This window comes from Erpetoichthys calabaricus, chromosome 17 (genome assembly GCF_900747795.2).
Source record: "Erpetoichthys calabaricus chromosome 17, fErpCal1.3, whole genome shotgun sequence".
NCBI classification, from domain to species: Eukaryota; Metazoa; Chordata; class Cladistia; order Polypteriformes; family Polypteridae; genus Erpetoichthys; species Erpetoichthys calabaricus.
Window position 1 is genome coordinate 77,271,004 of NC_041410.2, and position 108,089 is coordinate 77,379,092.

Sequence of the window (108,089 nt, forward strand, 5' to 3'; positions counted from 1 at the left end):
ATGCTATTAAGAAACCTTAACACTAAACAGGGTTTATGTAATGGTACACGTTTAGTCGTCAACGCCATGACACACAATGTTATTGAAGCAACAGTTCTTACAGGATCACATGCTAACAATACTGTTCTGATTCCTAGAATTCACCTTTCACGTTCTGACCTAGAATTACCTTTTACACTTAAACGGCGACACTTCCCCATTAAACCTGCATTTGCCATGACCATCAACAAATCACAAGGACAAACCATGGACAAGGTTGGCATCTACTGTACCTCTCTGAGCCCGTATTTGGACATGGACAACTTTATGTGGCCTTCTCACGAGTTCGCCGTTCATCTGACGTTAAAGTTAAGGTTATAAATGATCCATGCCAAGGAAAACTCATTCAAGGTTTTATATAATCCATTTAAAGACTTTTAAATTACAGTATGGATCAACCTTATGCTTTAAAGTACAAAAGCCATAGCTAAAAGGCCTCATGACTATATACATACCCCCCTCCCCACAACATGTATTTAAAAAGTGCATTTTCTTTATTTTTAGATTTCCTACAGTGCACTACTGTTCACATAATACAACTACGACTGGCTCATTAACCTGGCTTACAATTAGAAAAAGTATGAAAACGGTAAAGGAAGTCATAGTTGGGATGTCAGGTGTCTGTATAAAGGTTGATGTAGTAGCAAAAAAAAAAAAGAGGAATGAATTTGCAATGTAACAAAGCTTCACTTTTGAGGAGATGAATGGCAAATATCTGAATCCAGATATTAAATAAATGATCCCCATGTGCCCATGTTGTGCTTTTATGTTTTGTCAAATTAATTTGCTCTTTATCTTTTAAAATTTTCACATATTAGAGACATGGAAGGCATGCACCCAGGGCTAACAGCTTGTAAGCAGGGTAGACCCAGACAGATCATTAGTTCATCCAAGATGTCCGAGAGTGTACGTGGTGAAACTCTAGCAATTAAAAAATGGGTAATACTCTCACTGGGTTTATTTTGGCTGATAAGTGCCACCTCTAATCAGCGCAGGTTTGAGATCAAGGGATATGCATTGTTGTTCTCCTAAGGGATGCTGATGTTGTTGATGTCCTTGCTTGAAGAGGTGTTGGTTATTTTTGCACTTGGCATTGTATTTTTTTTCTTTAAATCAGAATATCATGGAATTACGACGTTTACAACAAATTTGTTTTTGCAATTTTTTTTTATTAATTTGTAATTAATTGTATCACATCCTTTGTTCCTGAGGCATGCCTATGGAGGTCTCAAACCTCAAGTAGAATGTGGTCCAAGATCTGTTCCCGTTACTCTCCAGTGCTGTGGGGAAAGCTGAGGATTCAACTTTCAACAGGTCACACAAGAAACAAGACAGTACAAGAAGAAACATGGATTGTTTTGACCATACAGAAGCACCAGCTATAAGCTACGGTCGGTTAAACAAACCAAGAGTTTATACACAATAGTTCAGTACATAAAGCAGTTTATAACTGGGCAATTTTTAATTTACATGATTTGCTGTCACCCTAATTTCATTTCCTTTAGATTCTGCTTGTAGTCAAATGCTGAACTAGTACAAATATGGCCACAAAGCCTAAGGTGAGTATTAGTAGCACAAAACCTCAATTCACTATTAGACATAAGAGACCTGTTGCAACCATTAAGGTAAGAGAACTCTTCCTCATTGCATCTGTTAAGTGAATACATAAGTAACAGTATGAAAGGAACACATCATGAACAGAAATGCCAGTTCTCAGCAGCCTTGAATGACCAATTAATTAATTCATCCATCCAACCATTTATTTTCATAGGTGTTATCCAGCTCAGGGTTTGGAGGAGATGAAGCCTTTCCTACAACACTGGCCACAAGGCAGGAAATGTCAATGAATTGGGCAACATTTCATTACAGGTGACACACACACACACACTCGCTCATTTGCTCATACTGGAGTAAACAAATTTTCAAACTCCTGGCACCTATGCAGTCTTTTGCACATTTTTATTGGGTGCACAGTAAATAACTTAATATTCATTACTATGCACTACAATTGCAAACCAAATGCCTTAAGATTCTCTCTCCGTTTCCAAGGAGCGAGACGTCTTCAGTTTTTGTAGCTTGTTAATAGCCTGATGTACAGTCATCTCTCCATGGAACTTGTTTTCTCTTGTTCTGACATTAACACTTTCGGCTGCTTTCTCTTTCTCGCCCACCACTGTGAAGATCAGAATGGAAACAAATATGAGGGTAGTGCAAAAATCCAAAATGTATGTTTGTTGTACAGTTACTGTTCTGCTAGGTCAGTATAGAAACTGATATATACTGTACACTAAATATGTAATACATTTTGCCATACCTTTTGTATTATTTAAAAACATCCTGTATATTATATATTGCCTTACTTTTGTTAAGCATGTTCCATTCAAAAAAAAAAACCTTTATAGTCAGTCTTGTTTATTTAAATTTACATTTTATTGAAATGCTTTACAGCAATAAAGGTAAATAGGGGAGAAAAAAAAAACAAATTCCAAGCTAGGATCTTATTATAATACAGGTCAAAGTATCCCTAATCTGAAATTCCAAAATTTTCCAAAATCCAAAACTCTGAGCCCCAACATGATGCCAGGAGAGAACAATTTCACACCAGGGTTCCCTATAATAAAATTTTGCTTGTATTTGTGTGTGAAAATGTGTTATTCACGGATATGTGCAGATTCAAAACAGAAATTCTTTCAGAGTGGGATTACTGGGGGGAATGCCATGTAAAACTTTAGATTGCGACGAAGTAATGATACACGATCAACAATCCAGGGGCTGGGGTCTACAGCAAAGCATCCAGAATTGATGACCAATGGTGCTGTGCCCTGTAAGCAATGAAACACTGTCAACTAGCTTTGTTCCCCGTGAAGCAACACCATGGCAGTTCAAAAGTTTGCGCAGCACCATTAAAACTGAAGATGACTTGGGTGTTAATGGAACGTCACTGCTTACAGTGAACAAAAGCAGCTTCATTCTCTCTAAGTGCCCTTATTGCAATATGGGTTCAGTAAATGGCGCGGATTACGGTAGGAAAACCACACACTGCTAAAAATTGCCTTTTTATGTTGGCTGTCTTTTAATGTTAGCAAAAACATGTTTTATGTACTGTATGTACACCCACACCATACAAAAAACTGAATGTAGTTCTTCATCAACCTTTAAATGACTTCCAGCACAGTGGGCATAATGAAGTGAAGCTTAGAGGAGATACTGTTGACCTGTCGGCTACTTCCCTGTGAAGTGTCAACAGGTACCCGATTTAAATTGATGAAAAACCAAATAAAGTTCACTGATAATAATAACTGTATTGGCCCTCTTAAAAGTGAACTAAAATACAGTCATGATTCCATATTCATAACTTTTGAGGTTTATTGTCTGTTGTGTCAATGCAGATTATAATAAACAGCTCGGTAATAAACATTACTAGGGGGCTTTGCCCCTGCGCTCGCCAAACCCCAGGCTGGCGCTATGCGCAAGCCACTTTACAATTCTGCCACTCGCGTATGGACAATTTAAACAGATTGTTATTTTCATGGGAATTGTTACATATGCATAATAGAACTAACTATTTTACATTACAGTGAGTAATTAACCATATTAAAAAATTGTAAAACATAATTTGAAAGTAACTTATGTTGCATGTTGCGTTTGAGTTTTTCATTGCGTTATATGATTTTGTTTCTTTTTGGCTTTGGCATTAACATGCAAACATTTTCTAAACTTACACTTTTACTGTAAAACAATCAGTAAAAACAATCTTTGGAATTAAATTTTCGTCAATATCACATTGAATTTTGATTCTGTGTTTGTACTTATATCGTGACAACGCAACGTATAACTGCCCGTGAGAGAATTTTGTTTCTTTCTCTCTAATAAATAAACTGACTTTTTCAAATTTTTCTCTGTGATTTGTTAATTGTCTTTGCAAAATCTATTCTAACAGGAAACGGTTAACGTTTTAATACGAATGGCATATCAAGATCTCCTTTGCTGTCTAACGTTATCCGGGGAAGATTTAATACATTACCTTTCTTGGATACATCTTTCTTTCAACAGTAATTCGGGCGGTGGAAAACTGGGTGGTGTTAACGGTTGTAGTTATTCTTCGTAATATTGTAAGGTGATGTTTTCATCTAACGCACGATCACCACCAACTGTTTGAGCATAGTCTATTGATATGCATTTAACCAATTTGCCGTGTAACCGATTGACAATTTTTGCGTTAATTGTTTGACTTCATTGTTTCTTGGTGCTATGATTGCCAGTGTAGTCATTTCTTCTGTTGATATTCCTTCGGGATGAAATTCATCAATAAGATTTGGACATAATACATATTCTTTAATTGGGAACTTAAAGTGAGGAAAACGCAAAAATTTCTAAGAGCTGAGAGAGCAGGAACTGTGTCTGTCAAAAGCATTCACACAAATGAGATGTGAGTGGACCGTGTGCATGTTTGAATGTGGTTGACAGGAGGGTGCGACTTGAAACAATCTCATGTCAAAAGTCTCGTCTCACGGGACTTGAAAAGATCTTCCAAAAAGTCTTGTCTCGTCACAGGATTTTCTTTTTATATAAATAGAGAGATTACATGTGAGTCGCCACTTGATGGTTTGGATGTATTTCCTTACTTGATCAAGGGTGTCCCCAAAGTACAGTATATGAAAATAATCCCAAATCCAAAATACTTCTGGTCCCAGGTATTTTGAATTAGGGACATTTAACATGTATTGGTCTCCAAGAAGTTCCACATTATCTCTTATGCCTTACATATTACTATAACTAAACATATGATATGCTCCAATATTGAGAGCATTCATTTCACGGGATACACTTAAATTTAAGTTTTACATTTAAAAGCCCCTGAATTACTACCAAAATGAAAAGGGAAACTTGACCTATACATGCTTTTCTTAGTGTTACCAAGTATAGTCTTTTGTTTTTAATGTAAAAACAACGGTTCTGTAAACCTGAACTTTAATATAATCACAAATACACAAGGCATCATCAACTAATTAACTTTTATTAATTGCTCATCTAATGCTCATTTATTGCAAATTTAAATGCATTACATCTATTCTTTTCCTTACCCATTATGAAGTTGTATTGAGCAAGCTGTGCATTCGTAATTTTTTCATTTAGCTCTTTATTGTTATCCAAGTCTACATCCACCATAAAACCAGCTTCTGCAAATTTCTGGCAAACCTGTAAAAGACAGAAACCTTTACCTTACAATGTGTTGCAAAATTATTTAATCTGGGAAGACTACAAAAAGTAAAAACAGTATGGTGTTGCCTGTCTGCAGACTATTAAGTATTTGGTGTTTTTTTGCATGCAAACATGCTAATATATACTGGGGGAAACTGCAGTGTTATACATAATACACAATAATTATGTAAACAGCCAATAAGGTATCACTACTAAGAACATTAAATCTTAGCATTTTCTTTGCACCGGAGCATAGCGCAATCCAATAAATTTAAGTAACAGCAGTGTCTGCATCTTAGGATGTTGTGACTACCTTTTTCCACATTTGATTCCTTCTTCAAAAACTAGTAAGCCCGTGATTCGCCAGCGAATCGGATATCCAAGAATGGCAATCAGTGTCTGTTCCGTCCGATATCTGGACGGATGAGATATCATGGAGGATGGGTGCGTCTGGGGACATGTCATTTAATTACATACGCATATCTGTAGTAAAGCAGTCTCGTTATGTGGAGACGTGATTCCGTTGCCTTTGCTGACACCAACAGTTGGCAGAGTGGAGCACAGCAAGTGCAGCTCTGCGTCCTGCGTCCATATCCGGTTTACGCCGTGTAGTTTGGACGTTTGGGGCTTCCGCACTGTAATACTGTAATGTGATTCACATATGCGCTGAATCCTCTCGTTTTTGTTTCTCTATCATGGAGGGTGGGTGCGTCTGGGGACATGTCATTTAATTACACACGCACATTTGTAGTAAAGCGGACCCGTTTTGTGGAGACGTGATTCCGTTGCCTTTGCTGATACCGACCGCTGGCAGAGTGGAGCACAGCAAGGTCAGCCCTGCGCGCTGAATCCTCTCATGTTTGTTTTCTCTATCATGGAGGGTGGGTGCGTCTGGGTACATGTCATTTAATTACATACGCACATCTGTAGTAAAGCGGTCTCGTTTTGTGGAGACGTGATGCTGTTGCCTTTGCTGACACCGACCACTGGCAGAGTGGAGCACAGCAAGCTCAGCCCTGCGCCCTGCGTCCATATCCAGTTTACGCCATGTGATGTGCTGCAGTGCGGCAATGCGTGTGCACCTCGATGTGCCCAGCGCCCAGCGTCCATATCCGGTTTACAACCTTCAGTTAGTAAGATGGATCTCACCAAGACTTCGCTATTGTAAGGCTCTGTTCTTGTGCTGCTGCTAATTATTTTATAATAAAGTGGATCTCTAGACAACTCAGAAAAGCATCACAATAATTTGCAAGACAATTTCACTGCTTCCTGAGTCTAAGAACTTGAAATTCATGCTTGGTGTAAAGCAGAAACTCAGTGCAAATCCATTACATCTGCTGTTGTGAAGTGCAACCTAAGTGTCAGAGGAAAGGGTGAAAGGAAGTATGTAAATGAAAAGCTGAGAAGCAAGTGAAAACATAAAATTTTCAAAAGTGGGCAAAGAGTGCTGAAAGTCATGGATTTGTAAGAATGTTTAAATAGCATTGTATATATCTGGATAGTACAGACCAGCTGTGTTGATCTGTATTGTGTGATCTACAGTATTTACTCTCTCACATGTCTGCTTGTGCATAGCCAAGCAATTCTTAATCAGATTTCTCCTAATTCTGTCATTTTTTTACAATGCAAAAGAGGTCATCTGTTGTACCCTTGTATGCATTACTTGCCTATACTTTTAATAAACTGAAATTGCAAAATGAGTAACACTTTATTTCCCCCCCCCCATTATCAGATCTTTACAATGGATTAATAGTTGCAACATTAGATTATGTACAAAAAGATCTAAAACTAATTAAATGATTTGTAAAGATGTAAAGTAGCATTATATAATATGTTAATCCATCCATCCATCTATTTTCCAACCCGCTGAATCCGAACACAGGGTCACGGGGGTCTGCTGGTGCCAATCCCAGCCAACACAGGGCACAAGGCAGGAACCAATCCTGGGCAGGGTGCCAACCCACCACAGTAATATGTTAATGACTTAGTTATTATAAAGTGTTACCAATACATTAATGATTGCTTAATGACATTTATGACTGTCTGAATATAAAACTAATGATTTGTTAATGTCTGTTAACTTAATAACTAAAGTTTTTGAAAAGTGTAACCACAAAAAGAATACATTTTAAAATGGTGCTCATGATTGCATAATGCAGTTTTGAAAAGAATGGATAAAAAGTACGATATATACCTGCCAAGCATAGTCCTTGCAAGTAGGACATTCTGGAACTATCATTACTTGCTGTGGTGAGAGCCACAATGGCCTAAAAAAAAAATAAAAATAAAAAAATAAAAAATTACACCTTAATTATTAGGTGCAAACTCCAATTAATGTAAGAGATGAGGTTAATAAATTTAACGTTCAGCTTCAAAAGCATCTTGAGGAGTAATACGAAATACAGACCAGCTCACCAAAAAGAAAAATTATATACTGTATTAATATTCCTCATAATAACTTATTAAATGAATATATGAAAAAAGTAATTATACCACGGTTCACGTTCCACTGTCACAATGTTATATATTTGCTCAACATATGAAAGAATTACTAAAAAGGAAAAATGCATGTACAATTAAACTCATATTTAGAATACTACAAATACGCAGAATTGTTAAGAAAATTTCCCTTTGAGAGTAAAGCATTTATGAAGTTATAATAAATTAACATTAGTAGCCTCCTGTAGTTTTTCAAGTTACATGCTATGATGTAATTTATCCATCACAAGTGGGGGGGGGGGGGGACGGGGGGGGTAAAAAAAAAAAAAGTCTATTATAGTCATATGATTAAAAAAAAAAAAAAATCATGGGACGTATTTCCTTTAACATATGTGGAAATAGCAAGATTTGATCTTCATTTAAAAATAGTACCTTTAGATAAAGGTGATATAATTGGGGAAAAAAAATAATTTCCAATAATTTATTCAACAAGAAATAAAAAAAAAAAATGTTACGCCATTCCTGTTTGTGGAAAAAATGCACCCTTGGCTCCAACATGCTGGCATTGTCCTCTTTGGAAGAAACAATCTCAAGTAGGCAGACTGTCTAGCAGTCTCTGACATCAGCTGGGAGAAAGTTTTTTTTCCCACTCCTTCATAAAGAATTCTCTCAGCTGTCTGATGTTTGAGCAATGTCTCGTCTTGGGTACACAACCCATTTTTCAAATACCTAACTAAACCCACCCCACACCCCAAACCACCCCCTGCATCTGGATGGGATTCAGATTCAGGACTTCAACATTACAGAACCCTCCATTTCTTTCTTTTCAGCCATTTCTTCATGGATATATAGTGGAACCTCTAGATACGAGTTTAATTCGTTCCAGCACTGAGCTTGTATAGCGAATTTCTCGTATCTAGAACAAACTTCCCCATTGAAAATAATGGGAATCCAGTTAATCCGTTCCGCACCCCAAATATATTAACATAAAAATCAATTTTCCTAACAAATAACACTGATAAATTATATATACTGTAGTCTACCTTTAATAAATAACACTGGTAAATAATATAACTGATTATTAAAAGAATCAAAACAGGTGTCTAAAGTGCAGTAGAGCATTCAATAAATTTTTAAATAAATAATCCTTAAAACAGTTGTGAAGTGGAGGTTTAAAATACACAAGAATAACAATCCTTTAACACGAGGTTAAAACGTCAAAAGGATGCAGTCTTTAAAAAACAGATGACAATCCCCGGTGCTTCTTCTCTGTTAGCGTCTCACCTGCGGGCTCTGCAACAGGCGAGACACTCTTAATGCAGCTGACCTTCTCTACACCGTCCTGCTTCTGCTGTTTGGCTCGCCTGTTCAGCTCACTGTTCAGCTACACGCGAGCCTGCACTCGCTCGCTCGCCTGCCCGCCTGCCCGCCTGCCTGCCTGCCGCAACCTCCGTTCTCTCTCCTCTCTTTTCTTTTACTTCTTCTCCCCCTTAACCGGCTCGCGCTTCTCTATATATGCGGGGAGGACATGGCAGCTGCAGCCCATCAGCCACAGGAACAATCATGGATGTGGGCAGTTTCCCACCTGTGCACTTAAGTGAGAAACGCAGACACCGCAGATCGCGGCTCGCAACTGCTACCACGCCCCCTCGCTAAGCTGAGAGCTATACCCACAGCCTGGCTCGTGGCTCGTTACGCGAGCCAATGCTCGCATTTAGATCTGAATTTTTCGCTCATACTTTCCTCGTATTTTGAATTTCTCGTATACAGAGATGATCGTATCTCGAGGTTCCACTGTACTAGCACGTTTAGGGTCATTGTCATGTTGCAAGGTCCACTTTCAGTTGAGCTTCAATCTTCTTACGGATGGTCTCACATTATTCTCGAGCACCCTCTAGTACAATGAAGAATTCCTAGTGGACTCCCGGAAAGTCAGCTGCCTTGGCCCTAATGCAGCATTAGAGGCCCAGAGCACAATATTTCCAACACCATACTTTACATGGACTTCTGATCAAATGCTGTCTTTGATTTCCACCAAACATATCTTATATGCATATACAACTCCCATGTAGACCAAAGTTTTACAGCTCCTTTGTAATTAGAGTCTCATGCACTTTGGCATCAACAGCGTCAAGAACTACCTATAGGTCTCCAGATGAAATTACGGTGATTTTAGAGACTTCTTTCAACTTCTTGAGTTCTGCTCTCAAGCTGAACTTGCTGTAGTGTCTTGGCCTGGACAAGTTTGCTGTATGAAATCTTCTCCACGTGTAGATGATAGGACAGTGGAATGGTTGATTTCCAATTGTTTGCAGATCTTTTTAAATCCCATCTCTGACTCATATGCATCTATAACCTTCTTTCTGAAAGCCCCAGAGAGCTCTTTTAGTCAAGGCATGGTGATGATACACACTTCAACAACAAAGAGCAAACCAAAGTAAATATCAGAATTTTGAATAAGACTGTTTCCTCCAAGGTTCTTTATAACGATGTTCTCATTATTTGCACCTGATCTGGTACACCGGATTCTAATTTTAAGCATTTGTGGTAGTGATAAACACAGAGGAATACTTACTTTTTCCACATATGAAATCAACATTATGTTTATTTAAATTATACAATGGACAACAAAATATAACATCATGCCACATTTACATTACCTTATCTATAGGTGCTGTTTAAGTGAACATGAAATCTTAATATGTCAACACACATTACAGAAAAAACATTTTGTGCATTGTACTTATTTTTTTACATGACTGTAGTCTTTGGATGAATTTGTGCTTAATTATTAAAACATCTGCACTCACACATATAAGACGAAGGACTAGCTCTTCAGTACAGAAGGAATGTGTGAAATTAATTACCACAAACATCAAAATTTTTAAACCCACTGTACAGTGTATTTATGCCATAAGCTTTGTGAAATCAGTATTTACCATTTTCCCCCATAATTCTCTTTGAGAACGGCAATTATCCTTTCCATAGAGCCCAGGATTGCTCGATGAATAATTACAGGCCTGGCAGTATCATTGCCATCCTTCCTACAAGAAAGGCAAATAAAAAGTTCTGACTCCAGATATATAGGGAAGGAAATAAGAAACAGGGTATTTGAAAGTTAAAATTTGACATCATCTGTTTCTGGTGCAAAGATCTGATATCAACCCAACTGCAAGGTAACTAGTTTCAGTGTACTTTACGCAATTTAGAAATCTAGTCAATTTTGTGTAATCCTCCCTAAAAGCCAAAACAAAACATAAGGTTACCAATAATTTATCATCTTCTAGTTTATTGTTCATACATCATGCTTGAAGCAATCCACCAGTCTCTATGGATTCATTTACCTTATTTACCCTGTGGCAGATTAATAATAAGAAAACCATTGCAAAGATTACAATTGTGCAATTTTATATAAACTTTAGAATGATATTTGATATGGAAAATGAAAATGTTTCTTTAATAGACATCTGATCCAAAATTACTCACCCGACATAAGTCAGATTGAATTGAAGAGGCAGCTGGAAGTCCAGTTGAATAGTAGCACATTGATGGTACTTCCCATTTGCATCTTGCACCTTTATATCAATCTTTAAATGGAACAAAATGTCTCACTCAAAAGTTAAAAAAAAAAAAAAAAAAAAAAAAACACAACTTAAAATTAAACTACTTTCAACATTACAGTGAAATATCTGAATGAAATAATCGAATGAATAACGAAAAACTATTTAGATTTTAAAAGAGCTATTAATAAAAGGCAAACTAAATTTCACTGAAGTATTTGGCATATTAATATTGAAACGTAGGAAGAAAAACAAATACAGTGATCCCTCGCTATATCGCGCTTTGCCTTTCGCGGCTTCACTCCATCGCGGATTTTATATGTAAGCATATTTAAATATATATCGCGGATTTTTCGCTGCTTCGCGGGTTTCTGCGGACAATAGGTCTTTTAATTTCTGGTAAATGCTTCCTCAGTTGGTTTGCCCAGTTGATTTCATACAAGGGACGCTATTGGCAGATGGCTGAGAAGCTATCCAGCTTACTTTCTCTCTCCCTCTCTCTCTCTCTCTCTCTTGCGCTGACGTAGGGGGGTGTGAGCAGGGGGGGCTGTGTGCAGCTGCTTCCTGAAGGACATGCTGCACGGAACTTAGCATACTTAAAAGCTCAAAGGGCACGTATTGATTTTTTTTATCTGTCTCTCTCTATCTCTCTCTCTCTCTATCTCTTCCTGCTCCTGACAGAGGGGGTGTGAGCTGCCGCCTTCAACAGCTTTGTACCGGCGGTGCTTCGCATACTTAAAAGCCAAAAAGCCCTATTGATTTTTTTTTTGACTGCTTGCTTTGCACTCCTTTGAAAAGGAAGATATGTTTGCATTCTTTTAATTGTGAGACAGAACTGTCATCTCTGTCTTGTCATGGAGCACAGTTTAAACTTTTGAAAAAGAGACAAATGTTTGTTTGCAGTGTTTGAATAACGTTCCTGTCTCTCTACAACCTCCTGTGTTTCTGCGCAAATCTGTGACCCAAGCATGACATTCTAAAAATAACCATATAAACATATGGTTTCTACTTCGCGGATTTTCCTATTTCGCAGGTGGCTCTGGAACGCAACCCCCGCGATGGAGGAGGGATTACTGTATTCTTGACATTCTGACAGATCAAACACATTTACACTTTGTTTTAGGAATACACTTTTTAACCAATCAACAAAAACAGAATAAATTATCTGAATTTAATGATTAACTTATTTTTAATCTATAAAACCTCTAATTAAAATGGAGGGAAAAAATAGTGACTCCATGTTAATACCACCCTGAAGATTCAATGTTGATGTAAGGGAACCCATTTAGTCAGTCAGTCATTAGCCAACCCGCTAAATCCTAACACAGGGTTTTATTTATTTTTAAAACAAATGCAACATTTACCCTACTTTTCTAACGTCACCTTAGGCCCATAGAATGTTCCTTCACCAGGACTCGTCTTCCATGGTTTTCCAAATTCATTGAGGCTTGCTTCTAATTGCTTTGAGAGAAAAAAAAGGTTAAAAAAATATTAAAACTTCTGCACTTCACAAAGTAAAATATGCAGGTTTTCAATGCCTGATTAAAAGGAAACACTTACGTTATTTACAAATAAGCGTAGAAGTATAGTAAACAAAAACTAGTAATGTATGAAAAAAAAAATCTAACAAAATTAACCACCACAAACCATCAAAAATAGTACAATTGGTATAAAAATAAAAAAATTATAATGTGCATGCAAATTAGTTGCACTAATTACAAAAGTTACTAGTCTTTGATTTTAAAACATGCTTTTTTGATAAATTTAAAGTCTATTAAGAATAACAGAGTACAGTTTAAAGAAAAATGATTGACATAAAAATTAGACAAATTTACACCAATGTAATTTTTGTTTTGCTTTTGGATGCATATTTAGTATCTATGTCGGACACCTTCATTTTCAGAAACAGCTTATTTCAGCACTTGGGTCACTATTATGCCATTCATATGAGCTCTATGTGCACAGCTGACTGCCTAGGCTTTTAAACCTTCTCCAGTATTCAAGTAGAAAATGAGGGAGGTATAATGTCTGATAGTATCAATAATCTTTCCAACCTTGAGCTGTACTTACAAAATTTCTTAGACCCATCTCTTAGACCTCTAAAGCTCTAAGGTGAGCATCCCAGTAATGAGAAGCATTATTTATTAGTTAACAGAAAAATGCTTATATTAAAAAAAATAAAAATAAAAAAAAATTCAGCCAACAATCAATAGTGTGAAAAAAGGCACAAGACCTGCTTTCTAACTTAGAGAAAAAGCCCAAATTTATTGATGTGGAATGCAATAACACATTTCATGTGGGTTTGAAAAATGCAATCCTTTATCACATCAAATACAGTATTTTTAAAAAAAATAAATGAAGTCAATGTGTAGTCGTAAGAAATAAAGCTCTTGCACTTACCCATCTAACCCATCTAATTCATTTAAAACTCTTAATTCTAACTTAAAAAGCTTTGTTTTAAAACACAAGCTTTGTTGCTAACCTAATAATAAAATAATAATTGTTTAATATTTGAAGTAAAATGCCATTTTATTGAATATTCATGAATTTCTGAATAAAATTAAAAAACTACCTTCTCTGCAAAATTCCAGGTCTCAATATCACCGAGAAACTTCTCTGGGCGAGTTGAAAGACAGAGTTGGAAAGAAAATCCAAAAATGGAATAGACAGTGTGCAGGAACTCCAGGCAGCTGTTTATTTCATGTGTGATCTGGAAATAAATGTCTTCAGAGTCAAGATCAAAAAATTAAACAAATAAGCCATCAAACTACATCCATAGTAAAATGATTTAGATAAAATATTTAGGATTTCCAACAAATGACTTAATAGAAAATTATTTTTGTATTTGTGAAGATTTAAATATGGTTCCATGGCACCAACATTATACCTGTTCTATTGAGCAAAAGATATGTGCATCATCCTGTTGGAATCTACGAACTCTTTCCAATCCAGTCAAGTCTCCAGAAACTTCATTCCTATGTAATACACCAAAGTCTGCAAAGCGTAAAGGTAGCTCTCTCCAAGATCTTGGTCGATGGCTGAACATCAGGCTATGGCAGGAAGACAGGATGGGGTGTTGGGAGAATAAAATTTCTGGTAAATGTGTTCAATTAATAATACATTTAATATTTTCAGACAAATACAGTTGGGTCCATAAGTATTTGAACAGAAACACAATTTTCATAATTGTGGCACTAAATGCCACCAAAATGGATTTGAAATGAAGAAATAACTATATGATTGAAATGTAGGCTTTCAGCATTAATTTGAAGAGTTTAACAGAAATATCATATTAGCCACTTAGGAATGGCAACCACTTGTAAACATGGTTGCCCCATTTTCAGGGGCTCAAATGTATCTGGACAATTAACAGACAAGCTGTTCCATAGTCAGGTGTGAGCAGGTCCATCATTACTTCATTAACCATTAAGCAGGTAAAATATCTGGAGTTGATTCCAAGTGTGGAATTTGTCACTGTGAACACTCAATATGAGGTCCAAAGAGGTGTCCATGCAAATAAAAACAGGACATCATTAGGCTCAGAAAACAAAACAAACCCTTTAGAAAAACAGCAGAAACACAAGGAATAGTCAAAATCAACTATCTGGTACATTCTTAAAGGGAAGGAATGCACTGGCGAGCACAGAAACACCAGAAGGCCTTGACAACCATTCAAGACAATTATGCTGGATGATTGCAGAGTTCTTTCCTTGGCAAAGAAAAAAACAATTCACAACATTTAGCCAAACCAACAACACTCTCTAGGAGGAAGGCCTATCATTACCAAAGTCTACAATCAAGAGAAGACTTCACAGAAGTAAATATAGAGGATTTACCACAAGGTGCAAACCATTGGTAATCCTCAAGGATAGGAAGAACAAATTAGATTTTGCCAGAAAAATATAAAAAAAAAAAAAAAAGTCCAATTTTGGAACAGTTTTCTTTTGGATATATGAACCAGAATGATGCATAAAAAGTATGGAGAAGTGAAGGAATGGCTCATGATCTGTAGTATATCACATCATCTGTGAAACGGCGGAGGCAGGGTTTTGGCATGCACATTTGTGACTGCCAATGGAAGTGGGCCACTGGTATTTATTGATGATATGACTACTGACAAAAGTTGCAGGATTATTTCTGATGTGTACAGGGATATACCATCTGCTCAGATTAAGACAAATGCTGCAAAACTGCTAGGACAACACTTCACAGAACAGATGAACAATGTGCAAAAACATACTGTGACAGCAAACCAAGTGTGTTTCAAAGCAAAGAAGTGGAATATTCTTCAATGACCAAATCAATCAACTGACCTCAACCTAATTAGATGTTCATTTCACTTGCTGAAGACAAAACTGAAGGCAGAAAGTCCAACGAACAAGCAGCAGCTGAAGACAGCTACAATAAAGGCCTGGCAAAGTATTACTAGAGTGGAAACCTGGCACTTGGAGAAGGGCATGTGTTTTTGGCTTAAGGCTTTCATTGACTGCAAAGGATTTAAATCCAATTATTAAAAATGATAAATTAATGATTATGTTAGTTTGTCCAAATAATTGTGAGCCCCTGAAAAAGGTGGGGGTTGGGAATGTATAAAAATGGCTCTCTTTTCTAAACGGCTCATATAATGTTTTTGTTAAAACACCTTTAATTAAAACTGCAAGTCCACACTTCAATCACATCTTGATTGCTTCATTTTAAATCCACAGTGTAGCGCACAGAGGCAAAATTATGAAAATTGTATTACTGTCCAAATACTTATGGACCTAATAGTATCTGAGCCTTTTTTTTTTCATTTTCAGAAAAATAAAAACTTTCAGTACCTTGGTCAGACATGTGTATGCACTATTTCTAATATATATTGTAACTCTGTTCAGATTGAACTGCTAATATTCCAAAATCTTGTACAAAATTAAAATGCCTTTTGTAATTCTCTTTAGCCTTAAATAAAGTAAGTATTTTCTGTAGAATTTACCTGAAGGTTTCTTATACCAGTTTCATACTACCTAACTTATCCAGTGATTTTTAGGTTGTAGCCTTTGTAAAGAATTGTGGATTATTTCAGAATGTGTTCCCATTACTGCTAGTTGTGCGACATGCACAGCAAAGAGACATGGCAATATCAAATATGTTTAATTTGGTCTTACATCACAGAAGTGTGCCACTGTTTGTGTCAGAGATGACAACCATTGTGGACTTGAGGCATGAAGTAAGGGATTTTGGATTATGCAAACAGAAAAGGGATTCATCAGTCTGCTGTCTTGTGTTTGTCGTACAACAAAAGAATGAGAAAAAGAAAAAGGTTGACCAAGACATTGTGGATGAACTCACTATACCTGGAAAATATTCAGAACATAGAAAATTGACACAACTAACAAAGATGTGGAGGAAATACAGCACCACTAGGGCAGATCAATGGTCAAAACACCCCTCCAAAATGGATTACAAAGCAAGTAATACAGCTAATTAGGGAGGATATCAAGAAGGAAATCTCAACCTTGAGAAGAGCTGCAGAGGTTTCTAGTATTAACTAGCCACTCACTGCATATTAAAATTGTATTGTATACGGTTCACAGCTCTCGAAAAGGGTGTCAGATGTACTTTTTACTGAAAATGGCATCCATTTTATATCTATAAAAAAAGAATTTACAAGATGATGCAAACATTTCCCCCAAAAATTAGAAAAATATCTTATGGTCTGATGGACTTAGTTTTAAAAGATATGCTTGGCTCAAAGCTAACACAATGAGCACAGTGTGTACAGTCAGCCATGGTGGTGGCAGCATCATGCTATGTGGCTGCCTACTGTTATTAAAAAATGATTTCAATAAGGATGTGAATGGTTTTATAAAAAATAAGTATTGAACGCATCATTGTTTTTCTCAGTAAATATATTTCTAATGGGGCTACTGACATGAAGTTTTCACCAAATGTCGGCAACAACCCAAGTAATCCCCCCATACAAAGAAATCAAAACAAATAAGTCTGCTGGAGCCAATCCCAGCCAACACAGGGCGCAAGGCAGGAACAAACCCCTGGCAGGGTGGCTGCCCACCGCAGAGCACCCACACACCCACCCACACACACAAGCAGCACACACTTGGGACAATTTAGAATCACCAATTCACCTAAACTGCATGTCTTTGGACTGTGGGAGGAAACCGGAGCACCTGGAGGAAACCCTCGCAGACACGGGGAGAACATGCAAACTCCACGCAGGAAGGACCCAGGAAGCGAACCCAGGTCTCCTTACTGCGAGGCAGCAGCGCTACCACTGCTCTATCATGCCGCCCTACTTATATCCCCCACCGTATAAATGAATAAATATTTTATATCTGTTAACATCAATAAATACCCTACAGAGATACAGTTCTAGCAGCCAAAATGACTAGCAGAGAAATAAAATGAGGGAGTATGGCACATGTATTTGTGCACTCTTTAATGAGTACATGCTCACAGTTCTTGCACAAGTTCCCGGTTATAATGCTATAATGGTGGTGTTGCACAGAAAAGATGGGAGCTGAGAGAGAGAGAAACAGAGAGAAAGCGAGACAGTTAAGCGAACGTCACCAATGTAAGAAGTATGCTTTCAAGCTAACCATCGGCAGTTCAGCACATTGCAAATCTATCAACCAAGATGCTTCGTGGCGTGAATGCAAAGCATCACATTTGTAAAGGCAGGGGCTGAAAGAGAGGGAATTCTGCTGACATCACCAGGAAGTAGTCTGCTTGTAGTGCTGAGAATCAGTCTGTGCAGTAGGTGCAAGGAGTTCTCTTATTAGCTCACACTGCAAGGATACTGCTTCTGAGACAGATATTGTAAAATCAAGACTGACCACCAAGTGCAAATCTGAACTGAAATGCTTTGTGGTGTGACTCCACAGTAATAGAAATACAATACTAGAAATAATCAAACCATACATCCATTGCCACATACATGAATATACAAATTAAGCTGAACATATAGTAAAAACACAACAATTTCAATTTGATTAACATAAACAAATCACGACAATACAATTTGAATTACATTATAACAGATAAGGCTGGTTGACAATAGTCAAGAAGAAAGCAAAAACCACAGTAAGCAGCATTCCTGTATAAAATAAACCTCTTGGGAACCTACTGGAAATTTTAACAGACAAAAGTAACAGTTCTAGTAACCTAGGCCAACTGGTCATCCACCCCCTCACAGACGTTCTACAATACAGTATTTTAAGGACATGGCGAGTAGTATAATAGGAAGATTGAGACTGAACAAAGTCTGCAAATATTATTTGCTTTAACCAAGTATCCTTTAACACTAATATACAGTATAAATACATAAGCTCACATTGACAAACAGCTGAAATTTGTAAGAAAGTTATTATTTTTAAAGTTTAAGATACAGTATCTTTGCTTACCAGTGCCCTGGACAGTTCATGGGCTTAAGAGCAAAGATTTCTTTTTCCACTTCAAATGTGAACATTTGGCCACTGTAATGCTGTCTATGACCAGACGTTTCCCATAACTTGTTGTTGTAGATGTTTGGAGAAATAACCTCTTGAAAGTCACGCTTCATGTGTTCCTCCTGTTGCACATATATACATAATTCATTTAAAAGGAATTCCACCAATTTGCTATATTGCTCTCAATAATTAAAATGCAAAAGATCTAGCAACAATACAATAGGGGATAAGGGGATAGAATTTATAAAACATTAAGCCACCACGGTTATGTGTTCAAGGTTAGGATGCATCCAGAACAGAATACATACTTAAAAAAATGGTACTGAGAAACCAAATGTCACATGAAGTACTTGTTTGCTTTCCTTGCACATCATAAGCAAAATGACAACGGGACAGAAAATTATTAAGATAAGCAAATTCTTTGAAAAGGTATACTAAAAAAACATTTTTTTCTTTAACAACAATGTATGTAGCCTTAACCAAACAGAATGTCTTTTTTAATTGGCATACTAAGATACTCTACAGATGGTTCAGTGAAAGACAATCTCATTAAGAATAAAAAGAAAAAACAAGATCATCATTTGTGCTTTACTGCTTAAAAAAAAAAAAAAAAAAAAGACAAAACACATTATACAACACAAGACTTGATCAAGTAGTTTTATAAAGTATACTTCCAAATATAAACTCAGCAGGCTACATACGCACAAATACAAGGTATAACCTTCCTTCGCGTTATGAAGAATAACTTTGTGAAAATCCACAAAAAAAAACGAAGAAAGGATTTTAATAATCTTTTTCATCTTACAAACCACAATGAACCTGAATTTTTACACATACTGTACAAAGACAGAGTTTGGGATGAATTTTAAATTTAACGCAGCTTATGCTAACATCCCAATGATCTTCAGTTATTCGAGTACTCCTAGCTATAACCTGTGGAACAGAGTATTTTAGATGCTGGTGACACAGTCAGTGAATCTCACAGTTGATGCAGCATGTAGAGATTGTCCTGGGGGCAACCGACCAAATGGGCCGAAGCTGGATCCACAGGTTTCAATGTGGTGTACTTCTACATTCACAAATTTGGTTCACTAAGCTCGTCATGTGTGTTGCTCATCTGTTTTTGTGTATTATTCTGAGCACCATGGCTCCAAAAAATGATCATGAAATAGTTGGAAAAGCATATTCCTTTGAATGTGAAACATGCGATGATAAAGCGTAGGTTAACATTTTTATAAAAAGATGGACAACGTACTATTGGAGTCTGTTTTGATGCATTTTAACACTAGAATTACCAAAGCCTACGAAAAAAATCATAATCCCGGCCCACCTTAAATCCCTTTGCACCTCTCCAACAGCGTCTTTTGTGTTGTAAATGTGTCGATAGGCACAAGCAGCCTGCTATCCTATCACCCCACCAACACAGAAAGGGCAGAAAGTTCTCTCAGCTCAAGTCTGTTTACCTGTGTGTGAGTTACCTGGAGTTGCATAGAGTAAATATATTGTCATTTGGAATACATGCATTTCATGTGTGTTGCGTGTCTACAACAATCTATGTAAACACATTGTTAAAACAAACATTTTTCATGTTTTAGTAATAATTGACAAAATGTAGACATGAAGTGTATAATGTGTGAAACCTGAAGTCCAAATATCAAATAAAAACTTTCACAAAAGGTACAAGTATAATAAAACAAGTGATCTTTTATTCAAGAATATAACTGCAGGAAAAAAACTCGCGTTAGGTTGTGACATTGACATGCCCTTAATACGACCGCTTTGGTGGCACAGCGGTAAGAACTGCTGACTGGTAATCAAAAGGTTGCCAGTTTGACCCCGGACATCTCCATTTTGAGAAGTGAGCTGCTCTTATTCTTACTATTATAGAATAAAAACATACATTTGATTTGAGTCTGTAATAGCCAGTGTAAATTTATGATACTTGTAAAGGATAGCGTTTTTTTTTTTTTTTTTTTAATTCAGTTTTATTCTCCCAGTCATGTTCACGCTCCCCACGAACAAGGCAGCTGCACCAGGCGTAAAGGCCAGAGATGGCACCATTTGGATGCAGCAACAGGTTGGGCATCCTCCTGCTAGTCACTGAGCCACACGCATGTCCTTCAAAGACAAAGCAGCGCTTACAAAGCTCACCAATGTATGGTGCAAAGTCCTGTTTTTGATTACGTTTTCCAATGGTCTGTATATGAAAAATATTTAAATGTTACTTATATAAAAGCCAGATCAAATGTTATTTACCTTGATTTATTTACTAATCTTCTTACAGCATAAAGTCAGAAGTAGACTGCAGAGCTTCATGTGTTTGATTGACTCGGGCATGCTCATGAAAACACGAAAAGTGCCTGCTGACACTTCAGTACACGATCAATGGTACGAGAATGCAGTTAGTCGTCTTTTTTGGGCACATACACCGTCCACATCAAAACAAAAGATGGTGATGGAGAGGTGCGAAGAAATTTAAGGTGGGCCGGGATTTCAAGTTTTAAGGGGATTTATAATCCCTATTTTAAGAGACCTCCATGTGACCAGGAAGTGTTTCTGTCAGACCATGTCCTAGCACCGGAAGTACTCCCAGGTCCAAGATAAAATGAGCCACTCCTCCTCACCCTGGCAAGTTGGAGTCGGGAGTGGAGAATGGACAAAGAGGAGTGGAGAGGGATATAGAGAGAGTGGGTGGGGGACTTTATTAGACTGTGTTGAAAGTTACTTGTATTAATAAATCTTTTATTTAAACTGGGACTTGTGTCTGTGAGGTTGAGTCTGGGGTGCTGCAATACCCCCACAGGTCACACTCTTTTTTGACTGTGGTATGAACTACCACTAACAATCAAGGAGATGAGAACACCATTGTAAAAGAGACAATAAGTTTCTAACATCAATGATTTTGATTTGGGTTGTACAAATCTGCTTGAATTGGTCCACTTAGCAGACCCTAGTAAACCCTTTAATGAGTTAGACAGAATTAAGAACATGATGCCTTTCTCCTCTGGAGCCTTAATACATTTCTTCTCTCACTTATCTTTTATTTATCACAGGATATACAAGGTACTCAAAATGTCAAAAATACAAAATAATTCAAAAAATGAGAAAAGAAGCTTACTTAAAAACCTTCAACAAATATGAAATCGTTCATGATGACTTTGAGAAAAAACAAAAAAATACAAGAATTATATCTTAATTAAAAATGAAATCAAAGCTGTCAAAATCTTACCTTTATAAATTCCACTAATGTATTATATATGAAGGCTCCTTTGGGAAGGAAGAAACAGCTTCCAGGACTGAGGTCATGAAAGAAAAACAGTTCCTGTTCCTAAAAATATGCACACAAACATGAGAGTTTGATTTTTAATTTTTTTTTTAATTCGAAACAACCACCAAAACATCAAAGTAATCCGAATTAATTGGAGATTCCCTGACAGAAGATAGTGTGGTTGAAGGTTGCTCGTACAGTTTTACTAGAAGCTAACTCATCTAAGAAGGGTTGACGTCCAAGAGATCAATGTATATCTAAATGGTAAAGTTTTCAGTGCATCATGAAATGCAAATGTCTCTATTATTTGCCATTTGGTATGAAATTTGTAAAAGCAAGGATAGTGTTTGTGATGCAATGATTTTCTCCCAATACTCCGGAGCTGTGTGGCTGGTGTACTAATCACTCGCCATTACGCCAAATGTGGCGAATTCCAGCATTTGTAAAGTAATGTCTTTGTTAGCATATTTGGTTTCATAATTGTGGGCCTTCAGATACCGAAGGCAAATGCGGACTTACAGTGTTTCCACGGTGCTTATTAGCACCACAGTGAATTAAAAAAAAACTATTTAATCTACCGTTAAGGTTAAGACCATGAAGCACAAATGTTTTTGATTGCTTCTAAATTGTTCCACCACTAAAATAACACAAGTCCTCAAACCGACTGCTCTTTCTCTCATTGAAAAGTGAAAAGCAGACATCTATAATACAAAGGCATCTCAGCTAGGAACAGAAGTTGGTTTTAACTGCTTCTGCCGCACAGATCATTTAACACTTAAAGGGTCTCTAAAATCAGGCCAGATTAAGCATAGACATTTACAAACGAGGATTTTATACTAATAATGCAGAAAAATGAATTTAATCCCGTGGAAGACAATCAGCCTCGGAAATGATTGACAATAAGCGATTGCTATATCGTTTTCATACGCAACCTATTGCTATTGGCTGGGGCTTAAAATGATTGTTATTTACGCAAAGTAATCCGCGCCCCCGGTGTAAATAACGGCTTCAGTTGCTCGATGTTTGTGAAATTTTATTAAAGCATACTGTGGTAAAAATCTTATGACCCGTTATGGTGCAGGCTTAGATAAAACGCCCAAATGGGCGTGTACACTGGGCTGGCTAAAAAAAAATCTCATCCGCCATGTGCGAAGTTGGTGGGCTGCGGTTACCTGGGGCTTTGCTCCGTCGCCGGCTCCATGTTCTTGCTGGCTACTGTCATGGGTGTCGCTGCTCGTTGTGACAGTCACAGCATTGCTTCGGTCCAACTCGGCTCGAAGGCTCCGTTTCAAGTGCACGATCCTGTAACGCAACTTTTCGTTCTCATTCCTGAGGGTGTCTAGCTCAGGCTTACTAATGCATGCCCGGAAAAACTCTGCTGCCTCTCCAGAGGCTGCTTGAAGCCACCCAATCTCCTGGGTAAGAAGGTGCATTTGCTCCTCCTGCAACGCTAAACGTGCGGCTATGGAATCCGCCATTTTTAAATCCCCACCTCTTGTCGGCCTAAGTGAAAAAAGAAATAATAGGGTCGCGCAGCAGACCTCCACCATAGAGTGTGTCACTATGACGTCAGTCACGTAACACCCACAGACTGCAGAACCGAGCCAACTGATCGGGGGTGGATATTCCACTTTGGATCTTGTTGGCAATTATATGGGAACTACTGCCATCTACTGGATAGGAGAGAATGAGTCTTACTTTTTTTCCACCGGAACATTAGCTTCTTTTACATATCTGTTGATTTCTTCGGATTTTTTCCCAGTTTTTATTGATATAAATCATAATTCCCTGACCTGTATTGAGAACTTAAACGTCTTCTACAGTTATCAGAATGAGATGCTGCTCCTAAAAAGCGTGTCATTCACAGAAGTCAAAGGCGCGTCAGGAGCCTATCTTGTCAGTAACGGGCACATGGTAAGAACCCGCACTAGATAAGACATGAGTTTAACAGAGGGTCCATTCACACTAATTTGTAATCAGAAATATAATACTCACGTGTGTATGAAAGTGGAAGGAAAGCTCATACAGCCAAGGGAGTACGTGCATATGCCGGTCTGACAATATCTAGATACGGGATTTAAACTCAGAATGCTAGCTCCAAGAATAAGAAATGCTAAACATTGATCTGCTCTTTATTTAAGGCACGTGTCCACATCAGAATTAAACAGACCTATTAATCTTTTTTCTTGTATTCTTTACATAGTTGCAACTAAATACCTAATGAGATCCATCTACCACAACTCAGAACTGGATTTAAGATGACATTACAAATATTTAAATGCCAGGTTGCAAATATATGAATTAAACACAGATTGTGGGTAGATTATGGGTAGACCATGCCTACCGTAACACATGGGAGCCATAAAAGTATGGAAAAAGAAGTTTTTGTTGACAAATATATAAGAATGGGTAGGAAAAAGGGAGAACACTAAGTACCAAAGGAGGTGTAAGGATTTTAGAACTGGAGTTATGCGTTTGTACTGTATTTTCTTATTCTTGTAATAATTTTTCTTACAGCATTTTGGATTAACTGGAAGCTGTATAAAGAACAATTTGAACATCCAGTGAACACTGCATTGCAGTAGTTAATCCTACTAGAAATAAATGCATGAATTAATTTCTCAGTATCCCGCATATTTAGAAAACACCTTAATTTCCCAACATTTTTAAGATGGAATAAAAATGCTTTGGACAATTTTATAATGTGTGCTTTAAAATGACATGCTAGAGACAAAGATAACACCTAGATTGCAGGCTGATTCAGTAAAGTTAATGGTGATTCCAACTGAGTTGAATAATGACAAAATATTTTTCAATCAGTATCATTCCCGAAAATAATTAACATCTCTGTTTTATCAGTGTTTAAAAACAAATAGTTTTCATCCATCCACTCCTTTAATTCACTAACACAACTAATTAAAGACAACATTGGAGAAACTTAATTTGGTCTAAAAGAAAGGAATAACTGGGTGGCCTCTGCATATGAGTGAAAATTAACATTATGTTTCCTAATGATAGATCCCAGTGGAAGCATGGAAAGTGAAAACAGTAAAGGATCCAGTACTGAGCCTTGCGGGACACCATAGCTCACTTCTGTGTATAATGATGGAGTACTGTCAGCACATTCTTGTACGTACTGGAATCAATTTGATAAATAAGAACGAAACCAGGCAAGAACATTGAATGAAAGCCCAATGTCAGTTTCCAGCCTGTGTATTAAATAGAATAGTCAGTGGTGTCAAATGCTGCTCTTAAGTCTAACAACATAATTGCAGTGGAGTTTTCTTCATCAGAGGACATCAGAATATCATTTACAACACATCTAAGTGCCGTGTCTGTACTTGACAAGTATAAGAGACAGACTGGAATTTCTTAAATAAATTATAATGCATAAGTTTTGACTGAAGGTGATTGGCAGCTACTTTTTCAAGTATTTTAGAGAGAAATGGTAACTTTTATATGGGTCTATAATTATTAAGTATGTGTGTATTTAGGATTGATTTTTTAAGTAATGGTTTGATGACTGACACTTTTAATGCATCAGGTACTGTGTCATGCAATAATGAACTATTAATAATGTTAAGAAGAACATCCATTGGACTTTTTACTATTTTTGTTGGCATTGGATCTAGGGAACAAATAGTAGGTTTCATTTAAGAAATTAAAGTTAAGACTTCATGTTCTGTTGCAGTATCAACATTTTAAAGTGCAGCATGCAAGGTGAGACAGGGACTGTCAAGCTAGTATGCGGTTTGCACTGTGATGCTGTGATCTGGGATCTTATATTTTTAATTGTCTCTTAAAAAAGTTCATTAGGTCTGCACTGCTAATGTCTGTTGGTATTTTAGATCTAAATAGATCAGTGTAGATATAAATTTACATTTGTTAAATTAGCCACTGTCTAAACAGTACACGAGGATTATTACTGTTATCTATTATTTACAATAGTAGTCTGAGTGAGCTTTAAAGAGAGATTTTTTATATTTTTTAACACACTCTGTCCATGCAGTTTGAAAAATCTGCAGCTTTGTTGTTCTCCATCTGCGCTCCAGTTTTCAACACTTTAATTTAAGAGCTTGAGTGTACTCATTAAACCAGGGAGTGTTTCTATGTGCTTTTGTCACTTTTGTTTTAAGGGGAACCACTGTGTCCAGAGCATCTCTCAAGGTCATATTATAATTTTATGTTAGTTGATCTAAATTGTTTTCCACATATACGTTTGATGTTAACTGATCTAAATGGTTTTCCACAATTACACGACAAAGTCATCCCTTCATCCAGCCAGGTCTCTCATCCAGGTAATAACCCATGCTCCTCCCTGGCTGGGATGCCCATTCTCCTCCTACAGAATTCAGTTTGTTTTTGTGTTTTCTGATTTGCATTTGCGTCTTCAATTTGTTTTTGTATTTTCTAATTTGTTTTTGTATATTCAATTTGTTTTTTGTGGTTTTTGATTTCTTTTTGTGTTTCCAATTTGTTTTTGTGTTTTCTCATTTATGTTTGCATATTCAATTTGTTTAGGCATTATTCGATTTGTTGTTGCATTTTCTGATTTGCTTTTGTGTATTCGATTTGTTTTTGTGTTTTCTGATTTGTTTTTACATGATTTAATTTGCTTTTGCACATTGTACCTCAGGGCATTTTACTATACTCTGTACACATAACAATAATCATCCTATGAAACTTGCCCATACCTTTATCTATCTATCATTCTATTCTTTAGTTGCACTTATTTGGTTCATGGTTGCAGTTGCTTAAAATTTTGAATAAATGGTGCATGATTTTAAACTACTGTTTGTCAGACCATTACGCTGTTAGTAAAAGTTTGAATTTTTTAAATTACAAGCAACAATTGGTATAAGTACTTCTGGTAAACATATAATAAATTATTTTTATACAGTATACATTACTGTAAACCCATAAAATCTATCCCATTACCTTGCCAATGGAATCTGAGCTTAATGGACTTGAATAGTATTTTAAGCCTTTAAAATAAATATTGATTTCTTTCTTGAAAACATTAAGATTAGGTTTGCTTTGTAATATGTTAAATTATAGAAACAATACTTGTTTAAGTTCAGTATCCTGCCATAGAAGTTTGTACAGATGACAATACACTTGAACTTGAACCTGACCACAGGACACCTCATAGGTAGCATTTGTTAGTAAGCTGTGGATTGGACTAGAGTCCATTATGGGGCAAAGCTGACTGGCTTCTCATAGTAGGCCCAGTGTGAACATATGGGATTGTGTGATCATGTTAGTGTGCCATGGATTGAGCTGAGTCAATTAGTTGCTGTAAATGTGTCTATTTTTAACAAGTTTGAATAGGCTAAATGTATTAGTGGTCTGTCCTTGGAATGATCCTGCATTTTGTGTTTGTGGTAGAAATTGACATTTTAATTAAAGAAAGAAGCGTATCTTCTTACAGGTGAAATCTGATAAAACTTCTGAGTGAGTAATCAGGAAGGAGAAACGCTATCCATCTGCATCATTTATTACACTTGCATGGTGAGGAGGAGAATCACTCACTGCAGTCTGTCACCATATTATGAGTATGGTCACAGAAACAAAGGATAGAGGTTAATTTTTTAAATTATTGAATTTACATAAAGTGTCAATCAATGAATACATTTCATACTCTGATTGATTAAAAGACGTGAGGTGTTTAACATAGAGCACAACAAGCCTAAATAATAAATTAAATTATAAATAAATTCTCTATTATATCCTTGTTCTTCAATATCTCTTAGATATTACTCTTGAAATCTCTGGATATGTGACAACTGTCCAGTTTTATTGTTTACAGGACATCTGATGATCAACATCTACCTACTCCTGGTACATTCTTGACTTTGCTGTTCATTTGACCTTTTTTCTTTTTTCCTGTTATGCCTGACATTTATTAACCCTTCAATACTTCTAAGATAAATCCATCCATCCATCCATCCATCCATTTTCCAACCCGCTGAATCCGAACACAGGGTAATGGGGGTCTGCTTGAGCCAATCCCAGCCAACACAGGGCACAAGGCAGGGAACCAATCCTGGGCAGGGTGCCAACCCACCGTAGGACACACACAAACACACCCACACACCAAGCACACACTAGGGCCAATTTAGAATCACCAATCCACCTAACCTGCATGTCTTTGGACTGTGGGAGGAAACCGGAGCGCCCGGAGGAAACCCACGCAGACACGGGGAGAACATGCAAACTCCACGCAGGGAGGACCCGGGAAGCGAACCCAGGTCCCCAGGTCTCCCAACTGCGAGGCAGCAGCGCTACCCACTGCGCCACCGTGCTGCCCTCTAAGATAAATGCTATATTTTAATAAGGAAAGCATATCCAAAAAGTTTATCCTATATGACTGTACAACCTCTAAGTCTATTTTTTGTTCCACATGTGTTTATCCCAGTTTAGATTCCGGCTCTCATGAACCCATATTGAAGAAAGCAGGCTTAAATATCAATGGACAGATGTTGATCTTTGAGTAATAACAAGCATTCTTTGCTGAGGTGGTTGTTATCCTTGGATTACCTAAAATAACAAGCTTTATTTTCATACCATCCAAGGCACTTAATGTCTTAGAACCAAGTCAACATGAATGGCACAACCACAAAATCAAGTATTGTGCTATCCTTGAATTTCTAATGCTAAACAACAATATGCCTTTGGAGATTTAGGATAGTGCATCAGGATCAGTCCTCTTCATATGCCATCGTCAAAAGATGAACTATGGAACTCCATCATTGCAGGACATCTGTTGACCCAAGATCTAGCTGAGGTTTGACGTTAATGATAGAAAATGTTGCCACTGTGGAATGATCCATAATGGAGAACTGAAAAGTGACAGTGTATGAGATAGCCGAATTATGTGTTTTACACCAGCCATCCAGAGTGCTTAGATCTTCTGGTCAGTTGTCTCTTGTTGTCCCTAGTACTAAATGTAAAACTAAGGGGGACAGGGCTTTTGCAGCTGCTGCTCCTCACCTGTGGAACTCTTTACCTCATCCCATAAAGGAGTCATCTACAATTGAACTGTTTACAACAAGATTAAAGACTCATTTCTATTTACTTGCATTCCGTGACCTTCAGTAATACTGATGGTTTCCTCATTGTGATTATGTAACATTACTTCTATTTATTATTTATTTATTTTGTGTTCATTTATTTTATTTCTATTTATGTTATTCATGTTAATTGTATGTTTTTCTTTAATTCTATTATTGTAAAGCACTTTGGCCACAGCATTCCGATGTTGTTTTAAATGTGCTATATAAATAAAGTTGACATTGACATTGACATAGCATACACTATAGTGATTAGTTATGGGTCAGTTGAAATCATTCTTCACAAACAATGAAACATGTTTAAGGTCTAGGCATGAATAGTGCCCATAATGTTAACATCCTAAATCAGACATTATCACATTCAATGTTTTAAGGTGAATATCAAGCTAATTAATTTGGACTGGGAGAAATTAAAGAAGTGTTTCATAAGTGGGGATGAAATTTGGATACATTACTATGATCCAGAGTCTAGACAACAATTTTAACAAGAGAGGCACGTGATTCCTCAATACCAAAGAAATTAAAGGTCCAAACCAGTGCCAACAAGATCACATGAAGATTTTTTTTATGTTATTGATGCTGTAGTCTGTATTGATTATATGTCTCAAAAGTCCCACATAAATGTTCAACATTATGCTATTATGCTTTATCATTTTCAGCAGTCATTTCACTTCACCATCCACTTCAGAAAATACCCATGCTCCGACTACATAAAATGTAAAGGCTTTTCTCGCCACACTCACCCTAAGTTCCAGACCTGTCCCCAAGTGTCTATGACCTGTACCCAAGTCTGGAATGGGATGCATTATGTAATTGATGAAGAAGTGAAGCTATAGAAGAAAGCAAGACACATCATTTTATTTGATTGGCAGAGAAATGCTTCAGGAATGCTGAATTAAAAGACTCGCTCACATTTACAGTTATGAAAACATGACAGATATTTTAGACTTGAGATAGTACAAGTTTACAAGAAGCTCAAAGTATTTTAAAGGTGGAGCACATATACTATAAGTGCTAGGGGATAAGCACAGTGGGCGTCCTGAGTGTTCATCGGAGGAAGTGAAGTGCTTCCTCCAGGACACATTGAGCGATTCTAGGAGGGATCAAGATCTTGATGCCAATAAAGCCCTCATCAACCATGCTTTCCCAATAACAGCGTTCAAGCTGGGTGAGCCGAGGTTGAGGAGGTCATCAAGGCAGCCAGATCAGCTTCCACTCCAGGTCCGAGTGGCATACCCTACCCTGTCTTTAAACACTGCCCTGCACTTCTCCAGCACCTATGGAAGATCTTGAAGGTGATTTGGTGAAGAGGGAAAGTCGCTGACCAGTGGAGGTGTGCTGAGGGAGTTTGGGTCCCTAAAGAGGAGAATTCCAGGAACATCGACCAGTTCCGAATGATCTCCCTGCGGAGTGTAGAAGGAAAGGTTTTTTTTCAGTTTCATATCCTAAAGAGAGTTCCTCCTCAAGAATAACTACATCAACCCCTCAGTCCAGAAGGGGGGAATTCCTGGAGTCCCTGGCTGCCTGGAGTACACAGGTGTGGTAACTCAGCTTATCAGAGAGGCTCATGAGAACAGAGGCGACCTTGCTGTGTTGTGGTTGGACCTGGCCAATGCCTATGGGTCTGTACCACACAAGCTGGTTGAGCTTGCACTACATTGCAACCATGTCCCCAGGAAAATCAAGGATATGATCCTGGATTACTATAACAACTTCAGGATAAGGGTCACTTCTGGGTCAGAAATATCAGACAGGCATCGGCTTGGCAAGGGAATAATAACAGGGTGCACCATCTCTGTTATTCTTTTTGTCCTTGCCATGAATAAGTCAGCCGAGGTAGAATGCAGAGGGCCCCTGACTATGTCGGGTGTACAATAGCCCCCGATAAGAGCCTATATGGATGATCTAACCATCACAACAACATCAGTCCCAGGGAACAGGTGGATCCTACAAGGACTTGAGAGACTCATCACATGGGCAAGGATAAGTTTTAAGCCTTCCAAGTCAAGGTCCATGGTGCTAAAGAAGGGGAAGGTGACTGATAAGTACCGATTTGCTATCGCGGGAACGGTCATCCCCTCCATCACAAAGCAGCCAGTCAAGAGTTTGGGGAAATTCTTGGACTCAAGTCTGAAAGACACAGCTGTCATTCAGAAGTCCACCCAGGAGCTTGGGATGTGGCTCACCAAGGTTGATAGGTCTGGCCTGCCTGTTAGGTGTAAAGCCTAGATCTATCAGCACTCAATCCTGCCCCAAGTCCTATGGCCTCTGCTGGTATATGCAGTCCTGTTTTCAACAGTTGAGTCCCTTGAAAAGAAGATCAGCAGCTTTCTTCGGAGGTAACTGGGACTCCCACGCAGCCTCACCAGCACAGCACTGTATGGGACAAGTAACATCTTGTGGCTACCATTTAGCAGCATCACTGAAGAATTCATGGTGGCACACACCAGAGAAGCCCTACAGTACATGGACTCCAAGGATTGTAAGGTGTCAGCAGCTGGCATTGAGGTGAGGACAGGCAGGAAATGAAGGGTGGAGAAGGCTGTGGAGGTGGCAGAGTCATGCCTGAGACAGAAGGCTCTGGTGGACACTGTGGCAACAGGTAGAGCAGGTCTGGGCTACTTCCCAAAGACCCAGGTTGGCAAGGCCCAGGGCAAAGTGAGAATCCATCTACTCCAGGAAGAGGTCCGAGCAGGGGTGGAGGAAGAGAAAGTGAGCAGGGCAGCAGCAATCCGGCAACAGGGTGTGCGGACAGGGTGGGAGAGTACTCTCCAGTGAAGGATCACCTGGTCGGACATCATGCCGGGAGATTTCTTTCATGTCCAGTTCCTGGTGCAGGTGGTCTATGATGCCCTGCCAAGCCCAGCAAACCTCCACGTCTGGGGGAAGAGCAAGACACCCTCCTGTCCAGTTTGTTCAGGAAGAGGTTCTCTAGAACATCTACTCAGCAGCTGCCCTAAGGGTATGGCAGATAGCCTCTCCATAGGCACCATGACAAGGTGCTCAAGGCAGTTGTTGAATGCTTGCCTTCAGCCATCAACACAAGCAAACTCCTCCATGGCTCAAAGGCAGTTACCTTCGTGAAAGTGGGAGAGCAATCCCAGGCAAAGGCAGTAATAACAGGTCTCTTCCAAACAGCCTCTGACTGGCAGCTGAAGGTTGACTTGAGAAAGCAGCTAAAGTTCATGCAGCAAATTGTAACTACATCACTCTAGCCAGACATGATCTTTACCTCTGAGGCCTCAAAACAGCTGATCATGCTGGAACTGACAGTGCCCTGGGAGGACCGTATCGAGGAAGCTAACGAGAGGAAACGTGCCAAGTACCAGGAGCTGGTGGAGGAGTGCAGGGACAGAGGCTGGAGGGTACTCTATGAACCCATAGAAGTTGGCTGCAGAGGATTTACAGGATGCTCACTCTGCAGAGTCCTCACACGGCTGGGCATAATAGAGGAGGGCCATTAAATCTGAAAGTGAAGCCGCAGGGAAAGCCTCAAGGTGGCTTTAGATAAAGAGGGTTGATCTGTGGATCGCTACTGGGATGCAAGTTGGGGATTGATCAACCCCGACTGGGTTGCCTGAGCTAAGGTGTATGATGTTGCGAGACCCAAAACGCCCAATGACCTCATGATACATCACTGATGATGCGCTCCAGTGCATCCAGGTGATGTTTCAATATAGTGTGAATTGGGCGGCCCGGACACAGACAGGCAGACACATTTAAAGCCATCACCACACGTTTATTTACACTATATACAAAGTTTTAAAGTGCACCGCCACACAAACCCCAACAGTCTCCCAAAGTCCAGGCTCCTCTTTATGCCACCTCTCTCTCTCTCTTTCTCTTTCTCTTCTCGCCAGGCCTCTCCTTGCCGCCTCCTCTCCGACCTCGTCCTTCTCCTCACCTGACTCCAGCCCTGAGTGAGGGAAGGCGGCTCCTTAAATAGGCAGGCGGCTGATGACCACACCCGGCCACCTGCCACAATAGTAACATCCAAGTCTCTACCCATTTTTGAGCTGTATCAAAATAATAATAGTAATAATAATAATAATAATAATAATTGATTTCCCGCATAATTTTAAAACTAACATTCATGAGTAATAGTACAGTAAAATGTGCACCATTTGCATTTCAGGCTGATTCTCTGTAAATCTGAGCTGCTACATGTAACAGAAGCAATAACATCATGTCAGGCATTTGTCAAATTGGGCGGAGCGCCGGTGTTGTTGACACCCCAACTGATATCAGTGACGTATTTGACCCTAACGGCGCTCCATACAGAAGAAAACCTGCTCTGTCTTATGTGAGAACACGCAAGCAAGCCAACAGAGTGTAATTGCAGAGCGGAGTACCTAAGAAGTCAGTCATGTAATGAATGCCCCAACATCACGAAACGCCCTCAACGTCAGTCTCGTAACACCCATCGTATTTGACTATGGTTAACATTAGGGCCCCGTTACACTATGGTTAAGATTAGGCTTGTGGGACGGTTAAATGACTCAAAGTGCGGTTTATGACTGACGTTGTGGGGATTACCTGACCTGTGTCATAGGTATTGCAGGCTGCAATTAGACCCTTCTCGAGCAAACAGACTGGCGCTCCAAAACGGAAGTGTTTTTTTTTTTTTTTTTTTTTTTTACAAGCACTGAAGAAGCAAGCACTGCTACGCTGCACAGAATTTGCCTCTTGTGTCTTTAAATATTCAACAAGGAAGTAATGCGTCCTTAACGTCACAGCAAGGAAGCGCTTTTGGGTTTAATGACATTATGTGCATGGAAGTACGCCTACTTCTGAAGTCTTTATGGCACTTCATGATGGCGCTCAGGTTCTTTTTTGTATTGAGTGCATCAGTGGGCAGTTTTGATCACTGAGAAGTCCATCTGTTTTTGGGGGGATGGCCGCTGGGTTTGCACCCCCGAAGCTAGCCGAATTTATTCTGACTGAAAGGCTGGGTAGTGGCACCTATGCCGTTGTTTACAAAGCCTACAGAAAGGTGAGGCGATACTTACTGTTTTTCTTGGGCACGGGGTAGACGGTGGTCGTGTCAGGTTTCCACAGCCCACTTCTTTACTGACTTTTTCATGATCATAATGTGTAGCAGCGTTTGTATAGCTACTTGTCAAAGAAAGTGCGAGCAACAGATATATTTACTGTATGCTTAACTTGGAAGAAGTGTTTAAATGTTATTAAAATGTTCACAATATTTATCTAATATTTTATTTATTTCTAATATTTTAACAAGTGTGTCCTGGCTTGGATGAAGGTAGTGTATTTTCTAAATAGCATTCTCTGCAGCATTTGTTTCACTAACAATACTGAAAGGCGTCATTTCTAATAATGGGATTGCAGGGGGCTGGCTGTTTGCTACTGGTTAGTGTTGCTGCCTTAATTTTTGGAGACTCTCTTCAATAATGGCTATGTGGAGTTTATGATTCTGCCTGTGTCTACATGGCTTTTCCTCTGATACTGTTGTTTCACATCTGAAATGCATGCAGGTTAGTTTAATTGTAACTCTTAAGCTGGTCATTTAATGACTGTGTTTATGCATGTGGGTTATAATAGGCTTCCTTCCCCATCCGTGCTTGGTTACTGCCTTATACTTGATGCTGATGTGAGGCTCCAACTCCTCATGGCTTCTAAAAACTGAGTAAAATGGGTCCTGTTAGATTTGAGTGGAAGACATGAAAATATGACCTAGCAAGACAGGTGCATGATAACATTGTTTGTAGTTAAAGTATTTTTCCGGATATACTTCTGGGGAAATCTTGGTCAATGTACATTTTTTAACTGAATTACATCATGCTTTGCTTATATTGATGAATTTTGTATCTTGCTGATGTTTGATTTCTAGTCATTTTGTGAGATTCTAATTAAAAGGTTCTGTTACCTACATGTATATTAAATAAGGCCGTACTACCAACGTTGTCTTAAAATACTAAGTCTGGAAATGTTGCCTGTATTTTCATCAACACTATTGTAATGTTTCAACCAAAATTTTTAACTTGCATATAATAAAAATTGTGTGCTCGTGGACGTTTATGCTTGAGACGTAATTGTTCAAAGGATGCCAAGTCTGTTTGTAACAGTCTGACTACTAAGTTGCTTCCATAAGTTAAGAATGACTGAAATTAATTATTATTGTGCATGAGAACAAGTGACAGTAGTGCCTTCAGTTTAAAATGTTTCCAACACTGGCCTAATGTTTGAAATGAATATTGCACAAAAAAGTTATTGGCTAATTGGAAATAATTAGTAAATGCTGGAGCACATGGTGGAAGGCATATACTGAAGATACTAAGCAATACTCCCTTTCTATGGGTAACAATCAGGTGACGCTTCGTTACTTTCCCTTCATAATTTTAAAGGACAACCCAGTAAGACTGTAATCTTGGAATTTGCAGACAGCAATGCCCCCTTTTAAAGTAGCTCTTTATATATTTTATTTTTATACATGGCCTGTTTTCAGTCAAATTGAACAGTCGTTTTAATGAAGGATTTGTTAATTTGTTCAGAAAATTTATACCAATTTATAAAAAAATATTCATAATGTATATTTATTTTCACAAATTTGAAGCAGTCACATGGTTTTATTTATGTATTTTTTAATACTGCTTGTTATAATGGGTGCCTCTATCAATACTTGACGTATTGCTACAGTCTTTTTGGATTAGCTCATTAGAACCAGCTCTGTCTAACAGATACATTTTTATAAGTGCTAGGAAGGTTGTAGTCACATTTAAATTGAGCAACTGTTGGACATCTGTACATATGTTTAACACTGCCAATATTTGAACTAACTCCTGATTTCTTGTCTAGATTTCTAGACTCCGTTATCTTTTTTCATTCCTGATTCTTAGAAAGTGAAATACATTCTTGAAGACAATAATGTGGGCTATTCTACATTGTTATCACATGGATATATTACACCTCTGTTGTATGTCTTATTGAAATAAATGAAATGTTAAGTAATAACTATTTTGCATTTTATTGTTACTTTAAATAAGCCTTTTTTTTTTTTTTTTTTTTTGCAGAAAGACAACCGAGAAGTGGTTGCAGTGAAAGTGGTTAGTAAGAAAAGCCTCAATAAAGCATCCATGGAAAATCTGCTGACTGAGATCGAAATTCTCAAAACAGTGAAGCACCCACATATTGTCCAGCTAAAGGACTTTCAGGTAACGGTGCATTTTCAGAGTATGGCTGTGCTATCCATACAGTCCATTATCGATGCGTATGATGGCGTGTCTGGTTAACAAGGGGTTGCCATTAACAAGAATTCAGTTTAGATAATACCGGGTAAGGACAAATCTTACAAGAGACCTCTGAGGCAGATGGAGAGCCAGTGCAGGATTTACGTATCAGCTACACAAGCTATAGCTTAGGGCCCCCGCCTTCTTGGGGGCCCCCAAAACAAATTGTCCGAGTGAGCAATTGTCATATATACTTAAATATACTACAGCATTATTTGTCCCAATCAGGCCCGGCCTTAGGCATAGGCGAAGTAGGCGACCGCCTAGGGCCCCGGTGTCCGGGGGGCCCCGGATCGACTCCTTGGTCTAATTTTCACGCATTTCACAGAGCTTCCAGGGGGGCCCTGGACCCCCCTTTCGCCTAGGGCCCCCATAATACCTAAGACCGGGCCTGTGGAGAGCCAATGCTAGAAGTACAAATCCTGCTAGTGCCATTAGGGTGTATTACTCCCTATATGTATAGACTAGATGCCCAGCAACAACAAGAGGTAGGGGGCACCAACACATGAGAGAATGAGATGTCATCTGGGTGGCAGTATTTAATGTTCCTCTAGGGTTTTTCAGAAGAACATTACCCAAAGCACTGCCTCTGCTGTCTTGTTATCTTCCAATTCAGATCCTGCTTTTATGTTTTCCCTGGTTAAACAAGGTGCATGCACCTGGCCGACCACATGGTCTAAAAGACAACATGATTCAACAGACTAGGTCACTTCTTCCATTGTGCCAAGGTCCAGTTCTGACACTCCTTTGCCCATTGTAGGTGCTGTCAGCAGGGGTCAGCATGAGCACTCTGACTGGTCTGCAGGTGTGCAACCCATGCTCGGTGTGTTCTGACATCTTTCATAAATTGATTTTAATAACAGTTTTTGGGAAATGTTTAATTATGAATCTTGTGCCATTAAAATGTAATTTTAGATTTAATTTTTTTTAGTGTGTCAATTATGAATTTAAGGGTTCCTTGCAACAATCGTGGAACTTTTAAACAGTTCACAAATTCCTTAGGATAGGGCCAATCTTACAGAAATATTGTTGATTTTTTCATTCTCTTGAACCCTTGTTAACTTTTTTCTAGATCAGGTTAGACTGGTACCAGCTGTTATTGGAGGATTTTTGGTCAATGTTTTTAATTGACATCAAAACAAATTCATGAGATTTTCATAAAATAAGATGCAATAATATAAATAAATATGAGAAGGGAATCTTTTCTTATTTCATATTAGGCTCTTTAGCTCATCTAGACTTGTTAAATAAATTTGATTAATATTGAATTGTTCTGTTTATAACAATTTCCCTTAATTAATGTTCATGTAATTTCAGCAATTTTGTTACATGTCTGTGTTGCATAAAGTTTTTCAGGGATTAGTCACAGTCTTTCTGAGTCAAGTAGAAATGAATAGCTTTATTAGTTTCTGAGCTATCATTGCCAATGTCACATAAGCAGAAAATTAATTTTCTTCATACAACTTTGCTAGCCTATAGGCTGTTAATCAGTATTATTAAGCGGTACATTTTTAATTTTTTTATTATTAGCCTATTATTAAATTTATATGTGAAAAGCAACATTCTGAAAATACTTAAACCAGTACAGGGTTGCGCTTGCCAGAGCCTATACTGGCAGCATCTAGTGAAGAACAGGAATAAGCCCATGGCAGGACACCAGTCCATCAGAGGGCCTATAGGATTACAACCATATTCATCCATCCATCCATCCATTTTCCAACCCGCTGAATCCGAACACAGGGTCACGGGGGTCTGCTGGAGCCAATCCCAGCCAACACAGGGCACAAGGCAGGGAACCAATCCAGGGCAGGGTGCCAACCCACCGCAGGACACACACAAACACACCCACACACCAAGCACACACTAGGGACAATTTAGAATCGCCAATCCACCTAACCTGCATGTCTTTGGACTGTGGGAGGAAACCGGAGCGCCCGGAGGAAACCCACGCAGACACGGGGAGAACATGCAAACTCCACACAGGGAGGACCCGGGAAGCGAACCTGGGTCCCCAGGTCTCCCAACTGCGAGGCAGCAGCGCTACCCACTGCGCCACCGTGCCGCCCCAACCATATTCAGACGAGACCAATTCATAATTGCCATTTAGTCTAACATTAACTTCTTTCGTGATATGAGAGAAAACCTGGATTTGTGCCTTCTTAACATGTGACGCAGAAGAGCTAACCTCTTTGCCACTGTCTGTATAAAAGGTATTATTTAAAATGATTTTAAAATTTCAAACATTATTAGTCATGATCAAATCTTACAATATACTCTAACTTACTGTTAACGTAAGTTTTACCTAATGTAGTTCTTACTATTACAAAAGGAATTACTTTTCTCTATTTTTTTTAAGAACAATACAGTAAATATATTTGACCTACTTAATTTCTATAGCTTGTTACTAGATTTTAAGTATCTTTTTTTCTCCCATTATCTTAGTGTTTTTTTTGTCCTTGACAATAGTTGTTTTATGTTTATTTTTAGAATGTGTAGCTAAAAGGTTTTCCTTATGCAATTGTAGATGACATTCCTTGTCTTGTAAATGAGTAGCATGTAAAGGGACTTCAGCTAGCGTCCGAGGTAGTTTTTGGTATTATTTGCCTTTCTTCTTATTCCTATGGTATATAGCATAAATAAATACCAGATGTATACATTTTGACTTTAAGAAGCAAAGAGAAGTCAAGCAAAATGACACCTTTTATTGGCTAACTGAACAGATTACAATATGCAAGCTTAAGGGGCCTGAGCTGCCTTGAAAGCTTGCATATTGTAATGTGTTCAGTTAGCCAATAAAAGGGGTCATTTTGCTTGACTTCTCATTGCATTCATAGTGGCTAACACATTACAACACCCTACTACTACTGACTTTAAGAAGAAAATATAAACTGTCTTTCTTGAAGTCTTCGAAAAATTGTATTCTGTTTCAAGGTTAACTATTTATAGTTTTCCATCTACAGTGGGATAGTGAAAACATCTACCTCATAATGGAGTTTTGCTCTGGAGGGGATCTCTCTCGCTTTATCCGCAGTAGGCGCCTGCTGCCTGAACATGTTGCACGTCGTTTTCTGCAACAGCTTGGTAAGTAAATACTTCCGTGACACTGTGTTAAAGAGATCATCAGGATAGTGACATGACAAATTTATGGTATATTTCAAACACAGTCCAGTTTTACATTGTTTCATTGAACATTATCTTGGAAGCTTAATCATAATAAGTAATAAAGTAAATTATTTATTTATTTTAAATTGTAATGAATGTTTTTTCTGTTGATAAAATACTAAATGAAGAAATTTTCAGTACGTGAGAATAGTTAGATGTACATTAATTACTATAATACATTTCCTTTATTATTTTTTATCAACCAAATATGAAATCACAAGCAGTTGACCTGTCTTTATTTTTTTATTTTACTGTATAGCCAGTGCCTTGAAATTTCTTAATGAAAGAAACATTTCCCATCTCGATCTTAAACCTCAGAACATCTTGCTAAGTGGTGGTACGCTTAAATTAGCAGGTACTGAATTTTTTTTTTTATTTTACTCCCCCTGATAAAATGTGCATTATAAATTAAATTACACTGTATTTATTCAGAAGAAAAATGTCACAAATGTGGTGGTGACAGAAATATGTCTGTAGTTTCACCAGAATTTATTTTAACATCCTGGTAGACATCCGTTTCCTCATAAGAGCTATGCTAATACATGAAAGCTGTATTGTACTTACTATATTTTGTTTTCATTCTCAGTCCCAGTTTTCAAGACATAAAATATATCGAGCCTATACTCTTAAGAACAGTGGCTCAAAAATGTTTCTTTACTGTTTTCGGTGGTTCTTTATAGAACTATTGCTTGACAGAGAACCACTTAATTTTGTGACTGGTTCTTTACATGTAAAATCTGGCTTTGAAAAGGTTTCTAATATGCAGACAAAACAGAAATTTTTAATAAGTAGTAGCATACCTAGCGGGGTACTGACAGATCAAGAAAACCCAAACTTGGGATGTGTTATTGTATGCAGCAAGGGTCTCTTAAAATAATAAACCTATAGGTATTTAACAAATCTGTTATCATCTGTTCATGGTTATATATGAAATATATAATGGACCTAAATAAATATATTTTTTTCTAGAACCTTCATATGGTTGGTTCTCTGAGGAACTAAAAATCATTTCACTGTGGCAATGTCCTGAAGAATCATTTTTTCATTGTTTTCAATTGGCACCTTTTAAGAGTGTAATTGTACAATTTTGAATCCATGGACTTTATAATTTGTTCAAGTTTAATTTTTTTTGTCATGTGTTCATAGTTTAATGAAGTTCTTAATTGATTTCTCTTGGTGATTGCAGTACTGTATATTACTAAATACAGTATCAGATGATATATACCAGAAACACTCCTGCAGATGGCAGTATTGTGTAATCAAATGGGCATTGTCACATCTTGCTAAGCTTTAAGTGGCACACAGTGCCTTCTCAGCTGATAGAACAGAATTGACAAAGATGCAGAAAGCCCTACTGGACAGTATTCTAGAAGTATTCTTATTAGAGTGGCTGAGCTATTTTGCTAGCCACCATTGTTCAGCTTGACTTCTGATTTTCATCTTATAACCAGAGATGTTAATCAAAGATGAGCTGATTTCTTTGCAAACGTTTTCCAGAAAAGAAAGCTGTTTGGATCGCTTAGTGAGATGTTCATCTTAAACTTGTAAGCTTTTCCTTACACTGACTTGTACATGTATGTGTTTCAAGCACCTATGAACAGGTACTGATTTATGTCTGGGACTAGTCTCTGACTTAATCAGCAGACACTACAACTTTAAAATTTTGTTTCATGGATCTCCTTATTCAGTTTGGGACCTTGTCCATGAATATCTTTAGAACCAGGAAGTTCACCAATCATTTTTTGCACCAGGATGTTTTATACACTTTAAGGTTCTTGGAGCTGTAGATACTGTGAAATATCTCTCAGCATGGGATCACTAGCTCATAGATCAGCTATTTCGACTTTGGCTCAGTGTTAATAACTGAATCTCAATGATTATCATTTTGAAATTCCTTTCAGATTTTGGCTTTGCACAATATATGTCTCCTTGGGATGAGAGACATGTACTCCGTGGTTCTCCACTTTACATGGCACCTGAAATGGTCTGTAATCGGCAGTATGATGCTCGCGCTGACCTCTGGTCCGTTGGTGTTATTCTTTATGGTAAGTGAGTGAACAGCAGTACATGTGCTGAAGAGACTTAAAGAATACGTTTTCTGTAAGGTTTAGCATTTCACTCTTCATTCCTTATCTGCTTGTTGTATCTATAGGCATGTTCATCACAAGTTTTTAGGTTCTAATCGGTGAATTTCCAGCATGCAGAGGACAGCAATGATCATCTCTCATTGACCCATGTCTGGTACACATGGCATGCTTAAATTGCTCCAGCTCTCTCCTCTTGATCCATATGATCACCAGTTATACTCTGAGGTCCTCCTTTATTGTTGAGTTCATCAGTGTATTATGGAGAATGAGTACATCATCCTAGCTCTGGAACCTCATTTCAGCACTGGCCTAGAAATCTTATCCCTTCTGTCACAACCTAGCAGTTTTGAGGAAATATATTCTTGGATGCTGACACTGATACTGTTTTGACATTTGAGCTGAAATAGGTTTGTATTAAGCATTAAAATGACATACAGTGACTTATGGTCAGCCCAGCAGTAGGTTTATTAAAATATATTTAAAAAGAACACAGTTCTGTAACAGGATGATGACTGTGATTACTTTACTTTACCTTTGTTATGCCATCAAAACCACAAATGTGAACTTGAAATATTTATCCTCACTCCGTTGCCCTACAATGTCAATACTACTGGTATTGGAATTCACTGTATTTTTCCCTTATTCACCATCACACTCCTCAACGTCACCAAGACCAAACGAATGAGGCTTCTATTTATTTCTGATAAAAGTCATTTCATCTTGATAGCATCACACTAAGTTGTATGCTTATCCAGTGTATGTGTAAATCCCTAGTCTATACAACAACACATGCAAACAGCTCTCCAGAATTAATACACACCAATGTTCAGTTATGTCAAGATATCTTGTCCATTAAAACCTCAAATAGGAGTGGAGAGGAGACAAGACTCCCATTGACTGACCCCAGTGAATAAAAAGCAGCACTGTATAAATTGAGATTAACAATTAAATATATTTATATATTACATAGGAAACCTGTAGTACATAATCATCAAATAGTGTAATATATAGAGACCCTCAGTTATTGGAAATGTATAGTCTGACCTGGCTAAATGAATATAGTCTGTCACTTTCCTAGTCAACCTTCTAATATTTTATTTGCCTTATTCTACTTACTGATTTTCCTTCAAACACAAAACTTGTGGTTTCATACAGTTTCCCTTACTTGTTGGTCACAAAGTAGTTTATTATAAAAGGCAGAAAAACAGAAACATTGATTTTTGAATGAATGTTAATGCTGAAGTTCTGAGAAGTATCCACTTAATGTTTAAAAAGTCATGAAATCTGTTTTGATGGCGATTTACCATTTGATTAGCCATATTAAGTTAAGAAAACATGATTACATTTGTAAGGAATGTTTATTTTATTTAGTAGTACTGTATAACTACTAAAGTATTGTAATAATCTTAAGAATGATTCATTTCTAGATATTTCGAAGAACTATTTTAAAAGTACATGAGAAAGTACTCCTCAAATTATTTTTGCTTGTACATTTTTTTAATTTAATTTTTTTGTGTCAGAATTTTATTAAAATATAACTGTTTTACTAAAACATTACTTATATTTATATTTCACCTTTAATAGAAGCATTATTTGGTCATCCTCCTTTTGCTTCCCGGTCCTATGCTGAGATAGAGGAGAAGATTCGTAGCAACAGGCCAATTGAGGTACCTGCAAACTATTCTGACTCTGTTATGGTCTTTGTTAGAATGGTTACTCTTACCTTTTTTAATGTCAAGGGGGCTAGAATGCCTCAGGTAGTACAGTGTACTACTACTTGTCATGGCAATTTTAGGGCCATCTGTTTTGACCTGTTCATTCAGAATTAATCTTTTGCTTTTTAAAAAGATCTATCAAGTATTTTAACAGGTAAATTTCCCAATAAGATTAATAAAGTTTATCCAATCTAATCTTATTTTTTATTAAACTGCTCTTCCTATTATTTTCAGACTGATGCCTGTTCTTAGAGACATTTTATTATTGTTGCAAGGATTTATGTATTTTTCTTAACTGTTACATGTGAAACTTTTTTCCCTTATTATTGCAAATTTTGAGTCAGTAGTAAAGGTAAAGATTTGCATGTTGTTTTTACTAGCTGCCTTTTTTTTAATATATATATTACCAGTCAAAGTTTGGACACACCCAGACATGTTCATGTTTTAGATAGAAAGTGATAATCTTTTTTAGTATAATGTTTTTAAAATGGTTTTAAAATGCAGCCAAGACATTGCAAATGTTTATAGTGACATTTAATTCTTGTATTGACAAGAAAAGGTGATTTTGAGATGTTGGCCTTATTGACAGATTTTCAAAGAAAAGGCATTTGGGCAGGATATGACTGGAAATGCATATTATGGTCAGAATCTTGGAATCATCATTTCTTTGTTCCAGATGACACAGGTATTTGGAGTGTATTTAGGGATGATCTGATGACCTATATATAGTGTTTGTTTCTCACACTACAGACTCTGATGTTTTTGTCCTCTTGTGTAGTTGTGCATTTTGACTTTCCCCTTCTTTTTCTTTCCTGGTTTCCTGGAAAAGCTGAACCCAAAACTGAATTTTAGGAATGCCAGTACCTTGCCACCCAAGTGAACAGAATAACAGGTTTCAGGTGTGCTAATGTAGTTACAACATTTGTCTAATAACCAGTTAGCATTTGTGCATGATTAATTAAGGATAACCTAAGGGAGTTTAGGACACTGAAGGAATGGCTGCTGGAAGTAGGACTTGACAGTCATATGTGAATAATTAAAAATCAGTCATTTCAAGCATGATACCCATTAGAAACATTAGTTATGCCTCGGCTACATTTTAAAATCAATTTAATGATGTCTTAGTAAGTATCAATGACTATTACAAAGATGAAAATTTCTTGGTGTATACAAACTGGTAGGGCATATACAGTATTTTTGATGCTGGAGCATTTATTTTACATATATTTGTTATTTGCTTCAGTTAGTTTTTCATAGGCATTCAGCATTTACTGCTGGTTGCTGCATCAACATATACTTAATAACTTGTGTTGATTTTTCATCATTGTTTGATATTTATTGTGTCAATATTATTGTCTTTATTATTTTAAGATTCCCCCAGGCATTTCAGTTTCTAGAGACTGCCGGGATCTTTTATTAAGGCTTCTAGAGAGAGATCCAGATGTCCGCATATCATTTTCAGAGTTTTTCCTTCACAACTTCGTTGACCTTGAACATATGCCTTCTGCTGAAAGTCTTGGAAAAGCTGTGAGTTTCCACTGTCTTAAAAAGAAAGTAAAAAATTCCCCTAATAACTCGTATTCAGCATAAGCAACATGTATGCAATAAAATTGCAGATTATAAAATAATAAATGTAATTTTCAGGATTCATAAACCTTCCAAACTAGAGAGAACAGTATGTGGCCATTAAGATAAAGATTTTATTAATTTTTTTGCATATGTTTTAGTGTGTATTTATTCAACCTTTGCATATATTGTTAACAAAAATGTAATGATTATAGCATTTACTATTTTTGAATAATGTTAACTGCCCTTTCCAATACAGGTTAAGGCTATTTCTTTGCTGTTACTCTCATGAAAATACAACAAAATTTTTATTTTTAAAATACGATTTGAGCTGAAAAATTGTAAAGTTCTCTTAAGCCTCTGAGAGAAAGATAACATTTTAAATATTCTTGAATTCAAATTTGGTTCCTTTACTGAAGTAATTAGGGACAATTTTTTAAATAATGAAAAGTAAAAAAAAAAAAAAAAAAAAATGTATTCATTATATTGACTATGTGCTGTGCCACTACTTCAAATGGAAACTTTCTCAAACTGTTCATAATTGTGTTTAAGGAATAGTTATAAATTTCTTATTGTTGGGTTAAATTTAGTAATAATTAATATTAAAGGATTAAAATTACTAGTAGTACTGGAAGCAAGCTTCTCAGTCTCCAGTCTTATGCTTTCTCCATTACAATTAAATAAATGTTCTTACAAAAATTTGTGGAATTGTGCCACATTAAGTTATTGAAATATTAATTAGAGTGTGATCTTTAGAGACAGCAACAAAAATAATCCAGAGCAAATGGCAAATATTTACCCAACTTAAACAATTTTGCTTATTAAAATAAAAGAGCAGGGCCAAAAAAATGTTGCTTTAACAAGCATCACTTATCTGCATACGTTGAGTGATACTTGCTCTCTCTGATGATAGTTTATGAATGGATTCATATTTGTAGATAATAGACTGGCTAATGTAGTTTAAACACTAGTAGGGGAACAATTCAATGGCCACACACTGCTGCACACTGTGGTTCCCGTAGCATTTTTAATTTAGTCTGTTGCGGAAAATTGTGTTTCAATTTTAGATCCATTTACTTAAATTGTTTCTTATTTCTCCTTTCAATCAGTTTCGATTTGTTTCCTTGACTGAAATGTATAGTGAGTCCAGGCTGCACATTATAAAGTGTGCTACTAAGTATGTTCCAGTGTTTTTGTTTTATGGATGTTATATATGTTGTGTGTAAGCCTAATCCTAATTTTGTTTCCTTTTTCTCAGCTGTATAGTAAATGATATGCCAGGTTTTTTTTTGTAGTGCATTGCATATATACAGTTTTTTTTTTTGCTTTTTCAGTTAATTTTTGTATCATTTTGTATGTCACCTCTGTTGTTTTCTTAAGAGTAGTTTTTTTGCTGGTAATGCCTCTTTCTCTGTCTTTCAGTCGTGTTTAGTGGGGACAGTTTGCTTCTAGCTATGTAGCCTTTCAAGTTTTTCTTTCTTTTATAGGTTGAGATAATCTTGTAATATGTGGATATATTTATGGTTTTTGGTGCATTGGTGACATTTTCTGTCACCCTACAGTTTGCTGCTATGCTCAATTTGGAGTAGGAGATTATGGGTGGTTTAACATGCTTGTTGTTTCACTATTTTTGTTCAATGACTATCTTATTTACGTGTCATAGAAAAGAAATGTGTGCCTAAATGTACATAGTACCTTCAATACAATTTTTGAGGCCTTCTCAAAGTCTTGTCTCTCTGTTTAGATTTTATGAAATCCAATTATTTGTGATTTTATCAACCCCCGAAATGTGTGTTTGGATAGTCTTTTTTTGCAGAGAAGTAACTGTGTCTCTGTGTCCTTAAAATATATAATTTTTGTTAAGTTTATTTGTTCAGGGGAGTGCTGAGCCATTATTTGATGTTGTGTCGAGAAAGTTTACTTGTGTAATGTTGATTGAATTTTTTATATTTGGGTGGTATGTGTTCAGAATGCCTATATATTTTTTATATAAAATATTAGATTTCTGACTGATCAAAAGGGGAGAATGCTGTATATTAATGCTGTTAATGAGGTGGCACCTTGTGTTATGGTAGCACTACATATTAGTCTCATCAAGAACTTTAAGACACTGTTTGATCACTTCAGAATCCTGAGTGAAATGCTCTTTATTTTTCCCAAACCTTTTCATTGTCGCTGTCCTGACGCATAACCTGCTAAAACCAAAACTGTAACCATGAGACATTGTTTCAGCTGGAGATGGTTGAGTTACAGAACAACAAGATGATCAAGGCCAGGTTAAAAGAGTAGGAATACTTAGATTCAGTCTGTACAGCAAAGATTTGCCAAAAAAGATTTGCCACTTACATTCTGATTACGTTTACTTCTACCTATACCTGTGAGTTGGAATTTTTATTAATGAATCTATTTTAAAAAGTAGCATAGAAATAGCCCCACAAAGGAGCATCTCAACCAGTGCAAGCACCTTACTCTGAGCTCTCACAAGCCAGCCATTAGCGATGTCAGCCAACCCACTAACAAGTTAGACATTCATTATACTGTATTTAGGGCCATAATATCTGCCCACTATCTGTCTGTTTCTTTTTCACAAAAAATACTAACAATAAGAAGTTAATGGGGAAAATAAAGCAGACAAAGAAGGAAAAATTGTTTACTGCTGTTACAAAACAGTTATGATTAGCATCTGTGGATGCCTGCCTCGGCCCACTATTATTTTCCAAAAGTGGCCCTCAAGCTCATGACTTTGAGAATGGGATTTAATACAGTAGCAACTTTTACATTGTGTTAATTTGTAGTGATCTCCCTCATGCCTTCTCCGTGATATGTCCTTGCTTAGTCTGACCTTTACTAGTCACTATTCACATTTCTCTTTTAAGTTTACATTGATATATATACCTTTGTAGCTCACCTCTTGCCATTGCAGTCCTTTTAATTCCATGCTTGCCAGTGACACATGCTACTTCAGGCTCCTTTTTGTTATACTAACTTCATTGCCAATTAGTTATTATTGATAACTGGCTTTAATTCAGGTATTTGAAATGCAAATCCACCAACACTGGAGTGAACGTTGAGTGTTTTTCACATAAATACCTTATAAAATAATTGTAGGAATTGTAACTCATAGTTGCACTAACAAATAACTTTGGTCACAGAGGTTCTGCTATATTTTTTACTTAACCAAATTGGCTTTGGTATGGAAATATCTGAAATATTTTTTGATTGGATCAGTATATTGCTTATTGCTTATGTTTTGACTGTTTGTTTTATTTAAAAAAGGAGGAATTTTAATCTATACACTGCTTAAGTTGTACTTTTTTTCTGCTGCTGATGCAGCTAAATAGTTCACATTCACTAGTTTGACCAAATGAAATGTTATTTTCTACATTTTGTAAAATTTCTATTGATGAGGGAATAGAGCTCCCCCCAGAAAATATTTCCTGCAATGCCTAGAAAACTTACTTGTGATGTTTAATACGTTCTGTTAGAGAACATTAAAAACATTTTTTTTGTTTGATTTTGCTTCTGTCTTGGAAAAATAGGTTAATTTTTTTTTTTTTCTATCCATTACTTTTCTAACCCACTTGTGCTGTTTATAGGTTTATAGGGTCACTATTATCTTGTGCATTAAGTTTTTACCCAGCAACACAGGGCACAAAGTAAGACCCATCCCTTGGATGCCAGTCCATTACAGGGTATGCTTATGCTCACACTGACATACATTCAAACAGGTCCAGTTTAGAGTCACTGATTAACCCAACATGCACATTTTTGGGATGAGGGAGGAATACCAGAGTCCCCAGAGAAATAGTCATGAGGGGCGATGAAGGATGTGTCAATCCCACACAGATTCGATGTTGGCTTCAAACCCAGGATGCTGTAACTGTGAAGCAGTATTGCTATCCATTGTATCACTTGAGGTTTTTTTTTATTGTTGTAAAATATGATAATATGTTAATAGTGTCCCATTCAAAGTAGTTCTCTTCAGAAGGTATACACCACCTCAATTGGTTCTTCCACTCCAGAAGCGTTCCTATAAATTTTCTTCTTTGAGGTTCCTCAGTACATTGGTAGTTGTAGTGACTCATTGGATGTTTTCAATCGAAAACAGTTTAATATTAGAATATTCTTCTAAGGGAGGGGAAGAAAGTCTTATTTTGATGATTGTCGTTAATATAGAATCTGTATAAAACACTAAAATGCACTCAGAGGCCAAAAACTCTATGACAGACAACACACAGGATGAATTGTCATGGCAGATGATGCACTTTTTTTGGAAGTAATAGATCAAGTAAAGGCTTTGTGCTAATTAGGGATAAAACTTTCTCTCTATGTCCTTTTCTTTAACTTTTCATATAGGAAAATGTAGTTAACATAACACTGTTTGATACGCTTGTGCTCCATTTGTGACAAGATTTTTTTTCACCGTAACTTGGAATATAAATAGTGAAGCAACTTGCAACTATTTGTTGCAATAGGAATGTATTATTATTATCATATGTAAAAGAAAAAAAATCTGTCTCATTAATTTCATGACAGAAATCATATTAAAAATGTATGGTGCATACAAGTAAGATATCTGTCCATAATTACAGACAAAAACAAAATAAAAGGTACATTTTCAGGTTTTTAATTGACTATTAACCATCTTTGGTAAGAGGCTACTTGTGTCAGTGCTGCAGCAGCTTCTTTGGGTATCTGAAACTATATACATTGATGACAGCAATAATGAGTTTTGAAGGGAGAGTCATGCCTAAAAATGTTCATCTGTTGGATTTTGTGCAATTTAATGGTGAATCTCCTATTTAAGGATAATTATTGAAAATTAGAACAAATTTTATTCAAGGTATGAATCAGCAACCAGTTCATGTAGTTGAAACTAAAACAATGTTTGAGCCAGTTGAGGTATTCATTAATTGAATGATCTCCTCTTCTTTGTGCAAGTTATGTTCTCTAAGTCTGCATGTACATTATAGTACTATAGCCAAGGGGACTGTGTCTCACAAGATTGCATTGAGCTGAGTAACAAAAATGCTTACCTTACTTATTTCTCTTTTAACAATTTATTAGGATTTTTAGTTTATATACATATATTTTCAAAAGGTTTTTGCAATTTTCATTTCTCTTTTTCTTACAGACTATGCTGGTTATGGAAGCTGTTAGTAAAGATCAGTCTGGGGACTATGCAGCAGCTCTTTCATTGTACTGTCAGTCACTGGAACACTTTGTCCCTGCTGTTCATTGTAAGATTATATATTCACTTGGAGACAATGCTGTTTGTTTACTTTATTTTTCACTGAAGCTGATTAATATAGTGTTTTATATTGATTTTAAAGACTGAATTACTTTTGACATGTCACATGTCATGCAGACACTCACTGCCACATTGAATTCAGATATGATCAGATTCTTCCCCTATCCATCTAAAGAATAAAGAATGAAGATTTAATATGAAGTAATCACTCAAAAGAATTTTAAACATCTGAAAAGGTTAGTAGAGGTTCAGCATGTTTAAGTAATTGAGGACAGCATTCATAAGTGCAAGTCATCCCCTAAAGAATGTTTACACTTTTCCTCATAATATTAATTACATTTTTTTTCTTTATTTTAATTTAATTTGTTTCTTCTGTTATCATAGAATGGGTTAGAATTACTTGTATAAAAAATAAAGATAAATTGATGTGCCATCAGTGTAGCAGAAAGTATCACAAATGACGGTTCATCAAATAGTAATATTTCATTGGGTATTACCCCAATCAATACTATCAAAAGGTTAAGGATACTTGTGAATCCAAGATTGTCTAAATAATAAGAAAAAATTTTTTCATTTAACATTTGAGAATTGGACATTCCCAAAACTTGTGAAACAGGTTCCTGGTGACATCTCTCACAATTGGGGTCTGGAACCAGGTACATTTTAGATAGTGAGATATACTACTTTGTGTTAAGTTTGACCAAGCTTTGCACAGATAGATAATGAATGTTTTTTATTGAGGCTGAATTCTACTGGTTCTATGAAAAGCTATTTGGAAGATCTAATTGCTAGAAGCAAATCTATTGCTTCTTGCTAATGCTTTCTTAGATTTTCTAGGGGTACATTTTTTAAGTACTAGAAAGAAACTGAAAATGGAAGTTTTAAAATTATATACGGTGGTGCTAAATGTTTACTTTTCAAAGTTGTTATTTTATCAAAACTTGTTTTAAATGACAGTTTCTATGCATTCATTTTTTGTATTAAGGAGTAAAATCATGCAATATGAAACTAAATGTAAATACATTTAAGTATTAGCTTATGCACAAAAGCAACTGTACTTTATTGGATCACACAACAAAGTATGTGAAACTAGATGCTGAAGTAACTGGATTTTAGTTTAATGAATTAAAGAATTAATCATCAGGATAAGTGTTTGGGAAGCTTTTAACAACATAGAGAAAAGAATCGTATTCAACTTGTTTAGTTACAGGTTAGTGAAATAATGCAATTATCACATTCAGTAATGGTAACTATTGTGACTTCATTCCATTCAGTTTTATAATTTGTCACTCATTCTGTCTTTAATTAAGTTATTTTGTTTTTTCTGGTTTCTTTCTTTACTTAGAAAGAGTGAGACCCATACGTAAGTGAAATTTCTCATCAGCCGCTACAGAGGCTTATGAGGATTAGATGGCAGGTTCGACAAATTATCACCAAATGTAAAGAGATATTTTTGTTAGCTAGAGCTGTTTACATGACAGCCAAATTCTCTGGTGAGAAACTTGTCAACTGAATGAAGACAAATACGTTAGTGACATTGTGAACAAGTTAATAAACACTTGGTCCAAGACAACAGTCTACTAGAAATATCTGCTCTCAAACAGTGATATTTTCATAATGAGAACTAGAACTAAAAATATTGTTTTTCGTTTTACAAGAACGAGAACTGAAATTAAGGCAAACAGAGAAACTAAAACTAAATAAAAATAAAAATTAGTGATATGTGAACGAACTAAAACGAGAACGAAAATTGAGTAAAACGAAAAAAATAGCAATAGCATTTTCGTTCAATCCGTTCAGTCGTGCCGAGGGATTGTTTGTAGGTCGCCCTGAGTGTTCAGTTACGTTGCTATGTTGCTGTTTACTATGCGGTGATCTTGTAGCTTAGGCTTACTATAGTCATGTGGCGCAACTTCCGTAAAAGACTGTTGTTTGTTTGTTGTGCACATTTGGTTCGTCGGCTTGAAGCAGTAAGCACATGTGGGTGACGATGGCGAGTTTTGCACAAGTGTTTGTGTGTAGAAAGCGAAAAAGTAACGTGTGGAAATACTTTAATCACAGCGCAGATGATAATAAAAGCAAATGTAGCGTGCAAGAAGAAGAAAAGAGTCTCAGAGTTTCAGCGCATGGCCATCTGCATCAGTGCTTAGTGGAAGTCTGGCACTTCTCTGGTACCATGACTGCACTTTATACAGGGACGTGCGGTCACACCTGTCATCATGAAAAGTAAAAAAAAAAACATAAAAAACTAAAAATGATAACATAAAATAAATTTTTCCACTGGGCTGTATGATTCTAATAATCATGATCATTTTTATAGTCAAAATCGCCGAATTTGCGCATTTTCTAATCAAATACAGAGGAGAAACGTAAGGTACAGCAGCAACAATACAAGCCGAGCCTCATCTTGAATAGCGCTATCTCTCAATGCTGGGTTGATGCATGCAATTGGCGCGTGCCTGTTGCTGTCTCTCTGTATGTCAGCAATATAATTTTTGCACGCGTGTTTATTATACACCTGACTTTCCACAGTCTGGCTAATATCTTTAATGAATGTGTGTGACATATTTAGTCTTGCTGATCGGACATAAAACCGCAGTGAAAAGGCACAAGTTGAAACAGACAATACTGTGCTGCACTGAAGCCCAACAGGTGCTTGTTGCTACTGATCTACACAGAAACTCTCGGCGCCAATAAGTTAGCGATATCAGAAAGTCAAGTGCACTGCAGCTTATTTTTTTATTTCAACTGCCAAAATGAAAGATTAAGACTTTTAAAACTAAAAGAAAACAAGTAGGACTTTTACAAAAAAGTGACAGAGATTTTCGTGGAGAAGGATAGGCGCATGGACTTCATTTACAAATAAAGGTAAGACCATAAACGGTTTTCAATTTTATAAAAAAATAGGATCAGACTAAGAAAAAAAATCCAATATTTAAAAATTAAATTTTGACCTTAAATAAAATATTCTTTTGTTTTTCTTGTTATCCACCCATTGCATGGCTGCACTCGGGTCCTAATCTGGATCCTGAGTTGGTTTGTCGTGTAGTGGGTACATATACATATATTTGTAAATCTGACTCTGAAGGAGTCCGTGCCTTACCAGCCATGAACGACACCGCTTCAGTACTGGCAGCAGAAATCGTCAACATACAGTCTGCTGATGCCAGTGGATAGGACCTTGTCAATGCACCTGCATTACAGACGCTCGTCAAGCGAATATTTTCACTGTGTGGCTATCTGCGCAGTGGACGTCGTTGCAAAATGAAAAAATCTCTCGAAATACGTGCTTGTTTAAAGCTTAACAGCAATGTGCTTGTACAGACTGGTTTCTTGAGTTGTAACATTTGATCTTGCTGACTGTACTCATTAGGCCACTTAATTTGTTTGATCATTGATGGTCAAGCTGTGTTTAACGGCATTATCAACTGTGAGTGTATTTTGTTGACTGAAACATAACTGGCATTGAAATATGTGTAGGCCAGCATTCGTGGTCTTGCAACAGAAAAAAGAAAACTAAAATTGTACTAATTATGTAAAAAAGCCAGAACTAAATAAAAAAAAAACTAAAATTTTAAACACAGAACTAAATAAAAATTGTTGACTCCACTGAAAACTAGAACGAAATAAAAATAAAAAATAATTTTACAAAATAAAATAAACTAAAACTACAATTAATATCAGAACTGAAATATCACTGCTCTCAAACTGCCTTGTAATTACCAGAAATAGAGCATAAAAGAAAAGTAGATGTCCCTTCTACTCTTAGCAGAATTTGGATGAATTCTCAACCAAAGTGGAAAACCACCATACTTATTTTGGTTGATAAAGTATTACATAACATCCACTAGATGGCATCTGTCCCATACATGATTTGAAAATGGTTCCTTCAGGTTTTGAAGGTTTGAATTTACTGTACAGTATATCTTTGTGTAATATGGTTTATACAATACACATGACTTCTTTCTTTACTTTCTTAGATACAGATAGTGTTGGAGTTTTCAGTGTAGCCAAGTTGGACTATTTAAAACCATACTAAAACCAATTTCAGAGAATTTAGTAGATTATCCTCTTTTTTTGTTTCTTGTTTCATTATAATCACATGGATTTGTACAGCCTCATTCTTTGCGTTTATCTGAACTCATAGTATAGTACATGTTAATGTATTTTGGTTATTTTCCAACATTGTTTTCAGTATACTGTTTAAAAAGTCTGGTAGTTATTCTACCTGGGTTTCTTCCTTCCTTACAGCATTATCGGCACCACATCATTTAAAACTGTTGTATAATCCATCTATCCATTCAACTTGTAACCTGCATGTCCAGTTTTTGAATCATGGGGAGTTAGTGTGCGAAAGATGTAAGGAATAAGTAAATCCTGGATGGGGCGCCATCACATTCCACAACCCACTACCACACACACCCATACTTGCTTATACTTGGTCAATTCAAAATTTCCAGTTAACCTTACATGTACATCCTTTGGAAAGACTGAGACATGTGGAAACACCAGCGCTCAGGCCAAAATATAAAATATGCAGAAATGTTCTCCCTACACCAAAAGACCTGAGCTGCCTTGGGGAATGCAGATACATCTAGCCATTTGTAACCCAATACAGATTTTTGTGTAAAATCAAGGTGCTGTACCACATACATACATACTATACGTAGCTTAGTCACTTGAACCTTTACTTCCTGAATGTAGACCGGAGTAAGAACATTTTTGATATTATTTTGCCAGAGTGGAGCTATAGATGGTTTGATAAGCACTGGTCAACAAAGTTTTTCACTGGACTTAGGTATTCCTCCTTCTGCTTACCACCTTTACACCCCATGATTGCAGAGTCATCTAAGTCCCTCTTTAGGTTTCATGTCACAGAAATGTATTTGTGTTTGAAATGTATAGGGTTAGGAGGAAAAAAATGAACAGTACCTTGGGCTTTTGGTAATTTATATGTTTGTAGGATTTTCAGTTTGAACTTGTTTCCAATATTATTCTTCTCTAGATGAAACTGATGCCCAGCGTAAAGAAGCTATCAGGAAAAAGGTCAGTATAACTATATTTTACCGTAAATTTAACATTATTTTTTTAAAGTGTACCGTAGACCAAAAAATATTGTCAACTTCTTTTTTATGGTAAAATTCTGGCGACCCCAGCTGCCAGTATTATACCGTAAATTTAACATCATTTTTTTTACAGTGTAGGTTTAATCTGCATTCAATTGCAGTCAAAAATGAAACACCAGAGGAAATCAACATAATCACTGGGAGAATATGCAAACTGTGAATTTAAAGACCTAGGAAATAAAGTTGATTGCTCTTTTGTGAAATTTTACATTTGATACTGCAGATTTTTGTGATCCATTAATATAAAGCTAGATATAAAGTGCTATACATACTTCAATAAATGTCAAATATTTTAACAGTTTCTCGTAATCTTTCAATCTCTTATGTATAACATGAATAAACTGTGCCCTTATCACTGGATTTGTGTTTTTTATTGTCAGTTGTAATTATTAAACCATCATGTAAGCTGGTGACTCTCAGAAACGTGTTTTCTGATTCTCTTGTGGCTTTGGGTCTGCCAGATCTGTCCCTGTTAGAGTTTCCTCCAGTTTGTAGGTTTCTTTTGATGGTATGGGAAACTGTACTCACTGAGACTTGTGAGTTTCTTTACAATTTCTATAAAGGAAAGACCTTCAAGGATAATCGTCTGTCTTCATTTATTAGTTGCCTTTTTCTTGCCATTATGATATAAATATACTGTGCAGTATTGTCCAAATAATGCTTCTGAGGATGTAGCAACAAACGTTTTTATACAGACAGAGGGTCTGTAAGTAATCAACAAATCTTGGGACACGTGAAGAAATTGTTTGCATTAATTTTCAAAGCTTAATTAAATTCCATTGCTACTGAAAAGCCGTTAATCCTTTACTTATTTCCTGGAAAAAAAATTATTATAGAACTCAAAAAAACATATTTTTTTTAGATTTTTGGTAACCTGAACTCTTTTTAACCTCTAGAAATTTACAACTTACTTTTGTGCCATTTCACTTTATTCACAGGACTTGAACTGCTTGAATTTCAATACAAATAGTGTGGGGAAAAGAGGGATGTTCTTAAAATCTTTGACCAGTAGTGTGTGTGTGCGTGCTGTATATGTATAAATGTTGTTGTTACCATTTGTAAATGACTCTGCAGAAGGAAACACATTAGTAAGATGTAAAATAATATAGACATGATTAAGACCCTGTGTTCGGATAAAGTGGGTTGGAAAATGGATGGATGATTCATTTTCTTTATTTAAAGGTGAAACAGTACATCTCTCGTGCAGAGGACTTGAAAGCATTGGTTGCATCAAATAACAAGATAAGCTTTGCCCAAGCAAAAACTACACGTGACCTTTTAAAAGGTGAGCCTGAACAATTTTTACAGTGTTCATATTAGGGTGAAAAAAGTAACACCAATCTCTTCACAGAAAAGGGTCTCTTTAGTTCAGTGTGCATAATATTTGGATTTAAATCATGGAACTGACTTGTCTAAATCTTTGTACTTAAGAATTAAATTTTTTTTTAACATTTTTTATTGATATTATTGAAATCACACAACATTCCATACAAATAGATCCATTTTGCAAGAATAGGATTGAAAACAAATCAACCCCCACCCCTGCAGATATTAATTAAGAATTAATTCTTGCAGTTGAAATACATTTTATCTCATTGCCTCTGTGGAAACTTTCTTGTGTATAGTGTTACCTCTGTAAGTGAAGTGATAGCTCAGTAATGTATTGCATAGCTGTTTATTGAGGGCACAACCGCAGGATATAGTACATGGTAGACTGCATAGATGACCTGTAAAAGACTCCGGCTCGCTCACTTGCTCTTATGACTGTTGTTATGACTGACAAATGCATCCTAGAAGCAAACTTTGAGTGTTATTGTTGCAGTACAAGTATCTCATGGTCACTATGATTTAACCTGTCTCCTTATCTTATTTTTATGAGGAGTCTAATGTCTGACTGTCTCTAATAAAAGATAGAGCATAAAAGACATCTAAGCTTACCATGTGTGTTCCTGACTTTGCAAACTTATAACTGCCTTAAGACCAAAAAAAAATTTTGAATGCTAGAATATACGTGTACACTATATATACATTTATTTATACATTTTCTGAAGTTGCTTATCCTGTACAGGGTCACTTAGAGTGCCTGTCCCAACAGTAACTAACCTCATGTGTCTATACTTGGCATAGACCTCTATGTCTTGTTAAATCCAAACAAGATCACCACATTCATTGTACTGACTATTAATAAGAAATGCAAATCTGATAATACTACAGTGGATAAGAACTGCCCTTAATATTACTTTTTAGTAATAAGTCCCAAAGTCCTTCGGCTCCAAACCAAATGTAACCATTTTTCAAACTTATTTGATCCAGTAGCCATCTGTTGTTTTAATCTACTGATGCTGGGTCACAGAAAGAAATGACAACTAACTGATACATTCATGTTGTGTCATCACGTAAAAGATGATGATGGCTCTGCAGCACTTGAGAACTATTCTGTTTATGACTCTAGTAACTGAAGTTTGCTGAATCAAGTGTGACATCAAATAAGTATATATGCTAATTTTACTCTAATTTTATATTGTTCACCATTAGGGCATAACTCTTGCCCTTTGACTGGCTAAGTTTTGGTCCCTGAGCTAACTGCCCCTTTGCAGAATATATGCATAAGTGACCCAACTGGCAGAGCTAGAGAAGAGCTTGTTTAACCCAACCAGATAAAAACGATCGGAAAACCAAGGTATATGTTTTATTGGCATTTTAGTTATAGATAAAACTAATCATAATTGCCTAGTTTGAATGGCAGTACACTTTAACCAAAGTACTTGTACACAGGAATTCTTCCTCTCGTCTATTCACTTTAAGAAAATATGGAACAGGCCCAAAAAAGTTAGGAAGTATAAGGAGCAACTAAAAGACTAATATTGGAACAAAATACACACCAAATTTGCCATTATCGCAAATCGTAAAAAAAGAAAAGCATTATCACATTCTGTATGTGTTTTAAATACTGAATATAACGATTAAATACAATTTATGTATTTTTTTTGTTCTTTATTTTGCCTTATACAATTTCGTGTATTAGGAATTTGTTAGTTTTTTATTAGGAATTTGTTAGTTTTTGCATACCCCTTGGGGCCAGAGCACAGGGTTAGCCATTGTACAGCGCCCCTGGAGCAATTACAGATTAAGGGTCTTGCTCAAGGGCCCAGCAGAGTAGGATCTCTTTTGGCAGTGATGGGGATTCGAACCGGCAACCTTCTGGACACCAGCACAGATCCTTAGCCTCAGAGCCACCACTCTGCCCTAAATTTAGTATTTATTTAAATTTAGCAAATTTATTTAAATTTAGTAACTGGATTAACAGATATCTTAATTGCATATCATTTCAGATTTTAAATTTAAGTTATGAAAGATCTTACAACAATTCCTCATCACATCTTTGTTTTATTACAATTTTATTCTGCAAAGGAAAGACATTTTGTGTAATTTATTCTGAATTACTGGAATTAAGTGCTGAATGCAAGTGCCATTTTTGGGTGCATACAAACAAATGCAGAATCTCAAAACTTTTATTGGTATTGTTTTCATAAAAGTTACTTTTTAAGTATAATATTAATGTTGAATATATCAAAATACACTTATACAGTATAGTGGTACTCTACATTTGTAAATGATCTAGTTAAATTTACTTTTACTAATTTAGCAGATACCAAGGCAACTTACAACATTTATGTTCCAAAGATGACATTATTGTTGGTTTTTCAAGTTGGAGCACAGGCAGGTCAAGTGACTTGTTCAGGGTCACACAGAGTCAGTAGTGGGATCAGACCCCACAACGTCAGGGTTTGAAGTCCAAAGCCTTAATGACTACACCACACTGTCTGCCTAGTCAACTCAATATATTGTCACTATAACTTTCAATGTAATGAAAAGTATTTGTTGCTAATTATGAATATACAAGTCCATTTGTCATGTTAACAGTGGCCTTTTTAGTCCATTTTATAATTTAGTAAAACTGAAATCTACACTTATGTCTGAAGGTAAGCCTTGAGAAACAATGTCAGATTCTATCTACAGTATTATCCTTTTTAAGGGAAGGAACAAATTGTGTACAAATTGCTGAATAACTGTGATCAGGAAACATTTTGTACTTTTAACTATTCGTGAATATGATCTTTATTTCAGTTCTTTGGATGTCAAGATCATGTAAATTTTCCCTTATGATACTAAAGGTGTATTATGGGATAAATAAGCAAATCACAGAGCTCTTTCTATTATACTGCAATGCTGTCAGTTGTTTTTTACTTCATCTTTAAAGATGAAGCCTTTCACAAAAACACTTTTCACTGTTTTTTTAAATTTCAGTGTCTGTATAGTTAAATGAAAGCCATATTTTATTTTATCTTGTTTTTTTACTGACAAATCACACTTATCCTTTGAATTTTTTTCTTCTTCCTCTCATTGTATTGAAAACTACCCATTTGTGGTAGTTGGCTGTTACAGAAGGGTTTTTTAAAACTGGCAATAATAGACATTTTTATTTACTTTGCATTGTATTAATAAAATGCCCCAAACAAGTTCTTACTGTTTCAAAAAAGCTACAATTTACCATTTTGATACTTTGAAATTCTTCTGCTTTCATAATGCATTTTGACTGCATTTTTTCAGTCAGATTTTGAGACGTATGTGTTTATACCCAATCTAAAAACTTTGTCTTATAATATTTAAAAATATAAATAACAGAGACCATTACAATTGTTTCTACATTTTTTTAATATGTTTTTGTAAAATGCATTAAGAATTGTGTTTTCACTTTCAAGCTTTGAATTAGGGAAGTTTTCTGTATAACCAAACAACTTTGGAAAGCATAATTTTTAGTCTGGAGAAGATAGCCAAACCTGTTATTTTATTTAAACCAAGGGAAAATCTTCTCTCGCCTCAGTGGCACAGCAAATTCAACATACCGCTCTCTACTTTCTAAGCTTATATAAATGTCTGTCACATGATATTTCTCCCTTTATGTTTCAACATTATGTTTTGGCTTTTGTTGCATTTCTTTTTTTTTCCCCACACTATATTCGCAAATATTGTGTAGCAGACTGTGCTTAGTAAGAATACATTGAATTGGATCTAAATTTTCTTTTTCCTTGTGATGTTTTGCCTGTTTTTGTTGTAGGTCTGTAATATTTTTGAATGTTGGACATTTCTCATTTTTCCATCACCTTGAAACTGTAACTCCATATTTAACTTGGAAGGACAAGAACTCTGAAATTTGCCCGAAAGTAAAAATGCATTAAGCTGTCAAGTGTGCTATTCTTGTAATATTTTTGCAGAGTTACTGAATCAGTTGTCTTGGTGTTTTTCAATCAAACTGCATTTTCATACAAGTTGCTTAATTTTTTTCTTTAAGTGACAGGTGTCAGTGACTGATGGCAGAGTGGTTGCATGTGTGTATGGATGGTTAGCTACCCTGCTTTCTGAGGACACACAAACGGAAATCCAATATTTCAAGGGGAATTTTTCTTTTAAATTAACAAAAAATATATTTGAGCTCTGGAAGGTAGTTCTAATTGATATGCCAGGTTTCATCAAAATCAAAAATAGTGGTGTAAACATTTTTTGAAAAATGTTCTTGATCTAAAATGAAATGATCCCAGTGAAATAAAGGCATTTAAGTAGTTTAACTTTATTTATTCTGATTGTATTTTTATTTCTAGAAATGTCCAGAGGAAGCCCCCGATTAATTGCAGGTCTGGAATTAGCATCAGCAGCTGTAGCCAAGGTAATTCTATTTTATTGCTGAAACCCATTTCAGTAAAGAGATCAAAATTATTTTACCTGGTATATATCAGTACTTGTTCTAGCACCAGAATAATATACAGTACAAGCGTATACAGATCAAACTCAACTAATCCACATGTTTTGCATTTGCCACCTTTCTTAAGAAACACAATAAAGTACACTAACTCATGTTACATTGAAACAGAAATAATTTATATTACGTACAGAATAATAGTTGAAAATATGAAAAAAAGTTAAGAGACTTGTGCATCAGATAATTTAAGGTCACGGCACAGAGAGAGAAATAAGTGCAAATTCATAACAAAATTGTTTTTAGACAACAGTAGATAAGATTTGGTTTTCTGAGCTAGCATGTACATTTTGAACCATTTGGCATTTAACAAAGACACGTTGAGAACTGGTTTCAGGACTACAAAACTAAAGGATCAGTCACTGGGGGCAGAACATTGCAGTGCTTGAATAGTTAGTTAGAAGGGTAACTTTAGATGATCTTAATTGCCTCATATGCTTGCTCAAATCAGGAAGAGTACTATTTAGAATGCTTCAACCCAAGAACCTTTTAAGTAGGTAACAAAATAAATAGAATTGTTCGTAAACAGAAAGGAATTATATAGTTAATAGGTTTTGTGTAAAAGGTACTCTTGTTTTTCACAAGCTATGTTGATTAATTCTTTCCTTTAACTCTTTAATAATAAGAGTTGACAGAATTTTCAGTTTAAGCATAATACCATTAAAAATGAACATAAAACTAAAGAGTCAAATATTAGTTACTTTTTATGATGCAATTGAAAATGAAAATTCAGTTGAAGAAAGGTAAAATCTGTTGGGCTTTTCGGTTAAGCTTTTGCCATTAGTTTAGATTTGTGTCAGTGCAAAGTTTTTGACACCACTATACTCAACGAGGTCAAAAGGGCACAGTACCATTAACATTGTGGATGGACCCCTGGCCTGTCCAGGGTTGGTTTCAGCTTTGTCCATTGTGCTGCCAGCATAAGCTCAGATTCCCTTGTGCACCTGAATTGGGTTTGAGGTGGTGTGTCATGTTATTTTATAGAAGCCTTTCCACAACATGCTGTTGTGAAACAGGCCCAGAGGATATAAAGTATTAGAAAACCTCTAATACAGTAGAGAAATAGACTCTATCCTATTTACATTTGTTATACTTTGTTTTAAACTTGTAGTATTAGTTTTTTTCTGTTGTTTTTTTCTATCAAGCCAAGTTTTTTGTTCTTACAGAAATTCTACACCCCTTAAACTTTTCCTATTTTGCTTTATGAATTCCTTGTTGCTTCTACTTTCTGTGTGTGATGAATATACACAATATTGCCAAAAGTATTGGGACACCCCTCTAAATCATTGAATTCAGGTATTCCAATCACTTCCATGGCCACAGGTGTATAAAACCAAGCACCTAGGCATGCAACATTTGTAAAAGAATGGGTCACTCTCAGGAGCTCAGTGAATTCAAGTGTGGTACCGTGATAGGATGCCACCAATGCAGTAAGTCCATTCGTGAAATTTCCTTGCTACTAAATATTCCACGGTCAACTGTTAGTGGTATTGTAACAAAGTGGAAGCAACTGGGAACAACAGCAACTCAGCCACGAAGTGGTAGACTACGGTAAATCACAGAGTGGGGACAGCGGATGCTGAGGCACACAGTGTGCAGAAGTCACCAACTTTCTGCAGAGTCAATAGATACAGACCTCCAAAAGCTCAAGAACAGTGCATCGAGAGCTTCATGGAATGGGTTTCCATGGTCAAGCAGCTGCATCCAAGCCTTACATCACCAAGTGCAATGCAAAGCGTCGGATGCAGTGGTGTAAAGCACACCACCACTGGACTCTAGAGCAGTGGAGACGTGTCCTCTGGAGTGATGAATCATGCTTCTCTGTCTGGCAATCCAATGGATGAGTCTGGGTTTGGCAGTTGCCAGGAGAACGGTACTTGCCTGACTGCACTGTGCTAAGTGTACAGTTTGGTGGAGGGAGAATTATGGTGTGAGGTTGTTTTTCAGGGGCTGGGCTTGGCCCCTTAGTTCCAGTGAATTGAACTCTTAATGCTTCATACAAAACCATTTCAGACAATTTCATGCTCCCAACTTTGTGGGAACAGTTTGGGGATGGCCCCTTCCTGTTCCAACATTACTGTGCACCAGTGCAAGGTCTATAAAGAAATGGATGAGCGAGTTTGGTGTGGAGAAACTTGACTGGCTTGAACAGAGCCCTGACCTCAACCCAATAGAACACCTATGGGATGAATTAGAGCGGAGACTGCGAGCCAGGCCTTCTTGTCCAACATCAGTACCTGACCTCACAAATGCTGTTCTGGAAGATTGGTCAAAAATTCCCATAAACACACTACTAAACCTTGTGGAAAGCCTTCCCAGAAGAGTTGAAGCTGTTATAGCTGCAAAGGGTGGGCCAACTCCATATTAAAGCCTATGTATTAAGAATGGGATGTCATTAAAGTTCATATGTGTGTAAAGGTAGGTGTCCCAATAAGTTAGGCAATATAGTGTATCAGGCTTCACATATGTAAGGGGGGGAAATGTTTTAATTTGAGAAAAATATCATTGGACAAATACTAGTTTTGTTGTTGGCAGCATATTCAAGTAATTATTTCTTTGTGCAGCAAAATTGCCAGTGTTTACCACGGGTAGTTTTGCTGTATAGGATATCTTTCCCATCTGTACAAATCTAGACAAGGTGATATTTGACCGTTCTTCCTTACTGAACTGTTCAGGCAGCTCTCGTTTTCTTTGAATAGTTTTCAGATTGTGCTGCCAGTAGATGGGCCTCTGCCACGCAAGGAGATTTGCTTTTTTGTTTCTATAGTATTGTTGTTTTTATGCTGAAAGCTTTTAAACTAATGTCATGCTTCAGTCTTCCTTCAGGACTTCTCTGCATTTCTGGAATGGCCACGCTGGGTTTGTGCCAAACAAAACTCTTTACACTTAGGCCAGAAATGTTCATTTTATTTTTGTCAGACCACAAAAAAAATGTTTGCTCTGTTGCTGCAGAATCCTGTCTTTAGATACTGTACTGAATTCCAAGGAGGCTTTCTTGACTTAAGACTTTCCTATTTCCTCCCTATTTTGCAGACAAGTGCCGGAGTACTTAAAAAGGCCAACAGCCAATTATGTACAATACTACTTAAAGTATAATTGTGACAGTATTCTCAGGTTTCATTTAGCCCCTTGGTAGACTGTCCGAGTAGTCTGCTCTTATTTGGTCATTCAGGTTAAAGGGTCATGATACTGTATAATGAAGGCATGGTGTTGTTAGGATCATACAATTTTCTTCCAACCTTGTCTAAATCTGCAAATTGGATTTATGAGAGACAAGAGAAGTCCATACTTAATTGATTGGTGTAGGTGAAGTGGTAAACCTAACATTAGACAACAAAACAACCGCTCAGAGTTACTTTATCAAAAAAAGGTGAACTTGGTTGGTAAAGGCTAGTTTGTGATCTTGAATGATCTTGAAGCAGAAAAGAGTATAATAGCCAGTCAAATGTGGGATAGCTATACGTAATTTCTGAAACAGCAACCCTTTGGTACACAACCTTTTTAGGTCACAACATGCTATTACTTGAACCTCACATATATTTTAGACTGCCAAAAGACCACCAGCATAAGTGCTAGGCCTAAATTGTAGTGTGTTCTGACATATACAGTGTACATAAAATAATCAAACCTTTTCTCTGATTATGAAATCATGACCTTTTTGCCTGCTAAAGATCAAATAGGTGAATGAGTGACTGGACAAAAAATGCATTTTCTACGGATATGAGTGAATGTGGGCACTATCCCTGTGGCTACCAGGGAACTTAATGAGAGAGCCTCCACATTTATGATTTTAGGAGAGGTCAATCATGTAATCATGCATGGTATGGTGTATGAACCACTTATATAATTAAAAAAGAAACACTAAGTACAGTATATTGAACAAATAACTTGCCCTCCATGTATCTCTACACATACCAGATAAAGATAAGACATACATCATAACAAATAAGCACAGGGTAGTGTGGTATAGCAGGAACACACCTCAGAAAAACTGCCCGTTTTAATAAATAAATAGTGGAGCTCGTGCTGGGGAGTTGGGGCAGGTACGAGCAGTCTGCCATGAAGACACCCTGTCTCTGGGTTGGTGTGAGGTGGTCGGCCGTCCATGTGTTGCCTTGTCGGCACATATGGGCAGTCTGATTGCCTTATCAGCCCAGGGCAGCAATCAGGCTATTGCACCAGCAACAGCTCCCCAGCAAATAAAAGGGGAGCGCACATTAAGAAAGAAAAAAGAAAGAAACAGAGAGTTAGAGCGGAAGATAAAGGATGGGAGAAGCATGCAGGAGAAAGGGAGAGGAAACAAGCTGCTGAACAGAATGGAAGAAGGTGGACGGGAGTAAAGCCCTAAGAGGAGTGTGTGGCTATCGCTCAGGAGGGGGCTGTGGGTTGCTCCTTTTGAGCATGTTTGGGAGAGGGGCCAGATGAGATGACAGTCTGCACCTGCTGGTCAATGACTCTCCGGGCTGTGAGGTCCAAATTGGATAAGCCGGAGAGGCATCAGTTTTAAAGGAAGGCACCAGGGCTTGCAGATTTTAAATGAGTTTCCTGCACTGCGTTGTTTTAACCTTGTTTTTTCTATTTATTTGGTCATTTTAACCTCCACATGAACACTTTTTTAATAGATTATATTTATTTATTGACAATTTTGAGCACTGCACTTTGGGACACTTGTTTTGTGGATTTTTAATAGTAGAAGCACTTGCACGTTTCACCATCCCCTTGTTTTGGCGTGTTTTGTCCTCATCTGCCACGCTTATCCTGGTCATGGCTATTGAAGGTGTTGGGTTCAAGAGGCTCCTAAAAGCAAAAAGGGAGCAAGGAGCTACCCTGAACCATCACTGGTAGTGCCAAAATAAATGATACAGGGAACAAATATCACTGCCACTCTGGGCTGTCCCTTACATGTTTAAATCTCTGTCTGTTCACAAGAGTGATATCTTAACTTTCCATAATATGTAATGAGTTGGAGGCAGTTGGTGGCACACTCTCGAGAACACCAGTCATGTAGGCTGACCTACCCAGCAACTTGGTCCAATTTACTCCGACAAAAAAATAGGTTTAATTTTGTTTTCAGTCAGTGGGGTGGGCTTAGGGTGTGCAAGAGCAAAGAACCAATGAATGCTCATCCAGAAGTACAATGCATATAATGAACCGACAAAGAGTTAACAATGCAGTGTTTCTGACCTCACAAACAGAAGAGAAGCACATCTGTCTGGTGCCTTGTGTTTTAAATACCATAACAGAATAGGAATAAAGGGCAGAGACTGCAAATAAACTCATTGTACCTATTAACCCTTTGTACAGCAGCAGCTCTGTCGGAATACGTTATTGACTGTTTCAAAAAGGAGAGAGCACAACTGTGCTGGAAGCAGTTGCTAAATTTTACATGCCTAGCGTGTTTTTTTTTTCTTTTTCTTTTTCAATCTTGCAAACTGATATGGTCCAGCAATGAGTTTAGCAACAGCAGTCTGTTTAGTCTGACATACCCAACAACTAGAATTCACATAATATGACATTGACTTAAGAGTTTGATTGTTGAATGCAAAGACACATCTGAATGCTTTTCTGCATTTCCACAAGCAAAAAGTAACCACCAGGGAACAGGGTCAGGCTAGCAGCTAGGTTCCTGAAAAATTTACGAACAAGAATGATACATTTAGCATTACTTGTATATTACAAGTAATTACATTATGTTATGCATAAACAGTGTGCATTTGCTTAGTTGCTCCCATGAGAAATAGAGTAAATGACTGAAGTGTTAATTGTTCTTTTCTTTGTTTGTTTATACTCTTGTTTTAGTTTTACTAGCTGAAATACGCAGCGTTGCCCGGGAGGAAAATAAAGTTTGGATTTTTTTTCATGGTTTGAGAAAAATATAATTAAAAAAAAAACTACTTAAAAAATAAAAATAAATTAACAAACAATGAAGACTCACTAATGTGCTTGTCCTGCGGTCTTGTATGTATGTTATCATCCAGTTGATGCTTTGAACCGGCCAACTGTATTTAATTTCAAAGCAACAGAGACAAATGTAAAGAATGCTGGCAGTCACCTCCAGTTCACCCTCTGGTGGTCGTTCCAAGTGTCAACTGGATGATAACATGCATACAAGACTGCAAGATCATCCTCCACCCTACCCAGAAGGGGGTGGGTTAGGGTTGATTTCACCCTACAGTATTTTTAGTCGACCAATGAGAAACATGTGTACCAAGTTTCATGAAAATCTCTCCAGCCATTCAGAAGTGATGTTGGAACATACATACATACATACATACACACATACATTGACTTTTTTATATAAATATATAATATAGATATAGATGTACTGTATATATAGATATAGAGAGATAGATTAACTTGACACAGTTTTGCACTGTATGATTGTAGAAGTTGCATAATGTGACATTGGCTTTAAGTCTTTGTTGCAAATGACCATCCTGCTCTAAGAAAACCTCATTACGTTCTGACTTCCAGGCCAACCTCTACAATCAGTGGTCCATCCTTTCCTGCCAGGGCTCCAATGCTATAATTCCTTCAAGCAGCCCTTAATGCCTAAACTCAATGTAATCTTTAAAGGGTTATGCTGTCTTGATGTTTTGGGACTAGACATCTCAACTACCAATTGTCAGCCGGGAAAAAATGTTTTGGCCTACTGCCATTACTCTAAAACCTATTGATCAGATGTCCATTAAACTATTTGGTCTGCCTGCCAGACATGTCTTTCTTTCCGAGAGGTCCACAATTACTTGTCTCTGGCACAGAACAAAAATATTAAAATGTTAACTATTTTAAGACATTAATACGTTTTACTCATTCACGTATATCAGGGCAAACTTGTAATTAACAGCCTGATAGTGTTTTGTTTAAAATGGCTTGTAAACCCTTATCACAGTGCATCCGGAAAGTATTTACAGCGCATCACTTTTTCCACATTTTGTTATGTTACAGCCTTATTCCAAAATGGATTAAATTCATTTTTTTCCTCAGAATTCTACACACAATACCCCATAATGACAACGTGAAAAAAGTTTACTTGAGATTTTTGCAAATTTATTAAAAATAAAAAAAATTGAGAAAGCACATGTACATAAGTATTCACAGCCTTTGCCATGAAGCTCAAAATTGAGCTCAGGTGCATCCTGTTTCCCCTGATCATCCTTGAGATGTTTCTGCAGCTTAATTGAAGTCAAACTGTGGTAAATTCAGTTGATTGGACATGGTTTGGAAAGGCACACACCTGTCTATATAAGGTCCCACAGTTGCCAGTTCATGTCAGAGCACAAACCAAGCATGAATTCAAAGGAATTGTCTGTAGACCTCTGAGACAAGATTGTCTCGAGGCTCAAATCTGGGGAAGGTTACAGAAATATTTCTGCTCCTTTGAAGGTCGCAATGAGCACAGTGGCCTCCATCATCCGTAAGTGGAAGAAGTTCGAAACCACCTGGACACTTCCTAGAGCTGGCCGGCCGTCTAAACTGAGCGATCAGGGGAGAAGGGCCTTAGTCAGGGAGGTGACCAAGAACCCGATGGTCACTCTGTCAGAGCTCCAGAGGTCCTCTGTGGAGAAAGAAGAACCTTCCAGAAGGACAACCATCTCTGTAGCAATCCACCAATCGGGCCGGTATGGTAGACTGGCCAGACGGAAGCCACTCCTTAGTAAAAGGCACATGGCAGCCCACCTGGAGTTTGCCACAAGGCACCTGAAGGACTCTCAGACCATGATAAAGAAAATTCTGTGGTCTGATGAGACAAAGATTGAACTCTTTGGTGTGAATGCCAGGTGTCACGTTTGGAGGAAACCAGGCACAGCTCATCACCAGGCCAATACCATCCCTACAGTGAAGCATGGTGGTGGCAGCATCATGCTGTGGGAATGTTTTTCAGCGGCAGGAACTGGGAGACTAGTCAGGATAAAGGGAAAGATGACTGCAGCAATTTACAGAGACATCTTGGATGAAAACCTGCTCCAGAGCACTCTTGACCTCAGACTAGGGGCGACGCTTCATCTTTCAGCAGGACAACGACCCTAAGCACACAGCCAAGATGTCAAAGGAGTGGCTTCAGGACAACTCTGTGAATGTCCTTGAGTGGCCCAGCCAGAGCCCAGACTTGAATCTGATTGAACATCTCTGGAGAGATCTTAAAATGGCTGTGCACCGACACTTCCCATCCAACCTGATGGAGCCTGAGAGGTGCTGCAAAGAGGAATGGGCGAAACTGGCCAAGGATAGGTGTGCCAAGCTTGTGGCATCATATTCAAAAAGACTTGAGGCTGTAATTGCTGCCAAAGGTGCATCGACAAAGTATTGAGCAAAGGCTGTGAATACTTATGTACATGTGATTTCTCAGTTTTTTTTATTTTTAATAAATTTGCAAAAACCTCAAGTAAACTTTTTTTCATGTTGTCATTATGGGGTGTTGTGTGTAGAATTCTGAGGAAAAAAATGAATTTAATCCGTTTTGGAATAAGGCTGTAACATAACAAAATGTGGAAAAAGTGATGCGCTGTGAATACTTTCCTGATGCACTGTATTTACTACTGCTGTATTTTCCAGACTTTTTTTTTTTTTTTTGCACAGAGAATTCTATTCCCACGCTTTTAAGGTATAACTAATAACCTTGGGTGGGAAGCTAAAAATAACAGGAACCAAATAAGAAGCAATTGTTATCCAAAGATGTATGCTACTTCAAATTTAATACTCCACAAATGTACATATTTTTTGCTTCAGTGCATTTCCACAACCACCTGAGTGTATATTGTTCTCTTGGCCTGAAGAATTTTCTTTCAGTTTATTAAGAAGGGAGAGAGAGAGAAAATGAGATCTTTGCATTTTAGGTACAATAAAAGAAAGTCCTTCTATATATTAGAAGGCATGGAGTGTGGGAAGGTTGACAGTGCATGAATCTCCACCCCAAAAGAGAGGTACTGTGGATACTTAGCTCTTTAAGGACTATTGAAGGGTTAGTGGATGGTTAGACACTGGGGAGCAATAGAGGATATTCTAGTGTGTTGTTCCTGAAGTAAAGAGAGGGTTTTTTCTTGCTCATAGAGGATTTTAAAGCCACCTTATAGCAAATCACACACTGAATCCAGATTTGGTAAGAGAGCTCATGTGATTTTTGCACTGAGTTGATGGATAGAGAGAGAGTAAGTTGGAAGGTGAGAAAGGGAGTTCTTTGTGTTGTGTAAAAGGATGAAAACTGAGGGAGTCTTGCCACCAGTTAGGGGTTCGAGACCTACATGAAAATGTGAATTTGGATGAAGAATCCTTTAAGTAGGGTTTGTGTTTTGCTTCTGCTTACTTTGTGTTTCCTCATTTTTCTTACCCTCATGTGTAATTGATAATAATTTATTTATATAATGCAATTACCTTTGCATTATAAAGGGTACACATAAACACACTAAATGTATACCTCATTTAATCGTTTTCTGAGCCAGATTATTCCACTACATGTTAGCGTAGGTGAAGGAACCCAGCATATAGCATAAATCCATCACAGGGCACACTTATAGGCACACCCTTAATTACTCATTGATACTGAACCAGTTTAAAGTTGCCAGTTAGCCAGACCTACATATCTCCCATGAAGACATGCTAACTACTAGGCTAGGACCTCAACCCTGACCCCTGGAACTGTAATGCAGCAGTTAACATAAAATATACCATAATATCAGGGATTTGCATGTGAGAATCACAATTCTGATAAATGTAGTGGATTGTGTTTGTGGTTTCATTTGCAATTAATGTTTAGTAATGATTCTACATTTTACAGTAGTCAAAATAAATATTTCTTTCTGCAGGAAGAAGAGGGTGATGATGGCCATGATACACTTGATCTTTACCAGCAAAGTTTAGGGGAGCTCTTACTTATGTTGGCTGGTGAGCTACAGTTCTTAAAATTACACATTTATAACATTAATATGCACAACAATTCTGCAGTATCAGCCTTCCATTTTAAGAAATGGTTTGATAAATTCTATATGTTATGAATCTGGCTTCAAAAAATAGCAAAGGGGTGAGCCCTCAAACGCTCACAGAACAAATCTCACCCAAGTCAAGCCTGACCCAAAACAATTGGAGGTTTAAGACCAATTTAGGCTTCAAAATGGAGAACAGGCTTTTAAAGTTAAAAATGCAAAAGGCAATCTCAAATACCTTGAAATATGCCTCAAAAAATGAGTATTGTGAAACCCTATCTTTAATAGAGACAAGTTCCATCAGAATAAAGAATTTATTAACAGTACGGCTAACAAAACTCCCCTGGAAAGCATGTTCAAGTGCAGGACTGCATATCCCATGAACATTTATAGGGCTGGGAGCAGTCCCTCAATTGTGATGGACATGTGGCCTTGTCTCTTGAGGAACCACCCACAACACACAAATAACATATAGATATTCAAAGAAACAGTACGTAAATATTGTTAAACATAGCAAAAAAATATAAATATTAAATATATCAACTCGAGAATAAATAATTCAAACTAAAAATATGAATTAAAAAGACAAAAAAAACCAGACATAAGCCAGCGAAGGAACCCTGGCTTAAACATAACACTATTAAAACTGGAATGTTAAAATGTATATGACATCATTGACAAAATTATACATCATGAATCAACTAAAAAGTTACTTAGAATTTGGGTTAAATTATACATATGATAAAACATAAATTAGTTTGATGACTGTTCTGTTTAATGACATGCACACACACATACCTCTATACTTAACTAAAATGGTTAAATTTAGAGTCTCCAGCAATTAATCTAGCAGCATACCTGTTCGGAAATTTTCACATAAACATGGGTGAAGACACCATTCATACAAATACCCTTTTGGTCTGTGAATGTTAAAGATTGAAGTCTCACTGTTATAAAACATGTAAAAAGGTTTTGTCAGCAGATGGTCAAATTATTTTCAGCTATGTTTTTGTAAAATAAATTAAAAATAACATTTATTTATATAGCACATTTTCTTACAAATAATGTAGCTCAAAGTGCTTTACATGATGAAGAAAAGAGATAAAAAAAGACAAAGTAAGAATTAAAATAAGACAACACTAATTAACATAGAGTAAGAGTAAGGTCCGATGGCCAGGGAGGACAGAAAAAACAAAAAAAAAAACTCCAGATGGCAGGAGAAAAAATAAAATCTGCAGGGGTTCCAGACCAAGAGACAGCCCAGTCCCCTCTGGGCATTCTAACTGAAATAAATGAAACAGTCCTCTTTATATTTAGGGTTCTCATGGAAGGACTTGATGATGATGGTCATGCAGACTTCTGGCTTTTGATCCATCAATGTAGGAACATCATGGTGCTTTGATTAGGTGGTGGTGGCGGCGCAGGTCACCACCACAAAAAACTGGGAAAAGAAACAGAAGAGAGAGTTGGGGTTAGTACAGATTTTAGAGCCACCATGAATAGTTACGATAATTAATTGAATATACAGAGCATCAGGATTAAACTAAAGTGAAGTTATGAGAAAGCCATGTTAAAGTAATACGTTTTTAGCAGTTTTTTAAAGTGCTCCACTGTATTAGCCTGACGAATTCCTATTGGCAGGCAATTCCAGATTTTAGATGCATAACAGCAGAAGGCCACCTCACCACTTCTTTTAAGTTTTGCTCTTGGAATTCTAAGCAAACACCCATTTGAAGATCTAAGGTTACGATTTGGAATATAAGGTGTCAGACATTCCGATATATAAGATGGAGCGAGATTATTTAAGGCTTTGTAAACCATAAACAGTATTTTAAAGTCAATTCTGAATGACACAGGTAACCAGTGTAGTGACATCAAAACTGGAGAAATGTGCTCGGATTTTCTTTTCCTAGTTAGGAAAATCTTCAGATTAAATTAATTAAAAAAATGATCAGATTACTCTTGGTACACTATTTTACAGCAATTTTACTCTTAAACTCCAGCACATTGATTTATAAACCAATATGACAGCTTGATGTTGTTGTCCTTTTACTTTATCTGCTTTTCTTTTTTTTTTTTTTAATATAATTGCAGCGGAACCAGTAGGAAGACGACGAGAACTGCTTCATGGTGAAGTAAGCATTATGTCTTAAATAAAATTTGTCAAAAAAGGAAAGATTAGTTGATTTTTAGAAGATTGCTTAAAATGGCAATTAGTTGTCTGATGCTAAATATAATTATTCAGAAAATAACTTACAAATATATAAAAAAACAAAATAATTCATAAGATATATAAATATATGTAAAATTTATTTTGTTATTGAATATAAGATACTTCATCATCATCATTTTCAATCTTCTTTTTGCATCACACTAATAGTGTAAAGATTATAAGGTCATTATTGTCACATATACAGAGTACAGTGAAATTATAACTTGTATGTGCTAATCAACAGATTACATGTCTCTACTCTGTGGCACCATGATTAGTGAGTATAACGACCTTACATTGAAATTTCTGTCTTTCTTCCCTGAATAATCGCAGAACTTACATTTTTTTTCTATATATCCAAAGAAGCAATAGCTTTCTTACATTCCTGAGCTCCTCATCCTGTCACAGAGAGCGAGCCCAAAAACCCTGCAAAAGAACTTCATTTTGGCCATCTTATCCTTGAGATTTAATTCTTTTAGCTACTACTCATGCTATTACTATGATAGAATTTTTCTCAGGTTTTTTTGTAGAACGTTTTAGGCAGTGGAAGAGACGTAAGGAGTACATTTATAGTATATCAGGTAAGCTGATTCATAATTTCTATAAAATTGAAGTTTTAATACATTCTTTTTTATCTAGTGCATAGGATAGTGACATGTTGCATGTTGGTTGAACGTGCAAATAAAATTTCTCTGTACTCTGTAAATGTAACACTACTTCTACTACTACTACTACTACTGTTACTGCTGCTACTCCAAATTTGTGACCACAGATGAGGATGAAGATATAGGCTGTCTGGTAAATAAATAGCATCATCAGTGAACTTAGCTCCTGCTTCACCATCACAGCACAGGATGGAACGTCTCATAAAGCAAAATAAAGGTCCAAGGGGAGATGTATTTAAATAAATGTCATGTTCAGTAGACTAAAATAATTGCCTTCTAATTAAGAATTATTTGGAGTAAAATAGAATAAATATACAGTACATATAAAAATATTCAACTCTTTGGAAGTTTTCACATTTCATTCTTATGCAATATTATATCACAGATTTAATTTTGCTTTTTTGACACTGACCAAGAGAAAAAGGCTCTTTAAAGTCAAGGTGAAAATAGATCTTTGCAAGTGGAGTGGTCTAAATAAATTACAAATTATAAAACACAAATAAATGGATTGGACCCCCTCTGACAAAGCTAAATCATCAGTGGTGTTGCCAGTTGGATTTTTTGTGAAGTCACAGAATTTGTTCAGTGGAGATCACCTACCTGGGGTTTCAGTTGATTATACAGTAAAACCTCAATTATCCATCAGGCGTCGGGACTGAGGCCATGACGGATAAGAGAAATGACGGATAACAGCTACTTTAGAAATGATATACAGTGGATTAGTTTAGTGAATAGTTGTATTTATTTACAAAACAAACCTATAATAACACAATACAGTTTTAACGAAATTAATGAATTCAATAATAGTGTAACGATCTGCGTAATAAGCAAATACAACTCAGAGGTACTGGAGTTTTCTACATTTTACTTGGAGTCTTTGTCCCGTAACAAGCGCTACCCTGTCTTATACGCCGTTATCTGGGTTACGGAGCACACCTCCAAAACAATAAAAGAAAGTTTTCCCTATCTCCTGCCACTTACATTCTTTTTGTCTCTATATCGCAAACACTCCTGCTTATTGTCTCTTGACTCCCTACTCAAAAGTTCCTTCCGCTGCACTTTCCTTTTTCTCCTAACTTCTCCTGTCACTCTTCTCCTAAGGGGCATGTCTGCCCCTTACAGAACAAAAGCCATTCACCCAGTACCATCACTTACAGCATTCATTTTGCCCTTTCTGCTCCTGCCCAGTGCATCACATGTTGCCTGCATGTCACAATATATTAACAAAACATGACAGAATTCAAAAAGAAAATTATAATACAGAAGAACATTAATATTAATACAGAATAACATTACCATCAGTGGTTTCCATTTTCAACACATTTTTGTCGGCATCACACTTTATATCATTCAGTGTTCTTCCTACTCTGTAAATTGAAGCAATACTTGAAACCCTTTAGCCATTTTGTAAATGTTTAAAATTTTCAATTTTTGTGACAATTCCAACACCACATGCATATGTTAATTGGCCATAACAATGTATAGTAGATTAATTATAACAAAAAAGAAAAGTTTCAAAACTCTATTAAAACTGAATGTATGTAACTGACACTGTGGTGCTGGGGAAATACCCTATGCACTAGAAAAGGGGTGAGCAATGTTGGTCCTGGAAGGCCGCCGTGGCTTCAGGTTTTTGTTCCAACAGAGTTTCTTAATGAGAAGTCAATTATTGCTGATGAATCACTTATTGCTTAAGGTACATTTTGATGCTTCGTTTTAGTGGTCTTGCTTGTTAAGGTTCCCCACCCTTAATTGCTTATTTCAATCTTAAACAGCTTCATTCACTGTTTTAATGGCTCCTTTTCAGCAATAAGATGTAAATGACAAAATAGCCAGTAGTTCTTCATCTTGCTTGTTTCCATTTACATCTATGTGTGTTCATCATGCACTGTTTGATTTAATAAAACAATAGAAAAATGTGACAGATTGAAAATTATCAGTTTTAGGCTTCAAATCATTTGGATGATATCCTTGGAAAGGAAAAAATCTACAATATAAGAATCTTACATTGCAGACTAACAAGTCATAAAATTAAATAAGGTCTAAGATTGGCAAGGACTAGTTTCTAATTAAGCAATTGGGTTGGAATGAAAACCTGCATCCACTGCAGCTCTCTAGGACCGACATTGCCCACTCCTGCACTAGAACAAGGGAAATGTATTCCAATGTGCAAAGTCTAATCTAGAAGGTCCAATTTGTGGTTATTTGTGGTTAGTCAGTATTGTGGCTTAACCTACACAATGAAAACAAAAGAACACTCCAAGCAACTCCATGGAAAGATGAATTAAAAGCACAAATTAGAGGATGAAGACATGAAAATATCTGAGTCAACGAATAATACTTGAAGTCCAATTAAGTCAATTGTTAAAAAAGTAAAGAGTAAGTCACAACTGTAAATCTGCCTAGAGCAAGCCTTCCACAAACTGAGTGATTGCACAAGAAGAAGAATACTGAGGGAGGCCACCAAGAAACCTATGAGAACACTGAAGGAGTACAGTGAGTAAGATTGAAGAGGCTGTGCAGACAACAACAGTTGCCTAGGTGCTTCACCATTCATATCTTTATAGTAGAGGTTTCCAGAAGGAAAGTCATCTGGAAGAAGTTTCAATGCAAGATTAGACCAAAACTAAGCTTTTTGACCAACAAACTAAACACCATGTTTGAACATTGCAAATTATTAAAAACAAAGCTATGAAGCATGGTGGTAGCACCATCATGTTGTTTGGATGCCTCTGTGCAGCAGGCCCTGGAGTGCTTGTGACAAGAGAGAGTAAAATTAATACAATAAAACAGAGAAATTCTGACTGACAATCTGATGTTGTCTGGAAGAAACCTATAAATTGGAAGATTTGTTTTCCAGTATCTACACCCGGATCAAGAGGGATACCCAGGTTCTCCGTCTCTCTTTCCCAGGTTAAGCGGTGAGAGGTACAAAGACAATTGTGAACTTTTATGGTTTACCTGCAGTTCCAGATGTATGGTCCTGGCACCTGGTGTTAAGACTTTAAAAGGCCATTGTTTCACAGACCTGTTTTTAACATTCCTAACTGTACACTGAAACAAATTAGTTGACACACTCCCTTCACCTGGACTTCTCAGACCAAAACATTTTAAGAATCTTGACCAAAGTAATATTAAAAGTTTAGCTCATTTATTAAAGTGCAAAAATAAAATCCAAAGCTTAAAGATTAAATGCAAAATAAAAGTAACAGTAAAAATAATATTTTTATAACAAGTGAACAATGATGACACAGATAGACCTTCCTCTTTGTCTTCAAGGTGATTTGACTGTCTTTGAAATCTCATTGGGCTTGTATCAGAGTGTCTTGGCCAACAATGTACAGCAACCCTACTTCTGTCCCACTATGGATGTTCCCTTCTACAACGGTGTACTAATTTTTTGAAAGTGAACGATTTGTTTCATGCCTAGCAACCTATAATATATAATGCACATTTCTTTGCCTAATTAACATTTACTTCTGTTTACATGCATTATAACCTTCACACTTAATATTGTCATAAAAAGAATCATTTGGATTTAATTATCTATTATTTCATGAGTAATTAAAAGTTCAAATTTTCAACAAAAAAGACTGAAAATATGCTTAGGCAAGAGCTTCGGATCTTTAAGCAGAACTTAACAAAAAATACCTTATTTCAAAAGTTCAGATCTCTTTATTATAAAAAGAAATCCTGTCCTGGAAAGCAAATGCAAGGCTACGATACGTGATCATCTCAGAAGACATTTTAAAGAACTGTGAGACCAAGGAGACTTGCAACGGTGTGTCTCGCGGGGACTGTAAACATGAGACTTGGTGCCAAGAGGTTGTCCCAGGGCCATAGCAAAAAGGACAGCAGCTGTACAGGCTTTAAAAAGATTGAAGGGCAGCGCGACAGCAGCTACCCCCAAACGTGAGCAGCGTTATACATCCTGCAAGAAAGAATTCAACCACGCCCGGGGCCAGAATTAAAAGACAGGTATTGCTTTTACAACGTCACGCGAGATCAGGCAGTGAGCCATCATTTAAAACCAGTCAACAGACCTCTAAGCTAGCAGTTGTTGGATTGCTTTGGGCAGGCAAGCATCATGTGCTTCCAGCTCTTAAAACAACGACAAGCGACAGGTAGAAGAGGCAGCTAGCAAGCAGCAAAAAGACAGCAAATGATCCAAAGGCATAACCTTAGTGTACGTTCTGCCGCAACACCCTTCACAACATGAGCAGTATTATACGTTTGGCAAGAAAGAGACGTAACCACGCATGGGGCAGGAAATAAAGACACAAGTATTGTTTTTACAAAAGTTTTTAAAGTAAAGGTGAAAATAATACATATGTAACAATTCCCAAGAAAATAACAATCTATTTAAATTGTAGATTGCCTGCCTAAAGTAAAGTCATCCCTGATGAATGGGGACGTTGGAATGAGGGGTCCTTTCATCGGATTAGCGCTATTTCAGATGTGGAATGGCAAAATGGGGTAGGCAGCTTGATGAATGAGGTCTCCAGGACTTAAAACAAATCCAAATCATATTATGTCATATCATAATGTGAAATTCTATTTTTATTTTTATACTGTATTGAGGATTTATTCTGTTCTATGTATTGTACTGTATTGTATTGACCTCCTTCTTTTTGACACCCACTGCACGCCCAACCTACCTGGAAAGGGGTTTCTTCCATTTTTTTCCCTACAAGGTTTTTTTTTGGGAGTTTTTCCCAGACTTCTTAGAGAGTCAAGGCCTGGGGCTGTCAAGAGGCAAGGCCTGTTAACGCCCATTGCGGCACTTCTTGTGTGATTTTGGGCTATACAAAAAATAAATTGTATTGTATTGTATATCTGGTAAACCAAACACGGGGGTTGGCGAGCGAAGCGAGCAGGGGGCGGAGCCCCCTAGTCTTTAAAAAGATCATGACAGGAAAATTGGAAACACTCTTTTATTCAAAAGTTCAGGTCTTCAAGCAGATTTTAATAAGAAAAATGGTTTAAATTGATTTTTATCCTCCTCTTCAGTTTATTACCTAATTTTCAAATTTTCCAAGCTAACAGCCACACTTTCACAAGTCCGTCTTGATATTTTTGCACTGGATTCTCTCCAGTCCATTTCTGACCCAATAAAGTCCTTAGGCTGAGCTTTCACTAGTCGGCCAGGGTAGTCTGTTTTCTTGACATTAACAAGACAACAACCCCAAGCATAAATCCAAAGCTACGCAGGAATGGCTTAAAAAGATTATTAAAATCCTGGAGTTGTCCTGGAGTCAGAGTACAAATCTCAATTCTTTTCTGAATTTGTGGTTAGACTTAGGGTTATGGCACTCGTCACTTACTTTCTCTAGTTTTGCAAAGACGAATAGGGGAAAAAAGTAGTGTCCAAAGGTGTAAAACTGATAGAGACCTTTGCACACAGACATAAGGCTGTCAAAAATTCATCTACTAAATACCGATTTGAATGATGAATATTTATGTGATTAAGTTATTTTCTGTTTTACAGTTTTAATTAATCTATACCACTGTGTGAGATCTGTTTTCACTTTGCCATTAAAGACTTCTTTTCTGTCGATCAGTGCTAAAAATGACAACTTAAATCTGTGATTCAGTAGTATATAGGCACTGTATACTGTGATATGATGTACATATTAGTTTATTGACAATTTACCTGGTAGCATTTTTTTTAATCTAATTATTTTTCATGACAGATGTTCTGGAGCAAAAAAAGCCAGATAACAGAGCAGAGAGATGTTTTATTGCAACAGGTTAAAGAAGTGGAATTCATTTTATATGCTTGTGGGTGGCACAACAGCTCAGTGGTCAGACTTGCAGTGGTTTAACACTCCGCGTTGAAACACTGCTAGTGTTGAGAACACATTCTTTCTGAGTACTTTGTTTTACACTGAGTATTCCAGTTTTTTCCCCATATTCCAGTCAAATGTAGGTTTCATTAAATAGAGAATTTAAATTTGCACCATATGAGTGAACATGAGTGTGCCTTGTGTTGGGCTTGTACCTAAGTTTGGTTTCTTGCCATAGCCAACTGCTTACTCCCCAGTTTTTCAAGCTCACTATCAGAGATAACAATCAAGTTTTATTTTATAGAAAGTTTTATGCGAACTTTGTGTTTTATTTCTCAATATCTTTTTGGGTTTTTTGAAAGCCTTTTACTTACAGTACATAGACCTTGCTACAGCAACCACCCTGATTTTTACCATTTAATTTTCCAAGGACAGCTGTCAATCGTGTATAGTATGGCCCAAGCACCATTTACATATTTATCATACTTGCTTTTATAAGCCACACTGAACCCACAGACCAGCTGTATAATTTCTATGCACAGTACAGTACAGTCATCACATTATGTCAGCCTTACAAACAAATACTGCATGTTTTTAAATTCTTGACCCCATCATTACACCTGCAGTATACTTTCTGTGTCGCGAATGAGAACTGGAAAGGCTCACAGCACCTGTCATCTATTGACCTATGCATGGAGTGTTTTGTGTTAGTGTGTTCTGTGATGCTACTAACTATAAACTCTACCCACTCTTTTGAATGGCAGTGGATCTGGAATTTTAGGATAGGCAGGTCAGCGGAGAGAGATGAGATTTTCATACTGTACATATGTTTTAAGTGTATTATAAAACAGTATTTATGCAGTGCTTTTTTAATGTTTTCATTTTTTGACACTGAATGTAAAAGTAACATTTCCTTTTTGTAGTTCTCTTAATGCACTTAAATTTCCTTCAGTAAAAGGCAACATTTTAAAATGATCTGGTCTGAGTTTGTGTGTATCTGTACCCTTTGGTGGGATGCAGACCCTCAAAGGGTTAGTTACTTTCTTGTGCCAGTAGAAGAGTGGATAAGCTGAAGTTTCACATTACCCTATACTGGAAAAGTTTAGTTCAGAAAAAGGATAACTCTTTTATATAAAGTATCTATCTATCTATCTATCTATCTATCTATCTATCTATCTATCTATCTATCTATCTATCTATCTATCTATCTATCTATCTATCTATCTATCTATCTATCTATCTATCTATCTATCTATCTATCTATCTATCTATCTATCTATCTATCTATCTATCTATCTATCTATCTATCTATCTATCTATCTATCTATCTATCTATCTATCTATCTATCTATCTATCTATCTATCTATCTATCTATCTATCTATCTATCTATCTATCTATCTATCTATCTATCTATCTATCTATCTATCTATCTATCTATCTATCTATCTATCTATCTATCTATCTATCTATCTATCTATCTATCTATCTATCTATCTATCTATCTATCTATCTATCTATCTATCTATCTATCTATCTATCTATCTATCTATCTATCTATCTATCTATCTATCTATCTATCTATCTATCTATAACTTCAACATGTGGAGTTTTTCATTACCAAGATGTGGGTGGTCATTTTTATTTTCTTAAATTTATTCAGATTAAATGCTTGATGGCCAGAGCTGAGTATCTGAAAGAACAGCTGAAGGTGCGTATTTACTGTCTTTGGTATATTGTGAGTGCTCAGAATAGACAATGTAAGAGATTTGGAGTAGCCCTGATTTTTTTAATGCCTTTCTCAGTCATTTTAAATTTGTTTTTTGTACATCAGATGAAGATTAGTAAAATATTCTTTCTTACAGTTTAGTTTAAAAAATTAACAGGGAACAAAAATATATGTGGTGTTTTTAAAAAGTGTACATAAGTTGTATTAGTTTGTTTTATTATTCACTTTGCTGAATGTAACAGTAATGTTGTAATGTCCAGAAGAGCTGCTCATTCAGTATTCAGTGGTAATGGGCCGTATGTTTCTTTTTGTTTCATAGATGAGGGAAACACAGGCTGAAGCTTCAATGGACAGAGATCCTCTGTCTGAGTCTGTTAAGAGTTGTGAGTATTGTCTAACAAATTTTCCCAGCATCTTAACCACACGTTTTCAGATAAGCCTGAAACAATTCATCTGTGTTTTTATAAAAAAAACAACAAAAACAAAAAGTTCTTTGTAATAGTCATGCCCCAGAACCATACATATACAATGTACTTTGCTTTACAATCCTGCAGTCGTTGGCAGTCTAAAAATGCTTTTCTGAGTATAGATCTTTTGAAATACAATAATAAATCAAAGCCAAAGTAAAAATGCACATGGCTAAAATGTAGATGTTTGTATTTCTATTAGACTATTAGTTTTAAATCATTTATGGTAGATATATTCTTAATAATGGAAACCTACAACATGAATATATGTGTCATATGCCGTACATTTGTTTTACATTTATCTTGTGTGTGTTTTAATTAGAGGTGACAAGATGAGCACACCACTTACGTTTGCTCCGTCTTCAACATTTTTTCCCCCATTTGTTTTCAGAAGTCATATCTCCATTTTAATACTTTTTTTCATGCTGAGGATTTCAGGGAGTCTTTTTGAACATCTTACTTTGGCACTTTGCATTGATGTAATGTTATTGTTATTCTTACTGGACAGTTAGGTATAAAACATACAAAAACAGTTGAAGCTGAGGTTAGAACAATCCCAATCTCATTAAACTTTGTTTTGTAACTTACAATTATCATTGTACTGCTGCAGAAAAAACTGATTTACTGTATATTAAAGATTATTATTTATCCAGGGCGGCATGGTGGTGCAGTGGGTAGCGCTGCTGCCTTGCAGTTAGGAGACCCGGGTTCGCTTCTCGGGTCCTCCCTACGTGGAGTTTGCATGTTCTCCCCATGTCTGCGTGGGCTTCCTCCGGGTACTCCGGTTTCCTCCCACAGTCCAAAGACATGCAGGTTAGGTGTATTGGCGATTCTAAATTGTCCCTAGTGTGTGCTTGGTGTGTGTGTGTGTGTGTACCCTGCGGTGGGCTGGTGCCCTGCCCGGGTTTTGTTTCCTGCCTTGCACCCTGTGTTGGCTGGGATTGGCTCCAGCAGACCCCTGTGACCCTGTAACTAGGATATAGCGGGTTGGATGATGGATGGATGGATGGATTATTTATCCATCCATCCTCCTTACCCAGAGCAGCCTCATTGAGCAGCTGAAGCCTGACCCAGCAACAAGGCAGGAATAACACCTGGATAGGGTGTCATTTGTTTTTGTTATTTCAAAATAAAATAATTATTTTTAAAAATTGTATTTGATTTTTCTTTGGAGCACAAAAATGAGCCCCAGTGTTTACTTGTGTTTATATTAGTTTGTCTTGTAGACAAATTAATTGTCGTACTACTGATTTTTATAGATGTAGTTTTGATTTAACAAAAGTGTATTCCTAGGGTATATCTTAAGAACCCATTAAAAAGAGAAATTATAGGTAAAAACATATCAAGTGCACAAGCTTAGTACTTCCCAGATAAGTACATTTCAAAAATAATCTTAATCTTACTTGCTGACTATATCTAAAAACCTGTTTATTGTTAAAAGTCTCAATACCATCAAACCATCCCTACATCATAAAACAGGCAATTATTACATTTCATTGTTTCCCTGCATGATTTTACTAAAGACCAAACGTAGGATTCATTCATTGCCTGAGAACTATTTATATTTAAGGTGTTTATTTTGTGAATTTGCTATACAGTACTGTACTCGAAACTCATAGATCTGAATAAGTAATTTTGTATTAAATTCCATTTTTGATCCTTGACAAATTATCTATGTAATTAAAACCAAAAATTTAATGAGTATGTAAATTCTTTGATTTACTACAGTAAATATAAGTGATGTAATTTATGTCTTTTTTATTTTTTATTTCAGTGGTAGAGTTTGCCATTCCACTTGTTTTTGTATGTTTTCTTCTCCCTTTATACCAACAATGTGGATGCCAGGTTAACTGGTAAATCTAAATAGGCTAAGAATGAGTGAGGTGTAGGTGTATGTACATGTGTGCCCTGTAATGAACTAGCATCCTGTTTAGGGTAGGGTTGGATCCTGAACCAAGTGCTGCCAGACTAGACACTGGCTACCCATAAGACTAAACTAGAAAAGTAGATTAGAAAATGGATGGAATGTGCTATTAAGAGAGTATGAAATTGTATTTTTGTAATTGTTTTTCTGCAGAAGCCCATTCTTTCTTTTAACTTGTAACTTGCATGCAATGTTAGCTTGGTTTGATTGTCCATGCACATCTGTGATGCACTTGTATGACACTTTACGTGTTGACAAACGAATCTGTGCTATAGATTGAAAAGTATAGAAGAAAAAGTTACGGTAACACTTTAGGTACAACAAAAATGCCTCTATTACTCATGTACAGTTGTGAAACAAGACCTTAACAAAGGCTTCTTTCAGTCTTACTAAGATTTACAAAGCATCTGTAAAGTGGTTATTCACTATTGTGCAGTGTGGCATATTGACATGCTGGTAAAAATAATTGTGAATATGAAGGATTTATAGGTCTTATACTCAAATATGCAGATTCAAGAGAAATTTGTCTTTGTTAAACTACCTTTGACCATTTCAGAGTGAAATTATTTTAGTAGGCCATACTGCAGACAGGAATAAACAATTCATGCTTTACAAGTGTCAATAATACAAAAAGAAGCCTTTGATACTGTATTGTTACATACTAGTAAATTAGTAATAGATCCATGTTTGCAGTACCTAATCTAATGTGTTAGCAAAGCCCCTTTTCTTGCTTTTAATAGCCACTGTATCTCGGCATTTGGAGAATATTATGGTTATATAAAGTAGGTTGAATAATATATAGTTGGAATTTAAAGCTTACTATATGTATGTCATTGACTGCATTGTCTTTCTTTAGCTGTCAAAAGTAAGCATTTTCTTTGTCAGCATTTAATTTATTTGTTGTGTGCCTTTAATGCACATTTGTTACAAGACTGAATTAGATTTATGGTTTTTCCTCTCTGTGTTTATTCTGTGGATTCATAATTATAGCGGCCAGCAGTGGACTTGCACCATTAAGAGCGTGTTTCTGGCTTGCACCTGTGGTGTAGCGATTCCACAGCTCAAGTCAAAAAGGCCACTTTTTAAATAAATAGTCACTGTACTTGTGGCTTAGTGAGGGGGTGTGGTAGTGTGGCCGGAGCAGTTCCTGGGTGATTCGTGATGCAGACTGTCCTTGCTTAAGTGCACAGGTAAGGATTTGTCCGCATCTGTAATTGTTCCTGGGAGCTGCTGATTGCCACACCTTATCCATGTCCCTGGATCATATACAACCCCAAATCAGAAAACGTTGGGACAGTGTGGAAAATGTGAATAAAAAAATAAAGTAGTAATTTACAAATTTCCCTTAATTTTTATTTCATTGCAGACAGTATGAACACAACATAATTCATGTTTTTTTTGGTCAACATCATTTGATTTGTAAATAAACATCCATTCTTGCCATTCAGGCTTGCAGCACATTCCAAAAAAAAAAATTAAGGGGTAGTAATGAGGTATAATAACTAAATAATGATGTGATTTGAAACTGATGATGTTAACAGGTGATTGCAATCATGATTCATGATGCAATCATGATTCGGTACAAAAAGCAGCATCGAGGAAAGGCCTACTCCTTTAGGAGCAAAGATGGGCAGAGGATCGCCAGTTTGCCACCAAGTGCGGGCAAAAATCTTTGAAATGATGAAGAAAAACGTTTCTCAAAGACAGATAGGAAGAGATTTGGGCATTTCTCCCTCTACAGTGCATAACATTGTGAAAAGAATCAGGGAATCTAGAGAAATTACCGTGCGCAAAGGCCAAGGGCGCAAGCCTAAACTGAATGGCCGTGATGTCCGAGCCCTCAGACGGCACTGCATTAAAAACCGTCATTCATCAATAAATGATATAACTGCGTGGGCTCAGGACTACTTCAGGAAGTCACTCTCAAGCACTACAGTACGTAGTTACATTAGGAAATGCCAGCTAAAAGTGTACTGTGCCAAAAGGAAGCCCTACATAAATAGTGTCCAGAAGCGCCGTCGACTTCTCTGGGCTCGGAGGCATCTGGGATGGTCCATTGTGCAGTGGAAACATGTATTGTGGTCAGACGAATCGGTTTTTCACATCTTTTTTGGAAGAAATGGACGCCATGTGTGCTGCGGACCAAAGAGGAAAAGGACCATCCAGACTGTTACCAGATACAAGTCCAAAAGCTAGGGTCTGTCATGGTATGGGGTTGTGTCAGTGCCTTCGGCAAAGGTAACTTGCACTTCTGCGATGGCACCATCAATGCTGAGAAGTATATCTCAGTTTTGGAGGAACAAATGCTGCCTTCAAGACGACGTCTTTTCCAGGGACGCCCATGCTTATTTCAGCAAGACAATGCCAAACCACATACTGCGCGCATAACAAAGGCATGGCTGCGTAAGAAGAGGGTGCAGATGCTTGACTGGCCTGCCTGCAGCCCTGATTTGTCTCCTATAGAGAATGTATGGCGCATTTTGAAACAAAAAATGTGTCAATGAAGACCCCGTACTGTTGCGCACCTAAAATGTTGTTTGCAGGAAGAATGGGACAAACTAACACCTGCAACATTTAGTCACTTGATTTCTTCAATGCCTAAACGTCTTTTAAGTGTTGTTAAAAGACAGGGGAACTGTACAAAGTGGTAAATGCTGTACTGTCCCAACTTTTTTTGGAATGTGTTGCAAGCCTGAATGGCAAGAATGGATATTTATTTACAAATCAAATGATGTTGACAAAAAAAAACATGAATTATTTTGTGTTCATACTGTCTGCAATGAAATAAAATTTAAGGAGAATTTATAACTTGCTTTTTTCTTTTTTTATTCACATTTTCCACACTGTCCCAACTTTTTCTGATTTGGGGTTGTAATAGAAGCGTGAGGCGGATAAGAGGGAGAGAGAAAAAAAGAACGTGAAGGGAGGTAAAGGTTGAAGAAGACGGAGAAAGCTGGTGAGGGAGAACAAACGAGCGAGCGAGCGCAGGCTCGTGCTGATTGCAGGTAGCTGGGAGCAGCGAGCCCAAATGGGGTGTTTGGCCAGCACCCGGGGGCCAATGGTAGTGGTCGCTCCTGCTGAGCGCTTATTTAGAGCAGGAGTGACGGGGAGAAGATTGGCTCGCTGCAGCGAAGGCAACGGGAGTCAGGGACTTGGAAAGTGGAAGCCCCAGCGTGAGCGTCCTGGTCGCTGAGGAGCGCAAGTCTCATCTGGGTGAGCCTACTGAAGCCAGGGATCAGAAAGGCAACAGGCCAGTACAGTTAAGAAGGTCAGCTTCATGTAGGGTGATTTCCCTGGTGCATAGCCTGGATGGGAGAAGCAGGGGAGTCACCAGTAAAAGAAGGCACCGGGCTTTGTTTTAAAAGACTGCTTCCAGCCATCGTTTTAACCTCGGTTTTAAAAAGAATTTTTTTTTCTATTGGATTTTAACCTTCACCTTTCACCTGTTTTTATTGGATTATTTATTTGAAGACTTTTGAGGCACTGCACTATTTATTTGAACACTGTTTTGATTTTGTTGATTTTTTAGTTGAGGCACCATCCCCTTGCTTTGTTGTGCCTCACTGTCCAGCTCATCTGTGACATTACCGACGGTGTCGGGTTCGAGAGCTCCCAGAAGCTGGATGGGAGCATGGAGCAGAACCCGCATCGTCACAGCACCAGCTACTACCAGAATAGACTCTGGCCTTGTGCAACCCTGAATTGAATTGAGCAGGTTTGATAATGGTTAGATGGATGGAACTAGACAAGGTTGCCTATCATCTGTGTCAGATTTTTTACACAAGAACACATTCACTCATAATTTCTTTTTCTAAATAGCTTTTAAATAATGAAAATGTTCAGTTGTGACTGAAGTTTATTTTTTCAGGATTCTCTTCTCTCCCTTTCTGAGCAGATCTTAAACATTGCTGGGAAATGTTACTTTTAAAAGTAATAAGTAAAAAGTTATATCACTCATTTCTTACAAAAAAAAAAACACAAATATGTTGTATAGTTTTTTTTTATTATAAAATGTAATGTGTTATAAACATTACTTTTGTGTTACCTTTTCTTCTTGTGTATGAGAAAATGAACATTTCACTTGCTAGCATTTGCTATGAAATCATAAGCTCATATAGGAAATTGACCAGAAGCAGCCATATTTGATAGTTTTCATGTCGTTTTATAGATATGTTTAGTCCATCATGTGAAGTAAATAACATCCATTCTCTATTTCACTGGCCTTGTGAATTTCCCCCTGGGATTAATAAAGTATCTATCTATCTATCTATCTATCTATCTATCTATCTATCTATCTATCTATCTATCTATCTATCTGTCTATCTGTCTGTCTATCTATCTGTCTATCTATCTATCTATCTATCTATCTATCTATCTATCTATCTATCTATCTATCTATCTATCTATCTATCTATCTATCTATCTATCTATCTATCTATCTATCTATCTATCTATCTATCTATCTATCTATCTATCTATCTACCTACCTACCTACCTACCAGCCTTATCACATTGTTTTAAAATATCTATAGCAAATAGCTGGATTAAAAACTAAGATGATTCTTTATTTATAGTTGTCATTACTAGTTGCACACTTTTTTATGCTTGGCTGTGTGATTGAGCCCTGTAAAGGACCAGAATATCGTCCAGCAGGTTTGCTTCTTGACTTACACCCAATGGGGCTGTGATAATCTCTGGCTCCATGTCACCCTAAATTAGCACATGCAGGGTTAAATCTATACTTACAACTTTTGTTCAGTTCTTTTCTGTTGATTGAACAATAAGCTTTACTTCTTCCTCAGCTGTCACCAGGTGGCTGGTACGCACACATGCACAGTGTTGATCCGACAACAGCAGGCATTGTCTTTATGGAAAAAAGGCAGTACTTCTGCAGAGTGATTTGTTTTTTTTCCATAGTAATGCAATCACACAAACCTGTTTTTTTATTATAAATAATGCAGGTGTTTCTACTTCAATAAAATAAGCATTACATTAGGTTACTGATTACTTTAAAAAGTAATTGACTACATAAACTATGTTATTTTGAACACGTTACCCCTAACATTCATCTCATGTATATTAAAATTCCAATGCCATCTTAAATACTTTTTACTAAAATGGAACTTTCTGAGTGAAGTATATTGCAACATTAATTCATTTAGGATGTCTTGGATTACAACATTTAAAAATGTGATCCTCTGCTGCTGCCGCCATTGGGCAGAAGCTTAATCCTGCCCGTCTGCTGAGATGGCATACCATCTCACAAGTACAGATTCAGAGGCTCATTGCCTCTGTGCCCAAAGGACTTTTCTCGTTACATACAGTAGAAGCCTACAATAAGTTAATTAGTGCAGTGCATCTGAAATTGATGTGATTTGAGTGAGAGTAAGGGGGTTTCCTATCTTGCGCCTGATAGTCGCTGAAGCACTGCATTGAACTTAGCATGGTTGGGTGAATTCAGTGATGAGAAGTGTTGCATCAAAGTCTTCATCTAACACCAACTAGCTGTGTGAATATTTGTGTGATTTATGTATATCAGGGTTTATATATTTTAATCTCCAGACAACTGCACATCTTCTGAATGCTGCAAAAGTAACAGCTACTGTTGAATTTAGCATTTATCAACTGCCTCCTCGCTTTGCACTATTTAGTAAATTTGGAAAATATAACAAGACTTTTCAACACCACCATTACAAGGTTAATTACAAAATCAGCATTAGATACAATTCTGTTTCTAGATTATTTAAAGGTGGTGGGATATGTGACTAATGTCTGGCCAAGAAATGAATCAGCAACTTTTGGTGTTAAAGTCCATTGCCTTCGCTGCTGCACCATGCTGCCTTCCAAAATATTTTATGATAACATTCACCTGAGAAGCTGCATTATAAACCAGGCAAATTAAATGGTCAATAAAGAACACCCAATAATGTGATTTTTCTTCTTTTTGAAGAATATGTACATTATTTTTGTTAAATTGATTAATTTGCTTTGACATTTCATGCAGTCTGTTATGTCTGTAAAGGAAATTGCATTCTTTGGTGGAGCACAGTGCTTGGAATCAGCGCCTGGAATCAGTTTAATATACTGTAGATAGTTCAGAGTAAACTCTGTTTCCAATTCATCTTTGAATAAAAGTTTAGATTGAGAATATACTGAAACTAATGCTGCAAGTAAAAAATACTTTTAACTTTTTTAATGTGTTATATTTTTTGTTATTTTTAAATTTTGGTGTGTTTTTGATAAGAAATTATAACCTAGAGAGTAGTAGACTATATACTATAAAAGTGCAGTCCTGTCCTGCATGTGAACATTTCTAAATCAGCGGTTCTCCACACTTTAGATCTGATTCAACCTTAACTGATACTCTCCAGGACTTGCTATATGACTGACTGCATTAAGTGGGATGGTGTTCATTGTGCAATATGCTATAAATTAAGATTAGCTTATAACTCCAGCATGTTTTTACAAGTTATTCGATGCCATTTAATATTCAATAGAAGCAAATCAATACGGCAAGATTTTTAGCTTGGTTTTAACTGCCTTTTTTTATCAAAGAAAAGATGTAACATTATATAGATGGCTAGTGTACCAAAACTGTTTCTTGATGTCTGTTCTGGTTAGATGTCATACTAGAAATGGATAATAGTTATAAAGTCACTTGTAGCAAGTTAATTGGTCTTTTAAATATTATTTTTTTCATGAAAGTATGAGAATTTTGATGTTATTTCTCCTGTACCAAATTAAGGTGAAAGAGGGTCTGGATAGAGAAAGCTGTTTGCCCATTGAGAACAACTGCATGTAGTGTAATAGTATAATGCTGAGTTCTGCGTGCCATGACTAGAAGCATTTGATGTGGTTTTTTTTTTTTATTACATTATGTTGCTTTTATTTAGGACTGGTCAGTGTTTGCATGTAGTTTTTGCGTTCTCGACATGACTATGCATGTTTATCTCTCTGAGCATTCTGTTTATGTCCTTCATTCTAAGAATATGCTGTCATGTTAATTGGTCACTGTGATTTAGTCACAGTCATTCTTGCTTGTCTAGTTATGTACGTGTGCTCAGTTATATATAATTGCTCCATCTGCATTTCAAGAATTGTGCTTAATGCATCCAGAATATTCTGTAGCTGCCCCTGAATAGGACAGGGTGTGCTTGCAAGTAGTTGGTTAGATTTTGTTGCCTGACTGTTGTTACACTTGGTGGTAAAATTATTTCTTCTTTACAATTTACTCCCATAATTAAGTGGCTTGTACATTGGAAAGGACTCATTTTATGTTGAATGGGTCTTGCATTGTGTTGTTATATAACAGACATTTGCAAAATGTCTTTTGCCTCTTCACTGTGCTTAGGCACTGCCTCATGTTGTGACAAGTGTTGTTTTTGATAAGTTTAGATCTTTCTCCTGGCTAAATTCTGTTTCCTCCTGCTGCCTAAAGACATCCTGTCAGGCTGATTGCTTACTCTTAATTGGCCCAGTATGACCAAATGTGGGTATGTGAATGTATGGGTGTCTGTAGCCATGGGCAAACAATTAGCTGTCAGCTCAGCTCGGCCTGGTCTGCTTTTTGTGTGTAATCTTGCTCCACCTGGAAATGTGGGCTCTGATCTGTTTCCATACAAATCTGAAGCATAGCTCAAAACCTTATACACTATTTTAGGTTACCTACAGATCATATGTCTGACATAATGAACATAAATATTTGTACTTTTACCATAATAACTAATTTGTTCTCGAATTTGTCTTTACAAGTACTTTATGCCAAAAAATTGTCTCAAAAATAAACTACAGTATCTGTCATACTAACTCATTATTTACAAAACTTTCCATAAGTATTGAGACAGCAGTGTTACAATTACCATTTTTGGTAGATACTCATGGAATTTGGATTTGAGATGAACAGATGAAAAAATGCAAAGGTTGCAAGTGTTGCCTTTTTATTTGTAGTTTTCTCTGAGCGGACATGCTTTAACTTTTCAGAATAATGGTATACAGTATATTTAATCTTCCCAGAATCACAAGTATTGCAGTGAAGGAGCCTAAAATAGAATAAAACTTGGTAACTGGATGCACATAGAACCATCTTAAAGGAGATGGGGTTGAAGCAGGCAGCTGCCCAGGGCCTTGCACTTTCCAAACCACATCCACCACTCCATAATCCACAATTCTTCTTCATTCAAGCTTACAAATATTAATGCATATCTTTATATATAATACGCTACCGTGACTGTTTGTTTGTCTGTCCAGGATTCTAAATCACCTGTAGTTCGCAAACCGTTTGACCTATTGACCTGAAATTTGGTACACATATACTACGTGACATCTACTATCCACTTTTGGGGTGATGATTGACCTCAAGGTTATTCCTCTTTTTATTTTTATTTTATTTTATTGTAGAATCAACTCTTGGCAGCAGCCAGCAGGGCGGCCGTGCAGCGCATGTGTACGGGTGTCGTTCTTATCCCTACCACATTCGCCATCACTTCCCCTACCTCTTCATATCTTAAATTATTCTTGAGGCAGATTGAAGACTTAAGTGCCAGCTTAAGTGAAAAGTTAAAGAAAGTGTACTAAGTAATTGCAACACAAACACTGATTTAATCAGTTTTAACGCGAAAAGATGCAGACGAAGGAAGAGAAGAAGCGAACCGCTAGGGTGGAGAAAAGAAGAGCTGCTCAGGAAGCAGCAAGTGCATCAACCTCTGAGCAAATGAATGCTAAACGTACAGAAAAAGAGGATGAAAACTATGAATGCTCAAGTCAAGTGTAACGTGCAGTGTGCCGTTACTGGTGTTTAAATATTACAAAACACATTTTAACTTGGGGAAATCTAAAATCATTGGGAGAGCAAGTGAATTATTCAGAACTGGAGGCATGTTCATCCTACACTATGTTATCAGTTGCTAACTAAAAGTTACTGTGGAATATGGCATAACATGTAATTTAAGCATTGTAGTCATTTTAAGTTCTGTTAGTTATTGTTCTGATACTTATGTTGCTACTACTCTTCCTTACTTATATTTGTAATGTTGCCTAATTGAGGCAGACAAAGTGCAGGAAGAATCCATCCATCCATCCATTTTCCAACCCGCTGAATCCGAACACAGGGTCACGGGGGTCTGCTGGAGCCTATCCCAGTCAACATAGGGCACAAGGCAGGAACCAATCCCGGGCAGGGTGCCAACCCACCGCAGGACACACACACCAAGCACACACTAGGGCCAATTTAGAATCGCCAATCCACCTAACCTGCATGTCTTTGGACTGTGGGAGGAAACCGGAGCGCGGGGAGAACATGCAAACTCCACGCAGGGAGGACCCGGGAAGCGAACCCAGGTCCCCAGGTCTCCCAACTGTGAGGCAGCAGCACTACCCACTGCGCCACCGTGCCGCGCAGGAAGAATCAGGGGTGAGAAATGTCTACTTGTCTTTTTTATGGCTGATTCAGCAGCCATGGATGCTTGAGTATCTCAAGTAAAGTAGTGTAGCTCTCTATGTGAAGTGTCTTCCTGTTCATTATACAAGCTGCAAGCTATAAAGAATTGTTGCTCGGAAGCCTTTCACTAAACTAACCTGGAAAGAAAAGTAAACTGGTGAAAGAATGACGCGTACAAGCAGAGGTAGGGACACATTACTACTCATGGATGCAAGAAAAGGAAGCAGGAATAGGCAAATGCAAATGATGTGTTGAAAAAGTGTTTTTGAAAGGTTTGCAGTGAAAACCAGGACTGAAGAAGAAAATGACACAAATGGTAAGACAGGCATGTTAGTTAGAGGTACTGATAGCATTATCAATAACTGCACAGACCAGTTAGGCAGCTATTTTCATCACTACTCCTCTACTCCCTGCCACCATCACTCAGCACACGAATTACACAAAACTCATCCCACAACTTTCAACTTTTTGGAGTAGGTAAGAGGCTAACGTCTCACAGTCTTCTTTATACAGTAGATTGGGATACTTTTAGTCTTGTACTGTAAAGGATGTTGATTTTAGTAAAAGTGAGTTTATTTTATCAGCTTTAACTTTTTTATCATCAACTGATGCTGCTTCCTTGATGCTGTGAAGTGTATTTGTTGATTGCAAATGTATTAGTTATTTTTTATATATTGTGATTTCTGCAATTTGTTGATTTCTTTTCATATGCCTAGTACCAGGGCTATGGGCCTTGGACTCTTCGTTCAGTATGCAAATTTCTTATTCTCCAATCTTCGTGCTGATTTAAGACCATTGAATGTAAAGGTAGACAATATGGACGAGCCAAGGCTAAATTCAGTACTGCACATTTGTAACTTATGCAAGTTTTGAATAACAGTACAATGAAAAACACCTGCCAGCTGGTTATCTCAATAAATTGATAAAAACCTAAAATGGGGAGATGGACAACTAAAGGTTGTGGTATTCTAAAATGTTTAAAAATAAAGTTCATATATATTGATACAGGCATATTCATTCATTTTCCAAATTTGCTTGGTTTGTTATAGTGCATTTGTTTGAAGCTGGTCCATCACAAGTTACACTCATTCACCCACAATTACTCAAGTCATGACAATTCAGAGTTGCCAGCTAGTCAGTCTTACTAGTATTGGATGTGCAAGGAAACCCATACAGTCACGGAAATAGTGTATAAACTATGCATGTGGTGTTTGGGCTGGGATTTTAGCCTAGGACTCTGGGGCTTTGAAGCTTCAGTTGTAATCACCTAGCCATTGCACTTCCTGCTGTTAAATTAAATCACTGGTGAAGGTACATTGAATACATTTATGTAGGACTGTGTGCCTATTAATGAAAAAGCACAACTCAACAATTGTTTATCAGCCATCTAGTGACAGTTAAACATTCACTTGGCAAACATGCCTTATGTTTCATATACCTTCTCATATAGTTCTGTTTTACTGATCACACTTTCTTTGCCCACCTCTACTGTATACCAATAAGGTATAGAGATGGGCAAGGATGCAAATGCATATTTGTAAGTGGTCAGATTGGCTTTTTTGTATAGGATAATTAAACAATTGCTTAAACAGGGAGGCATCAGTATAATGCATTTTAATGCATATGCAATATTTCTGAAAGTACCGGTAGCTTTGCTCTAATTTGATTACAGTTGTTTACATGTATTTATTTAAATTACTTCTATTTATTTAAACGTAGCAGTTTGTCTTGAAAATATAAACCCTCATTTAATTATATCACAATCTTATTAAAATGTATTACTTTACATTAAAATAGTTTTATGTACAGCTTATTATATATGTGCATTTTCAATAAATATTTTTATGCAGTTTATTTATATGTTCTAAGATTCATCCATCCATCCATTTTCTAAACCCATGTATCCAGAGAAAGGCCTCAAAGGAGCTGAAGCCATCAGGTGCAAGGCAGAAACAATCCCTGAACAGGGTGCCAGCCTATCACAAAAAAAGCCCACACATACAACAGGGGCCAATTTGGCAATGCCAGTCCACAGCAACCCAGCATTCCTTAGAAATGTCAGAAGAAACTCAAGCAGATGTGAAGAGAACATGCAGACTCCATGTAAAGAGCACCCAAGACTTGAACCTCCAATCTCTTTGTAGAAAGGCAGTAGCTTTACCACTGTGTTGCAGTGCTGCCCTGTTCTATGCTGGTCTATTTCATTTTACAAAATGTGAATAAATAGATAATAAACAGGTAATTTAAATTATTTAGCAGAAATCTGCTATTCTTTCTAAAGACTATTTTTGCCTTGAGACCACTACTGTTCACATACGTTAGGGTCTTGTTCCCTGCCACCCTTTACTTGTTCAGAAATTGAATGGATATTCAGATAAAAAACCTCTGATCACTGAGCTTTAGTTTGCTATTCATGTTGCAGTTATATAAAAAAGGTACAAATCACAACCCACGGTGTAAAGAAATATTCAGTAAAGCATCCAGATGGGGCCGTATTGAAATATTCTTACAAAGCATCTCCAAACTACTGTGTTAATAAGATATTCATGTGAATCAGAAAACCCCACACTATTTAGAAACCTATAACGAAGCTTTATATCTACTTACATAAATATATACTACAGTTATGCAGTTAATGAAAGAAGTGATAAAAAAGTTACCGATCCAGTTTAGTCAAGTTTGAAACTCTGTTGTCTAAAGCCAGATTATGCAGTCTTTAATCTATTTTTCAATTATTCCATTATAGTTTGGTCTACATTTTTGCATCTTTTTTGCCAAGTTATCTCTCTATTATAAAAAGAAATCCTGTCCTGGAAAGCAAATGCAAGGCTACGATACTTGATCATCTTGGAAGACATTTTAAAGACCCGCGAGACCAAGGAGACTTGCCACGGTGCGTCTCACGGGGACCGTAAACATGAGACTTGGTGCCAAGAGATTGTCCCAGGGCTGTAACAAAAAGGACAGCAGCTGTACAGGCTTTAAAAAGATCGAGGGGCAGTGCGACAGCAGCTACCCAACCCGAACGCAAGCAGCATTATACATCCTGCAAGAAAGAATTCAACCACGCCCGGTGCCAGAATAAAAGACAGGTATTGCTTTTACGACGTCATGCGAGACCAGGCAGTGAGCCATCATTTAAAACAAGTCAACAGACCTCTAAGCTAGCAGTTGTTGGATTGCTTTTGGCAGGCAAGCATCATGTGCTCTGAGCTCTTAAAACAACGACATGCGACAGGCAGAAGAGGCAGCTAGCAAGCAGCAAAAAGACAGCAAATGATCCAAAGGCATATCCTTAGTGTACGTTCAGCCGCAACACCCTTCACAACACGAGCAGCATTATACGTCTGGCAAGAAAGAGATGGAACCTCGCGCGGGGCAGGAAACAAGTATTGTTTTTACAAAGGTTTTTAAAGTAAAAGTGAAAGTACTGCATATGTAACAATTCCCAAGAAAATAACAATCTATTTAAATTGTAGATTGCCTACCTAAGGTAAAGTCATCCCTGATGAATGGGGACGTGGGAATGAGGGGTCCTTTCATCGGATTAGCGCTATTTCAGATGTGGAATGGCAAAATGGGGGAGGCAGCTTGATGAATGAGGTCTCAGGACTTAAAACTAATCCAAATCATAGTATGTGATATCATCTAATGTGAAATTCTACTCCGTACTTCTAGAATTTTTATTTTTATACTGTATTGAGGATTTGTTCTGTTCTGTGTACTGCATTGTATTGTATTGACCCCCTTCTTTTTGACACCCACTGCACGCCCAACCTACCTGGAAAGGGGGTCTCTCTTTGAACTGCGGTTCCCAAGTTTTCTTCCATTTTTTCCCTACAAGGGTTTTTTTGGGTAATTTTTTCTGGTCTTCTTAGAGGGTCAATAGGCAGGGCCTGTTAAAGCCCATTGCGGCACTTCTTGTGTGATTTTGGGCTATACAAAAAATAAATTGTATTGTATATCCAGTAAACCAAACACGGGTGTTGGCGAGCAAAGCAAGCAGGGGGCGGAGCCCCCAGTAATAAATAAATACTGTACATAATGTTTTTGAGTGTTACCCATTTGTAAATCTTAAACCATGTGTTCTTTCTCTTAGCATGCTGTGTCCAGTGATCCAGTGAAGAGGAAGCTGAGAAAATGCAAGATTCATCCACAACTTTCCTCCAGAATGGCTATCTTTGACAGAAAATGGCTGAATCCTACAAATCCACAACATATTTATTCATTTGCCATTCTAGTTGACATTACAGTATTTCATACACTGTTGAATCCAAGGCAAGTCCCTTTATAGGACAACTCTCAAGAAAGCCTGGTAGTGGTTTGAATCTCTTCATTTTGTGCACTTTTAGCAACAAGTAAGTATGTAATTTAGTAGTAACTTCTAAATTCCTACTTTTTATTGTATAGGTTATGCCATGTATATCTTGAATAGTTTGAATATAATATCTGTTACTGTAAAAATTTTGGGGGAGTTGGGGGGGAGGGCTAGATTTTGGTTGTTTTATGAAAAATGTTGATTATGGTTCAACAGTTTTAAACATATTTTTGCAAACAAGATTTTGTTTTACTTCATTACATATTACATTTAAAGGTGGTTAGTGAAAACTTTGACAGGCAATCAATTTTTGTCTCCTCAATTAAAATTATTTTTAACCACATTTTCATGGAATACCTAATGCTTTTTCTTTTTCTTGTCCAATCAGATGCTATGGACACTGTGGTTTATGCATTCAAAGTGATCTAGGTGGTTAAAAAAAAAATAAGGATTCATAACATTTATTGTTAACATTGAAACTGGGTTTACTGCCCAAATCACTGTATTTAAGGTAATGCCAAACCACTTGATCTGCTCAGTCAAACAGTGAGTATAAATTATTTAGAATTACAAGTTGCTTTAGCTTCTTGTTAATCTTTTATCTATGATTATATCATCATTTAAATTATTCTGGAGTTTTATTTAGTAATGAGAGCAAGAAGTAGTACTTAATTTTATGAAGCCTTAACTATAAATTGTTCAGGGTAACATACTTCTGTAAAAATCATTCTTAAGGTAAAATCACAAAGGTTCGAAAGATGACACATTTTTTTTTATTATTTATTTATTTATATCAGTGTGTTTTTTTTTATAATTGTTACAATGTGTGATTTAAAAATTAAAATTATTGAAAAAAATGCCCTACATTTTTGATGCTGTTTTCTTTGTGATAAAGTAATATATTTATTTGTCAGTAAAGTTCTTGTTAAAGGGTTTCAAGTGCAGGTTCATTCGTTACCTGAAGACTATTTATACTTTATATTTCCGTGTTTGTTCTGTCTGACTGCTGTGTTCAAAACTCAGAGACCCAAAAATATAATTAATAATTATAATAATAGTTAATGCTGTCTAGTTCAGGATAAGCTGTACATACAAGCACAACTGAAAAATACATTAAAGTGTGTCTTGTTGGGTTTCCTTACAATAAATAACGGTGATGTCATTTGAAACTTTGCTTGTGGAGCTCAGTGTTAGAGGTTTGCATGTTCTTTCCAACTCCGCGCATATTGTTTTTTTCTCTTGGGTGGTCCAGTTTTTCTCCCAAACTGAAAGTTATGTGCATGTCAGGGTAATTGCCTTCCTTTGCCATGCAATAATCTGGCACTTCATCCAGAGAAGCATCTACCTTACACTGAATGTTTCCAGGGTAAACATTCATTTCCCCACAACTCTGAACTAGATAGGTGAATTGGAAAATGGATGAATATTTCAGTCAAGGTGGTTACACTCCATCTGTATGTGATTTACATCTGGCCATTTTATGTAGTTCCTGCATTACAAAGTGTATCAACAATAACAAAGAAAATATTTTCTAAGTTAAATGGTAAAAAAATGCTGATTTAACTGACAAGCCCTCTGCAGCCCAGCATTTCAATTTATTGACTGGCAGTGACTCTAGGTGGGTCTGGTCGGTGACGATTTCTCTCAAATGGACAGGTGTCCTGTCCAAGCCTGACTTCTGCCTGTTGTTGCTGAGTAAACTGCGGCTCACTGTGATCCAGTATTAGAAAATGTAGGGCTGCTAAAAAAATCATACTATCTAATCTGAGCTGCACATCCTGTCAGGTCATTCAGTTTCTCAGAATGGTTAGGTGGGATATCACACTTTCAGTTCCAAACAAATGTGGTGAAACAGTGAGCTCAACTGCGGACATTGTTATGTGGTGGAAGGAGAACTTTGAGAAATTTGATGGTTGTGCCAGTAGCAGTGGTTGGGATTGACTCAATTTCTGTGATTGAAAACACTCTGTACTGGCAATTAAGGTATTAAGGGTGGGGGGGGGGGGGTATGGGGCGGTATCAGGGGTTAACATGCCTCCTCACTGTTGCATGGAAATGAGAACAGTGACTCAAATATGGCAGTCTGTGGTGGTCTCCATTTTCAATAAAGGGCACAAGAGAGATTCTTCCAATAATTGAGGGATCCTACTCTTTAGCCTTTCTGGGAATGCTGGGATACTGGAATGAGAGCCATAGCTGAATCTAATATTCAGGTGGTACAATGTGGATTCCCTACTGGCTGTGGAACAGTGGATAACTCTTTGTCCTTGAGTGGAGATTTGAGGATCCCATGTTAATGTTACAATCCAGGCTACTTTTGCACATTGATGCTATACACCATGCATATCCTATTGGAACATTTTTTGAAGATCATGGGGTTTCAGGGCTGCTGCCTCTGACCCCTTAATTTGCAGAATCAGAGTTGTGTTTGCATACTTGGAAATGAGTTGAGTTTTTTCAGTGTAAGTTTTAAACTCCTATTCATAAACTTAATGGTTAATGTGCAGCCAGAGCTTAATAGTATCTAATTTGGGAGCCAAAGGGTCATATCTCTTGTTCGCAGATGATGATGTCCTTTTGATCTCAAATGAAAACAAGCACACAGCTATTGTCATACAGCCTGGATGAGAATTAGTACTTCCAAATCTGAGGTTATGGTTCTCTCCCCAAAAATTGTGGCATGTTCTCTTCAAGTAATGGCTGAATGGCAGCTCCAAGTGAACAAGTTAATGTACCTTGGTGTACATTCTCTGTGACAGGGTGAGGACTTCTGAGTACAGACGCTGCTTCACCAAATTGTGAGGATCTAACTGAGATGTATAGTTTTGATGTCCTCTGGACATCTCCCTTGGTTAGTGTATAAACCATAACCAACTGGTAGAAGAACCCGGGGCAGACCTGAGACACAGTAGAGAGATTATATACTAAATGCCTACTGACTTGGGAGCATCTAGGAATTCCTTAAGGGAGTTTGGAAAAAGTTCTTGGGAATAGAGTTGTCTGGTGTGTCCATCACAACAGGTTGCCACCATGACTTTCATCAAGGTAAGAGGTGTGAAATGATGTGACAATCAGAGAAACAGAATACTTTCAATATAACAAGTGTTTGTCCTTCTGCACCATTTCTAATATTGGAATGTAAAAAAAAGTGTGTAATGTCAAGGATTCCAAAGTGTTATAAAATCATAATTTGCAAAGTGGACATTTATTTTAAATTAAAAATATATATATATTTTTAGAAGTACAGACATATTCAAATAAATCAGAAAAAAATTTTGGCTAGTTGATGTATATTTTTAGGTTAGTTTTCTAATTTTTTTTTGTTCTTTTTTCCATTTTTTTTTCCAGCTTCAACAAACTATTTTACAAATGGTATTATACAATGAGATGTACAGCATACTTCTAACTTTAGTAAAGCTGCCTGCAACTCACAGTAGGGCATTTAAGAACTGAGACTGGACATCACAGCTGTGAAAGTTCAAGAGGCTTTTACTTAATGCCAGCTGAGATTGCAGCACAATGCAGGAAGGACTGAGGTTAGAGAATTAGGACCTTGGTATTTGTATAGTATACAACACATGAAACTTATTTTTTTGGTCGATATACTGACCAATCAGTAAGTATCTTACATTAGTTTGGAAAAGTACAGCGTCATGAAAGACCTAAATTAAAATATACACTCACCGGTCACTTTATTAGGTACACCTGTTGAACTGCTGGTTAATCCAAATATCTAATCAATCAATCATATGGTAGCAAATCAATGCATTTAGGCATGTAGACGATTTAGACATTGTCAAGAAGACCTGCTGAAGTTTAAACCAAATATCTGAATGGTGAAGAAAGGTGATTTAAGTGTCTTTGAATGTGACAGTGTTGCTGGTGCCAGACGGGCTCGGCTGAGTATTTCAGAAGCTGTTGATCTACAGGGATTTTCACACACAACCATCTCTAGTGTTAACAGAGAATATTCCAGAAAAGGGAAAATATCCAGTTAGTGGCAGTTCTTTGGGCAAAAAAGCCTTCTAGATGGCAGAGGTCAGAGGAGAATGACCAGACTGGTCTGAGATAATAGAAAGGCAACAGTAACTCAAATAACCACACAGTACAACCAAGGTATGCAGAAGAGCATCTCTGAATGCACAACACATCGAATCATGGAGCAGAAGGGTTACAGCAACAGGAGACCACACTGGGTGCCACTACTGTCCGCTAAGAACAGGCAACTGAGGCTACAATTCACACTGGCAAACCAAAATTGGACAATAGAAGACTGAAAAAATGTTGCCTGGTGTAATGAGTCTTGATTTCTGTTGCAGCATTTGGATGGTAGGGTCAGAATTTGCCATTAACAGCATGAAAGCGTGGATCCATCCTGCCTTGTATCAACAGTTCAAGATTGTGGTGGTGGTTTAATTGTGGGGGAAATTTTCTTGGCACACTTTGGACCCCTTAGTACCAACTGAGCATTGTGTAAATGCCACAGCATGGCTGAGGATTGTTGCTGACCATGTCTATCCCTTTATGACCGCAGTGTACCTATCTTCTGATGGCTACTTCCAGTAGGATAATGTCACAAAGCTCAAATAATCTAAAACGGGTTTCTTGAGCATGACAAATAGTTTACTGTATTCAAATGGCCTCTGCTGTCACCAGATCTCAATCCAATAGAGCACCTTTGGGATGTGGTGGAACAAGAGATTCACATCATGGATATGCAGCGAACAAATCTGCAGTGACTGCGTAATGCAATCACGTCAATATGGGTCAAAATCCCAGAGGAAAGTTTCCAGGCACCTTGTTGAATCTATGCCATGACAGATTACAGCAGTTCTGAAGGCAAAAGGGGGTCCAACCGGGTACTAGCAAGGTGTACCTAATAAAGTGGCCTGGTAGTCTATATCTTAAATTGTTTATGTTTTGGCATAAAAATAATTTTGCGACAGCATTTTCAGATCTTTTAATTTAGGAACGCTGTATGGCCTATATTAACAACAATTTTTCTTCCTTGTAAAATAGTTTTGTTTTTTTTTCTTTTTAAAAAAACTATGGGAATTCCTGAAGCTGTTGATGTTGCTAATTAGCTCAATATGCATAGAGAGTGGCCGCCAACTGCTTGATGATTAGTAGAGTCTAATCCTTGTGGGCGGCACCTAACCCCCATAGCACTACCACTGGGGCCCTTATTGCACCACCCCACCCCCCAAAAGAAGAGCAGAAAGGAGATTTGAGAGCAATGAAAGGGACATTGTGCTGCAGGCATACAAAGCCTCCACTCTGTGTCCTGCGGGCCCGTGGCTCTCAGATTCACAGTCGCACGTCAATGAAAACTAAGACTTGTCTTAAAAATGCTAACCTCTTCCCCACCCCCATTCCTCCTCAGCTACGGGGTCTTCAACTGAATATCCACAACTCATCTTAAGACCACCACACTATCCTCCTTCAGCATTCTGCAGATTGACTTTGAACAATTAGTCACTTTTAAAAGATGTTGGGCCTGTAGCTCATACATGTACAAGACAAGCTTCTTCTTGATTTACTGTTAAAAGTTTATTGAATTAAAAATATGGACAGGAAATTAAAATCTTGCATCCTCTATCTTCAAAGTAAAATAGTGTATTGATTTGTTTCATTTTTCAGTTTATTCTTATAAAGTACACTTCTATTTATGAGCCTAGAATGCGGTGTTATTACAAATATAAAAAAGAAGTGTAACAAACACAATGCATGATCTTGAAACATAAACAGACAAAGTTCACACAATATATAAAAAAGATTTACAAATCTCTTGCTTTACAGTATATGTATTATGTCTATATTTATATACTGTATGTTATACATATGTACTTTATATATGTATGTATACAGTATATATACTGTATGTTAAGCGGATTCAGAAAGTATTCAGACCCCTTCATTTCTTTTACATTTTGTCTTGTTCCAGTCTTATGCAAAAGTCATTTGAATTCATTTTTCTCCCACATCTAACAACACTCAATACCCCAGAATTGCAAAGTGAAAACTGGATTTTTAAAATTTTAGCTAATTTATTAAAAATAAAAAAATGAAATATCACATAATAGAGTATTCAGACCGTTCACTCAGCACTAAGTTGAAGTACCTTTGGCAGCAATCACAACATGGAGTGTTCTTGGTTATAACGTGACAAGCTTCCCACATCAATGATGTGGGGATTTTCTCCCATTCTGATATGCAGATCCCCTTGTGTTCTATCAGGTTGAATGGAGACCATCAGTAGATAACTTTTTTCAGGTCTTTCCAGAGATTAAGTTCAAGTTTGGACAGCCCAAGGATATCCCTGGAGTTGTCCCTAAGCCACTCCTGTGTTGTCTTTGCTTTGTGCTCATGGTCAGTTTTCTGTTAGAAGGAGAACCTTTAGCCCAGAGTTCTCTGGAGCAAGGTTTCAGTAAAGATATCTATGCACTTAGTTCTGTTCAGTTTTCCCTCAACCCCAACTTGTCTCCCAGTCCCCACCACTGAAAAAGAAATGCACAACATGATGCTGCCACCTCCATGTCTAACCGTTGGTTATGGGAATGGTATTGCACAGGGGATGAGTGTTGTCTGGTTTCCTCCAGACATGGCACTTAGAATTGAGGCCAAACAGTTCAAGATTGGTTTTCATCAGACCAGAGAATCTTATTTCTCATAGTCTGAGAAATATCACCAATTACATTAAATTCTGACCTGGTAGGTCAACTTGGATAAAGATGCCTGACAAATATGAAATACTGTTCACCCAGTGTTTGTGTGGGTATTGTATAAATGCTCTGATTTTCTCCCCCAACCAAAAGACTTACAACTTATGCTGTGGAACTGCTCCCAACATGCCCACCGTGAGTGTATGTGTGCCCTGTGAGAGACTGGTAGGCTTGATGGCTGCATTGTACCACGTGCCAGTGATGCAGGTCTCAAGGTCCTGCAGTACTACATCGGAGTAACTGGCCTTGGAAAATAATTTTTTTTATTATTAGTCATATTAAGCCAGATGGACGCTTAATAAGTGCATGATTTCTGTTTGATTACTGTTTTTTTTTTTTTTCATATTTTGAGTTTTGTGTTTAGAATCTGCACATACAGTATTTATCTATCTCATGAGCCCCAAGTCTTTATGTTGTTCAGAGTCCTTTATTGTTATTATTAGTATTTTTATTAACATTTTTGAGTTGGTGGTAAATGGATGGCGCCTAAGATTAAGCTACACAAACAATGGGAAAACTTAAAAAGTCTTTGCTGGAAGCCACAAAGCTTGAATTGAAGCCAGGGGTTCAAACACAGAGAATAGGTGATTGTGCCAGCTATTCCAATCCCTGTTAAGGACTGCACAAATAAATAGTATAACTTACAACTGTTTGTATGTTTTACTTGTCTAATCAAAAATGTAAGACTCTGCATATAAACGGTGCATTGACTCTGGGATTCTAAGAAATTCAACATAACCATTAAGTTTCTTTTCAGTTGTCATCTGGCCATTCTGAATCAATTGGCAGGCTTTAACTGTGCAGTGTTGTACCCGAGCCAAGAAGACAAACTTTTTTCACTTTGACATTAAAAAGACTTTCAATATTGACCCGTATCAAAAAATCCACATGAAATCCTCTGTGATTCAATGTTGTATAACAATAAAAATTTGAAAGTGTCCAGGGTTGTGAATGCTTTTTCTAACCACTGCAAGTACCTTGGATGAGTGATTAGAGCAGCACATATTGTCCTCAAACTCACTTAATTCACTTCAGGGTCAAGGTGACTGGAGCATATCCTGGTAGCATCAGGTGAAAGGCAGGAGACAGACTCAGCCACACAAGAGGCCAGTTTATCTGTGGGAGCAGATGGGAACACGGCTGAAAACCCACACAGACGGGTAGAACATGCACACTCCGCAGAGTCCAGATGTCGGATTCATTTTACGAGGCACCAATACTAACCATGGACCCGTTGTGGTGCTTCAGAGTTTAGAAATATTTTCTTTTTCTCCTTTAATATGTCTGTCTGTTTCACATCTCTCTATGATAAAAGGAAATCCTGGGACAAGACTTTCTCGGAAATAATTTCAACTCCCGTGATAGGTAATTTCAGGTCCCGTGAGGCAAGACTTTTTGCCAAGAGATTTTGACAAGTCACACCCTTCTCCCTAACATTTACAACCATGCCCACAGTCCACTCACTTCTCATTTGTGTGAATGCTATTGTCAGACCCAGTTCCTGCACGCTGGGCTCCAAGTGGGGACGGAAATAAAAGACAAAGAGTAGAAGACAAATTAGAACGTCATAAAGAGGTTAAAAAATGTTGGCGTGATACACATGCAGAGCAGGTTAGAGATAACGAAAGTACTAAAATTTGAAAGTCTCAAAAAACTGAAAGTAAAGATCGTATTAGTGCTAAGAAATGGAAATTATTACTCGGTGAAATAACGGAACAACGAAAAGACATCAAATATATGGACATAGGTGATATGACAGAAGTATGTAGATATTGTTCAGCTTTAAACTTTAAGTCGGAGACTCGTAGATCGTCTAATTTGTGTTGCCATTGTAAAAACATAAAAATGATGTAATTGAACAAAATGTATGTGTGTAAGTACAGAAAATAGGACAGAATGATCAAACTTGTTTGTGTTTTGTGTACGTGACAAAAAGCATATATACTTTCTGTAATTTTCCTTTCAATGATGTGTGTGACAAGAAAATATACCTTTAGGGTAAAGACTTTACCAATTGGAATAATACAAAATGAGTCAGGACGCTATTTTTATTGCTTACGTGGTCAACGATCAGGAGACTAGAAAAGCTATAAAAGAACAAGGATATCTGCGCTCGAGGCAGATGAAGTGCGGTGTCCTAGGACTGTATTTCTCTGTCATTTTACCCTTGCCTGGTATGTATCAATAAAAGGTTTTTACTAATTTTAATTTTCTTCTCTGTCTTCAGTCACAAAAAGTGTCCACACCATCAGGGAAAAGTAGTGTTTCTTCCCAATGAAGAGGTGTATCCGCAAGAATTAAAAGATTTGTTGTTTGGTGAAAGTGAAATCCATATACGCAAGCGGCAGAGACACGAAGTGGCTGGCGCACCCACGGTCCATTCACTTCTCATTTGTGTGAATGCTATTGTCAGACACAGTTGCTGCACTCTCCACTCCAAGTGGGGTCGGAAATAAAAGACAGAGTAGAAGACAAAGTAGAACATCATAAACAGGTTCAAAAACGTTGGCACGATACACATGCAGAGCAGGTTAGAGATAATGAAAGTACTAAAATTCGAAAGTCTCAAAAAAATGATATTGAAGATCGCATTAGCACTAACAAACAGAAATTATTACTCGGTGAAGTAACGGAACAGCGAAAAAAGATTGAATATATGGACATAGGTGATATGACAGAAGTATGGAAATATTGTTCGGCTTTAAACTTTAAGTTGGAGACTCGTAGATTGTCTAATTTGTGTTGTCATCAGGGAGTAGTGTGTCTTCCCAATGAAGAGGTGTATCCGCGAGAATTAAAAGATTTGTTGTTTGGTGAAAGTGAAATCCACATATATGAGCAGCAGAAATGCGAAGTGGCTGGCGCATAGCACCCACCCGGGGATTGGCGAGCAAAGCAAGCAGGGGGCAGAGCCCCCTAGTATTTAATATATATACCCAGAAGACAAACTGATGGGTGTGAAACTCATCTGTCATGCTTACTAATTTGCACATCTACTAAGCGGTATTAGTAGATAAATTTTTCTTGTTAACTTCATTGGTAAGTCAAACAGAATTTTGAATTACAATTCTTGACTAAAGGGAATGAACAAATAAAATACGCCACTGAACAAATTATGAAGTTCAGATGTCAGCTGCAGTCTGAATGAAAAGCAGCAGTCCATGCAGTCTGTGATGAGTGGAATTTGAGATCCTTACTTTGGCAGGCCTGGGGATTTGAGCCTACAGGGCTAAAACAAAATACTCGTAACTGCCTTAAGCACATTCATTTTTTAAACCAACTCTTTGAAATTGTTCACACTTATTTTGTCAATATTTGTGCACCCAACTTCATGCACCTATACATCGTATAGCTTTGTGCTTTACTATTACTCTTTGTAAATTTTCTCTTGACTCTGCCTTCTGAGATTATCTAAAAATAAATGCAATGTGTTTCTTAGTATACACATATTGGACTTGGCTCCTCTGGGTTTATTTTAAAACCTAGTGTACCACCTCCTTCTGTGTTTTGTGAGTAAAATCAAAAGAGTTGCCAGTGTCTGAAATGTGTAACCATAATGGTTTGTGATGACCTGAATCTGTGAAAGTGAATTGGAATGGCCTCACTTATGGACCACAGTTCTGTTTGTCTGTTAGCAACAATTGTGTTCTCAGATTTTTCAGTTAAGGAAAACAGAAATTTCAAGGTGAGTTAGTTCTACATACTGATTGTGGTGCTGTGTTGTATGTTGTAAGAATATTTCTTTACTCTGTGGCAGTAATCCATCCACCCATCGTCCAAACCTGCTGATTCAGGTGGGGAGTTGGACCCAGCAAGCATAGGGGGCAAGGCAGGAACAATCCCTGGCCAGGGTGCCAGTCCATCACAGGGTGAACACACTCGGGCCAATTTAACAAAGCCAATCCATCCTACCAGC

General features: G+C 37.1%; 2 protein-coding genes and 1 pseudogene across 6 annotated transcripts; 2 read left to right on the top strand and 1 right to left on the bottom strand.

The window, feature by feature from the left end:
- Positions 1-1,465: 1,465 nt before the first annotated feature.
- On the bottom strand, positions 1,466-23,562 carry tars3 (threonyl-tRNA synthetase 3). The gene is made up of 11 exons (XM_028823352.2): positions 23,126-23,562; positions 21,915-22,013; positions 18,641-18,807; positions 14,128-14,290; positions 13,813-13,950; positions 12,624-12,701; positions 11,167-11,267; positions 10,620-10,724; positions 7,436-7,508; positions 5,124-5,238; positions 1,466-2,212 (listed from the first exon to the last, which is right to left on the bottom strand). The coding sequence occupies exons 1-11, from the start codon at positions 23,501-23,503 to the stop codon at positions 2,064-2,066; spliced, it is 1,566 nt and encodes a 521-aa protein (XP_028679185.1). The 5' UTR covers positions 23,504-23,562; the 3' UTR covers positions 1,466-2,063.
- Positions 23,563-25,666: 2,104 nt separating this feature from the next.
- LOC114667473 (uncharacterized) lies at positions 25,667-32,612 on the top strand (annotated as a pseudogene).
- A 696-nt stretch (positions 32,613-33,308) lies between these two features.
- Positions 33,309-98,622, top strand: ulk3 (unc-51 like kinase 3). Of its 5 annotated transcripts, none has more exons than XM_028823170.2 (16): positions 33,309-33,385; positions 36,058-36,198; positions 39,234-39,354; positions 39,695-39,790; positions 41,337-41,480; positions 43,107-43,189; positions 44,609-44,764; positions 49,938-50,043; positions 55,060-55,100; positions 56,363-56,465; positions 60,841-60,905; positions 70,799-70,877; positions 73,010-73,050; positions 81,241-81,288; positions 81,626-81,689; positions 97,233-98,622. In XM_028823170.2, exons 2-16 carry the CDS (start codon positions 36,121-36,123, stop codon positions 97,247-97,249), a joined length of 1,242 nt encoding a protein of 413 aa, XP_028679003.2. In that variant the 5' UTR covers positions 33,309-33,385; positions 36,058-36,120; the 3' UTR covers positions 97,250-98,622. The 5 variants fall into 5 exon arrangements, 4 of the variants coding, with proteins under 4 accessions (XP_028679003.2, XP_028679002.2, XP_051776876.1 ...); XM_028823168.2 differs by lacking the exon at positions 33,309-33,385 and adding an exon at positions 33,512-34,019; XM_028823169.2 differs by lacking the exons at positions 33,309-33,385; positions 44,609-44,764 and adding an exon at positions 33,511-34,019.
- Positions 98,623-108,089: the final 9,467 nt, after the last annotated feature.

Coding starts and splice junctions, on each gene's coding strand:
- ulk3 (XM_028823168.2), top strand. CDS start 33,921: ATGGCCGCTGGGTTTGCACCCCCGAAGCTAGCCGAATTTATTCTGACT. Junction 39,355..39,694: donor TCGTTTTCTGCAACAGCTTG/GTAAGTAAATAC, acceptor TTTACTGTATAG/CCAGTGCCTTGAAATTTCTT. Junction 43,190..44,608: donor GTAGCAACAGGCCAATTGAG/GTACCTGCAAAC, acceptor TATTATTTTAAG/ATTCCCCCAGGCATTTCAGT.
- tars3 (XM_028823352.2), bottom strand. CDS start 23,503: ATGGTGGAGGTCTGCTGCGCGACCCTATTATTTCTTTTTTCACTTAGG. Junction 12,702..13,812: donor CCTGGAATTTTGCAGAGAAG/GTAGTTTTTTAA, acceptor TTTCTCTCAAAG/CAATTAGAAGCAAGCCTCAA. Junction 5,239..7,435: donor GCAAGGACTATGCTTGGCAG/GTATATATCGTA, acceptor TGTCTTTTACAG/GTTTGCCAGAAATTTGCAGA.